Here is a 144,179-nt window from a genome sequence, read left to right as displayed (position 1 = left end):
GAGGAAGGCTCTTAACTCCTAACGTGGAGAATACTTGGAAGGGTCCAAGACGAGGAGAGCAAGAAAATTACAGAAGGCAGCTCAGATGTGCATGGTGACACTGATAAATTAGTAATACAGCCTCAGGCTTTTGGCCAAGGAAGCTGCCAACACCATGGCTCAAACTGTCATGAGACATGTTTAGTGCTAAGTCAAGAAAAGTCAAATTTCACTCTCCTTATCTAGTGGAGAGCAAGAAATATATATATTTAAAGGGCCCAGGAGGCTCAGGAGGGAGGGGATGTACATATAGCTGATTCACATTGTCGTACGGCATTGTAAAGAAATGGTTGTTCCGTTGCTAGGTCATGTCCAACTCTTTGCAACCCCCTGGACTGCATGCAGCACGCCAGGTGTCTCTGTCCTCCACTGTGGTTGGAGCATGGTTAAATTCATGTCCACTGAGTCGGTGATGCCATCCAATCATCTCATTTTGTCATCCCCTTCTCCCGCCTTCAATCTTCCCCAGCATCAGGGTCTTTTCCAAAGAGTCAGTTCTTTGCATCAGGTGGCCTAAGTATTGGAGCTTCAGCATAAGTCCTTCCCATGAATATTCAGGACTGATTTCCTTTAGGATTACAATTTATGTAATTATAAAGCAATTACTCTCCAATTAAAAATAAAATGTCCCATTACAATTCAGTTTACTACTAAGCTTTTCTTTGCTTATCAAGACGGAGGATTTCACTAAGAAAAAAAAAATCTGCTAATCAGTCCTTCTTTGACAGGGATCACGGAATGTTCCCAAATTCAAGAGAGAGGACTCCAGCTAAGCCGGTGGTCACTTGTGGATCGTTTCCCACAAATTTTCAGACAGCAAGACCAACTTTGCCACACACGAGGCAGTCTAGCCAGGAGTTCTGGTGAGAAAGACTGTCAGGAACACCGAAGATATGAGTGGCTCCTGTCCGCGTAAGCTCTGCAAAACCGGTGCCTGTTCCTTAGCGATAAGGGTTGGATTCCTCTGCTTGTTGACAAAACTGTTCAATCATTAATTTATCCAACTAATAGTTACTGCGTGTTTATTATGTTCCAGAGCCTCAAAGAGAGCTAACTCTTATTACGTGGTAGCAGTTTCGGACGAATGTGCACTACATGTGAACCTAAGCTTTTGCAGTTTTTTGAATATGTTGAATTGATACCACCATCAAGATAAAACTCCTAAGGTGATTATTGTTTTCTTTTTTAAAATGTGTTTCTTCTGTTTTAAATTCTAAGCCTCTGGGAGCAAGGACTGAATCCAGGCTGTTTTCATTTTTCCTCATAGACACTGTCGAAGGCCCTCAATATTTTCTGCAGATACTAACTGAGATACAAATATGTAAGTGTACAAATATAATAGTCATTTATTAGCATGGAAGGCAAAATGTTGATTGAACAAGTGTAATTAAGCAGAAAATTCCTATTGTTTATAATCAGTTATTCCATACATCCAGGCTTCCCTGATGGCTCAGTGGTAAAGAATCCACCTGAGAGGCAGGAGATGAGCATTCAATCCCTGGATCAGGAAGATCCCCTGCGGGAGGAAACGGCAACCCATCCCAGTATTCTTGCCTGGAAAATTCCGTGGACAGAGGAGCCTGGTGTGCTACAGTCGAAAGGGTTGCAAAGAGTCGGACATGACTGAAGGACGGAATATGCACACTTTCCATCCATCCATCCATCCTCTGTCCACCCCTCCATTCATTCACCCATTGATTTATTTATTCATCATGTTTTTGTTGATACCCTATCATTTGTCAAGAATAATGCAGACGATAAGGATAAAAAGGTAAATATGTCAGACATTGGGCTTCCCAGGTGGCACAGTGGTAAAGAATCTGCCTGTCAGTGCAGTAGATGCAAGAGACACAGGTTTGACCCCTGGGTTGGGAAGATCCCCGAAGAAGGAAATGGCAACCCACTCCAGTTTTGTTGCCTGGAGAATCCCAGGGACAGAGGAGCCTGGTGGCTACAGTCCACGGGGTCGCAAAGAGTGGATGCAACTAAACAGTTAACAGCAGTGGGCTCTGCAGTTTCAGGGAGATTGTGCTTTTCTGAGGGAGAATGTAAACCAACAGTTACATGTTCTGATAAATGAGAAGAAAGAAGCTGAACAGATACACCCTAGAGAACAATGAGAAGATGTTACCTTAGATTATACTCCCCCTGAAGGAGGTGACATTTAATAGGCACTGACAGAGAATTTTGTTACTTGCAGGAGCAAAGGCTCCAGCAGAGGAAGAGCTTGGTGACACCTTCTGTCCTGGGTTGACGATGTCCCCACCAAAATCCACACCTGCCCAGACACCTCAGGATGTGACCTGATGTGGGTCTCTACAGATATTATCATGTTAGAATGAGGTCATCCTGGCCTGAGGCCCTCATCCAAAGACTAGTGACCTTGTAAGGGGAGAGGGCCCTGGACACAGACACGGGAAAGAAGGCTATCCCACACGAGAGGCAGAGGTGCCAGGCGTGCTGCCATGAGCAGAACAGCAGGGGTCACCAGCAGCCAGCAGAGGCCAGGAGGGGTCATTCCTGCACCCTGCAGGGGGGGCCTGGCCCCGCCAACACCTTGACCTTGGACTTCTAGCCTCCTAAGCTATGGGAAAAAAGTTCTCTTGCTTAAAGCCATTCAGCTTGTGATAATTTGTAACAACTGCCATAGAGAAATGATGTGCCTAGGAAGTGTCAGAAGACCTCTTCTGAGCCCACTTTTCTAGTTCATTATTTGTTATAAAGTTATTTCTCTCCCATTTATAGTCCCTCTCATTTAAGTGGGACCTGCCTCATCAGATGGAGAAGGAAATGGCAACCCACTCCAGTGTTCTTGCCTGGAGAATCCCAGGGACCGGGGAGCCTGGTGGGCCGCCGTCTATGGGGTCACACAGAGTCGGACACGACTGAAGCGACTTAGCCTCATCAGAGGGACCGAACAACCATCAGCACATAAGTCTGACTCAGGCCTGGAGAACACTGTGACCATTCAAAGATGGCCTGAGACTCTAGGGCAACCACTGCAGTCTGATGCGCCTGAGCGCCGAGGTTGCTTTAACGTTCTCCTGGCTTAGTGATCCCCTGTGTGGTTTTAGTGTCCTGGAAAACTCCTAAGTTTTCAAAATCAAATTTAAGTGTTCCATTGTCTGTAAAACCTTCTCTGCTGCTTTCTCACTGTGTGATCAATACCTTTTGCTTAATTTCCGTACCTGCCACCCTAATTTATTCTGGTGTATTGGGCACCCACCCACAGTGTTTGAGGCCCTGTGCTCCACAGTAGAGATTTAGGGAAAAAGTGATGGCGGCCGCTCTTGGAGAATTTATAAACAATCTGGCAAGAATGAAAATATAAGCCAGCACTAGCGATATGGCATAAACATCATATGACAGAGATGCATTCAAAACACGTCATTCGACTGATTCAAACTGGTAATTGACAGCAGGAACTTAATTTTTGATGAAAGGGTGTTTCATATGATGAATAGATGTGTCATGAGAAAGAGGTCATACTTGCATGAACCAGTGAGTCAGAAAGGCTGAGTGGAGAAACATCTTTGGAGATGAGCCATCGGAAACCAGGAGAAAAACGGGGATCGGACACGTGAAGGCCACGTCAATGTTAGCACAAAGGAGAAAAGAAGAGATACTGCCCCAAGCCAGGGAGACGTGAGAGATTTTAAAAAGAAGAGGAGATGAACAAGAAATTTAAAAGGAATGGAGAAAATAAGGTGAAAAATATATAGAAGTGATTCAATGTATGTAAAATTGATATTCCTAAGAAAGAAAAGTACTGAGACAGAAAACAAAACTAAAATCAAATATTGAATTATGGACACAGATAGATGTCTAATACATTGATTAGATGCCAAAGACATAGGAGGGAAAACAGAGAAGGGGTGAGAGAGCCAATTACTGTAATGACTAAGGATAAATTGGAATATTCTTTACCGTCTGGTTCTTGTTTGTGTCCGTTCTAATTGTTCCTCAGTAGTGGAGACAGTGAAGGGGGTCACTGAAGCAGTTATGGTGGAGCATTTTGCCAACACCAGCCACATGGTGGGGCTGCCTGATGAAAACCGCTCGCTCCCACCACCCCTGGGAGAAATGCTGTCCCCAGGAACTCTTCCTGCAGGAAGCTCCAGGGCCTCTGTCATGGGCAGAAAGAGACACCGGCCTTGTGACCCCGTGAAGACTGCTCAGCAGGGCTCCGGGTAGGCTCAGAGGCAGTGAAGAATACCACGGACAAGCAGAGAGTTTTGCTTAAGAGCCGTAGAAGTAGGACGTTATTGAAGCAAAAACAATAATAAGCAAAACAAAACAGTTCATTTCTCCCCTTCTAGATCCGTCTTCCAATCTCAAAAAATAAAATCTAGCAAAACTCAGATTCATCCAAAATACTTTTACTCTGAGGAGATGTAAATATAAGTTCATTTAAGCAAGTGGTCCTTACGATTTCTGTCCTGTGGGTCACTGGAGAACATAATTAATTGTGAGCAATAAAAGCCAAGTTCTGACTTTTAAAACTAAATTCCCAGGGAAGGCAGCACTGCATTCCTACCGGACTGTTTACTGAATGAATGTGGCTGGCTAATACTTTCACGAGTACGGAGAAATTCAGCACGGAAAAGGCTCCCTGGGGTCTTTCACTGGCACGAAGTAGGCAGAGAAGATGAAAATCCATGGGAACATAGAGGAGGCTTTCCACGTCAGCTTAAGACTTTCAGAAAGTGTTCAGAATGAGAACACTGATGAACCGAGTTCTTTAAGACAGAGTAACACAATATTGGGTGGCGGGTGGGGCGGGGAGGAGAAACTATTTCAAATAAAAAAAGATAAAAAATAGCAAGGAATGGTTGCATAAATAACCCAGCATTTTTGCAAAACCACAAGTTATTTGGACTCATGATACCCACAGGATGAGTAAGACTTAGCTGGGGAAGACATGAAGGGACGGGTATTTTCAGCAGAGAAAACTGTGTGGGAAGACCCTGGGGAGAGGGGCAGGCGCCTCTGCAGAGCTGAAGGGGAGCATTGTGGAGGGCCCCCGGGGGGGTCTGGGGGTGGGAGGCTGGGCGGGGCCGCCTCCATTGGTGACTGGCAGGCAAGTTAAAGGTGGTATTTTGTCCTTAGCTCACAGAGAAGCTATTAAGGGCTTTACAGAGGGATGGACACCCTGCGGAGGACGGATTAGGAGGAGGCAAGCGTAAGCACAGGGAAAGCAAAGCAAGGCTGTACTTAGCCAGGCAAGATACGACAGAGGTGTGGGCCGGGCTTGTGGTCCTAGGGTTGAAGAAAGACAGGTCAACGAATAGGAATGACAAAACCTAAGAGAATTTGGGTGGCAAGGGTCCATTTATTTTACAGCTGTGGGGACGTGTGGAATTTTCAGATTTTTAAGTTGGGATGTGACCTGACCTGACCATTGTATGATGGATCAAAAGAGCAAAGGTAACCTGGGTTTTCTGAACAAGTCAGCGAGAAAGAGAAAAAGGGGACATAGTGACAGAAAACACTAAGAAGACAGCATACCCAGCTCCTGATGAGTGACGAGTAGGAATGATGGAGGATGGAACATCAGATGAGCGGATCTCTGGCGGAGGTACCAAGTGCAGGGCTGTGACTGAGGGGAAAACTGTAGGAGACAGGAGATTTGGGGAGTAAATAATACATTGACATTGGATGTGCTCAGCTTGTGGGACATCTCAGAGTGTGTCTTCCCTGGATCGGGAAGACCCCTGGTAGAAGGGCATGGCAACCCACTCCAGTATTCCTGCCTGGAGCATCCCATGGACAGAGGAGCCTGGAGAGCTGCAGTCCATGGGGTTGCAAAGGAGTCTGACGTGACTGAGCAACTAACACGGTAACTTTCCACTTTGAGAGTGTGTAGGAACAGGTATGAGGCTTGGGAGGAAGGCCTGGACGCATCAGAGAGAATCAGTCATCAAGGCAGAGGTGACGTTTGAAGGCACAACTTCGCATGATTGTTCTAGAAGGATATTTGAGACAATTAGGATGCTAAACCTCTCGTTTCTGTTTTACCCAGCAACTGGACCCTTAAGGCACATGCCCCTCACACCCAGCCCTTTCCTCATGCAGAGGTTTTGAGCACGGCCGCAAGTTCACCCCAAGGTGAGAGGGCCACAACAACCACCAAAACAAAACAGACCCATTTTCAGAGTTTCCGTGTCATGTCTAAGTGGCTGAAAGCCACTGATACAGACTCATCAGCACAGGCGTCGCTGAGGAGCAGCAGAAGTGCCTGAAGTAGTGGCCCTCACACAGTGGGCTCTCAGGCGCTGAATGTTGGCCACAGCGAGAGAACACTGAGCCTGAGATAGTGGCCCGCACACAGTGGGCTCTCAGAACACGCGCTGAATGTTGACCACAGCGAGAGAACACTGAGCAAGACGAAAGCAGAAAGCAGTTGAAAAGGACACAGGAAAACTAGGAAAGATGGTGCCAAAGAAGTGATAAAACCCAGATAAAAACTGTCAAAAGTACGTGGGTGGGTTTATCACACTCTATTTTTAGGGGATTTCAAGTTTTTTTAAATCCTGAAGTATATCTGATTTACAGTGTTGTGTTAATTTCAGGTGTACAGCAAACAAATTCAGTTATATGTGTGTGTGTGTGTAATAAATATTCTTTTTCACATTCTTTTCCCTTAGGAGTTCTTAGAAAATATTGAGTATGGTTCCCTGTGCTATACCATAGATCCTGTTGTTTACCTATTATATATATATACACACTCACACATTTTTTATATATATATATACACACACACATTTTATATATATACACACACACACATTATATATATATATATATATATACACACACACATTATATATATATGTATATTAATAATAGTGTGTGTGTTCAGGGCTTCCCCGGTGACACTAGTGAGGAAGAATCCACCTGGCAGTGCAGGAGACCCAAGAGACCCAGGTTTGACCCCTGGGTTAGGAAGATCCCTGGAGTAGGGAATGGCCACTCACTCCAGTATTCCTGCCTGGAAAATGCCATGGGAGAGGAGCCTGGTGGGCTACAGTCCATGGGGCCTCAAAACGTCGGCCACGACTGAGCAGCTGAGCACGCACAGCCCACGCTCATCTCAGACTCCCAGCTTGTCCCTCTCCCACCCTTTCCTCTCTAGTAACCCTAAGTTTACTCTGTCTGTGAGTCTGCTTCTCTTTTGTAAATCACTTCATCTGTGTCGTTTTAGGTTTCACGGACGAGTGGCGGATGATAAAGTGAGTCTCTTCTGGCTCCCTTCACTCCGTATGATGACCCAGGTCCATCCGTGTCGCTGCAAGTGGTGTGCCTCATTCTTCCCTGCAGCCGAGCAGTACTCCGTTTTATACATGCACCACGTCTTCATCCGCTCCTCTGTCCATCAGTGGACATTTAGGTTGCTTCCATGTCTTGGCTGTTGGAAACAGTGCTGTTACGAAGCCTGGGGTGCATGTATCTTTTGGAATTCTGGTTTTCTTTGGAGATGCATACACATCTCTCTCTCTCTCCGGGAGTGGGACTGCTGGATCATGTGGTGACTCTGTGATTTGCTTTTCAAGGTACCTCTGTCCTGTTCTCCACAGTGGCTGCGCCAGTCGACATCCCCACCAGCAGTGCCGGAAGGCTCCTTTTGCTTCACACCCTCTCCAGCATTTATTGTTTGTAGACTTTATGGTGGCTATTCTGATGGGTGTGAAGTGATAGCTCAATGTAGTTTTAACTCGCATCTCTCTAATAATTAGCAACGTTGAGCATTTTCTCGTGTGCCTGTGGGCTGTCTGTCATCTCTGGAGAAATGTCTGCTTAGATCTTCTGTCCACGCTCCATTTTAATTAAGTTTTCATGGATGTACAGTTGATTTCCAGTGTTGCGTTAGTTTCGGATGTATAGCAAAGCGATTCAGTTGTGTATATTCTTTTTCGGGTTTTACAGGATATTGGGTGTTGTCTCCTGCGCTGTATAGTAGTCTTTTTCGGGTTTTACAGGATATTGGGTGTTGTCTCCTGTGCTGTATAGTAGTCTTTTTCGGGTTTTACAGGATATTGGGTGTTGTCTCCTGCGCTGTATAGTAGTCTTTTTCGGGTTTTACAGGATATTGGGTGTTGTCTCCTGCGCTGTATAGTAGTCTTTTTCGGGTTTTACAGGATATTGGGTGTTGTCTCCTGCGCTGTATAGTAGTCCATCCTGTTTATCTCTTTTGTATGTAGTAGTTTATATCTGTTCACTGCAAATGCCTGATTTTTCTCTCCCCTTCTCCACCGCCTTTGGTAACCATAAGCTTCGTTTCCATGTCTGTGAGTCTGTTTCAGGTTTATCACACTATTTTAATTGTTTCTTTCCTCTGATGTAAATAGATTTCAGGCTTCTGTCCACCAAAGCTAATAATAGCCACGTGGGCAACCATCTCTGAGCTGCATCCTAAACAAGGCGAATTCGGGACAAACGACGTTTCACTCAGTAAGACAGCCTTCCTTGAACATCACCCCTTTACCTGCCTCTCAGAGCAAACATCAGAAAGCTGGGGATAACTGACTATAGCAGCAAAACCACTAACAAACATTTTTAAGGATGAAGTATTGGTAACAAATCGTGTAAGACAGCCCCCACGAACAATCACAACACGTATGCAAGCACGGGGAGGTGTTGAGACTGGGGGTTCTTGACTGGGAGCTCCTTTGGACTTTTGTCCTCCGAGCCTGTGGCAGTTGGCAGGCACTCCATAGGATGTCTGATGAAGTCGAGCAAACGGAATTTCCAAACTGGGAACCGGGATTTTCTTTAGCTTCTACCTTCCGGAATGCTTCTGATCCACCAACTCTTGCCTCTGGCTGGCTGCCTGGCTGCCACCTACTCATCCTCAAAACCTCTGCCTAGATGTCACCTCCACCAGCCTTCCTGCAGCCTCCCGGCCCCTCTCACCCCTGGATTGCCTCTCCCCTCCATCATCTCAGGGCTGAGTTAGAGGCCCCTTGTACTAGCTGCTAAGGAGTGGGGGTTCTCAAGGAAGGGCAGTGTCACACCCCTCCTTTCTGACATTTGACCATATCTGGAGACATTTTTGGTGACGAGATGGTGCATTGGCATCTACTGAGCAGAGGCCAAGGATGGTGCCAAACATCCTCAAACACACAGGACAGCTCCCCGCATCTCAAAATCACCCGCCTTAAGTGCCCGTGAAACTCAGAGAAGCCCTGTGCGAAAGCCTTCCTGTGTATCTCCCGTGTATCTATCATGCTGGGTGGTAGTTCTTTTTATCTACACTTTATACCCTTTACAAACAGAAACTTTTATCTGCTTTATTCAAATTATATGGCATCACAGGCCACAGTGTTGCACTTACAGACCAAGGGCCATGAATTAATTTGTTGCTGGAGCCTTTCATTTCTAGTGTCTGGTCTCAAACCCCGAACAGGAATGAGCGAGTACACGTTACCTTCTTCTTGCCTGCTGCAGACTCATCTCTCGACTCCTGGCCCATTCACGTGATCTTGGCGAATCTGCCAGCGTCTTTGTTATCTCAGTATTTCCAGTTAGACTCTGTTGCTGTGTATGATGTGGAGTTTTATTCGTTTTGTTGTTGTTCAGTCATTAAGTCGTGTCCAACTCTCTGCGACCCCATGGACTGCAGCCTGCCAGGCTCCTCTGTCCTCTACTATCTCCTGGAGTCTGCTCAAATTCATGTCCATTGAGTCAATGATGCTGGCTAACCATCTCATCCTTTGTCGCCCCCTTCTCCTTTTGCCTTTATTCTTTAAGATTGTGTATATACAATTTTAAAGATTAACTTTTCCCAAGCATTAACCCTTGGGGTGCCAGACCACTCACATTTCTGCATGATGTAAAGTGTGTCTCTCTTTCCTCCACTGGCTTCCATCTTTGCTGTGCCTCTGCAGGCATGGAAAGAGGCCACAGACTTACCGTCATTCTGTTGCCCAAGAGTCTTCACTGGGGACAGATATTTGAATGGATTCATTTCCTATTACAGCACCTGTTCTCCCTCATCTGCATTTTACTTACCTAGTTTAAGAACTGACAGAGGTTGGTTCAGTGTAATTTCCTTCAACCGACAGCCCCGGTGCCTGTTTTTCTGTTAGTTTTGTGTTTAAACGTTCAATGGATTTGTTTTCTGTTCCTTTTTCAAAAGCCAGTAACTTGTGAGACCCCCTCAAGGGATAATATTATCTTCTCTGAACAATCTGGACAATGATGTCAGCCCACCAGGAAGGGGATGCTGGCAGCGTGGCTCCTGGGAGATGAGCATCTGTCTGGTTTCCCATGGAGCTCATCTGATTGCACACCAAGGTGTGCATTTCCACTGGACCTCGGAGACCCCACTGAGAGAGCCAGCACGGTATTTACTACTGCTCTGTCTTTAGGAAAAGGGGGAGCAGAGCAGGAGCACGAGCAAGGACTTCGGAGTCCGAGAGACTTGCCTTTGAGCTTGGCATTGTTATTCTTTTTAGTTCTGTGACTAGGAGCATTCTTAACTCCATCTTCCTTACCTGTAAAGGTGTGCTAAGTCACTTCAGTCATGTCCAACTCTCTGTGACCCCATGGACTGTAGCCCGTCAGGCTCCTCTCTCCGTGGGATTCTCCAGGCAAGAATACTGGAGTGGGTTGCTGTGCCCTCCTGCAGGGGGGTTGAACCTGAGTCTCTTAGGTCTAGTGCATTGGCAGGCGGGTTCTTTACCACTAGCACCACCTGGGGGGCCCCTCCTTATCTGTAAGCAGGAGGTAATACCTACTTCAGATGCTTAAAGAATCAACACATGCAAATATTTAGCAAGTGATCAGACCAGTACTCGGTATTCAGTAAACTCAAGCCCCTTAATTTTCCAAATGGGGCTTCCCTGGTGGCTCAGCTAGCAAAGAATCCGCCTGCAATGCAGGAGACCTGAGTTTGATCCCTGGGTTGGAAAGATGCCCTGGAGAAGGGAATCGCAATCCACTCCAGTATTCTTGCCTGGAGAATCCCATGGACAGGGGAGCCTGGTGGGCTACAGTCCATGGAGTCATAACTTTTTTTTTTTTTTTTTTTACAGGTAACGCCTGATAGTGAATTAAAGAGTTCAAGTATAAGATTCACTCTGAAATCCTTTTTCTAATGAAAGCGCGATGGGTGCACTGAATCAAAGCAACAGATTTGATCCTCTGCATGAAGAATACAAAGTGCAGCAGAAGGCACAGCGTGCTTTTCCCTGGGGGATTTCATCTGAGGTCGCAGAGCTCTGTGGACCCTCTGATCAAGTGTCCCCGGGCAGCTCTCATCAGACAGGCAACACGCGAGGCTTCTATTCTTCTCCGTTTTCACGTGGCTGCCTTTCTCCTCTCAATCTCAAGGCCCAGAGATTCCAGCTGGTTAATATGTTGCATACTGTGCGGTAGATGCTATTTTAAATTAAGACACTGTATGAGCACATGCAAGAAGCGTAAAAAAAGCCATTTGACTTTTTTTTTTTTTGACATTTCCATACTTTTCTGCATAAATACTCAGAGGACACCTTCTAAATCTCGCCAGTGGTCTGTCACAGCTAAATTCCAGGGAAATACAGGTCACAGCAGCTGAGTCCTGGGAAATACGAGAAAAGCAAATGACTCAAAACTTCGGGCGGCCCCGCCCTGCCTCTCTTCTTCCGCAAGGATTTTGGGCCTGGGTGATCACTTTCCTCCTCGGGAGGTAACCTGGGTCTCTGATGCCGCTCTTGCATATTTGGGATGCCGCAGACCTTGGATTCCCAAGACGTGGTATGTAGCATGCAGAGCGAGCTTTTTTTTTTCTTTTTTTAAAGTTTTCTAGATCTGGCTTTACTTTTTATTTCCCTTTTAAAAATTAATTTATTTTAATTGGAGGATAATTACGTTACAATATTGTGATGTCTCTGCCATACATACATCAACCTGAATTGGCCTCAGGTTACATGTGTCCCCTCACCCTGAAACCCCCTCCTCAGCCTGTCCCTCTGGGTTGTCCCAGAGCACCGGCTTTGGGTGCCCTGCTCCATGCACAGGACTTGCACCAGTCAGCTAGTTCACATATGGCCATGTACATGCTTCCGTGCTACTCTCTCAGGTCACCCCACTGACAGCCCCACATGCAGGGCAGCAAAGGGGATGCAGACGTAAGGAACAGACTCTTGGACTCAGAGACGCTTTAACAACGTGTTCTCGGGAAATGAATCTCCCATGTCAGGGCCTGACATTGATCCAAGCTGCTCTGGGAGTGGGAGGCCCTGACATGTTTGCCAAGTGGATGGCTTCTCTGAGATCAGCATTCAGATGCCACATTATCAGTAATAATAATCTGCTCCTGCTGCTGCTAAGTCACTTCAGTCGTGCCTGACCCTGTGTGACCCTGACAGCAGCCCACCAGGCTCCGCTGTCCCTGGGATTCTCCAGGCAAGAACACTGGACTGGGTTGCCATTTCCTTCTCCAATGCATGAAAGTGAAAGTGAAGTCACCCAGTCGTGTCCGACTCTTCGAGACCCCGTGGACTGCAGCCTACCAGCCGCCTCCATCCGTGGGAATTTCCAGGCAAGAGTACCGGAGTGGGTTGCCATTGCCTTCTCCAAATAATATGCTAAAGCTCCTCAAACACTCAGATATTTACCCCCTAAAGCCTGACAAAAGCTTTCAATCTTCCCTGGTCTGTATTTTAAGTAGGATCTTAGCTCTGCTAAGTTAAATTTTTTTTTTCATGATGGCAAGCTAAACCTGTCTTCTCAGTAGGTCTCATGCCATTTTTATGTAAATTAAATGCCTAAAACTTCCTGGGTTTGATCCCTGGGTTGGGAAGATCCCTTGGAGAAGGAAATTGCTACCCAATCCAGTATGCTTGCCTGGAAAATTCTATGGACAGAGGAATTTGGTGAGCTGTAGTCCATGGGGTCGCAAAGAGCTGGACGTGACTCATTTAAGAGGAAAACGTATCAGGTGGAGGCCCTTTGCCGACCTGTATTGTCTTGTGTGTTTCTCTGTCAGAAACACTATCTCTCAAATACCTCTAAGAACAGTGGATATTAAAAAAGATACAGAATGAGCCCAGTTGAAGAACTCGATACTATCCTTTGTTTTCAGTCCCACAAAGTGAAAGAGGATTGTACCTTTAGATTTGTAACAAATAGGCGCATATAAGGGTTTAGACATTTGCTTAAGGCTGTTTGGGTGATAACAAATGTAGCAAGTCGAATTCTTAGCCTATGACTCAAAGGTGTAAGAACTTTCTTTGCCTCTCTGTCACTGAATTCTGTTTTTAACTTCAGTTGCCCTCCGTTGGCCCTCAGGTGGCGCTAGTGGTAAAGAGCCCACCTGCCAAGGAGGGGACATACAAGGTGTGTGCTTGATCCTTGGTTCAGGAAGATCCCCTAGAGGAGAGCACGGCAACCCACTCCAGTATTCTTGCCTGGAGAATCCCATGGACAGAGGAGCCTGGTGGGCTACAGTCCATAGGGTCGCAAAGAGTCGGACAAGACTGAAGCGACTTAGTACACACGCAGAGGTTGAGGGAGAGGTCCCATTTGGTCTCTCTTGTTTAAGAATATCCATGGTCAGATCCTAATTCCTCTGGTCCTCCACCTGCCTTGTGAGACTGAGTGCACTGTCCCTCACCTCTAACCTCAAGGCCTGGCGGGGTGTGGCGCTTGTCACTTTGGTGCCTCTCCTGGGTGCACGAGCATCATTTTCTTGCCTCCAGATAACACTCACCCTGGAAATTCTGTGGGATGAAAACCCTGTTGGCGTGTAGGTCACCCCTGAGCATGACTGAATGCCCTGTTCCATCTGGCGTGGCAGACTGCAGGGGCACAGTCTCTGCTCTCTGTGCCTCTGCACAACTACCTAGGGTTCTGCACGTCTACATTGGGTGATGGGCCCGCATCCCAAGGAGACAGCAGTTTCTCAAAACCTCAGCAGTTTAAACTCTCCTGTCTTCTGCTAAGGAGCTTCCCACTGCATTCTGGGAAGACTAAAACTTGTGTCTAGACAGGAGCCTTGCTCTGAGTTCATGTGGGCTTTTAATCTGTTGTTTGGACCTCCACAGAGATTGAACCAGACCTGCCTTTGAGTGTTTGAGTGTCTCCTGTGAAGGCACAGGTCAGCAGTGGCCTGCCACAAGGGCAGGGGCTCTGGGTGCAGCAGACCTTGTTCACACAGTGTGGGGCATAAGCCCTCTTGGAAGAGGTTGCCATTAACCCCACCACAGAACCGCCAAGCAGACAATCCACGGACTGCAGAACAATTATACCAAATAAATTCTTGCACCATTAAGAAAGTTCTAGGACCTACAACAGATTTCCCAACCTGGGAATCTGGCAAAGGGACTGAGAACCCCTAGGAAATTTGACCTTGGAGGGCAGTAGGAGTTGATTACAGAACTCACACAGGACTGGGGAAACAGACTCTTGGAGGGCACAAACAAAACCTTGTGCTCACCAGGACCCAGGAGAAAAGAGCAATGACCCCACAAGAGACTGACCCAAAGTTGCCTGAGAGCGTCCAGGAGTCTCTGGCAGAGGCGTGGGTCAACAATGATCTGCTGCAGGGTCAGGGGCACTGGATACATCAGTGCGTGCACAAGGCCTTTTGAAGGAGGTCACCATTATCTTCATTACCTCCACCATAGTTTGGTCTCAGGTCAAACAACAGGGAGGGAACACAGCCCCACTCATCAACAGAAAATCGGATTAAAGATTTACTGAGCATGGCTCTGCCCATCAGAACAAGACCCATTTTCCCAGTCCATCTCTCCAGTCAGAAAGCTTCCATAAGCCTCTTACCGTTCTTCATCAGAGGGCAGACAGAATGAAAACCACAATGACAGAAAACTAACCAATCTGATCACATGGACCACAACCTTGTCTAACTCAATGAAACTATGAGCCATGCCGTGTAGGGCCACCGAAGATGGATGGGTCATGGTGGAGAGTTCTAACAAAACGTGGTCCACTGGAGAAGGGAATGTTAGGCTACTTCAGTATTCTTGCCTTGAGAACCCCATGAACAGTATGAAAAGGCAAAAAGACATGATATTGAAAAATGAACCCCCTAGGTTTGTAGGTGCCCAATATGCTACTGGAGAAGAGTAGAGAAATAACTCCAGAAAGAAAGAGGAGATGGAGCCAAAGCAAAAACTGCCCAGCTGTGGATGTGACTGGTGATGGAAGTAAAGTCTGATGCTGTAAAGAGTGATACTGCATAGGAACCTGGAATGCTAGGACCATGAATGAAGGCAAATTGGAAGTGGTCAAACAGGAGATGTCAAGCATGAACATCAACATTTTAGGAATCAGTGAACTAAATTGGACTGGAATGGGTGAATTTAACTCAGATGACCATTGTATCTACAACTGTGGGAAAGAATCCCTTAGAAGAAATGGAATAGACCTCATAGTCAACAAAAGAGTCCAAAATGCAGTACTTGGGTACAATCTCAAAAATTACAGAACGATCTCTGTTCATTTCCAAGGCAAACAATTCAATATCACAGTAATCCAAGTCTATGCCCCAAACACTAATGCTGAAGAAGCTGAAGTTGAACGGTTCTATGAAGAACCTACAAGACCTTCTAGAACTGACACCCAAAAAAGATGTTCTTTTCATTATAGGGGAGTGGAATGCAAAAGTAGGTAGTTAAGAGATACGTGGAATAACAGGCAAGTTTGGTCTTGAAGTACAAAATGAAACAGGGCAAAGGCTAATAGAATTCTGCCAAGAGAACTCACTGGTCATTGCAAACATCCTCTTCCAATAACACAAGAGAAGATTCTACACATGGACATCACCAGATGGTCAATACTGAAATCAGATTGATTATATTCTTTGCAGCCAAAGATGGAGAAGCTCTATACAGTCAGCAAAAACAAGACTGGGAGCTGACTGTGGCTCAGATCATGAACCCCTTATTGCAAAATTTAGATTTAAATTGAAGAAAGTAGGGAAAACCACTAGACTGTTCATATATGACCTAAATCAAATCCCTTATGATTATACAGTGGACGTGAGAAATAGATTCAAGGGATTAGATATGATAGACAGAGTGCCTGAAGAACTATGGACGGAAGTTCGTGACATCATACAGGAGGCAGGGATCAAGACCATCCCCAAGAAAAAGAAATGCAAAAATGCAAAATGGTTGTCTGAGGAGGCCTTACAAATAGCTGAGAAAAGAAGAGAAGTGAAAGGCAAAGAAGAAAAGGAAAGATACACCCCTTTGAATGCAGAGTTCCAAAGAATAGCAAGGAGAGATAAGAAAGCCTTCCTCAGTGATCAATGCAAAGAAATAGAGGAAAACAATAGAATGAGAAAGACTAGAGATCTTTTCAAGAAAATTAGAGATACCAAGGGAATATTTCATGCAAAGATGGGCTTGATAAAGGACAGAAATGGTATGGACCTAACAGAAGCAGAAGATATTAAGAAGAGGTGGCAAGAATACACAGAACTGTACAAAAAAGATCTTCATGACCCAGATAATCATGATGGTGTGATCACTAACCTAGAGCCCCACATCCTAGAGTATGAAGTCAAGTGGACCTTAGAAAGCATCACTATGGACAAAGCTAGTGGAGGTGATGGAATTCCAGTTGAGCTTTTTCAAATCCTAAAAGATGATGCTGTGAAAGTGCTGCAGTCAATTTGCCAGCAAATTTGGAAAACTCAGCAGTGGCCACAGAACTGGAAAAGGTCAATTTTCATTCCAGTCCCAAAGAAGGGCAATGCCAAGGAATATTCAAACTACCCCATAACTGCTTTCATCTCACACACTAGCAAAGTAATGCTCAAAATTCTCCAATCCAGGCTTCAACAGTACATGAACTGAGAACTTCCAGATGTTCAAGCTGGATTTAGAAAAGGCAGAGGAAGCAGAGATCAAATTGCCAACAACTGTTGGATCGTGGAAAAGCAAGAGAACTACAGAAAAACATCTACTTCTGCTGTATTGACTATGCCAAAGCCTTTGACTGTGTGGATCACAACAAACTGTGGAAAATTCTTAAACAGATGGGAATACCAAACCGTCTTACCTGCCTCCTGCAAAACCTGTATGCTGGCCAAGAAACAACAGTTAGAACCTGACATGGAATGATGGACTACTTCCAAATTGGGAAAAGAGTCCATCATGGCTGTATATTGTACCCTGCTTATATAACTTATATGCAGAGTACATCCTGTAAAATGCTGGGCTAGATGAAGCACAAGCTGGAATCAAGATTGCAGGGAGAAATATCAATAACCTCAGATACACAGATGACACCACCCTTTTGGCAGAAAGCAAAGAGGAACTAAATAGCCTCTTGATGAAAGTTAAAGAGGAGAGTGAAAAAGTTGGCTTAAAACTCAACATTCAGAAAACTAAGATCATGGCATCTGGTCCCGTCACTTCATGGCAAATAGATGGGGCAACAATGGGAACAGTGGCAGACTTTATTCCCTGGGGCTCCAAATTCACTGAAGATGGTGACTGCAACCATGAAATTAAAAGACACTTGTTCCTTGAAAGAAAAGCTATGCCCAACCTAGACAGCATATTAAAAAGCAGAGACAGTACTTTGGCACCAAAGGTCCGTCAAGTCAAAGCTATGGTTTTTCCAGTAGTCATGTATAGAGTTAGAGTTGGACTATGAAGAAAGCTGAGCTTCGGAGAACTGATGCTTTTGAACTGTGGTGTTGAAGAAGACTCTTGAGAGTCCCTTGGACTGCAAGGAGATCAAACCAGTCAAACTTATAGGAAATCAGTTCTGAATATTCATTGAAGGACTGATGTTGAAGCTCCAATACATTGACCACCTAATGTGAAGAACTGACTCATTGGAAAAGACCCTGATGCTGGGAAAGATTGAAGGCAGGAGGAGAAGAGCATGACAGAGGATGAGACGGTTGGATGGCATCACTGACTTGATGGACGTGAGTTTGAGTAAGCTCCGGGAGTTGGTGATGGACAGGGAAACCTGGTGTGCTGCAGGCTATGGGGTCGCAAAGAGTTGGACATGACTTAGTGGTCCAACTTGGGCCCCCTTCTCTTTGAGGCTTTTGCTTTTGTCAAGCAGAAGTCAGAAATGGCCCTTCCCTTCACTTTATATTATGTAAGACCTCTTTCTTAATACATCTCAATATTAATGGCCTGAGTACTCAAATTGCTGGAAGGTTAAGAAGTATAAGGAAAAACAGGTATAAAACCCTGGTTCTTATTTTCATACTTCACTAAATATGACTGAGTTTTAACTATGGGTCATGCTAAGTCTTAACAACATTTTAAGAGAGCTTTATATTTTATAGAATACCTTATTTTCAGCATATATATGATCCTGCAATTCCACTGCTACATATATATGCAAAAATAAAACTAAAAACATGAATTCCAAAAGATACGTGCACCCCCGTGTTCACTGTAGCATTATTTATAATAGCCTAAATATAGAAACTACCCAAATGTCCATGGACAAATGAATGGATAAAGAAGATGTGATGTACACAGACACATGCAGTGGAATGCTAGCCATAAAAAAGAGTGAAATTCTGTCATTTGCAGCAATGTTGCAAATGTTGACGGACCCAGAAAGTATGTTTCTTAATGAAATAATTCAGATAGGTAAAGATAAATATGGTTTCATCTCTTACATGTGGAAACTAAAAACATAAAATAAACAATCAGACTATATTGTATAGAACAGGGAAATACAGTCATTATTTTGTAATAACTTTAAATGGAACATAATCTGTAAAAATATTGAATCATTATGCTGTATACCTGAAAATGACATAATGTAAATCAACTATACTTCAGTTGAACTCCGGGAGTTGGTGATGAACAGGGAGGCCTGGTGTGCTGCAGCTCATGGGGTCGCAAAGAGTCGGACACGACTGACTGAACTGAACTGAACTGAAATGAAGGTAAAGAAAATCTTAAACAATTATGTCTCTTAGGGCTTTCTCCAAATGACCTTGAACTTTTCTGACTCTGAAAATCAATTTTTTTCCAAGTCAGGTCTCTTAACAGCTAGACTCTGCAACTAACAGGTAGAAGGGTGAAGATAAGAAGAGCGGGGGAAGAATAACAAACGGGCCAAAGACCAAATCCTATTTGGCTGCTTTGGTTTCAGCACGGATTTTACTTTATTTTTCTGACTATCGTAAGTGTGATGAGACCCTAGCGACCCTTATGAGCAGGAAGAATGCCTTTATATCTTATTTTCTCTGTGTGCAATATACATCTTCATCAACTCACTTTGTCTGCCAAATATTTGTTCCTCTCAGGATCCTTCCTTCCTCAGGCTGAGTTAGTGGTCTCTTTCCATAGGCTTTCCAAATGCCTTGTCTCATTGTTAGAATGAATCACGAGTTGCATTTATTTCAATAGATATCTATTTTTGTCTTTCTGTCTACTATTGTCTGTTTACAGTTTTTTTGTTTTTTCTTACCATTTTTTTACCTTTGTATTTCTGATGTCTAGCGCAGCACCTGGATGTTCATTAAAGGTTCACTGTGGGGCGGGGGGAAGGGCAGGTAAAGAGTAAACTGTGTTCTGTAGAGCTGGGCCATAAAGTTCATTCATTCATTTTTTAACGTCTGAGTAATATTCCATTGTGTATATGTACCACAGCTTTCTTATCCATTCATCTGCTGATGGACATTTAGGTTGCTTCCATGTCCTGGCTGTTATAAACAGTGCTGCGATGAACATTGGGGTACACGTGTCTCTTTCAATTCTGGTTTCCTTGGTGTGTATGCCCAGGTTCAGGATGGGGAACACGTGTACACCCATGGCAGATTCATGTTGATGTATGGCAAAACCAATACAATATTGTAAAGTAACTAGCCTCTAATTAAAATTTAAAAATTTAAATTTTAAAAAAAGTTCATTCATTCAACGAGCCAGTCAGTCATCTAAAACTACTCCTTGAGCACCTACTATATGCTAATTAAGCACGGTCTAGGCATTAGCTTTAGTACCATGAACAAAAGAGAAAAAAAATCCCCATTGAGATTACTTTCTAATAAAGGATGAAGATGATAGCAAACAGAGAAAATATCAGGTTGTGATCAGTGGTCTGAAGGAAATTAAGCAAAGTGGAGAAACGGGTTAAGGGGGGAGGCAGATAGGAGGGTACTGTCTTTTACAGAGGCCAATTCCAAAAGGCCTGACCACCTCATGTAAGACTGTATGTGGGCAGAGACCTGAAGGACTCGTGAAAACAGATGATGTGGGTATCGGGGGGGCTGGGGGGCATTCCATGCCGAGGAAACAACAAATGCAAAGGTTCTGAGGCAAAATGGTACCTACTGTGCTTAAGGGACAGTGGTGAAGCCGTGTCAGCAGAGAAGGGGAGGGCAGCTAGTTACGTCTGGAAAGTCTTTCATGCAGGTATTTAAGTCTTTGACAAAGGTTTTGGATTTTATTTTAAGTGTGATAGAAGCTTGTCAGAAGGTTCTGGAACATCAGATTGACATGACATAAAGTCACAATTGACATGGCTTTAGTTTTTAATGCCCTGGAATAGGGCTTCCCTGGTAGCTCAGTTGGTAAAGAATCTGCCTGCAATGCAGGAAACCTGGTTCGATTATTAGGTCAGGAAGATCCGCTGGAGAAGGGACAGGCTACCCACTTCAGGATTCTTGGCCTTCCCTGATAGCTCAGTTGGTAAAGAATCCACCTGCAATGCAGGAGACCTGGCTTCTATCCCTGGGTTGGGAAGCTCCCCTGGAGAAGGGAAAGGCTACCCACTCCAGTATTCTGGCCTGGAGAGTTCCACGGACTGCATAGTCACAGAGTCGGACACGTCTGAGCGACTTTCACTTTCAGTGTTTAGAGTATCACTCTGAATGCTGTGGTGGAGAAGCCTGTATGGAGCCGTGGTGGATGCAGGAACCCTGGTTAACCACTGAGACAGTGCAGGAGAGCTGCTGGGGGCTTAGACCTGGGCTTGCCTTGGAAGGAAAATTATGACCAACCTAGACAGCGTATTCAAAAGCAGAGACATTACTTTGCCAACAAAGGTCCGTCTAGTCAAGGCTATGGTTTTTCCAGTAGTCATGTATGGGTGAGTTGGACCATAAAGAAAGCTGAGCGCCCAAGAATTGATGCTTTTGAATTGTGGTGTTGGAAAAGACTCTTTAGAGTCCCTTGGACTGCAAGAAGATCTAACCAGTCCATCCTAAAGGAGATCAGTCCTGGGTGTTCATTGGAAGCTGAAACTCCAATACTTTGGCCACCTCATGTGAAGAGCTGACTCATTTGAAAAGACCCCGATGGTGAGAAAGATTGAGGGCAGGAGGAGAAGGGGACGACAGAGGATGAGATGGCATCACCGACTTGATGGACATGGGTTTGGGTGAACTCCGGGAGGTGGTAATGGATAGGGAGGCCTGGTGTGCTGCGGTTCATGGGGTCGCAGAGTCGGACATGACTGAGTGACTGAACTGAACTGAATTGAGAAGTGGACTGATTCTGGAAGCGTCTGGAAGGCAAAGCCCACAGCATTTCCTAACAGAATGGGGTGGATGTTGAGATGCACGTCCAGATTAGGGGTGCCTTCAGAATCTGGGGCTTGACTAATTTGGTCAGTGGTCCTGCTCCATCCTGAGAAGAGGATGCAGAGGGCAGAGCTATTTTGTGGGTGTGGGTGAAAGAGGAGCCCTGCTCTGGACAGTGCTCAGGAGGGAAGCTCTCCTTGACCCTCTGAGGGGCCCTGGCTGGGTCCAAAAGTTAAACTGACAGAGACAGATTAACAGGAGAAAAGTAGATACATTTTAGTAAAATCTTACCTATATGGGAATCTTCACAAGAGAATGAAGACATGAAGAAGTGGCCATAGAAGGAAGCTTTTATACCTTCCAGACAAGGAAATAAGCCATTGTGAAGAATTGACAAGACAAAGGCGTTTGCGTGAAGTGGCAGCTAAGGAGATGAAGGTTAGTTTAACAAGGTCTGCTTGTACAAATTTTTTGGTCAGGAATTCCCAGTCCCTGGTGATAAGGTGTCCCTCCTCCTGGTACAGCAATGGGAGCTTTCACACGGGCGTTTGATGACCAGAGGTGCCCGTCTACTTCTGAAGTCCAGAGAAGGGGGGAGGCTGGTCAGAGTGCCCTTCCTGCTTCTGCCATGTGAGGAAATTCTTTCCGTTTAAGGCAGTTGACACGCCAAGGTGCCTCATTCGGGATGCATGAACCCCGTCACTGTGTTTATTCACAGGTGTCTCTGACATAGAGGTTGGGTGTGGACAGGTAACTCCAGGAGTCAGCAGTGGATGGGAGAATGAGAGACTGGAGACGCAGGTCTTGAAGTCATGGGTGGGGTGAGGTTACACAGTGAATCTACACACAGAGATCAAGGGATGTGGCCTGGGCACGTCAGTGTTTTGTCAGAACAAGTGGAAGAGTTGAATGTGTGCTCTCTCAGTCGTGTCTGATTCTTTGTGACCCCATGGACTGCAGCCCATCAGGATCCTCTGTCCTTGGGATTCTCCAGGCAAGAATACTGGAGTAGGTTGCCGTTCCCTTCTCCAGGGGATCTTCCCGAGCCAAGGACTGAACCCATGTCTCCTGCACTGCGGGCATATTCTTTACCCACTGAGCCATCGGGGAAGCCCCAAGTTGAAGAGGATGGAGAAAAAGGAAAAAGTGTTGCTCCTCTACTGCTGAAGTCCAGGTAGCCAAAGTAGATAGGAGTTTTCAGATGGTGGTCAGTTCCATCAAAAGATGCTGAAAGGCAGGTTAGGATGAAGATGGAGAATTATGGATTGACTTTGGTGATGAAGTGGTCATTGACATAATCCATGTCAATAGAGAAGTGGGGACTAAAGTCACTGGAGTGTGTTCCAAAGATTTGAAGGAATAGTGGAAATACTAAGTGTATACAGTTCTTTATAGGAGATTTCCTATAAAAGGAGTAGATAAATAAGGTGCAGCCAGACACAGATTTGGGTAAAGAGAAAGACTATTTTTGAACTTTTGATCTTGAAATGACAGTAGATGCACAAAGTGCTGCAAAATTTGCAGAGATCCCATGTTCCCCTCACCCAGCCTCGTGGTAATACAAAGGGTTTTTAGCAATAGCTTAACATGTCTCCGTGTCTCCTTTAGTCTAAGGTGTCTGCTTCCAACTTCTTTTTTCCCATGAGTTTTAATTGGTGAAAACTGTGTTGTTTGTCTTATATACTTTCCCATATTCTGGATTTTGATTATTGCATCCTCATGAAAGATTTCGGAGAAGGCAATGGCACTCCACTCCAGTACTCTTGCCTGGAAAATCCCATGGATGGAGGAGCCTGGTGGGCTGCAATCCATGGGGTCGCTAAGAGTTGGACACAACTGAGCAACTTCACTTTCACTTTTCACTTTCATGCATTGGAGAAGGAAATGGCAATCCACTCCAGTGTTCTTGCCTGGAGAATCCCAGGGACGGGGGAGCCTGGTGGGCTGCCGTCTATGGGGTCACACAGAGTCGGACACGACTGAAGTGACTTAGCAGCAGTAGCAGTAGCAGCATGAAAGATTTTAACTCATTCTTTTGTATGCCTTGTTCTGATATGTATTTTCCTATCATTTTATGTAGAACATTTATATGGACAGTCTTATGTCCTAGGGTTGGTACTTTTAAACGTGATATATCTGAGTTTTATAGTCTAGCCTAATTATTATAGTAATACTATTTTGATCTTATTTTCATCATTTTATTTTTGGTTTTCTATTAGTTCCACTTTTTCTCTTTGATATTCCATGCTCTCTTTTGAACTGATGGTAATTTAAAAAATTCCTTCAATTAAAAAAAGTCCTTTGACAGATGGATAAAGAGGCTGTGGTACATATACACAGTGGAATATTACTCATCCATAAAAGGAACACATTTGAGTCGGTTGAACTGAGGTGGATGAACCTAGAGCCTCTTATGCAGAGAGAAGAAAATCAGAAAAAGAAATATTGTGTACTAAGCATATGTATGGAATCCAGAAAATGGAACTGGTGAACCTATTTGCAGGGCAGGATGCACGGACAGAGAGAACAGACTTCTGGACACGGTGGGGGAAGGAGAAAAGCCACCAGTGGGAAGCTGCTGTAGAGCGCAGGGGACTCAGCCTGGTGCTCTGTGACGGTCTAGAGGGGTTCGGGGAGGGAAGCTCGAGAGGGAGGGAACGTATGTATGCATGTAACTCACTCACGTTGTTGTTCAGCAGGAACCAGCATATTTACACCACAAAGCAATTCTCATCCAATAAGAATTTTTTTTAAACCTGTAGCTTTATGTGCTTCCTCCCCCACAATCGTCTATCCTAGAAACCTGTTTATTTCCAGTGTAGCACTTACCACAAGCATTGTTTTTAGCTTACTTAAAAATAGTAACACATTTATTGAGTACAAAAATAAGATGTATCACATTTTTGCATTCTTGGGGAAATTATCCCGTGTATTGGGGAACATAGATTCCATAGGTCATTGCTCCTGTAAAGCCCTTAGCAGGTGAGGGGATAAGACCTTCTCCACAGCACACAAGTGGAAAGGCTGGACTCACATCTGAGCGGGACATTGCAGCTTGTGGAAAGACGCCGTGTGTGGTTTACATGTTTATCGGTGGGAACTTGTGTGAATTTTCATCTGATGGCTCCTGTCTTCCCCTGAAATAAGAAGTTGAACATATGAAGGTGTGATGAGGAGCTGCTGGGTTGGGGATTACGGGAAAGAGTCACCTAGCAGAGGGCCGATCTCTGGACTAAGAAAGTGCAGTAGGAGCACAGTTAACCCTTAGACTCTGTAAAGTTTGTGGTCTTCATCTTAAAGCAGGGTCAAGCAGAGTTTGTTTCTCTTCAGTTACATTCAGTTGTTTGGGTGAAAGGGTGGAATAAGTGGAGAGTTGAATTTTAGCCAGGGTTGGGGTCTCAAACAGAAAGCAGGACAAAAAAGAGACAGTGGTAAGATAACTGGAGAGCCACATTAAGGAGTGATTTCTTTGATGGGTCATGGAATCTAAACTCAGTAAGGAGGGAAGAGAGGGCATGAGGTAAAGAACAGTTGATGGACTGGAAACCCCAGTGGAGTCGCACATTTTTGGAGTTTAGATTCTGGAGTGAGCAAGCTTGAAAAGCAGGCAGCTGGAGTCAGAGAAGGGGAATGTGTGAAAGGAGACTGTGGAACCACTGCAGTGATTCGTTGGTAATAAATACACCTGGATACAAACTATAGGAGGGAAAAACTGAACTGAAGAATCACCGAGATTATGATGATGGCAGTTTTGGAGCGAGTAGCCGTAAACCAGATAGGAAATGATTTGAGGAATGACGGGGAGGGACCCAGACATCTGTGCATGACAAGCCAAGACCACCACCCCGTAGGATGCCTATACGCAGATGAGAAAAACACACACCCCAGCAAGCCCTCCACACAGACGCTGCTGTGCAGAAGGTCAGCTTGGAAGTGAAGGGTGTTTTGAGCCCCTAAGAAAGAAGAACCTCACTCACACATGGTTCCACCTCTGAGCAAGGGCTCCTGGCTTAGGAAGAGGTCCAGTGTGCCCTCAGGTTGGAAGTTACCCTGCAGGCACTCTGTGCCCCTGCATCATCTGGCTGGAGTAGGTGACAGAGATTCAGGCTGTGGGCATTTTATGGAAAAGAAAGCAGCAGCTAGGAATAAGAGCACTGACTGCCTGTCCCTGCCTCACCTGGATGTGAGCGTGAAAGGAGAGGGGCATTTTCTGTGGAATCAGTATCCTCAGGGAGCATCCCCACTTAAGTAACAGAAGGTAACGATACTTTTGCAGAAGAGGATGGGCATACTGGGATTTTACGTCTGAAGAGTAACGTGTCTCAAAGGCACAGTGGAGGGGTTTGGGGATGTGGGAGGTTTTGAGACTGAATCTTGGGAAACAGTGGCAGATTTCATTTTCTTGGGCTCCAAAATCACTGTGGACAGTGACTGCAGTCACTAAATTAAAGGGCACTTGCTCCTTGGAAGGAAAGCTATGATAAACCTAGACAGCATATTAAGTAGAAGAGGTATCACTTTGCCAATAAAGGTCCATATAGTCAAAGCTATGGTGTTTCCAGTAGTCATGTATGGATGTGAGAGTTGGACCATAAAGAAGACTGACTGCTGAGGAATGGACACTTTCAAACTGTGGTTCTGGATAAGACTCATGAGACTCCCCTGACTGCAAGGAGATAAAATCAGTCAATCCTAAAGGATATCAACCCTGAATATTCTTTGCCAGGACTGATGCTGAAGCTGAAGCTCCAGTACTTTGGCCATTTGATGCGAAGGGCTGACTTGAAAAGACTGTGATCCTGGGAAAGATTGAGGGCAAGAGGAGAAGGGGGCAGCAGAGGATGAGATGGTTAGACGGCATCACTGACTCAATGGATGTGAGTTTGAGCAAACTCTGGTAGAAAGTGAAGGACAGGAAAGTAGCCTGCTGCAGTCCATGGGGTCACAAAGAGTCAGACATGACTTAGCAACTGAACACCAACTTGGGCTTCTTATGAAGATTAAAGTAACTTTGGATGAAGAGAATAATTGCATTTTGAGATGAGATGAACAATCAATTCTAATTGCCGCCTTGTCAATCTTTGCCCGACTTTGTCGAGGTCAGTGTAAAAGCCACAAGAGGAACATACAAAGAGAATTATGTGTATCCCAGAATATGAATCATGACTGTCCTTAATAAAACCTCATTTATTCTGAACAAATTAATAGAGAAGTTGTCTTTTTTTGATCTGAGCTGAACTAAAGCTTACTGTTTTATGGTATATGAAGGTAAGGTTTGCTTAACAAATTATTAATATAAATGATATTGCAGATGTTTAACTTACTTAGAAGTACTCTTTCCATGACATTTTCACATAAATGAGTTAAATTGATCCTGTTAATTACCAATGGGTCATTTAATGTGTTATAAATATATATATATATAATATATATATTATATAAATATATATAACACATTAAATGACCCATTGGTAATTAACAGGATCAATTGAGAAGGCAATGGCACCCCACTCCAGTACTCTTGCCTGGAAAATCCCAGGGACAGAGGAGCCTTGTAGGCTGCAGTCCATGGGGTCGCTAAGAGTTGGGCACGACTGAGCGACTTCACTTTCACTTTTCACTTTGATGCATTGGAGAAGGAAATGGCAACCCACTCCAGTGTTCTTGCCTGGAGAATCCCAGGGACGGGGGAGCCTTGTGGGCTGCCGTCTATAGGGTCACACAGAGTCGGACATGACTGAAGCGACTTAGCAGCAGCAAATATATATATGAGTGCATTTTCACACAGTAAAATCCTATTTATGATAAATAAATGTGTGCCCCTATAAATATAAAAATGCATCCTTATTCTAGCTGGAAGTATATTCCAATTTTGTCTCAACAGAAAACTTAATTTTCTACCCAGTTTTACAGTCTTAGATTAATAGTATCATCTAAGTCCTGCTTTCTTTCTTAATTCTAATGAACACCTAAATCTTTAATTTAGAAATGACCTGTTAACGTATGTTACCTCCAGACCTCTTCAAAGAAGGATGCAGCTTGGACTAGTTTCAGAAAACCCCTATAATGGAAATTAGTTCTGATTCTGTTATTAATTAACTATCAAACCTCTACAAAATCACTTTGTAAAATATCAGATACTTACAGAGACTGAACCAGACAAGCTTTTGAAGTTCCTGTCAACTCTAAGGTTCATGGCCATTATTAAGTCTTAAATTAATAATGACCCAACTTTTCAAATGTGGTGTGTAGAGAAAGTCTCCCTAAATTTAATAATTGGAATTCATAAGCATGCATTTATTTAATGTCATGTTAATAAGGCTTATGAAAAAGTATATGGGATAGAAAGACCATACCATTTTTTATATCATACAACATTCTAAACAGAACTTTTACAATAACATTTTTCCTAGAGATTATTATACTAAGTGAAGTCAGACAGAGAAAGACAAATATATGATACCACTTATATGTGGGCTTCCCTGGTGGCTCAGACGGTAAAGAATTAGCCTGAAACGCAGGAGACCTGGGTTCAATCCCTGGGTTGGGAAGATCTCCTGGAGGAGGGCATGACAACCCACTCCAGTATTCTTACCTGAAGAATCCCCATGAACAGAGGTGCCTGGGGGGTTACAGTCCATTGGGTTGCAAAGAGTTGGACATGACTGAGTGGCTAAGCACAGCATAGCACATCACTTATATGAGGAATCTCAAATAATACAGATGAACTTATTTAAAAAAACAGACTGACAGATACAGAAAATAATCTTAAGGTTACCAAAGGGGAAAGGGATAAATTTGGAATTTGGGTTTAACAGATACAAACTGCAGTATATAAAATAGATAAACAAGGACCTACTATACAGCATGGGGAAATATAGTCAATATCTTGTAATAACCTATAAAGGAAAAGAATCTGAAAAAATTTATATAATTGAATTACTTCGCTGTATACCTTGAAACATTGTAAATCGACTACACTTCAATAAAAAATAACATCTTTCTAATTTAAAAATAAATGCATATTGGCTATTGAAAATTTGTAAAATAAAGTTACAGGCAAGGATTTCACTACCAATCCCCACAGCCATGTTTTAAATCTACACACTTGTCTCCTTTCTAGGAGTATATATTAATAAACTGTTACACAAATGAAAATAGTTTTATGAGCTGTTTTGTTTTCCTCCTAATAGCATCATTAAAAGTATATATTTTTAAAAGATAACCTTAACTTTCACCTCTGGTCATGATGGAGTAACTGTCACCAGATTTGCCTGACAGGAAATGATTAGAAAACAAGACTAAATACTCTAAAAAATTAATAAAAACCTCAATTAAATAGAATTGGGAGACCAGCAGGGGAAGCTCTCATGCCCTGGTACAAGAACAGAGCCAATGGGAAGAAGAAGGCGTCCTAACTGGCAAGGACTCAGCCAATGAAAAGCCATGGACTCTGTTTGCACAGCCCTCCTGACTTCTGACTTCCTGTGTTCTATTAAAAGCATTCTCCTTCCCTGGCCATGCGGGGACTTGCAGGTGGCTCACCATGTTTTCAGATCCCAAATTGCAGTTCTTTGCTGATCCCAAATAAATCCATCTTTGCTGGAGGAATTTCTGACAGTCTATTTGTTTCAGTCGACAATATGAAACAATTGTTTACAGCCACGAACGACAAGCAGCACAAAGTGTGTGATTGCTGAGATGGGAGGAAAAACAAGCCCTAATATTACTCTGGCTTTCTGGCCAGAGGCACCTTCCAGACTAAGTGCAAGGAAGCATGATCTAAGCAGAGTGCATCTCACACAGCAGAGAAATGAGTATGTGGGGAAGCCAACGTGGCTGGAATTTATAAGGCAGAGCCACCAGAAAGGAAAGCAATACTTAAAAAAAAAAATCCAAAATCACACAGAGGAGACTTGAAATTTTGGCAGGATACTAAATAGAGAATCTAAAAAGATAAACCTAATAGAGCTAAACTATTTTTAAAGACTGTTATAGCACCTTCCTAATACAGCTTAAAAATAAGCCTCAAAAATTAGGGTGATCCACAAATAAGTTAGGGCTTCCCTGGTGGCTCAGATGGTAAAGAATCCAACCATAATGTGAGAGACCTGGGTTCAGTCTCTATGTTGGGAAGATCCTCTGGAGAAGAGCATGGCAACTCACTCCAGTATTTTTGCCTAGAGAATCCTCATGGATAGAGGAGCCTGGCGGGCTGCAGTCCAAGGGGTCACAAAGAGTCAGACATGACTGAGCAATTAAGCACAAGTAAGTTGAAGGGTGAGCACCAAAGAATTGATGCGTTTGAACTGTGGGGCTGGAGAAGACTCTTGAGAGTCCCTTGGACAGCAAGGCCATCAAGCCAGTCAATCCTAAAGGAAATCAACCCTGAATATTCATTGCAAGGACTGATGCTGGAGCTGAAGCTCTAATATTTGTCTACCTGATGCAAAGAGCTGACTCATTGGAAAAGACCTTGATACTGGGAAGGATTGAAGACAGAAGGAGAAGGGGGCAGCAGAGGACGAGATGGTTACATAGCATCACAGACTCATTGGATATGAATTTGAACAAACTTTGGGAGATAGTAAAGGACAGGGAAGCCTAGCATGCTGCAGTCCACACAAAGAGTCGGACATGACTTAGTGACTGAACAGAACAGAACAGGACAGACCAAGAAGTTATAATACATAGCTATCAAACAAAAACCGTCTAGATCTTTAAAAGGGAACAACAAACAGATCAAAACATTCACATGTCAACCATCTAATCCAAAAACTGCTAGATATGTGACGTGCATGGGGCTCATTTTAGCTTGAAGAAAAATCAGTCACTAGACACAGAAAGAATGAAAGGAACAACTTCTATAAATTTCTATGATTTAAAAGGAAAAGATTAACAATTTGGAGGAAAATGAAATATTCAAAATAACCAAATGAAACTTCTAGAGTTGAAAAAATGCAGGCTTAAATCAAATACATGCTGGATGGGATTAATAGGAGGTTAGATGTTTCAAAATAAAAGATCGGTTAAAGATTTTATAATAGCCATTAACCAAGCTGGAGCACAAAGAAGGGAAAAAAGAAAACTGGAAAAAATAATGAATAGAGCATTGGTAAGTTCTAGAACAATACCAAGTCTTCTAACATGTTACTTCTCATATCAGGAATAAGAGACGGGACATCACTACAGACCCTATGGACATGTAAAGGATAAGAGGTTTTATTAAGTTTATTAAGTTTATCCCAATAAATTTGACAACTTAGATAAAATAAATAGATTTCTTAAAAAATATAAATTACACAAACTGGAAGATAAAATATTGAAATTCTCACTAGCTACATACCTAAGAAAAAAATGAATTCATAGTATGAACTTTCTTTCAAAATAACTTCTGGTCCAGGTAGATTCACTTGTAAACTTACCAAACATTTAAATAATAAATTATAAAGATCTTTCATCAGCTCTTTCAGAGAATAGAGGAGAAGGAAACATTTCTCAACTCTGTATATCCCAGTACTGCAAGGAGATCCAACCAGTCCATCCTAAAGGGAATCAGTCCTGAATGTTCACTGGAAGGACTTATGTTGAAGCTGAAACTGAAAGGTTGTCGTTGAATCATGCGAATACACCGGGATTCTTGGCCCCCGGAGGAGAAGAATTCAATCCGGGGCCAGAGACAAGGCTTGATCGCTCAGAGCTTTTGTGTAATAAAGTTGTACTAAAGTATAAAGGAGATAGAGAAAGCTTCTGACATAGACATCAGAAAGGGGCAGAAAGAGTACCCCCCTGCTAGTCTTCAGCTGGATGTTATATAGTCACTAGCAGTCTGTTAATGAAAGAAAGGAATGTTTTAAAATTTAGAATGGCACCAGACCCCTCACCCATAAGATGCATTTTGGGATAATCTTGGCACCAAATGGTTTATCCTGGTCCATAAAATGATTAACTTGAATCTTGAAGAAGGGCAGACCACCATACAAATAGTTTCACTTACATAGACTAGGGGAACAATATCTGAGTATAAAATACTGGTTTGTCAAGTAGGTTCTGGGCCAAGAGGCGGAACCGACTTGGAGACAGAGTTTGGGGTAAAGGCATAGCACATTAGCATAGCTTAAGACAAACATTTCCATAAGAAAAAGGCATTGGTTATCTCTAGGCTCAAGAATAGCTAACTTCAGGTGAAACCAGGTGTCATTATGGCCACACGGTATTTTAAGAGAAACCTCCCTTTAAATTTGTATAGAGAAGGAAAAAATATTGCTAGTTTGTTTCCTCCTGCCGCTTAAGAGAGAAAAGTGTCTGACACTTGCAGGCTATTTCCTCCATTTGGAGACCCCTGGCCTTCCTGCCTGTTACCCTCTCATTTTCATTGACTCCAGTCCCCAGGTCCTGGTCTACAAAGACTGTGAAAAGTTTGTCCTTTCTTCCTCCTTGAGAATCCCAGACCCCTCTCTCCTTGGGGACCCCTAGATTTCCTATCAACCTGCCTAGGAAATGACTCTCTCAAAACTCCAATACTTTGGCCACCTGTTTTGAAGAGCTGACTTACTTTAATACACCCTGATGCTGGGAAAGATTGAAGGCGGGAGGAGAAGGGGATGACAGAAGATGAGATGGTTGGATGACATCACTGATTCAATGGACATGAGTTTGAGTAGACTCTGGGAGTTGGTGATGGACAGGGAGGCCTGGTGTGCTGCAGTCCATGGGGTCAGAAAGAGTCGGACATGACTGAGCAACTGAACCAAACTGAAAACCAGAGAAAGATATTAAAAGAAAAGAAAATATTAACAATACAATTTATGGTTTCAAGACCAGATGGAATTTATCCCATTGATACAATATTAACATTCAAAACAGCCACACATCAATAATTAATGTATTTAACCACATTATCAGAATAAAGAGAAAATATAAATCAATAAATAAAAACAAAAATAAAAAATTAATGTAGTTCTTTACATTAAATAGAATAAACAGGAAACATAATCATTTAGATGGCTATAGGGGCATTTGACAAAATCTAACATATGCTTCCAACCTAGATAGCATATTCAAAAGCAGAGACATTACTTTGCCAACAAAGGTCCATCTAGTCAAGGCTATGGTTTTCCCAGTGGTCATGTATGGATGTGAGAGTTGGACTGTGAAGAAAGCTGAGTGCCGAAAAATTGATGCTTTTGAACTGTGGTGTTGGAGAAGACTCTTGAGAGTCCCTTGGACTGCAAGGAGATCCAACCAGTCCATTCTAAAGGAGATCAGCCCTGGGTGTTCATTGGAAGGACTGATGCTAAAGCTGAAACTCCAGTACTTTGGCCACCTCATGGGAAGAGTTGACTCATTGGAAAAGACTCTGATGCTGGGAGGGATTGGGGGCAGGAGGAGAAGGGGACGACAGAGGATGAGATGGCTGGATGGCATCACCGACTCGATGGATGTGAGTCTGAGTGAACTCCGGGAGTTGGTGATGGACAGGGAGGCCTGGCGTGCTGCGATTCATGGGTTCGCAAAGAGTCGGACATGACTGAGCGACTGAACTGAACTGAACTGAACATACACTTAAGATGAAATCTCTTGGTAAACTAAATAAAGGAGTTACATCAACCTGATAAGAAGTACCTATTAAAACCAAAAGATAACATGCATTTAAATACGAATCTCTAATATTAAGAAAAACAGGAATGTTGTCCTTCGTAGCTGCTATATAACAAATTGCACTGGATGCCCTCCAAAAGAAAGACAATACAATGAAAAGGCTTTCAGACTGGAAAGAGAAAAGTACAGCTCTCATTATTTCTATACAATGTGATCATGTATGTAGAAGATCTCAAGAAATCTGCATAAGAGCTCTTACGACTGTGCTTAGTTGCTCAGTCGTGTCCTACTCTTTGCGACCCCATGGACTGTAGCCCGCCAGGCTCCTCTGTCCATGGGATTCTCAAGGCAAGAGTACTGGAGTGGGTGGCCATTCCCTTCTCCAGGGTATCTTCTCAACCCAGGGGTGGAACCTGGGTCTCCTGCATTGCAGGTGGATTCTTTACCATCTGAGCCACCAGAAAATCTCATTATAACTAATAACTGAATTTAGAAAGGTCAAAGCACATGTGGTCAATAGACAAGAGCCATTTTTTTTTCTGTATCCTATCAACAAACAAATGAAAAATTAAATGTATACAATAATTCCATATACAAAAGCATCAAAAACATAAACTTCTTAAGGATAAATTAGGAAAGATGTATAAGAACTCCATAAAGAAAACTATAAACGCTGCTGAGAGGAGTTAAAGAAATCTTAAAGAAGTGGTGAACTGCATCCTTTTTAGACATTGGGAGATTATATTGGAGCTGGCCAAAAAGTCCATTTGGATTTTTGCATAAAATGCTGTGAAACAAACTTTTTGGCCAGCTTAATGTTAAGATATAGTTTTTCCAAATTAATCCTCAGATTCTATAATTTCAGGGGTTTTTTTTGGCGGATAGAATTGACTTGAAGGACCTTGAATAGCTAAAACAATTTTATAAAGGGAAAGAACAAATTTGGATGATTCACACTTTGATTTTTATGATTTATAATAAAGTTACAATAATCAAAATGGTGAGTATTAGTATAAGATAAAGTGTATAGATCAATAGATCAGAGCAGGGAGTCCTGAAATAAATTGACACATACTGATTTTCAATAAGTGACCAAGGTAATTTAATGAAGGGAAGAATAGGCCTTTTCAACAAATGAACTTTTATTAATTCACATGGGAAAAAACATCTTTGACCCTTACCTCACACCTTCAGAAAACTAACTAGAAGAGACCAGAGACTCAATGTGAAAGCTGAAACCACGAAAATTTCAAAAAGAAACATAGGCTATAATCTTTATAATTCTAGAGTAGGCACAGATTTCTTGGGATACAAAATGATTACCATAAAACGAAAAATTGATAAATTGGTCATCATCACAATAAAAACCTCTTTTATAAAGAAAGACACTGTTAAGGACAATGCATAGATCAGGAAAACATTTGTAGTACATACAGCTCAAAAGGGACTTAAATTGAGGACAGAGAGAGAGAGAGAGCTCTTACAACTCAATAATAAGGCAACCAAATTAATAAAAATTATCAAATGAGACTAATATATGTATGAAAGTGAAGTTGCTCAGTTGTATCCAACTCTTTGCGACCCAATGGACTGTAGCCTACCAGGTTCCACCCTCCATGGTATTTTCCAGGCAAGAATACTGGAGTGGGTTGCCATTTCCTTCTCCAGCAGATCTGCCCGACCCAGGGATTGAACCCGGGTCTCCCGCATTGTAGGCAGACATTTTACTGTCTGAGCCACCAGGGAAGTCCAATGTATGTGTAATGTTATTTAAAGAACTATCCTTTGTATGTAGAACGACCAGACACAATTTCTCTGGGATCTTTCAAGTTACTATTTGTTGTTTCTTTTTAAAGTATCCTGATTTTGATAAAATGGGAATCCTATTTATAACTTTTAAATCATTTTTTAAGAACATAGTCTATTGTTTCTCTTTAAAATAGTTCAGTATAAGCACTATGTCCAGATGTGTAGTTTTTCTTTAATCTGTATCTTAGGTGAGGATCTGTGCGAGTTGTTAGCATATAAAGTACCCTCATCCAGAATCTGGGCCTTCCCAGGTGGCTCACTGGTGTAGAATCCGCCTGCCCATGCAGGAGTCACAGGTTTCCTCTCAGTGTCAAGAAGATACCCTGAAGAAGGGAATGTAAACCCACTCTAGTATTCTTGCCTGAAGAGTTCCGTGGACAGAGGAGCCTGGCGGGATACACTTTAGGAGGTCGCAAAGAGTAGGACACGACTTAGCGACTAACAACAGCAATCTGGAATCTACAAGGTGCTTAGTTTGCTCTTGACCATCAAGAATATACAACACAGGGGAGTCTAGAGCAACTGTTTTAAGTGTGAATGATTGAATAAGAAGGCTTGTCAGTTAGATAAAGGATATTATAAATAACTGGACAACTGAGCAGTATTCAAGACATGTCATTGGCTAGAAACACTATATAGTTATCTACATCTTTATAAGAAAAAAAATATAAGAATAGCAAGTTCAACGGTCTAGGACCTTTTGAGAAAAACTGGTTTTGACTCCTTCCACCTAGGAGAGGATGAACAAGAAGAGGCCTGCTGGTCCTGCCTAAAGAATCCTGTTGCTTCCACTTTGTGGTAATCTTTATTGCCAAGTGGTGATTGGAATGCCTGCAAAGCCAGAAAGCAAAGAACTTTCCCACTTCCAGGACCTGGGAAATAGATGTGGAAACAGTGTCAGACTTTATTTTTTGGGGCTCCAAAATCACTGCAGATGGTGACTGCAGCCATGAAATTAAAAGACGCTTACTCCTTGGAAGGAAAGTTATGACCAACCTAGATAGCATATTCAAAAGCAGAGACATTACTTTGCCAACAAAGGTTCGTCTAGTCAAGGCTATGGTTTTTCCTGTGGTCATGTATGGATGTGAGAGTTGGACTGTGAAGAAAGCTGAGCACCAAAGAATTGATGCTTTTGAACTGTGGTGTTGGAGAAGACTCTTGAGAGTCCCTTGGACTGCAAGGAGATCCAACCAGTCCATTCTGAAGGAGATCAGCCCTGGGATTTCTTTGGAAGGAATGATGCTAAAGCTGAAACTCCAGTACTGTGGCCACCTCATGTGAAGAGTTGACTCATTGGAAAAGACTCTGATGCTGGGAGGGATTGGGGGCAGGAGGAGAAGGGGACGACAGAGGATGAGATGGCTGGATGGCATCACTGACTCGATGGACGTGAGTCTGAGTGAACTCTGGGGGTTGGTGATGGACAGGGAGGCCTGGTGTGCTACGATTCATGGGGTCACAAAGAGTTGGACATGACTGAGCGACTGAATTGAACTGAACAAAGGTAAATGATAGAGGTTTTTTTTTTTTTTTCTCTTGGGAAGATCCCCAGCAGATGGCAATGACAACTCCCTCCAGTGTTCTTGCCTGGAGAATCCCATGGACAGAGGAGCCTGGCAGACTACAGTCTATGGGGCTGCAAAGAGTAGGACACAACTTAGAGATTAAACAGCAGCCATCCAGGATCTATATGACTTTAAAATATCAGCAAGATTTGGTGAGTGAAAGACTACTGATGAAGGTAAAGTTTCTGTGCCATGAATTAAATTGTTGTTTAGTTACTCCGTTGTGTCTGACTCTTTTGCAACCCCATGGATGGAGGCCTGCCAGGCTCCTCTGTCCATGGGATTTCCCAGCCAAGAATAGTGGAGTGAGTTGCCATTTCCTTTTCCAGGGGATCTTCCTTACTCTCCTCTCAAAAATAAGAAGGACTCTTATTAAGGAAATGTTGCTTACGTGTTCTCTTAGGTTCATAAAGAATCATAAAAGTTGATTTTAACTAAACCCAGGAAGGCTTCAAATGGTCATGACAAGTAATTAGCATAATAACATTTTCAAGGGCCCACAATAAAGTTTGTGAAATGCAGAAGTTGTTGCCTTTGAAATTCCCACAAAGAGAATAGAAAGTTGAGTTGTCCTGCTGCTGCTGCTGCTGAGTCGCTTCAGTCGTGTCTGACTCTGTGTGACCCTATAGACGGCAGCCCACCAGGCTCCCCCGTCCCTGGGATTCTCCAGGCAAGAACACTGGAGTGGGTTGCCATTTCCTTCTCCAATGCATGAAAGTGAAAAGTGAAAGTGAAGTTGCTCAGTCGTGTCCGACTCTTAGTGACCTCATGGACTGCAGCCTACCAGGCTCCTCTGTTCATGGGGTTTTCTGGACTGGGGTGCCATTGCCTTCTCCATGAGTTGTCCTAAAACATTCTAAAAAATGTCCTCTAAGACCCTGGATCATGTAACTCTCCAAAAGTCTTCCAAGCAATTTGACATGAATACAGAGAAGGAGAAGAAGTTAAGGAAGACTTGGCTTTGAGCCTTGAAACAGAGGATGACAGTCCATCCAGAGAAATGTACTCCGGCACAGCGGAGTGGCAGGCAAGGAACTGCAAGTGAGCAGGTGGGGAAGGGCACAGTGGAGGAGCAGGTGGGCCGTTCATACTGATTCCTGACAGTAACGCTTTCCTTTGATTATTTTCTAAGGTCACACAATTTTTTGCCAATTTTTTTCCTGTAATATTTCTGAAGACAGACAACCTATTCCTGCTTTGTCATTTTCTAAACCCATCTATTCCTTTTGTGAAGCCTGGGCAACACTGGCCCTTTTAAATGCTCTGGCAACATCCACGTTTCCTCAGATACAGAGTGGTTTTGCAATTCCATCTCTGCGTTTTTTCATTGTTCTGGTGTATCATCTGTGTAGACCTAGAGTTTTGAGTTCATTTAAAACAATTGTCTCTTTTAATCTTCTTGCTTATTTTGAGCTTTCATTCCCCTTTTAATGATGTTCATCTCTTTAAAAAGATTGCAAGTTCAGACGAATTCAGTTTGGCCTTTGCCCCTTGTCACTTAGTTCAAGTTGGTAATATGGTTGTGTTTCATTTTAGATGCTGTTTTCATTTGGCCCGACAGATTATTAGACAGGATTTTGTATGGTCTTGTTAGGGGAGTGTTTGCTGTATAAGACTTTCTTTGTAAATTGCAACTTCACGTCATTTAATCATTATTTTAACAGACAGCAGTGCGGTGTTTTCACAGCCATTGGTTAACCAACAAATAAGTCAACCTATGGCCTTTTCTGGGTGGGAGGGAGCCACAGAAATAGCATCATCCTTCTTTTCTGTAATTAAAAGAAGTGAGCTACCTTATTATAAGAAAACACAGGGAAGCTTTGTAACACCTAACTTCTAATGTTTCTGGAAATTCAATCCATTGAGATGCTTTCCTCCAAATTGAAGAAAAATAAAACTGCTCCTAGGCTGAGGTTTTGGTGTGTCAAGTTTCAGCTTACAATAGATGTTTTATGGCACACTTAGGAATCACTAAAAATAAGAAGGCACGTAGAACCGCTGACACAGCCTCTTTTAAGGGGCTGCTCCCTCCTGGCACCGATACAATTTTATCCAAGAGCTGGAGCTGGTGGGTCCAAGTTTCTCAGTCCCAGAGGGGCAGGATGAAAATGTGAGAAAAAAGTGCTTTTTATCGGTAAACACTCCCTCAATTTTTTAGAAAATTTGTGAGTGAGTACAACATCCAAAAAATATACTCTCAGTGTGCAAGGGATTCCTAAGTCAGTTTCGAGGTTCAAAACAGGATTGCTTGGGTAGTTGTGATATTTTGAAACCATGAATTAAAAGAAATAACTAAAGGAAATCTACCTTTGCTTGCTTTAAAAAAAATGAAATGATAGTTCAGAAATAGAGTGAATACCTTAATTATAACATTTTAAAGTTCCCCTTGCTTAATTTTCTATTTTCTATTCCCGGGAAGTAGGTGAGTTAGTTCAAGAAAGAGCAACTAGAAATTGTTATTATCAAGGGAGAAATATATATGGACAATTTTTTTTTATTTTACTACTAATAAAAGGATATAAGATTTGGAAGTTTAACTTTCTCTGAACCAAAAGAAGAGTATTAAACTACAGAGTGCACAAAACTTTTTAGTCAAAGGTCTATACCTGATAGTTTAATTGTAACTCACACAAAATAGGATTTAATCATGAGGAAACACTTTATTATTTAAAATATATACATCTTTATTCATGAGGGAACACTCCATTTGAACTTCTACTTAAAGTTATAATCAATGTCATTTTGAAGATCATGCATTATGTTAGTTTTCTATGGCTGCTGTAATTAGTAAGTACGAAGATAGTGGCTTAAAAGAACATGTTTATAGGCAACCAGTTTGCCTGGAGAAACCAGGCCTCACAGACAGTCACACTGGCCAGCCCCACCCACCAACACACCTACAGCAACCACGCACCACCACTAAAGGAGGGTGCTTGTAACCCACACAGGGACACCCTGGAGTACCTGGCTCTGGTGACCATGGGGGATTGCTCTCCTGAGCCCCACAGAGAACCTTCTACATAAACCCACCCCTTCAGAAATGGGAGATGCAGCTGAACTATTGAATACACAGAAATAAGCTCACAGAATGGGCAGAGTGAGGGGACAAAGAAATATATTTCAAATGAAAGGGCAAGACAACCCCAGAGAAAAAGAACTGAACAAAATAGAGATACATAATCTGAAAAGATCTTCTGGAGAAGGAAGTGGCAACCCACTCCAGTATTCCTGCCTGGGAAATCCCATGGACAGAGGAGCTTAGTGGGCTGTAGTCTGTGGGGTCGCCAAGTCAGACACAATTTCGCAACCAAACATGCATGCAATCTCCCAATAAAGGGGTCAGAATAATGGTCATAAGTATGCTCACTGAGCTTGGGTGAAGAATGGATAAACATGGTAAGATCTTGAACCAAGAGTAAAAAAAAAAAAGGCAACAATAAGAGTTGAAGAATACCATAACTGAAATGAAAAACACACCACATGGAATCAACAGCAGTTAGATAATGCAGAAGAATGGATCAGTGATCTCGAAGAAAGGGTAGAGGAAATCACCATGCTGCAAAGCAAAACAGAAGAAAAGGGGGTCATTTAAAGCAATGATCCCCAACCTTTTAGACCCCAGGGATGGCTTTCATGGAAGACAGCTTTTTCCATGGACTGGGGAGATTGGGGAGGGGGTGGTTTCAGAATGATTCCAGCTCATTGCATTCAGTGTGCACTTTATTCTATTATTATTATCTCAGCTCCACCTCAGATCATCAGGACTTAGATCCTGGAGGCTGGGGACCTGGCTTAAAGGATCTCTGGAATAACATCAAGCATACTAACATTCTTATTATAGGGTTCCTTGAAGGAGAAGAGAGAGGGAAAAGGGCAGAAGACTTATTTCAAGAAATAATGGCTGAAAACTTCCCTAACTTGGTAAAGGAAGCAGGTATCCAAATCCAGGAAACAGAGACATTATAATTAAAACTTCAAAGTTAAGCATGAAGAGAGATTCTTAAAACCAACAGGAGAAAAATAACTAGTTAAGTACAAGGAAACCTCCAAGAAACCATCAGCTGATTTTTAAGCAGAAACTTTACAGAGCAGAAGGGAGTAGCACAATATATTCTAAGTGCTGAAAAGAGAAAATGTACACACAAGAGTAGTCTACTCAGGTTATCATACAGAGCTTAAAAAATATAAAGGGTTTTAAATGTTTTATGGAGACACAAAGGACCCCAGATAGCCAAAGCAATACAGAGAAAGAAAAATGGAGCTGGAGGAATCAGGCTCCCTGATTTCAGACTATACTGCAAAGCTAATGTCATCAAAACAATATGGTACTGGCACAAAAAAAAAACCAGAAATATACATCAATGGAACAGGATAGACAGCCCAGATGTAAACTTCCACACCTATGGTCAATTAATCTATGACAAAGAAAGCAAAACAATACAATGGAGAAAAGACAGTGTCTTCAATAAATGGTGCTGGGAGAACTGGACTTATACACGTTAAAAAATTAAAGTAGAACATTCTTTAATACATACACAAAAATGAACTCAAAGTGGATTAAAGGGCTAAATCTAAGACCTGACACTCTATAAGTCTTAGAGGAAAATATAGGCAGAACACACTTTGATGTAAATCACAGCAATATCTTTTTCAATCCATCTCTTAGAGTAATGGAAATGAAAACATAAACAAATGGGACCTAGTTAAATTTAAAAGCTTTTGCACAGCAAAGGAAACCATAAAAAAATTAAAAGACAACCCACAGAATGGGAGAAAATATTTGCAAACAATGCAAAAGAAAATGGATTAATCTCCAGATTTTACATACAGCTCATGCAGGTCAAAAAAAAAAAAAAAAAAAAACAACAACACAAATAACCCAATCCAAAATTAGGCAGAAGACCTGAATAAATATTTGACAACAACAACAAACCACACAGATAGCCAACAGGCACACAAAAAGATGTTCAGCATCTCTAATTATTGGAGAAATGCAAATCAAAACTACAGTGAACTATCACCTCACACCAGTCAGACTGTCCATCATAAAAATGTCTACAAATAAATGCTGGAGAGGACATGGAGGGAAGGGAACCCTCCTACACTGTTGGTGGGAATATAAATCAGTACATCTACTATGGAGAACAGTATGGAGTTTCTTTATAAACTGAAAATAAAGCTATCATATGATCCAGCAATCCCACTCCTGGGCATATATCTGGAGAGAATCATAATTTGAAAAGATACATGTACCCAGCTGTTCACCGCAGCACTATTATAATAGACATGGAAGCAACCTAGATGTCCATTAACAGAGGAATGGATTAAGATGTGGAATATTACTGGAATATTACTCAGCCATAAAAAAGAATGAAATAATGCCATTTGCAACGACATGGATAGATTTAGAAATTATCATATTTCCTGAAGTCAGATGGAGAAAGACAAACATTGTATGATTTTGCTTATATGTGGAATCTAAAAAAAATTATACAAATGAACTTATTATAAACAGGAATACAGATTTGAACACTGAGCAAATTCCACAAAACAACTTCTGAATGCTGGCAGAGGACATCAGGCACCCAGAAAGGCAGCCCATTGTCTTCAAAAGGAGGTAGGACAAAATATAAAAGATAAAAAGAGAGACAAAAGAGGCAGGGATGGAGATCTGTCCAGGGAAGGGAGTCTTTAAAAAGGGAGAAGTTTCCAAACACCAGGAAACATTCTCACCGGCAGGTCTGGGGCGAGTCTTGGAATCTCAGAGGGCAACATAACGGGGAGGAAAAATAAGTAAATAAATAAATAATAAAACCCCACAGATTATGTGCCTAACGGCAACTCCCAGCTGAGAAGCAGCCCAGACGCTCGCATCCGCCACTAGCAAGTGGGGGCTGGACAGGGAGGCGCGGGCTGCATTGCAGAGGGTAAGGACCGGGCCTGAATGCCCCGGGGGCAATCTGAGTGAACTAACTAGAGGTAGCAACCCAGACTGTGGGATAGCTATCCCGCGAAAAGCCCTAACCTAAGACACTGCCAGGCCCGCTCACAGAACAAAGGACTGAGCAGAGCTAGCCAGCTGCCAACCGGCCAGTCAGGGCCGGAGACAGGCAGGCAGGGGCAGTCAGAGCTGGAAGCGGGCAATCGTGGCCCCAGAGAGGCATCCTTTACCAAACTGCAAGCAGGATTTGTTGCTAACCAAGACTTCTTGGGATTCTGGATGGTCGACATCTGCCGGGAGGGTTGCAGCCAGAGATCAGCTCCCCAGAAGACACACACAGCACACCTGAGAAGGTGAGCGGGTTTTACACCCAGAAAACCGAGCGGCAGGGACTGGGGAGGTGATAAGACACACCCCCGACTTGGGGGCGACTGCGCTCGCCAAGCACCTGGTCGCCTGAGCTGCTCGGACCTGGGACGGGCACAAAACGCAGGCCCAACCGAGTCTGCGCCTTTGAGGAGTACCTGAGAACCTGAAGCTGAGCGGCTTAGACCTGGGAAGTGCACGCAACCCAGAGCCCGCCTCAGACAGTTTCCAGCAGAGCAACCTAGAGCCTGAGCAGTGTAGACCATGAAAGCACACACGCGGTGAGCGGGGGCAAACCCGGTGCGGCTGAGACGCTGCGAGCACTCCCCACACACGCCGGTGATGCTTGTTTGCAGTGTTCCTCCCGCCCCACATCACAACCGAACAAGTGAGCCTAAAAAAGTGACCACCACCGCCCCCTTGTGTCAGGGCGGAAATTAGACACTGAAGAGGCCAGCATACAGTAGTTAAAACAAACAGAGGGAACCACTTTGGAAGTGACAGGTGCAACAGATTAAAACTCTATAGTTAGCACCGACTACATAGGAAGGGGCCTACAGATCTTGAGAAGTATAAGCCGGATCAAGGAACTATCTGAAAATGAACTGACCCCACACTGTCCACAACAGCTCCAGAGAATGTAAGCAAAACACTCTCGGACATAAATCACAGAAGGATCCTCTATGACCCACCTCCCAGATATTCCACCTTCCAGAGCATAGGAAAACACTTCCAGAACATAGGCAAAACACTCTCAGACATAAATCACAGAAGGATCCTCTATGACCCACCTTCCAATATTCCAGAATATTGGAAATAAAAGCAAAAATAAACAAATGGGACCTAGTTAAACTTAAAAGCTTCTGCACAACAAAGGAAACTATAAGCAAGGTGAAAAGACAGCTTTCAGAATGGGAGAAAATAGCAAACGAAGCAACTGACAAAGAATTAATCTCAAAAATATACAAGCAACTCCTTCAGCTCAATTCCACAAAAATAAACTACCCAATCAAAAAATGGGCCAAAGAACTAAACAGACATTTCTCCAAAGAAGACATACAGATGGCTAACAAACACATGAAAGGATGCTCAACATCACTCATTATCAGAGAAACGCAAATCAAAACCACAATGAGGTACCATTTCATGCCAGTCAGAGTGGCTGCGATCCAAAAGTCTACAAGCAATAAATGCTGGAGAGGGTGTGGAGAAAAGGGAACCCTCTTACACTGTTGGTGGGAATGCAAACTAGTACAGCCACTATGGAGAACAGTGTGGAGATTCCTTAAAAAACTGGAAATAGACCTGTCATATGACCCAGCAATCCCACTGCTGGGCATACACACCGAGGAAACCAGAACTGAAAGAGACACGTGTACCCCAATGTTCATTGCAGCACTGTTTATAATAGCCAAGACATGGAAGCAACTTAGATGTCCATCAGCAGACGAATGGATAAGAAAGCTGTGGTACATATACACAATGGAGTATTACTCAGACATTAAAAAGAATACACTTGAATAAGTTCCAATGAGGTGGATGAAACTGGAGCCTATTATACAGGGTGAAGTAAGCCAGAAATAAAAACACCAATACAGTATACTAACACATATATATGGAATGTAGAAAGATGGTAATGATAACCCTGTATGTGAGACAGCAAAAGAGACACAGATGTATAGAACAGTCTTTTGGACTCTGTGGGAGAGGGAGAGGGTGGGATGATTTGGGAGAATGGCATTGAAACATGTAAATTATCATATGTGAAATGAATCACCAGCCCAGGTTCAATACATGATACAGGATGCTTGGGGCTGGTGCACTGGGATGACCCAGAGGGATGGGATGGGGAGGGAGGTGGGAGGGGGGTTCAGGATGGGGAACACATATACACCCATGGCAGATTCATATCAATGCATGGCAAAACCACTACAATATTGTAATTAGCCTCCAATTAAAATAAATAAATTTATATTTTAAAAAACATAATAAACAAGAATGAAAAAAAAATTTTAATAAAAATATAAAAAAAAAAACACTTTCTAACACTAAATTTACAAGGAATAATCACTTCCAATACTTTGACCACCTGACGTGAAGAACTGACTCATCAGAAAAGACCCTGATGCTGGGAAAGATTGAAGGCGGGAGGAGAAGGGGACGACAGAGGATGAGATGGTTGGATGGCATCACCGACTAGATGGACATGAGTTTGGGTAAATCCCGGGGGTTGGTGATGGACAGGGAGGCCTTGCATGCTGCAGTCCATGGGGTCGCAAACAGTCAGACACGACTGAGCGACTGAACCATTTTCAATGATTGCAGTATTTTGAAAGCCATTAATGTGCTTTTTACTCTGACTTTTTGAGTAGGAGACCATCATATTGATTGACATCTGGCTGGGGGAGGAGGTAGAGAGAAGGATTTTTTCACTCAAAGATGCAAATAAGGGCTTCCCTGGAGGCTCAGTGGTAAGGACTCCACCTGCCAATGCAGGAGACACAGGTTTGATCCCTGATCCAGCAAGATCCCCCATGCTGCCGAGCAGCAAAGCCCTGCGCCACAACTACTGAGCCTGTGCCCCAGAGCGACTGAAGCCTGTGCATCCGAGAGCTCATGCTCAACAAGAGAAGCCGCTGCAGTGAGAAGCCCGTCCACTGTATTAGACAGTAGCACCTGCTTGCCACAGCTAGAGGAGACACCCGAGCAGCAACAAAGACCCAGCACAGCCAAAAGAAACAAATACATTGTTTCTTTAAGGATGCAAAGAGGAAGAATGAAGTGATTTCCAGCTTCTAGTATGCAAAATAAGATTAGCAGCAAGAAATAACTTCGAATGTCAGGCATTCCTTTTGAGTGACTATAATCTCCAGGAGAATAGGTATTTTCTGTTTTGTTTATGGCCGCGTCCCCTGTGAATAAAGCCCAGTAACAGACTCTCAACAAAGAGCAGACATTCAACAAATATTTAGTGGACGAATGAACAAATGAACAAGGGAGTTTAATATCTTTATCTCCTCCTTTAATACATCAGAAACCAAGCCTGGAGCTGCCAATTCAACCTGGAGTTGCCAAATTCATGGAATTCTCCCCTAGAGTAGAAAATAAAACTTTCTGTAATAATGAAGGCCTCTTCTATGAAAGAAAGAATGTGCTTCTGGGAGAGGAGGGGGCAGGAAGGAGGTTTCACCCTTATCTCCCCAAGGAGATTCTAGAGGAAGAGAAAAGAAGGAGAAAGACTACCAGAATGTGTGCCCTGATTTCTGTGCATTGAACAAGTAAAGATAACACTGAAGGCAGAGGAAAATCTGACCCCATTTTGTTTCAGACTTCTGAAAATGATGACCCTCGTGTGGCTCTCACCAACTCGAGGAGGGGTGATGTCAATCTGCCAGGGTGGTTTGGTCAGACAAAGAAAGGTACTAAAATTTAGCATTTCTGAGCAACTTTACCTGGTTCTTCTGCGGCACAGATGAGATCAAGAAGTAGCTGCAGAGTGACCAAGGAGCCTGGCAGAAGGAGCACCATGCTGGGAAGCAAAGTGAAGCTGAAGCAAGGCCTGCAGAACAAAGGTCAGGTCCCCACTGAATGAGGGTCAGAACTGACTTCCCAGCACGGAGCTGCTGCTGGGAGGGGCCATCTTCCCAGGTGTGTTAGTTTTCTGTTGCTGTGTAACTAATGACCACAAGTGAGCAGCTTAACACAATACACATGTTTTATCTCATGGTTTCTGTGGTCAAAGGTCTAGGCGTGACTTAACTGGGTCCTCTGCTCAGGGGCTCACAGGCTACAATCAAGGTGTTGGTAGGCTGTGTCCTCATGCAAAGACTCAACCTCACTCAAGTTGTTGGAAGAATTCATTTCATTTTGGCTATAAAATAAAGAGCCCTGAGTGAGTTATTCCTGAAAAAAACAAACAGGAATACACAGATTCAGAAAACAAGCTTATGGCTGCCAAAGGGGAAAACTGGGGGTGAGGAGGGATAAATTAGGAGTTTGGGACTGACGTATACAGACTACTATATTTAAAATAACCAACAAGGATCTACTGTACAGTATAGGGACTCTGCTCAATATTCTGCAATAAATTAAACAGGAAAGGAATCTGAAAAAATACAGGTATGTGAATGTGTATAATTGAATCATTTTGCTATACACCTGAAACTAATACAGCATTGGTAATCAACTATACTCCAATAGAAAATAAAAATAAAAAACTTAAAAAAACCAAGAGTGGTCTATCCAGAAAGGCTATTATACAGACTTAAAGGAAATATATGGAGTTTTCCAGCAGAGCGTCAGTTACATGATCTCATCACCACTAAATCGGTCATATAAGAAAGTTAAAGGGTTTTCTTTAAGCAGAAATAAAGAGGCCATAGTTAGAAATAATAAAATATATGAAAGGAAAAATCTCACCAGTAAAAGCAAACAGACAGTAAAGGTGGTGGATCAACTGCCTACAAAGCTAAAAGACAAAAGTAGTAAAATCAGCTGTAACTACAATAATTAGTTAAAGGGTACACAAAAATATAAAGATGTAAACTATAATATCAAAAATGCAAAATACAAGGAGGGAGACATAAAAATGCAATATGCAATGTTTTTAGGATGTGTTCATACTTCAGGTTGAAATAGACTAATATGTACATCGATTATTATACGTGAACCTCATGCAAACAATAAACAAAATCTATAACAGACACACAAAAATAAAGAGAAATCCAAACACACTAAAGAAAGTCATTAATCAAAAAAGGAGAGGGCAAGAAAATAAAAAAGGAACAGACAAAATTACAAAAACAACCAGAAAATAGTTAAGAAAATGGAAATATGTACACATTTAAATGTAAATGGAATGTGTGCATGCATGCTCAGTCACTCAGTCATGTCTGACTTTGTGACCCCATGGACTGTAGCCCCTAAGGCTCCTCTGTTCATGAGATTTCCCAGGTAAGATCCTGGATCGGTTTGCCATTTCCTTCTCCAGGGGATCTTCCCAACCCAGGGATTGAATCCACGTCTCCTGCATTGGCAGGCAGACTCTTTAACACCAAGCCACCTGAGAAGCCCAGATAAATGGAATCAATGGTCCAATTAATAACCACTGTGGCTGACTGGGTTAAGAAAGAAAAGCATGACCCATATATATGTTGCCTAAAAGATTCACTACAAATCCAAAGACACATACGGACTGAAAATAAAGGCAAGGGGAAAACATCCCATGCACATAGAAGCAAAAAGAAATTGGAGTAGTAATACTTGGACAAAACAGGCTCTAAGCGAAGACTGTACTAGGGACAAAAAAGGACATTACATAATGATAAATGGATTAATCCAACAATCAGACATGACAATTATAAATACTCAATCACTCAATATCGGAACATCTACATGTATAAAGGAAATATTAACAGACATAGAGAAATTGAAAACAATAATAGTAGGGAACTTTAATACCCCATTTACAGCAAAGGATAAGATTCTCCAGGCAGAAAATTAATAAGGAAACACTGGCTGGCTACCCAGGTGGTTCAGTGGTAAAGAATCCGTCTGCAATGCAGGAGCCACGGGAGATGTGGGTTTGATCCCCAGGTCCAGAAGATCCCCTGGAGGAGGGCATGGCAACCTTCTCCAGTATTCTTGCCTGGAGAATCCTATGGACAGAGGAGCCTGGTTGGCTGCAGTCCATAGGGTCACAAAGAGTCAGACGGCACTGAAGCAACTTAACATGGCCTTAAATGACATATTACACCAAATGAACTTTATCTATATACACACACATATATGTGTGTGTGTATACATACAGAACAGTCCATCCCCAGACACCAGAATACACATTCAAGTACACATGAGACATTCACAAGTAAAGATCAAATATTAGGTTGCAATACAAGTCCCAAGAAATTGGAAAAGACTGAAATTATATCAAGCACCTTTTATGACGATAACAGTATAAAACTAGAAAGCAACTACAAGCAGAAAACTCAAAAAGGCACAAACCCATGGAGGCTAAGCGAAATACTGCTGAATAATCAACGAATCAACACATAAAGAGGAAATTTAAAAAGCCTCAAGAAAAATGAAAACACAACCTTCTGAAGTATGTAGGACATAGCAAAAGCAGTTCAAACAGGGAAGTTTATAGTGACATAAATCTACTTTAAAAAAGAAGAAGAATCTCTAATAAACTGTCTAACCTGATATTTAAAGGAACTAGAAAAAGAATAAAAAGACAAAGCCCAAAGGAAGGAAATAAAAAATATCAGAATGGAAATAAACAGAGACTAAAAAAGTGAAAAGACCAATGAAACTTAAGAGATGATTCTTTGGAAAGATAAAATTGGCAAACCTTTAAACAGATTCACCAAGAAAGAAAAAAAGGACTAAAAACTAAAATCAGACATGAAACAGAAGTTACAACTAATACCACAGAAATACAGATATCACAGGACTGCTGCAAATAGTTATATGCCCCAAACTTGGAAAGCCTAGGGGGAAAAGTGTCCTAGAAACACACACTCTTTTAAGACTGAGAGAGAAATAGAGAATCTGAATAGCACTTTTACTAGTTATGAAATTAAATAGGTAATCAAAAAACTCTGAACAAACAAAAGTCCAGGTCAACAGAAGAGTTAATACCTATCCTCAAACCCTTCCAAAAAGCTGAAGAAAGAGAAAAACTTCTAAACTACTGTTATGAGGTCAGCATTACCATGATACCAAAAATAGGCAAAAATACTACAAAAATACAAAGAAAATTACAGGCCAATATCCTCGATGAACACAGATGGAAAAATCCTCTAACAAATATTAGCAAACTGAATTCAATAATATAAAAAATATCATTCAAGAATGCAAGGAGAGTTGAACACTTGAATATCAATCAACAGGATATAGCACATTAGCAAAATAAATGATAAAAATCATGAGCATATCAATAGCATATCAATATTGATGCAGATGAATTCTGCATCAATAGATGCAGAAAAAGCATTTCACAAAATTCAATACCGTTTATGATAAAAGCTCTGGAAGTTAGTATAGAGGAAACATATCTCACCATAATAAAGGCCATTTATGACAAACCCACAGCTACCATCATACTCAACAATGAAAAACTGAAAGCTTTTCTTTCACAACCAGAAATAAGACAAGGATGCCCGCTCCCACCACTTCTAACTTCTTATTGCAAGTCCAAGCCACAGAGTGATAAAAGAAAAAGAAATAAAAGCACGCATACTGGAAGGAAGAAGTAAAACGGACACTGTTGGCAGATGACATATTATGTACAGAAAACCCTAAAGACGCCACCAAGAAACTATTAGAGTAAGTGAATTCAGTAAAGTCAGAGTACAGCAGTAACACACAGAAACGTGTTGCATTTTGATACACTAACAGCAAACTACCAGAGAGAGAAATCAGGAAAATCACTCTGTTTACAGTTGCATTCAAAAGAATAAAATACCTCAGGATAAATTTAACTAAGGGGGTGAAAGACCTATATTTGGAAAACCATAAGATTCTGAATGGATTGGAAGAATTTATATTGTTAAAATATGTATACTACACAAAGCAAATACAATGACGAGTTGATGCAGTCTCTGTCAATAGCGTTTTCACAGAAGTGGAACAAATAATCCTAATATTTGTATAGAATCACAAAAGATCCAGAACAGCCAGACAATCCTGAGAAAGAAGTAGGAAACTGGAGATATCGCATGCTCTGAATTCAAGCTATATTACATACAAAGCTACAGTAGTCAAACCAATATGGTACTGGCATGGAAACAGACACAGATCAACGGAACAGAATACAGAGCCCAGAAAAGAACCCTCCCTTATACGGACAATTAATTTATGACAAAGGAGGCAAGAACACACAATACGGAAGCACACCCTCTTCCACAAATGCATTGTGACAACTGCTGCTGCTGCTGCGTCGCTCAGTCGTGTCCGACTCTGCGCAACCCGAGACGGCAGCCCACCAGGCTCCCCCGTCCCCGGGATTCTCCAGGCAAGAGCACTGGAGTGGGCTGCCATTTCCTTCTCCAGTGACAACTGGCAGCTACATGCAAAAGAATGAATCTGGACCATTATTTTATACCGTATACAAAAATGAACTCAAAATGGATTAGACTTGAATGTAGGACCTGAATCCATAAAACTAGAAGAAAGCATAGGTACAGTATGCTCTTTGACGTTAGTCTTAGCGATACTTTGTTGAATCTGACTCCACAATCAAGGGCAACAAGATCAAAAATAAACAAATGGGATTACATCAAGGTCAAAAGCTTTTTGCATGGTGTTGCTTTTGCAACATAACAAAGGCCACTTACTGAATGGGAGAAGATACTTGCAATCAATGTGTCTGATAAGAGGGTAATACCCAAAATATACAAAGAACTCATATAACTTAATACCCAAGATAAACAATATTAAAAATGAGCAGAGGACCAGAACATTTTCCCAAAGACAGAGAGATGGCCAACAGTCACAGGAAAAGATGTTCAACATCACTAATCAGGGAAATGCAAGTCAACCTGTGGTGAGATCCCATCTCATACCTGCCACTTGGAAGACAGTATGGAGGTTCCCCTTGCAGATGAAAGGAGCACTGCCATATGAGCAGACGCTCCACTCCTGGGGGTTCACCTAAGAAAACAAAGACGTGAACTTGAAAAGGATATATGCACCCCATGCTCACGGCAGCACTGTGTGCAGCGGCCAGGACATGGAAACAACCTCAGGGCCCGCTGAGGGATGAATGCATAAAGAGGCGATGCCCACACACAGGCACACACCGAAGGGCACACACACCCAGCGGGGCATGACTCAGACATGGAGGAGAATGAATCTTCCCTTGTTTCAACATCATGCGTGGACCTAGAGGGCATTATGCCAGGAGAAATAAGACAAATAAAGACAAATACCATATGATACCACTTATATGAGCAATTTTAAAAAATAAAAAGCAATAGATTAATAGCTAAAGAGAACAAACTGGTGGTTGTCAGAGAAGGGGCAGATTTGGGCAAAACAGGTGAAGGGAATCCAGAGGCACAAACTTCTGGTTATAAGTATGCCATGGGAATGTAAAACACAGAACGTGGAATATAGTCGATAACATAGTAACGACTTTACATGGTGGCAGATGGTGCTAGACATCACGGTGATCACCTTGTTATGTCTAAATGTGGAACTACCATGCTGCACACGCGATACTAACATTACATGTCAATTGTAGTTCCATTAAAACACATACACATTTATTATCTTATTACAATTTTGAGGGCAGAAAACTGAAGCAGTCTCATTAGGCATACCGAGGTGACTAAGAGGGCTTCCGTGGCGGCTCGGATGGTAAAGAATCTGCCTGCAGTGCAGGAGACCCAGGTTCGACCCCTGGGTTGGGAAGATCCCCTGGAGAAGGGAAAGGGTACCCACTCCAGTATTCTTGCCTGGAGAATCCCAAGGATTGAGCAGCCTGGCAAGCTATGGTCCATGGGGTTGCAGAGTCAGACACGACTGAGTGACTGAACACACTCAAGGTGATACAGAACTGCTTTGCATCCTGGAGACCTAAGGGACTGTTCCTTTATCCTCCTCTTCTGCTTCAACAGGCTGCTCATAAGCCTCTTTCTTCATCTTTAAAGTCAGCAACAGTAGGTTGAGTCCTTCCTACACCTCATCACTCAGACCTCTTCACCAGCCTCTCTTCCACAGGTAAAGACCCCTGTGATTACATTGGGCCCAGGCACATAATCCAGTATAATCTACCTATATGAAATTTAGCTAACTAGAAATCCATAATCTTGCCTGGAAAATCCCATGGACAGGGGAGCCTGGTGGCTACAGTCCACGGGGTCGCAAAGAGTGGGACAGACCTGAGCACACATGCACACACAGCAGCCTTAATTCATCTGCTACCGAAATCCCCCTTTGCCATGTAACACACCACAGTCAAAACTTCTGAGGAGCGGGACATGGACATCTCTAGAGGGTCATCAGCTTAGCACATTTATACAGTTTTTAATTCACATAAACCAGAGAAAAACACACCCATAACAGTTTAGTGACCAAAACTGCCTTCCATCCTACAAAGTTTTGCTTTCATTAGAAATTCCTCATAAAAGAGAATTTTCAAAATCTTCCCCTAGAGGATCTTTTGGCAGAATTTCACAGGCTGAACTAAACCTGCTAAGTAAATATTGTGAAGGTATTTGTAATATTGACATCAGTGATTTAAGCATAAATCTAAAGGAGAAGACATGTATCTCTATTGATAGATTTTTCTCTACAGCATATGTTTCCTGCTTTCACAGACTGTCAAGTTGACCTGGATTCCATCTGTTTTCTTAAGGCATTAAGTGTCTGTAATTCAATAAACTGGATGTGTGAATAAAGCTAAAATATTAAAACGCAAAATGGCAACAAAATCTAATACTGAAAGAAATCAATAAAGGAAAGTCACTGTGCTGCTATGAACAAATATTAGAAGCTTGGTTCCACCACTTTAAGAAGCAATACGAAGCCAAATGAATCCTGAAGTTTCTACACAACTTCTGCCATGTAGCACTCAGGGTTGGTTAAGGATCCCAGGAGCTTAGGATGGCAAACAGCACCCCGGACGCTCACAGTGCTGCCTGAACGCTGCTGCACCCCCTCTGCACCGTCCACTCTTTCCTAGAGATGCTCTTCTCATTCTCCCACGGGCTGTCCCCCTAGAGCATTCTGTTTTCTCTGCCTCTGGGACAGTTCCCTTTAAATCTGGTATTTGCTGGCTCCATTATCTTGAATAGATTTTAAAGCAGACAAGGGAATGACCTATTTAAAGACCCATCTTAAGCCTCACTTTTAAAATTACAAATCATTATTTAATATTCTAGCTCTCTAATTGGTTGATATTAGGAGCTCGGGTGTTGCTTTAACAGCAGGACACAGGGTGAATTACTCATCATTTTGTTCTGTATGTCACAGCCCTCCCTTGCGGCAGGTCAGGTGTGCATTGCACATTTCTGTTTGACCTAAAGCAAGTCCTTTAAGTCCTCTGTTATTCAACTTCTTTGGCTACAAATAGAAATGTTATTTATGCATGGCTCCACATATACATTGTAAAGAATGTTGTAAAGAATTTTCACATGATTTTGACCATATTGTCCTTACTTTATATACTGACAAATACATCTTTTTGTAACATCTTTTTGCAGCATTATTTTGACAATAAGAAAATGGGAAATACTAAATTAAGCATGGCTTAAGTGCTTCAAAGAGCAGGAAAATTACATAAAAAGCAAATAAATTTCTCCGGTTTAAAGGAGATGGAGCTTCATCCTTGAAAAATAGAGGACTTCCTCTTTTAGACTAAATTAAAAACAGGAAAGAGGACGCATTAAGGAGATGGATGGAGAATGCCAATAGGGCATCCAGCATTGTGCTGTCTCCCATTTTAGACTTCATCTTTGTCTTTATCACTAATGTATTTACTCCAGAGAGCCGTGAAGACAGAGTTAAAATAGCTGCCATCAGTTTGGGTTTGAAGACTGGAAAAGTGAGTGAACCAATTCTCAACTGATTTTGCACATGTGGAATTCCTCCTGATACTTATTGTCACATGCACTCAAAAGCCAACTGCCTCCCACAGCAACTGAAAAAGTCAAGTGAGGACTTTACAGCCATTCTTTGCTCAGTGGGGTATGCCAGTGCTTTGACTGGGGCTGCATTTAGGGGTGACGTCATGTGTTACCAGGAAGTATAAAACCCAGAACAGCATTCCTCAAAGCATATATATGTCTTGTAAATGAATCTTAATAACAGCTTCGTATCAGAAGACTTCTATGGTTAATATGTTTAGAAAAGATTACAAAGGATATCCCTCTCATGGCAAGTTATGTCTAACCTGCTTGTGCAGCAAACTTCTTATCTTAGATAAAATATATAATTATTGACTGTACTCCCATATGTACACTTGATTTTTCTGTTGTTCACTAGCCAAGATAAGTCTGACTCTTTGTGACCCCATGGACTGCAGCACATCAGGCTTCCTTGTCCTTCACTATATCCCAGAGCTTGCTCAAATTCATGTCCACTGACTTGGTGATGCTATCTAACCATCTCATCCTCTGTCACCTCCTTCTCCTTCCCTCAATCTTATGCAGCATCAGGGTCTTTCCCAATGAGTTGGCTATTTTCATCATGTGGCTAAAGTATTGGTGCTTCAGCTTCAGCATCGGTCTTTCCAATGGATATTCAGGGTTGATTTCCCTTAGGATTGACTGGCTTGATCTTCTTGCAGTCCAAGGGACTCGCACGAGTCATCTCCGTGACAGTTCAAAAGCATCAATTCTTCAGCACTCGGCCAACTCGCACATCGGTACCTGCTAGCAGTGAACTATTTTATAACTGGAAGTTTGTACCTCGTAATATTCCTCATCCATTTCTCTCGTTTCCCCATCCCCCCAGGGACCACTTGTTTGTTCTGTGTATCTGAGATTGTTTCCCATTAGTTTAAGATCCCACACAAATGAATCCAAGTCTATGCCCCGACCACTAATGACAATGAAGGTGAATGGTTCTATGAAGATGTATAAGCCCTTCTAGAACTAACACCAAAAATAGATGTCCTTTTCATCACAGAGGGATTCCCTGGTGGCTTAGATGGAAAAGCGTCTGCTGGCAATGTGGGAGACCCAAGTTGGGAAGATGCCCTGGAGAAGGAAATGGCAACCCACTCCAGTACTCTTGCCTAGAAAATTCCATGGATGGAGGAGCCTGGTGGGCTAAAGTCCATGGGGTGGCACAGAGTTGGACACGACTGAGCGACTTCACTTTCTTTCATCAGAGGGGACTGGAATACAAAAGTAGGAAGTTAAAACCTGCAGTAACAGGCAAGTTTGGCCTTCGAGTACAAAATGAAGCATGGCAAAGGTGAACAGAGTCTTGTCAAGAGACCACACTGGTTGTAGCAAACACCCTCTTCCAACAGCACAAGAGATGACTCTATACATGGCCATTACCAGACGGTTAACACTGAAATCAGATTGATTATATTCTTTGCAGCTGAAGATGGAGAAGCTCTAGACAGTCAGCAAAAGCAAGACCAGGAGCTGACTGTGGTTCACTCCTTCTTGCCAAATTCAGACTTAAATTGAAGAAAGTAGGGAAAACCACTAGGCCATTCATGTATGACCTAAATCAAATTTCTTATGATTATACAGTAGAAGTGACAATAGATTCAAGGGATTAGATCTGATAGACAGAGTGCCCAAAGAAATCTGGACAGAGATTCATAAAATTGTACAGGAGGCAGTGATCAAAACCATCCCCAAGAAATGCAAAAAGGCAAAATGCTTGTCTGAGGAGGCCTTACAAATAGCTATGAAAAGAAGACAAATGAAAGGCAAGAGAAAAGGAAAGATATACCCATCTGAACACAGAGTTCCAAAGAATACCAAGGAGAGATAAGAAAGCCTTCCTCAGTGATCAATGCAAGGAAATAGAGGGAAACAATAGAATGGGAAGGACTAGAGATCTCTTTAAAAACTTAGAGATACCAAGGGAACATTTCATGCAAAGATGGGCACAATAAGGACAGAAATGGTATGGACCTAACAGAAGCAGAAGATATTAAGAAGAGGTGGCAAGAATACACAGAAAAACTATACAAAAAGATCTTCATGACCCGGATAATCATGATTGTGTGATCACTCACCCAGAGCCACACATCCTGGAATGTGAAATTAAGGAGGCCTTAGGAAGCATCACTGCAAACAAAGCTAGTGGAGGTGATGGAATTCCAGCTGAGCTATTTCAAATCCTTAAAGATGATGCTGTTAAAGTGTTACACTCTATGTACCAGCAAATTTGGAAAACTCAGCAGTGGCCACAGGACTGGAAAAGGTCAGTTTTCATTCCCATCCCAAAGAAAGGCAATGCCAAAGAATGCTCAAACTACCGCACAGTTGCACTCATCTCACACGCTAGTAAAGTAATGTTCAAAATCCTCCAAGCCAGGCTTCAACAGTACATGAACCGAGAACATCCAGATGTACAAGCTGGCTTTAGAAAAGGCAGATGAACCAGAGATCAAATTGCCAACATTGGTTGGGATCATAGAAAAACCAAGAGAATTCTAGAAACACTCTACTTCTGCTTCATTTATTATGCTAAAGCCTTTGACTGTGTGAATCACAACAAACTGTGGAAAATTCTTGAAGAGATGGGAATATCCGACCAGCTTTCCTGTCTCCTGTGAAATCTTTTGCAGGTCAAGAAGCAATAGTTAGAAACCAGACATGGAACAATGGACTGGTTCAAAATTAGAAAAGGAGTACGTCAAGGTTGTATATTGTCACCCTGCTTATTTAACTTGTATGCAGAGTACATCACATGAAATGCTGAGCTGGATGAAACACAAGCTGGGATCAAGGTTGCTGGGAGAAATATCAAGAATCTCTGATATGCAGATGACGCCACCCTAATGACAGAAAGTGAAGAGGAACCAAACAGCCTCTTGATGAAGGTGAAAGCAGAGAGTGAAAAAGCTGGCTTAAAACTCAGCATTCAAAAACCTAAGATCATGGCATGTGGTCCCATCACTTCATGGCAAATAGATGGGGAAATAATGGAAACAGTGACAGTTTTTATTGTCTTGGGCTTCAAAATCACTGCAGATGGTGACTGCGGTCATGGAATTAAAAGACGCTTACTCCTTGGAAGAAAAGCTCTGACAGACCTAGGCAGTGTATTAAAAAGCAGAGACATTACTTTGCCAACAAAAGTTCATCTAGGCAAAGCTATGGTTTTTCCAGTAGTCATGTATGCAGGTGAGAGTTGGACTATAAAGAAGGCAGGATGCTGAAGAATCGATGCTTTTGAACTGTGGTGTTGGAGTAGACTCTTGAGAGTCCCTTGGACTGCAAGGAGATCCAACCAGTCCATCCTAAAGGAGATCAGTCCTGAATGTTCATTGGAAGGACTGATGCTGAACCTGAAACTCTAATACTTTGGCCACCTGTTTTGAAGAGCTGACTCACTTTAATACACCCTGATGCTGGGAAAGATTGAAGGCAGGAGAAGGGGACAACAGAGGATGCAATGGCTGGATGGCTTCTTGAAGGCAGGAAGAGGAGGGGACAACAGAGGATGTGATGGCTGGATGGCTTCACTGACTTAATGATCATGGGTTTGGGCAAGCTCCAGTGGATTGTGAAGGACAGGGAAGCCTGGTGTGTTGGAGTCCATAGGGTCACACACATGTAGTTGTTCAACACCATTATTGAAGAGGCTGTCCTTTCCCCATTGTGTATTTTTGCCTTCTTTGTCATAGATTCATTGCCTATATAAGCTTGAGTTCCTCTCTGGGCTCTCTACTTTGTTCCACTGATCGACGTGTCTGTTTTTCTGCACTACCATTTGATTTCTTTAGCCGTAGTGTAGTTTGAAATCAAGAGTGTGATATCTCTAGCTTTGTTCTTCATTCTCCAGATTGTTTTGGTTATTCTGTAACACAAAGACCAAGTTTACCACTAAGAGCAACCATTACATAAAAAGATAGGGGACAGGTTATAAAAAGGACATTTTTGTTCATATATATGAAATAGAATGAAGAAAAAAATGCTTAGCTGCTTCAGTCATAAGCTGTAACTCTGGTCTCAAGAACACAGATGATGCTCACTTCTTCCTTGCTCTTTCCGGTCATGTTCTTACCTATTGGATGTTTTTGTTGGTCACTCAGTCACGTCTGAATCTTCGCAACCCCGTGAACAGTAGCCCAAGCCCCGGCTCCTCTGTCCATGGAATTTTCCAGGCAAGAATACCAGAGCGGGTTGCCATTCTCTTCTCCAGGGGCTCTTCCCAACTTAGGGATTGAACCTGTTAGAGTGACATACAACTTTCTTTCAAGAATATGGATTATCAGAAGCACTGTTTTTATTCTGTTGCTCTAGCTTTCTTTTAAATTTTACTACAGAAAAAAGGAGAATGGAAAGACTAAGTTCCCCCACACAAGATATCCTGAGCCATTTGATAGTGGGGTCTCCACTTCCCATGGCCCTCCGGCTCTCAGAAAGCACGCCCTGCTGGACCCAAAGCCAACTGTCCCGGGACTGTCTTCCTGGTGCAAGACGCCCCGACTGGGGAGCTTGATGTGGGGCTCAGACCTCTGGCTCTTTGGGAGAACTTCTGCCGTTGTTCTTAGCCTCTTCTTTGTGGGCCACCTTCCCAAGGGTCTGGGTTTCCTAACGGCTCAAGCGGTAAAGAATCTGCCTGTAATGCAGGGGACATGGGTTTGGTCCCTGGGTCAGGAAGATCCCCTGAAGTGGGGAATGGCTACCATTCCAGTATTCTTGCCTGGAAATCCCATGTACATAGCAGCCTGGCATGCTATAGACCATGGAATCGGAAAAAAGACACAACTGAGTAACACTCTTATCTCATTTGTGGGCCACATATCCAGGGGTCTGGGTCACGACTGTACTGCATCTCCAGCCCGCCTTCTCATCTCCTCGTGGCTGCTTCTTTACAACTGTGGCTATAGAAGATGTCTTCTGCTGGTCTTTACATCACTCTTGTTAATAACTGCTCTGTAAAGAGTTGTAATTTTATGTGTCCATGGGACGAGGCGAGCTCAGGGTCTTCCTGCTCTGCCATCTTGGCCTCTTTCCCTCTCCCTGATCTATTTTATCCCATAGCATAACCTTAGTGTCAAAAAGAATAGGCACTCAATATATAAAAATGAGTAAAAGATGTAAAGGTAGTTCCAGAATGGGAAGAATTAGAATGATAACTCCAGTGTTATCCAGCATAACCTTCCAAAATCACTTACTTTTCAATGGGAAGAGGCAATGGCTATTTGCTTGATAATTTAAGAAAATAGATGGACGACCTTCTTGAGTATGGCAGAATAACTCAGAAGTTATTGGGGTCCTCTAAGCCTTTGGTTTAACTCCTGTTCTATCTTTTGCTCATTCCATGGATTTGGTCTGGGTGCTGACTGAACATCCAAGAGGCCCATCCTCCTCTTAGTACTGGTTTTGCTTGCTCAGTTGTGTCCAGCTCTTTGATACACCATGGACTGCAGCCCACCAGGCTCCTCTATCCATGGGATTTTTCCCAGCAAGAATACTGGAGTGGGCTGCCTTTCCTTCTCCAGCATATCTTCCTGACCCAGGGATGGAGCTCACGTCTCCTGCATTGGCAGGCGGGTTCCTTACCCTGCTCCACCTGAGAGGCCGGTCATCCTGCCCCTCGGAGGGAGGCCCTTGGGGACAGACAGTACTGCGTATTTGTTACATCACTGCAGACACGTAGGAGAAGCAGTTTCAAATATTACCCAGCAAGTGGAAAATAGATCTGGGCCTACTGTTTTTTTTTCCCCCCTGAAATCAGTGCTCATTAATTCTAATAATGTCACAGAAAATGTTACCGAATAGAGGTGTATGCTTATATTTGTTTGTTGCCATGGTAAATACACAAAATATAATCTTATGTAGTTCAGTGTTTAAATTTAGGAGGGTATGTCTGAACCAGAGAATATTTATAAGTGTACAAGATGTCTCCTGGGCCTAAAACTACACCTAGTTCAAATGCATATTAAGCTCCTGGTGTTGAGTTCAGCATCGAGCAGACTTCCAAAGCTCTGTGCTTCCTGTTACTAATTTTAATGAACACTAAGTGCTTGTGTGCATTCAGTGTTTAAATGCCACATTGTTTTGGGGGGTCAGAAAAGTCTGACTTCTCCAGATACTGGTGCCAAAGAATGCTCCCATAACCTCCACATTTTAGCAGAAGTATTTGCTTGGTGTCACTCCTTTGTTTTTGCACACATAAAATCAGAAGGTTACACCGTCTCGTTCTCACATGTAAAACTAAACCCAGAGAACCACTGAGCCAAAGGCAGAAGAAAGGTCAAAAGCCAGGAATAGTCCTAACCTCAAAATTTCAGAAATGGGTATTCCACCAGTACAGAGTAGGTTATTTGCTTTTTAGTAAAGAAAACATTCTTTTAAAAACTCAGCTGTTCTTGGAATTTTGGGCAAATGGCTAGATTTTAAAATATATTTTGTACTAGGAAACAGGAATAATCGTTTGGAAAGTGACATTAAAATTTTTTACAAATCAAAGTTCAAAGCCTGTAGGGATTCAGAAGTTCCAGAGTCTATCTTGGTGCCCTCTGAGTTTTCTCTCACACACGTGTGCACATATGCACACACACACACACACACACACACACACATAAGGACAGAGTTTAAAGAGTCCAAACACAGAGCTCTAGTTACAATCTTGACTTTTTTTTAAAGATAAACAAGGCTCTGTACCTTCAGAGCCTCAGTTTTCCCATCTGAAACATAATTACTATACTTTTTACTCACACAAACTGGTGAAATTTAAAGAACAGGAATCTGAGGCATTTTGCAAATGGTCAAGCACTATATAAATATATAAATGATTACCATTCTCCTGTGCTGTAAGAGCGTCTGTCATTATCAAGAGAAAGAACATACTGGAGTTGAACTAGAACTTATTTCATAGACAAGGATCATGGAATCTTAGTTCTAGAAGGTAATCCAAACATCATGCTGTTTAATCTTCAGCACCTTTAAAGAACTGTCCTCTGCAGCATCTCTAACAAGGTGGCACTTAACTTCTGCTTCAATAATTCCAGCAATGGGCAGTTTGGTGTTTTGTAGGCAGCTTATTCAGCTAATGGAAATAGAAATTTTATCCTTATGTTGGATTGAAATCTTAATTTCTAGTATGAAAAATGAAAGTGCTAGTCACTCAGTAATGTTCAACTCTTTGCAACTCTATGGACTTACCAAGCCAGGCTTCAACAGTATGTGAACTGTGAACTTCCAGATATTCAAGCTGGATTTATAAAAGGCAGACAAACCAGAGATCAAATTGCCAACATCTGTTGGATCATCAAAAGAGCCAGGGTGTTCTAGAAAAATGTCTACTGCTTTATTGACTATGCCAAAGCCTGTGACTGTGTGGATCACAATAAACTGTGGAAAATTCCTCAAGAGATGGGAATACCAGACCACCTTACCTGCCTCCTGCAAAACCTGTATGCAGGTCAAAAAGCAATAGTTAGAACTGGACATGCAACAACAGACTGATTCTAGATTGGGAAAGGAGTACATCAAGGCTGTATGCTGTCACCCTGCTTATTTAACTTATATGCAGAGTACATCATGAGAAATGCTGGGCTGGAAGAAGCACAAAGCTGGAGTCAAGATTGCTGGGAGAAATATCAATAACCTCAGATATGCAGATGACACCACCCTTATGGCAGAAAGTGAAGAAGAACTGAAGAGCCTCTTGATGAAAGTGAGTTGAAAGTACTATTTTTACTTGATGAAATAGTTCAGTTCAGTCTCAGTCGTGTCCAACTCTTTGCGACCCCATGGACTGCAGCACGCCAGGCTGTCCACTATTTTTACTTTTACTCTTGATGAAAGTGAAAGAGGAGAGTGAAAAAGTTGGCTTAAAACTCAACATTCAGAAAACTAAGATCATGGCATTCGGTCCCATCACTTCATGGGAAATAGATGGGGAAACAGTGCAAACAGTGACAGACTTTATTTTCTTGGGCTCTGAAATCACTGCAGATGGTGACTGCAGCCATGAAATTAAAAGACACTTACTCCTTGGAAGAAAGTTATGACCAGCCTATATAGCATATTAGAAAGCAGAGACATTACTTTGCCAACAAAGGTCCATCTAGTCAAAGATATGGTTTTCCCAGTAGTCATGTATGGATGTGAGCGTTGGACTATAAAGAAAGCTGAGCACTGAAGAATTGATACTTTTGAACTGTGGTGTTGGAGAAGACTCTTGAGACTCCCTTGGACTGCAAGGAGATCTAACCAGTCCATCCTAAAGGAAATCAGTCCTGAATATTCATTGGAAAGACTAATGCTGAAGCTGAAGCTCCAATACTTTGGCCACCTGATGCAAAGAACTGACTCACTGGAAAGACCCTGATGCTGGAAAAGATTGAAGGCAGGAATAGAAGGGGATGGCAGAGGATGAGATAGTTGGATGGTATCACAGACTCAATGGACATGAGTTTGAGGGAACTCCGGGAGTTGGTGATGGACAGGGAAGCCTGGCATGCTGCAGTCCATGGGGTCGCAAAGAGTTGGACATGACTGAGAGATTGAACTGAACTTACTATAGCCTGCCAGGCTCCTCTGTCCATGGATTCGCCAGGCAAGAATACTGGAGTGAGTTGCCATGGCCTCCTCCAAGGGATCTTCTCAACTGAAGGATTGAATCTGGGTCTCCCACATTGCAGGCAGATTCTTTACCATCTGAACCACCAGTTCTAGTATAACCAGACACAACTTGAAAACCCATCTTCTGTCAACTTGGCAGTGCTTCCAATGTTGTTTAAAACTTGTTGCACCTCACCTTTTGTCTTTATTCAGCAGAGCAGTGTGTCAAGTGTTGGGCTAAGAGCCAAGAATCAAAGACCAAACAGAGCGAATGCCTGTCCTCAAGTAGAGTACCAGCCAGGCGCTAGCCCTGCAAGTTAAAAACTGAGACTAAGTATAGTAGGAATCTCAAGCTGCTGCTGCTGCTGCTGCTAAGTCGCTTCAGTCCCGTCTGACTCTGTGCAACCCCATAGATGGCAGCCCACCAGGCCCCGCCGTCCCTGGGATTCTCCAGGCAAGAACACTGGAGGGGGTTGCCATTTCCTTCTCCAATGCATGAAAGTGAAAAGTGAAAGTGAAGTCACTCAGTCGTGTCTGACTCTTAGCGACCCCATGGACTGCAGCCCACCAGGCTCCTCCATCCATGGGATTTTCCAGGCAAGAGTACTGGAGTGGGTTGCCATTGCCTTCTCCGGGAATCTCAAGCAAGTAGGGTTTAATACAGAGAATTGACTGCTAAGAGTTGAAAGGCTAAAAGGTTAGGATGCTGCGTCACCAGTTATTAGTATCTGCAGGAAGCATTACTGCCCCTGCTGCTGCTGCTAAGTCGCTTCAGTCATGTCCGACTCCGTGCGACCCCATAGACGGCAGCCCACCAGGCTCCCCCGTCCCTGGGATTCTCCAGGCAAGAACACTGGAGTGGGTTGCCATTTCCTTCTCCAGTGCATGAAAGTGAAAAGTGAAAGTGAAGTGGCTCAGTCGTATTCGACTCTGAGCGACCCCATGGACTGCCCCTAGGGCTCAGCTAACCCAGACATTAGCAATGGCAGGAAGCAGGGGTCGCCATTAAAGAGGCGGAGCCAAGAGAATTGCGCCACCTGGTGGTGGGTGCGCAGACCTCTGCGGGCAGGACAGCGCAGTTGGTGCTCAGCTGTCCCTGGGGTGACCATGCTCAGTAATGGTGCCTGACGACCGGAAGTGGAGTACTCGGCTGGTTCTGGAACCCGGAAGGGGCCTAGCACAACCGGTTATGAGAGTGCTGCTGCTGCTGTCACTTCAGTCGTATCCGACCCTGTGCGACCCCATAGACAGCAGCCCACCAAGCTCCGCCGTCCCTGGGATTCTCCAGGCAAGAACACTGGAGTGGGTTGCCATTTCCTTCTCCAATGCATGACAGTGAAAAGTGAAAGTGAAGTCGCTCAGTCCTGTCCACTCTTCGCGACCTCATGGACTGCAGCCCACCAGGCTCCTCCATCCATGGGATTTTCCAGGCAAGAGTACTGGAGTGGGGTGCCATTGCCTTCTCCGATGAGAGTGCAGTGAGGCTGAAGAATAGGGCCTTAGCTATCCTTGACTGTGTGGATCACAATAAACTGTGGAAAATTCTGAAAGAGATGGGAATACCAGACCACCTGATCTGCCTATTGAGAAATTTGTATGGAGGTCAGGAAGCAACAATTAGAACTGGATATGGAACAACAAACTGGTTCCAAATAGGAAAAAGAGTACGTCAAGGCTGTATATTGTCACCCTGTTTATTTAACTTATATGCAGAGTACATCATGAGAAACGCTGGACTGGAAGAAACACAAGCTGGAATCAAGATTGCCGGGAGAAATATCAATAACCTCAGATATGCAGATGACACCACCCTTATGGCAGAAAGTGAAGAGGAACTAAAAAGCCTCCTGATGAAAGTGAAAGAGGAGAGCGAAAAAGTTGGCTTAAAGCTCAACATTCAGAAAACTAAGATCATGGCTTCTGGTCCCATCACTTCATGGGAAAGATGGGGAAACAGTGGAAACAGTGTCAGACTTTATTTTTCTGGGCTCCAAAATCACTGCAGATGGTGACTGCAGCCATGAAATTAAAAGACGCTTACTCCTTGGAAGGAAAGTTATGACCAACCTAGATAGCATATTCAAAAGCAGAGACATTACTTTGCCAACAAAGGTTTGTCTAGTCAAGGCTATGGTTTTTCCTGTGGTCATGTATGGATGTGAGAGTTGGACTGTGAAGAAGGCTGAGTGCTGAAGAATTGATGCTTTTGAACTGTGGTGTTGGAGAAGACTCTTGAGAGTCCCTTGGACTGCAAGGAGATCCAACCAGTCCATTCCGAAGGAGATCAGCCCTGGGATTTCTTTGGAAGGAATGATGCTAAATTCCAGTACTTTGGCCACCTCATGGGAAGAGTTGACTCATTGGAAAAGACTCTGATGCTGGGAGGGATTGGGGGCAAGAGGAGAAGGGGACGACAGAGGATGAGATGGCTGGATGGCATCACTGACTTGATGGACATGAGTCTCAGTGAACTCCGGGAATTGGTGATGGACAGGGAGGCCTGGCGTGCTGCAATTCATGGGGTCGCAAAGAGTCGGACATGACTGAGCGACTGATCTGATCTGATCTGATCCTTGACTGCCTGCGGAAAGCTGTCAGAGCTCAGAACAGAACACAAATCCTTCTTCCTCTTCCCTCTCCGTCCTGCCTGCTGTCAGTGACTGCCATTGGCAAAAACCAACTGGAAAGAGGTTTACGAAGTAGTCTGGAAAATGTAACTTACAGAATCCCAACCCCAGCTTCATAAAGTAAAGTAAAGGTAAAGCTGATGCTAAGACACAACAGACAGATAACTAGCAAAATCTGCTTTTTTAGCTCCTCAGCATACCTATGTATTCTCTCACCTTTATTTAAACATCCGTATAGCAACACTTCCCAGATGGTGTAGTGATAAGGAATCTGCCTGCTAATGCAGGCGACGCGGGAGGCATGGGTTCCGTCTCTGGGTCAGGAATATCTCCTGGAGAAGGAAATGGCAACCCACTCCAGTATTCTTGCCTGGGAAATCCCTTGGACAGGGGAGCCTGGTGGGCTACATACAGTCCGTGGGGTCGCAGAGAGTCAGACACGACTGAGCGCACACACACCACTATAGCAGCCCACAGCTTCATGCATCTTCCTGGCAAGATGCAATGATCACTCATAAAAACAAAAACTCTATCTCCCCCAAAAGAGCAGATACAAAGTTCCAGAAGTTACCATACCCATCTCTGAATGATGTTATTCCTCTTCTAATTCACTCAAACCTCCACCCGAATATTTTATAACATAAAGATGAAGTTTACCACTAAAAGCAACCACTACATAAAAGAGTAGGGGAAAGGCTAATAAATGGAAATTTTAATTATTCTATATAAACTGTGTGGAAAATATAGCTGAGTTGCTATGGTCAATTGTAAATTTCAGTGTACAAAAACAGGTGATGTTCATATCTTTCTTGTTCTGTCTATCCCTTGTCCTTTGGTCCTCAGCCAGTCTATACCTGTCCTAACAGATCTATACCTGTTAGCGTGCACACAACTTTATTTGCCAGGATATGAATAATTATAAGCATTGTGTTTATTCTGTTGCTCCAGTGTTCTTTTAAATTTTACTACAGAAAAAGGAACAAGCAAAGACTTAAGACGTTCCTGACCTAACATCTCCCGGAATCTGGATATAGTGTTTCCTACTCCCATTTTGCTTCAACCATTCACTTTCTCCTTAGTAATCAGAGTCAGTAACTCCAGCAGAGACCTCCCCTTCTTTGCCTGTGATTGCAGTGTCACGAGGAGCCCAGTATCGTTAGGTGGAAATTCGATTCCCCACTCAGTGGAACTGCACTGTTGAGTCTCCAGGTAGAAACTTTTCTTTCCTGAGAACTAAGATATCAAAATCACGAGAGCCTAATGTTCCAGATTTGGGAAGTCTAAGTTATTCAAATGGTCCATTTTATATAATAACAAGAGGTGATCCTCCAACTTTAATTATTTGCTCTCAGACCCTGTATTTTTAACTAGCCAGCATAAAAGACCACAGGGCTTCCCTAGTGTTCAGATGGTAAAGAATCTGACTGCAATGCAGGAGACCCAGGTTCTATGTCTGGGTGGGAAGATTCCCTGGAGAAGGGATTCACAACCCACTCCAGTATGATTGTCTGGAGAATCCCATGGACAGAGGGGCCTGGTGGGCTGCTGAAGGTCACAACTCTGATTGCCATGTCCTCCCCACCTCCCTTTGTGGTCACTGTGCCATCATGTTCTTGGCAGTGAAGTGCTTCCACATTGGTCTTGGCCTCTCCAGGCCCCCACGATACCCCTGAGGTAAAGAGCCCACCCCCAAAGCAGATCCTCCGTCCACAGAGCACAGCCCTGCAGTCTCTCAAGAATGTCAGTGGCCCTCCCTGGTGCCTTTCTCAATGTCTTTGTGAAGTACCCTCTGGACCCTCTGAGGGAACTTACTCATGGTAGGAGAGAGGAGGTAAGGGAGTGCGTAGATACGAGATTGTATGTGATAAATAGTCCCCAACATTCTTCAACCTTGGGTTCCTTCCAATGCTGCGTGTATTTAGCATTTAGGAATATAAGGTTCAATATCTCATCATCCTTCCTCCAGAGTGTAGCAGTCTAGATAAGAGGTCAGCAAACTACAGCCCATGAGCCAAACGTGGCCCACTACCTATTTCAGGTTTTACTGGAATGTAGCCCTGCTCTTTCATTTACATATTACCTGCGGCAGTTTTCACATCACTACCGCAGAACTGAGCAGTGTGACAGACACCATATTGCAGGCTGGTAAGACCAGAATATTGACTAGCTCTTTACAGAAACGTTTCACTGCCCCTGGCCAGGGCTGTCTCTAGTCTTGTCTCCACGTATCTGAGCCTGTCTGTCGTCTTCTTGCTCACTTACATTCTCCAGTTTTTCTTTGGCAAAATGTGCTGATTAGTCAGTCATGAAGCTTCTGACACATGTCAGGGTATCACCAACCATAAACAGTGGTGAACAAAAAAGATGTGGATCTCATGCAGCTTAGAGTGTACATCATGCTTTATTTCACATAACAAAACAAATATAACTTGAAAACATACATGCCCCATGCTCACTGAAGCACTATTTACAACAGCCAGGACATGGAGGCAACCTAAATGTCCACTGGCAGAGTTATGGATGAAGAAGACTGGTACACATACACAGTGGAATACTACTCAGCTGTGAAAAAGAATGGAATAATGCCATTGCAGCAACATGGGTGGGCCCATAGATTGTCACACTGAAGGAAGTAAGTTGGACAGAGTAAGACAGATATCATAGGATATCACCGACATGTGGAATCTAAAAAGGGTACAAATAAACTTACAAAGTAGAAATAGAGCAACAGATGTAGAAAACAAACAGCGTTTCTGGGGGATAGCTGGGGGCGGGGTGGGATAAGCCAGGATTGACACATACACACACTACATGTACAACAGGCAACTAACAAGAAACCACCGCGGAGCACAGGGACTCTTCTCAATACTCTGTGATGAGCTGTATGGGAAAGAATCTAAAAGAGTGGATATGTGGATACGTACAGCTGATTCACTTCACTGTACATCTGAACCTAACACAGCATTATAAATCAACTATAATAAACATTTAGCAAACAATAAGTTTAAAATATAATATACATATATATACATGTGTATATATGTACACACCACATCAATGTGATCTAAAAGAAACCAGCAGTGTGGTCTGGCCTACTGCTTGGAAGACTAACTCCTGTCATATCAAGGGGTGAGCAGACCTTGCCAGCCTGATTCACGAGCACAGAAGCATCCACAAGATGGGCTCAGGCGCTGGAGTGCTGGCTCGCGATTTATAGTGGGGGACCCCTGTCACCCAGACCAGACGCGGGTGCTGGCCGTCTGCACAGCAACGCGCTCCTGCAGTCAAGCTGCTCGCAGAGCCAAAACCTCATCAGGAAACAGTGCACTGACTCCTCAGGAAAAACTGCTGTCAAGTGCGATGAAAATACCTTCACAATCAATGCTTCTTCCTCGTGTGGGGTGAGAACGCGGTGTTGAGTACGCAAACAGAAAGAAGCAGTGCAAAGAACTGGGTATTTAACAGCGTCCCACCCCTGGAAGAATCTGGACGCACTCACTATGCCAAAAAGCTGATTCTGTCGTGGGAGCAGAAACAGTGGGAGCCCGGTGCTGCCAGCTTTCCATCGTCTCTCCCTTGATGAGAGCCTGGGCCGCCGGGACCAGAACATGCAAGACTTGCTCATTTCTACGGGTTTTCTTTTCCTATGCCTCTACCAACGATCAAGCTTTCTTCAGATTGAAATTTTATCTAAGTGTATTAATTACAAGGCCCATATAGCCCCCTATCTCTTTCAGACGGCCACTTGATGGGAAGAACTGACTCACTGGAAAAGACCCTAATGCTAGGAAAGATTGAAGGCGGGAGGAGAAGGGGACGACAGAGGATGAGATGGTTGGATGGCATCACCGACTCAATGGGCATGAGTTTGAGTAAACTCTGGGAGTTGGTGATGGACAGGGAGGCCTGGCGTGCTGCAATTCATGGGGTCGCAGGGAGTCGGACACGACTGAGCTGAACTGCCCATCTCAGTTCTAGTGTCCTATGTTTATCTTATATTTATATACTCAGAGAGAGTCCATTCCATGACTGGTTATTGATGATACTTTCCACCTAAGTTTGCTATAGGAACTGAATGCAGTAATTTTTGTGAACTACCCCTGACTATGTCAGGCATACAGTAGGTGCTCACTAATGAAAAACAGGACTGTGATATACTGGAAGTGGTGTAATTATCTCCACCAGAGTGTGAGGTACGTTACGTTACACAAGCAGCAGCGGCGAGGTGCTGTGGGGACACAGAGACCAAAAACTCCGGGACCTCGAACTAGGGACAGACGCGGCTGTGAGTCCTTTCTCACTGTGTCCCCGTTCTCTGGCTACGTTTCAGAGCGTAAACGCCAGAGTTCACGGGGGGCTGGCAATTTAACACTGCACCTTAGAATGCAGTCCGGCTCGGGCTGAGTGCAGGGCAAGTATCGCGAGTCTATTAACTCAGAATAACCCAAGCCTCAGTGATGCCCACATAAGCTTGTGGGTCACCCAGCTCCTCTGGCTTTGTATATAAATTATTTTCACACCAAGTCTCTTCAATCCTGGTCTTGTAGGACTGATTAAAAAAAAAAAAAAAAACAGACAAAACCAAATCTAAACAGTATTTTCCGCTGAACTTACTTTTTCCCTCTAAACCATGGATGCTCTGCTTTCCTTCTCACGCCCCAGTGCAACAATCTATACCGAAGCTGGCAAATTCAGGGTTGCGGCCAGATCTGCAAAAATCAACACATGCTGTCAGACCTCCTGAGATTGCCCCGTATCTGACTTGTTTAATATCTCCTGCCTTATGTGTTTAGTTCTGTCCACTTTTTGTTCAGCAAATGCAGAACTCTGACTGAGTGTCAGCCACTGTTTACCACCTGTAGTGACACTATAAAGACACCAACTCACTCTATCCCAACAACCCCACGAGGAGCAGCCCTATTATTATCCTCAAGGCACAGAGAGGCTCATGAGACTCCCGATGTCACAGTCTAGTGTATGGGTATAGACCAGGCAGTCTGCCCCTGAGGACATCCTAACCCTGCCCATGGCCTCTCAGTTCAGTTTCTGCTGATCCTCACCCTCAGCTAATGGGGCAGCCTGAGTATGAGCCCCTCTGCCTCAAGGCTGGTCTCTTCCCATTTGACCTCGCCATCCACACTGCCAGCATAGCTACAGCTCTGGGTTACAGATTCATTTACATGATTCTTGGGCTTACACACTTCAGATGTCTCCTTAGGGACGCAGAGGCTTTATTCTAAGGTCTATAATCGCTGGCTGGCCTTCCATGTCCCCCCCCACCCCACCTCCACCCGCCTCCTGTCCACTCTCACCCGCCATGTTCCTCCCAGCCCCTCCACGGATGCCCCCCTGCAGCCATGCTGGGCCCAGCATGCTGCCCCATCTGTGCTCAGTCACGTCCTGCTCTTTGGGCCCCAGCTGCTCCTTGAGTGCATGCTCCATGTTTCTGCCTCTGCATCACTCACTCCAGCTGGAATGTCTTCATCCCTCTTCTGAGCAACTGCTCACCGCACAGGTGGCCACAGACACACACACACATACACACAATACAACACTCACACCCACGCTCATGGAATCCGAATGTGACATCAAGTCTAGTCAAATGTCCTTGAGATAGACAAGGACAAATGCTGTCGTATACTTTGTTGTACACATATCTATCTCCCAAAGTGAAGTGAAGTGAAAGTCGCTCAGTCACATCCGACTCTTTGCGACCCCATGGATCATACAGTCCATGGAGTTCTCCAGGCCAGAATCCTGGAATGGGTAGCTTTTCCCTTCTTCAGGGGATCTTCCCAACCCAGGGATCAAACCCAGGTCTCCCGCATTGCAGGCAGATTCTTTACTGGCTGAGCAATAAGGGAAGCCCAAGAATACTAGAGTGGGTAGCCTATCCCTTCCATACCAAGGAATCGAACCAGGGTCTCCTGCATTGCAGTTGAATTCTTTACCAACTGAGCTATGAGGGATCCCCCTATCTATCTCCTACCAGATGGCAAAATCCTGGAGATTAAGATCTGGCTCCTGCACATGTTTCCATTCTTAGTTCTTTAATATAACTGCACTTAAACATTTAATAAAAACAAATTAAATTGAACTAAATTTTAATAAATATTAACATTGTAAGAATATAATCTAGATTTTTATAAACATATAGCTGTATGTATCTGTGTTTTTATATTAGATAAGTGAAAGTGAAAGTTGCTCAGTTGTGTCTGACTCTTTGTGACCTCATGGACTATACAGTCCATGGAATTCTCCAGGCCAGAATACTGGAGTGGGTAGCCTTTCCCTTCTCCAGGGGATCTTCCCAACCCAGGGATCAAACTGGGGTCTCCTGCATTGCAGGTGGATTCTTTACAAGCTGAGCCACAAGGGAAGCCCAAGAATACTGGAGTGGGTAGCCTATCTCTCCTCCAGTGGATCTTCCCAACCCAGGAATCGAACTGGGGTCTCCTGCATTGCAGGTGGATTCTTTACCAGCTGAGTTATCAGGGAAGCCTGTATTAGATGAACCTGCTACAGATATTAAAGAAATTAAGAAGCTGAGTGCTGAAGAATTCATGCTTTTGAACTGTGGTGTTGGAGAAGACTCTTGAGAGTCCCTTGGATTGCAAGGAGATCCAACCAGTCAAACGTATAGGAAATTAGTCCTGAATATTCACTGGAAGGACTGATGCTGAAGCTGAAGCTCCGATATGTTGGCCACTTGATACGAAGAGCTGACTCATTGGAAAAGACCCTGATGCTGGGAAAGATTGAAGGCAGGCGGAGAAGGGGATGGCAGAGGATGAGATGGTTGGATGGCATCACCAACATGATGGACAAGAGTTGGAGCAAGCTTTGGGAGTTGGTGATGGACAGGGAAGCCTGGTGTGCTGCAGCTATGAGGTCACAAAGGGTTGGACATGACTGAGTGACTGAATTGAACTACAATATTAAGAACGATTTATTAGCAAGATGAGATTATAGATTATACCAGGCTTACTCTAATTTTTCTGTATTCTGTAAACTTTCTGTTAATACTATTAATCCAAAAAAGTGTCTTCACATAGGACATTTTATTTTTGGTGATATTGGCAGTATTTGAAGTTCACTCTGATCTCTTAAAATCTTTATACTGTTCACCAAACTTCTGCTTCCAGCTAGGGTATAGAATGTGAAATACCGGTAACTCCATGGTAATCATAAGAAACACAGGTTTCTGGAGAAACACCGAAACAATACTTTGCTATGAGTATATTAAAGAAGAGGATGAGCAGAATCCTAGCTAGACTGAACTGTAGGCAGAAATGAGCCCTTCCTAGTGAGGAGAGGGCCTCAGCTCCTGCTAAGACTGAGAGTTCTCAAGTTTGAGAACACGTGGATGGTGGTGGGCTGAATCTCCATAAACAAAGAGACTTTGTGGGAATGAGGGCCGGTGGGGTTTGGAGGGATCTGAAAGAGTGGTGAGGGTCCAGACAAATCGTGTGGCCCAACTAGTCCCTTGTCCTAAGCAAGCCCTGAATTTTCCAGAACAGGAGCAGTGGACAGTGGGCTTAGAAGCGGAGGGAAGGAGCAGTAGTCCCTACATCTGCACGGTTCTTAGACTGTGAGGAGTTGAACCCAGAGAGAGCAAAAGAAAACGAAACTCTGACGCCCAGTTGCCTCTCTGCTCTGACTCGCAGAAACAGTGGAGGCAGTGCTGTAGGGGTTCAGCATGGCCAGTCAGTGTGCTCGGCCCAAGCAGAGCTCAGACCCAGTCCCCGGGGCACTTGCTCTCCTAGACCCTTACTCAGCCCTAGACTGAGAGGAAGACTGGCATCCTTTTATGAAATAAGTAGAACAAAACTGTATGGGAATATCCACTAGCTTTTATACACAATATAATCTAAAAATTGAGACACACAAAGAGCAGGAAAGCGTGAGCTATCACCAAGACGAGACACAGATGTTAGAAGAAAACCCACCGAACAGCTGAAGCAAAGAGAAAGACAAGACTGAAGAAAACGAAACGAGGTTCAGAGACAGGTGAGCTGATGTCACGCAGCCTGGCACAGGTAACTGCAGTCCCAGAAGGAGATGAGGGACCGAATGAGGGTGGAAAAGAGGACCTAAAAGTGTCAGCCAGGAGTGCCCTCAACTTAAAATATCAGCTCAGAGGTTCAAGGAATGAAGTAACTGCGATTTTGGCTAATGCAAAGGCACATCATAATCAAGTTTCTGGAAATAAGATATAAAGAGCAAATCTTAGAAGAAATCAGAGGAGGAGAAAAAAAAACCTCACCTCTAGGTGAACAATGATAAAAATGATAGCTAACTTCTCACCAGAAAAATGAAAGCTAGAAGCCAAAGAAACATCTTTTAAGTGTCAAAGAAAGAAAGTATATCCACTAGAATTCTATACCTAGCAAAAATATCATTTGAAAATAGACATTTTAAAATTGATGAAACCTTAAAGAATTCATTACCCACCAAAAGAAAACACACATTACAAATATCTAATAAAGAACTTATATCTAAAATAAATAACTCATGAGAAAATAAAGCAATTAAATAGACACACCCAAAAAAGACATAAAATGGCTACTAAGTACTCAATACAGTGCACTATAATGTTAGTTATCAGATAAATACAATTTAAAACTAAATGAGATACTTCATGCTCACAATAATGGCTAAATTAAAAGAACTGGCAACATGAAATGTTGGTGAGAATATGAAGCGATTGGAGTTTTCAAATATTGCTAGTGGGAGTATAAACACTTTGGGAAACCGTTGGGTAGATTCTTATGAAGTAAACATACACATGCCCTAGCAATATTACTCCTGGAAAAGTGAAGACATTTTTCCACAAAAAGACATGTACAAGAAGTATTATTAAAAGCTCCTGCCCCCAAATGGAAACAGCTTCTGCACCCAACAATTAGAAAATAGAGAAACAAAATTTATAAGAATATGCAGGCATGCTCAGTCGCTTCAGTCGTGTACGACTCTGCGACCCCATGGACCGCAGCCTGCCAGGCTCCTCTGTCCTTGGGGATTCTCCAGGCAACAGTACTGGAGTGGGTTGCCTTGCCCTCTCCAGGGGATCTTCCTGACCCAGGGATCAAACCCATGTCTCCTGTGTCTCCTGCACTGCAGGCACACTCTTCACCACTGAGCCACTGGGGAATAAAAATGAGTCAACAATTGACCCAGAATAATATGCATATATCTCAAAAGAATTCTGTTGAGAGAAAGAATCCAACACGAAATAGTGCTTACATATAACTGCACTGGTACAGAAGTTCAGAAACAGGCAAAAGGAGTCGATGGTGATGGAAACTGCAGGAGTCGTTGCTCTCACAACCGCAACTGAAAGGACTGAGGCAGAAGGGACTCCATCTGGGTCGTAGAAACCCTGGGTATTTTGGTTGAAGTTTGAGTTATGTTTGTCAAGACTTATTAACCTGTATATTTAAGATGTGCCCATTATTGCTGTATTTATACTTCAATGAATAAATATCAATCTCTGCTGATGAATGTAAAAATGAACACTATCTCCACAAGCACACCAGTTATGCCCCCTCAAGGTTTGCAGCTTCTGCAAATTATCCAAACATCATGATGAATTCCATTGTAGTTAGTGAAGTTTTGGAATCAGATTTGGTGAGCACTGTATCACTTTGGTCACCACTAGAATTTAACCTCCAGCAGGTCCTGAGTCCTAACAGATTCTTTCCATGTACAATTAGTATGTTAATCTCAAATTCATCATGTTTAGTTGCTGGCTGAAAACTCAGTCATGCCTAGTTCTATTCGGAAACTGTCCCTGTCCAAAACCTATTCCTCTCTGTCAATGGTTGTGGTGCTAAATCGACCTGCAATGCCTTTCCTCCATAGACACAGGTTTGGACCACTGATCCAGGCCTAACCAAAGCATTGGCTTTCTTTGTTCGGTGAGTGTTCAGCACGGGCAGGTGACTCAATCCAGGCCAAGAGAGTGTTTCTCCAGCATTGTTTTATTTAGAGTTGGAGATAAAGGAACTTCCTCTGAGTGTTTTCTCAGAAAGATGTAAATTGGGAACTGCTAGCGGTCTTTTATTATATCAAGAAAATTTATTTTGAGTACAGAAAGTCAAGGAAAGGCAAATGTATACAAGAGGGAGAGTCCTCTTTGCATTTTGTCTCTGGTCTCCTTCTCTAAGATCCCTACAGGGACCTAGCTCACAATAAGGAAAATCAACGTGGTTTCCTGAGCCCAGAAATCTTTCTATTATGCCAGCTTGAGTTAAATTTCTGTCCCTTGAAATTTAAATAGTCTGGACTGCTACATCATGCCATCATTGAGATAATGAAATATTTTCTTTTCATATAGTACTGAAAACATCAAGAACACTTTGATGAAAGTATTTTAATAGTTTTGATAACCATCTTAAAATAAGTTTAGTGTAAAAACTCCTAGAACCTATTAATCTCTACTTCTTTTGATCTGTGCTTAGAAATGATATTTAATATTCAATTTTAGAGTATCCACAGATATAAATATCAAATCTAGTAAAAGTGAATTTCCAGTGTTTCTTTTTAAAAAAAATGAATTCTGGGAAAACAGGAGTGGTGGTATCATTTTTTGTTTCCAAGTTGACTGTCAAAACAAACATATTAACTAGACTGGGGGTAGGGGATAGGGAGGGACCCAGGTAATATGCATGAAAAAGAAGCAACTGAGTATCAGAAAAATATGAAAATTGGAGAGCCCCAAATGGCCAAAGCTACCCACTGAAAAGTGTGATGGGCCCATTTTAGTAGTGTTGAAAAATGTGCGGGGTTTTGTGAATAAGACATGCAGAAACAAAAGCAGCACAGGCCCTATGATGTCCCCAAAACTAACTCTCCAAATCTCTCCTCCAAGACAAAATCGTACACCAGGGAGAAAGTCACAGGGACAGAACATAAATTGACTAGGACGTGGATGAGGGGCCATATGAGTCAGCTGGGGCTGCCGTAACTAAATGCCAGAGACAGAGTGGCTTAACGACAGGATTGTTTTCTGGAGGCTAGAACCCAAGATGGAGACGCTGGGACAGTTCCGTCCTGATGCGAGTGCCCTCCCTGGCTTGCTGGGGCCTCACCGGGCCTTCCCTCTCAGAGCACACGGAGGGGACGCAGCCTTGGTGCCTGTCACTGGGCGTGAGCACAGCAGTGCCGTTCGCACAGGACCAGCCACGACCTCGCTTAGCCCTCATCACCCTCTTACAGGGCCTGCGTTGAAGTCAGCCATTGTGGGTGTTAGGGCTTCAAGAGGTGAATTCAGATGGGCCACACGATCCAGTTCACAGGTCAAAGGAAAGAGAAGTCCTAGAAAACACGTGCAGAGAACAAAGACAAAAAATCCCAGGAAGTGCAGGGCCATACGTTTATATACCATATAAAGTTTAATACTTCATTAAAAAAATAGAACACAATCTCAGGGTCATAAAGTTAAAAGGGCTATCCCAACACATTCTCTCCCTTTTAAACATTTAGAAAGCAGAAATGAACAACCAAAAATAATTGTGCTTGAATCCTAAGTAATTTCACTATAGGTAAAAGAATAAGAAACAAGATAATACCCTTAATAAGAGAAAAATGACAGAAAGGCATGCTCACAAAATAGGTGAAAAAGTATTACCTATTTTAATAGGTTGATAGGTTAAAAACTAAGCTCATATTTCAAAATTAAGGGAAAATTAAGAAAATTATACAAGATATGAAAATAAAAACATGAATCAGAATTAAAAATAAATAAGGGGAAACTTCTGGTTTTAGCTTGGTACACAAACATCTTATCATTCCCTCACAAAAATGAGAGTGCTGAACAGAAAAGTCAGTGACTCCTGTTTAGATTCATCAGAGAGCTGAGATCACAGGGCTGCCGATCCAAAATGTGGAGGCCTGTGTGCACGGAAAAGCAAGTGGAGCTCAGCACACCTGACGCAGAAGGCTTTGGAGTCAGCAGCTGGAAGAAACAACTAAATGGTCATTCTGAAGCAGTGCTGGAGGGTGAGAGTAGGCCAGCATGAGATAAAAAACTCCAGGGGCCAGGTGAGGGCTCTCCCACACTCAAGTGAGTCTAAGGTCCAAAACTCAACTAGGTTCTCATGGTTACAATGGGGCAACTGCCCAGCTCTGGTCTCCCCCATCTTTCCCGTTTCAGATACGGAGAGACATGCACGAAAGGCTAAGAAGCCCTTCTGAAGACCAGCCTCACTAAATAACAGCTTTAATCAGAAGATCAAATTATAAGATGAACTGTCACGACTTCTCCTTCCCAACATTTTGATAGGGATGCAGAATAGTCACAGTGAGTTACAGTGGAAAGAACTTCAGGACACAGACTCTTCAAGAAGACGTTCTCAGGCAAATCCAAACACCAGGGGAAAAAACATGAAGAAACTAGAGAATACTGACTCCTCTGGCATCTGCAGTCACAGCAAACAGTAAACAGCTCAGTTCCTAGCCAGAATAATATAAACCCTCACACTGAAAGCCTAATTGCCTCGGTTCTATCACACAATATACTGTCTCCAGCTTTCAGCAAACAAATACAAGGCATGCTAAAGGCAGAAAACACAGTCTGAACAAAGCAAGCATCAGAACCAGACTTAGATTTGATACAGACTTCAGAATTATCAGACAGGAGCTTAAAATAATAATGATTAATATCATAAAGCTCTGACCGAAAAAACAGACAATATGCAAGAACAGATAATACGAGCAGAGAGGTGAAAACTTGAAACCAATAAAAAACAGAAGGAAATGCTACAAAAACTAACAAATGAAGAATGCCTTTTCTGGGCTCACCACAGACTGAACAGAGCTGTGGTCAGAAGCAGTGAACCTGAAGATGCGTCTGTAGAATCTGTCTAACATAAAATGCAGAGGGGAAAGAGAATTTCAAAAAATAGAATATAATAAAAAATATGGATGATACAATCAAGAATTCTTTACAATTGCAAAAGATACACACGCGATTGCAACCCCACAAGAAGGAGAGAAAGGGAAAATAAAAGGAGAAGGAAAGGAAGAGAGGAGGCGGCGAAGAAGGAGGAAGTAAAGGAAAAAAGAAATGTTTAAGGTAAGGATGGTCAAGCTTCCAAAATTAGTGACAGGTTAAAACATCACACATGTGTGAAACTCTGACAACACTAAAGATAATAAATAGCAAACTATCTAAATCTAGGCTTATGATATTCAAACAGCAGAAATACAAAGAGAAAAATCCTGAAAGAAGCCAGGATTACTTGTTTTTACCGACTGAATTGTGTCCCCTCCAAAATTCACGTGCTGAAGTCCTAACGCTCAATGTGACTGCCTTTAGTAGATAATTGAAGTTAAATGAGGTTTTAAGTGTAGAAAGATCTCCTGGATAAGGAAATGGCAACCCACTCCAGTATTCTTGCCTAGAGAATTCCATGGACAGAGGAACCTGCTGGGCAACAGTCTATGGGGTTGCAGAGTTGGACACGACAGAGCGACTCACACTTACAGTTAATTTAGTATGACAATGGCAAGCCACTCCAGTACTCTTGCCTAGAAAATCCCATGGATGGAGGAACCTGGTGGGCTGCATTCCATGGGGTCGCTACGAGTCGGTCGCGACTGAGCAACTTCACTTTCACTTTCACGCAATGGAGAAGGAAATGGCAACCCACTCCAGTGTTCTTGCCTGGAGAATCCCAGGGACGGCAGAGCCTGGTGGGCTGCCGTCTATGGGGTCGCATAGAGTCGGACACGACTGAAACGACTTAGCAGCAGCAGTGCCCTTCTAAGAAGAGACAGGGACACCAAGGATGCACATGCAGAAAGAAAAGGCCATGTGAGGACACAGCAAGAGGATGGCCATCTGCAAGCCAAAGAGAGAGGCTTCAGGAGACATCAGACCTGCCAGCACCTTGATCTGGGACTTAGAGTGTCCAGAACTGTGAGAAGGTCATTTTCTGTTGTGAAAGCAGCTGCCCTGTGATACTTTGTTATGGCAGCTTCAGTAGACTACTACACTTACAGGGGGAAAAGGATAATAACTACATCAGGCTTCTCATCAGAAACCAGGCAAGTGACAAGAGAGTAGAATGAAATATTTAAATCATTGAACGATGAAAAAAAACTAACCCGGAATCTGAATCCAGCAAAATAAATCCTTAAAAAGGGAAGTAGAAATACAGACTTCTTAGAGAACTAAAAATTGAGACGATTTGTCATCAGAATTGCCTTCTCAGGTGGCCCAGTGGTAAAGCACCCACCTGCCAATGCAGGAGATGTAAGAGATACTCATTCGATCCCTGGGTCAGGAAGATCCCCTGGAGGAGGAAATGGCAACCCACTCCGGTACTCTTGCCTGGAGAATCCCATGGACAGAGGAGCCTGGTGGGCTACAGGCCATGGGGTCACAAAGAGTTGGACACAACTGAAGCAGCTTAGCTCACACAGATTTGCCTTGAAAGATAAAAAAAAAAAAAAAAAAGCCTTTAGAAAGAAAGAAAAGAATACAGGTCAAAAATACATATCTTCAAAAATGAAAGGAAGAACATTAGAGAAGGAATAAATAAAATTAAATAAAAGTTTCTTTTTTTGATTTTTAATTGCTCTAACAGACAATGACTTGTTCCTACTAATAAGAGCAATATATTGGGTGATTATATTATATGGATAAGCAATGACAGCACAATTTTGCAAAATGGGCTGGGAGAATTGTGAATACTCAGTTGTAGTGTGCCTGCATTTCTTGTGAAGCACTAGTATTTTTGAAAGTGAACTGAGATTGTAAATATATACTGCAAACTCTAGAGTGGCACCAATAAAATTTTAAAAAGAAATAAAATTGAAACGCTAAGAGAATAGAGGAAATAGAAATATATTAAGTGTTCCAATAAGCAGACAGTAAGGCAAAGAGAAAAGGGGAGAAAAAAGGACAAGGAGAAATAAATATAAGATTATAATTATGGTGGTGATCAGTTCAACTATACTAATAAATTTAAATTGTGAATGGCCTAAATATACCAAAGGCAGAGACTATCAGAGTCAATTTTTTAAAAAGCAAGTATTGTCTAAAAAGAATTCATTTAAATATAAAGGCAGAGATAGCTTAAAAGTAAAGGAACAGAGAAGGATACATGCTAACACTAATCAAAAGAAAACTAGAATAACTACATTAACTTCAGATAAAGCAGAATTATGGATAAGGAAAAAAGTATCAGGGATAAAGAAAAGTGTTACATACTGTTAAAGGGACTGTTGAAAGTCCCTTGGACTGAAAGGAGATCAAAGCAGTCCATCCTAAAGGAAATCAGTCCTGAATATTCATTGGAAGGACTGATGCTGAAGCTCCAATACTTCAGCCACCTCATTCGAAGAACTGACTCATTGGGAAAGACCCTGATGCTGGGAAAGATTGAAGGCAGGAGGAGAAGGGGGTGACAGAGGATGAGAGGGTTGGATGGTATCACCAACTCAATAGACATGAGTTTGAGCAAGCTCTGGGAGATGGTGATGGACAGGGAGGCCTGGCGTGCTGCAGTCCATGGGGTTGCACCATTACATACAACTGAGCAACTGAACTGAATGTTAAAGGAATCAATTTTCCAAGAGTAAAATACAATACTTAATATGCATATCCTAACAACACAGCACTAAAATATATAGCACAAAAACTATTGATAGAAATGTGAAAAGAAATAAGATTAATTTATAAAGAATAGGTGGAGTCTTTAATATCCTTCTTTCAATTTTAATAGATTTAGAAAGCAAAAATTACCAATGACATAGTTGACTTTAGCAGCACATTCAATCAGTTGGATTCAACAATGATGGAATATACATTCAAGATCACATGAAGCATTCATTAAGATAGGCCATAAAACACAGTTTAAACCATAACACACAGTTTAAGACATTAAAAAGAACAGAAATAATGCAAAGGGTGCTTTCAGATTTCAATGGAATTAAAGTTAAAAAATAACAATAATGTAGTTGTAAAACCCCCAAATATTTAAAGATTAAATAACACATTTTCTAAATAACACAGGGTGGGAAAAGAAGGTTCAAAAATTTAAAAAACTAAATGAAAACAAAATATATCTAAAATTGTGGTATGCAGTCCAATCAGTGCTTAAAGACAAATTTAGGACATAAAAGGCATATGTTACAAAAGAAATCTGAAAATAATAACATAGATTTCCACCTTGGGAAAATCGAGCAAGAAAAGCAACATAGATGTGAGCAAGTAGAATAAAAGAAGCAATGTTTAGAGCAAAAATCAATAAAATTGAAAACAAAGACTCAATAGACAAAATCCGCTAAACCAAATGCTGATACTATGAAAAGATCAACTTATAAACTAAGAAAAAAGAGGGAAGACATAAATGACTAAAATGAGAAATGAAAGAGGAGATCCCTGTTGGTCCCATGGACATGAAGGAATATTATGAACAACTCTTTGATCACACATTTGGTAACTGATGAAATGGATCTATCTTTTGGAGACACAAATGACTCAAATACACACAGAGGAAATACTCTGAGTAAGTCTATATCTATCAAAGAAAGTCAATCAATAATTAACAACCTTCCACAAAGAAAGCACCAGTCCCAGATGGTTTCACTGGTGATTCTACTGAACATTTGAGGAAGAAATGAAATTGCTTCTCTGTAGTCCTTAAAGCTCAACATTCAGAAAACTAAGATCATGGCATCTGGTCCCATCACTTCATGGGAAATACATGGGGAAACAGTGGAAACAGTGGCAGGCTTTATTTTTGGGGGCTCCAAAATCACTGTAGATGGTGATTGCAGCCATGAAATTAAAAGATGCTTACTCAATTCAGTTCAGTTCAGTTGCTCAGCCGTGTCCGACTCTTTGTGACCCCATGAATTGCAGCACGCCAGGCCTCCCTGCCCACCAACTCCCGGAGTTCACTCAAACTCATGTCCATCGAGTCAGTGATGCCATCCAGCCATCTCATCCTCTGTTGTCCCCCTTCTCCTCCTGCCCCCAATCCCTCCCAGCACCAGAGTCTTTTCCAATGAGTCAACTCTTCGCATGAGGTAGCCAAAGTATTGGAGTTTCAGCTTAAACATCAGTCCTTCCAATGAACACCCAGGACTGGTTTCCTTTAGGATGGACTGGTTGGATCTCCTTGCAGTCCAAGGGACTCTCAAGAGTCTTCTACAACACCACAGTTCAAAAGCATCAATTCTTTGGTGCTTAGCTTTCTTCGAAATCCAACTCTTACATCTATACATGATCACTGGAAAAACCATAGCCTTGGCTAGATGGACCTTTGTTGGCAAAGTAATGTCTCTGCTTTTGAATATGCTATCTAGGTTGATCATAACTTTCCTTCCAAGGAGTAAGCGTCTTTTAATTTCATGGCTGCAATCACCATCTGCATTGATTTTGGAACCCAAAAAGGTATGACCTAAATCAAATCCCTTATGATTATACAGTGGAAGTGAGAAATAGATTTAAGGGACTAGATCTGATAGATAGAGTGCGTGATGAACTATGGAATGAGGTTTGTGACATGGTACAGGAGACAGGGATCAAGACCATCCCCATGGAAAAGAAATGCAAAAAAGCAAAATGGCTGTCTGGGGAGGCCTTACAAATAGCTGTGAAAAGAAGAGAAGTGAAAAGCAAAGGAGGAAAGGAAAGATATAAGCATCTGAATGCAGAGTCCCAAAGAATAGCAAGGAGAGATAAGAAAGCCTTCCTCAGTGATCAGTGCAAAGAAATAGAGGAAAACAACAGAATGGGGAAAACTAGAGATCTCTTCAAGAAAATTAGAGATACCAAGGGAACGTATTCACTTTAGTATTCACTAAAGAGTAGACTTCCCTGGTCGATCAGATGGTAAAGCATCTGCCTACAGTGCGGGAGACCTGGGTTTGATCCCTGGGTCAGGAAGATCCCCTGGAGAAGAAAATGGCAACCCACTCCAGTACTCTTGCCTGGAAAATCCCATGAAAGGAGGATCCTGGTAGGCTACAGTTCATGGGGTCACAAAGAGTTGGACATGACTGAGCGACTTCACTTTCATTTTCACTTTCAAATACTAGACAATTAGATCAAAGTAACAGGAGAAGGCAATGGCACCTCACTGCAATACTCTTGCCTGGAAAATCCCATGGACGGAGGAGACTGGTGGGCTACCCAGTCCATGGGGTCGCTAAGAGTCAGACATGACTGAGCGACTTCACTTTCACTTTTCACTTTCATGCATTGGAGAAGGAAATGGCAACCCACTCCAGTGTTCTTGCCTGGAGAATCCCAGGGACGGGGGAGCCTGGTGGGCTGCTGTCCATGGGGTCGCTCAGAGTCGGACACGACTGAAGCGACTTAGCAGCAGCAGCAACAGAATAGACAGCCCAGAAGTAAACTCACACAAGTACAGTCAACTGATCTTTGACAAAGGAGCACAAGGTCATTCAATGGAGGAAAGGATAGTCTTTTCAACAAATGATGGTAAAATAACTGGACATTTGTCAAGGCTGTGGTTTTTCCAGTAGTCGTGTATGGATGTGAGAGTTGGACTATGAAGACAGCTGAGCGCTGAAGAACTGATGCTTTTGAACTGTGGTGTTGGAGAAGACTCTTGAGAGTCCCTTGGACTGCAAGGAGATCTAACCAGTCCATTCTAAAGGAGATCAGTCCTGGGTGTTCTTTGGAACGACGGATGCTAAGGCTGAAACTCCAATACTTTGGCTATCTCATGCGAAGAGTTGACTCATTGGAAAAGACTCTGATGCTGGGAGGGATTGGGGGCAGGAGGAGAAGGGGACGACAGAGGATGAGATGGCTGGATGGCATCACCGACTCGATGGACATGAGTTTGGGTGAACTCCGGGAGTTGGTGATGGACAGGGAGGCCTGGCGTGCTGCAATTCATGGGGTGGCAAAGAGTCAGACACGACTGAGTGACTGAACTGAACTGATACCAAAAAAGGTTGAATCTAGATACAGAATTACACTTCACAAAAAGTGACTCAAAATTCACCATACACTTATATGTAAAGCACAAAACTATAAAACTTCTAGAAAATAACACAGAAGAAAATTTATATGACCTTGAATTTGGCAATAGGTTTTTATATACAATATCAAAAGCCCTTTTCTGGAAAAAAGGCAATTTATACTTTATTAAACTAAAAATTTCTGATCAAAGACCTTAATAGGATAAAAACACAAGCCATATAATGGATGAAAATATTTGCAAAACATATGTATGATAAAGAACTTGCCTGCAAAATATACAGCAAACTCTTAAAATTCAATAATAAAATGCAAAAAACCAGACAATCCAACTGAAAAAGGGGAAAAAGTATCAAACACTTCAACAAAGAAGATGTATGAATGACAAATATGCACAGAAAGGATGGTCAATAGCATATACCAATTTTAAATTAAAATAATATTGAGGTACTACACACTCATTAGAATTACTATATTCCCAAACCCTGCCAACATTGGCCCTAAAGCAGAGCAACAGGGACTGTCCCCTTTGCTGGTGGAAGTGCACAGTGGTACCGCCACTCTGGAAGGCATGTGACAGTTTCTTAGAAATTTAAACTTAGTTTCACTATTGAGCAATTGTACTTCTAGATATTTATCCAATGGAGCTGAATTCTTAATGTCCACACAAAAGCCTACCCATGAATGTTTACTGCACATTTATTCATGACTGTCAGAAAACTGGAAGCAACCAAAAAGTCCTTCAGTGGGGGACTGGATATAGAGTCAGTAGTGTGTCTATATGATGGAATATTATTCAACAATAAAAAGAATTGAACTATAAAGCCATGGAAACAGATAGAGGAACTTTAAATGCATCTTACTTCCTCAGCAGCATTGACATGGATACACGACCACGTGTGAAATGGCCAGTGGGGAGCTGCTGTGGCACAGGAAGCTGAGCTCAGGGCCTGAGATGACCCAGAGGGTGGGGTGGGGTGGGGTTGGGAGAGGGTCAAGAGGGTGGGGAGGTATGTACACGCACAGCTGGTTCATGATGCTGGACAGCAGAAACGTACATGCTGTAAAGCAATTCTATTCCAATTAAAAAATAAAAATGCATATTATTACACACACAAAGTCATCTGGAAAGCCTAAACACTCTTCAGCTCCAACTATACGACTATTACGGAGAAAGCAAAACCACCGAGAATGAAAAGATGAATGGTTTGGAAACCATTCCACACCCATTGGGGAAGAAATGAGGGATGACTAGGTGTTAATAGGGGATTTTTAGGGCAGAAAAACCCTACGATGTAGGGTTTTTAATGGAGGATAAATGCCATTATGCATTTATTAAAACCCAAGGATCTATACAGCATAAAGAATGAAACAATTTAAATTATGGACATTAGTCACAACATATCAATATTGGCTAATTAAGAAAATATCTAATTCAAATCTGATCAAAATGCTAAATCCAACTACCAACATTCAGGATGTACAGAAGCCCGGAACAAGTTGTTCAAATATATAAAAACATCCTGTATTTCTTTAGCAACAACACAACGAAAGCAAGAAATAAAAGAGGGATAAAGAAGTAGAGATACAGAAGAAAATTATTAAAAGCAATGTAAAAAAAAAATCAACTGTCACATATGGACTTACTTGGGTTCTGATTCAAATAAACTAAAATAATCCATTTATAGCATTTATGAGATGATGGGAAGTTACCATGCTTACTGGATATCTGACAATTTTTTAAAGTGTGCAATTTCTAGATAGGATGTTGCTATTTTCATTAATTTATAATTTAATTTATTAATAAGTGAATTATTTAAGACAGATACTGAAATGGAGAGATGAAATAATAGGAAGTTTGAGGTTTACTTCAAAAGTTTACAGGCTGCAGAAAGTAGATACACCACAGGCAATGGGGCATAGAACAACAGTGGGTAGTCACTGAAGCTGTGTCGTAAGGTTAAGCGACTTTGTTATATTATTCCATTTTCAAACACGTTTAAATTCTCAACAATAAAAGATTTTTTTTTAATCCAAATAGTATTTTCATTTCTCTAGACTTTTTATGACTATTTTGTTCCTCAAGATTACTCTATGTGCTACTGAAACAACATCATGGATTATCTTAAGATCTTTAATTAGTTTGGAATATAATGTATATGGAGCTGGAGATCTGCTTACAGGTAAAATTCTCTCTTAACTATGTTCTTCCACCCCTTCCAGATTGAGGATTAGTCTATGGATGAAGAAGATGTAAACAAAGGTTGAGACAGGACTAGCTTAGCCTTGGCCGAGGGTCAAAGGGAAGAGTTGTCATAACCCATTAGCCCTCCCGAAATTTCTTTTTTAAGACAGGGTAGCCTTGAGTCTAAATTTGAAATAGACAGGATTGATTTTCTTCTTACATTAAGTAAACCTAACCCTCATTTGCAGAGAAGGCAATGGCACCCCACTCCAGTGTTCTTGCCTGGAGAATCCCAGGGACGGGGGAGCCTGGTGGGCTGCCGTCTATGGGGTCGTGCAGAGTAGGACAGCAGCAGCAGCAACCCTCATTTGATCCAAGAGGGGAGCGACAGATACACCTTGCAAGTATTACAGATTTAGGGTTTTTAGTAGCTGAGTTTGTTGCTTTGTTAGGATTAGGGTTCCTCTATACTGAATTTAAAAATCTACAATGCTTGCTTTTCTCATTTTTCATTAATATTATCTCATAATAATTTTAAAGACATTTGATTTTTTTTCTATACTTTCCAAGTTTTGTGAATAATATTCCTTATGTGATTTTTGTGAATAGAGAAATGTTAAAAGGTATCAAGAGTTATGTTCTGTTATCCCCTAGCTTGAAGAGTCTCCTATGAATATGAACTGTCTGAACCCCCAGTTCCTCCCCTCCTGGTACAGCAGGAGCATACATCCAGCTGCAGGATACTATTGGCAAGCACAGCGATGGTTTTCACTGAGAATCCCGAACACTGAATGCCTCGTTTTTCTTTTCTTTTTCAAGAAATCCCCTATCCTAGGAGATATGTGATGCCATTTGCGCCAGAATGCTTTGCATAATAATGGTCTCCTTCAGTTTTCCAGGCTCACACAGAAGAATCACTCAGGAAACTAGCAGTAACATCAACAAAAAAGAAAATTGCCCATTTTTCACTGAAACCGCTCTTATTCTTCTAAATTTTTTTTAGCAGTTTTCTTTTTAAATGTAAATACTTGTAAGAGTTCAGAAAAAGATATCCAGTTATTAACATTTCAGGTATAATTATTACTCTTCCTAAATCTCCACCTTTTCCCCGGAGCAGTTTTCTTTAAAAGAAGAGTTATTACCTCCCTACTCGTGTGGGTCCTCAGACATCTTCAAATAAATGTCTGTAGGTGGGACTCTCTGATTATAAAGGCAGAGTGAAATTAATGTTATTAATGTACCAAGGTGTGAAGTATGAACTTCAGCTGGGTTTCCATAAAGAACTCTGTTGATTACATGTTTGAAGCTACAAAGATGTGTCTCAAATGTTGCTATTGAAGCCTTTTACGAACTCTCGTGCTAATCAGCGAGGAGAGCCTGCAACTTTTCCATGTAACGTGGAGTCCGTGCTGACAAGCAGCTTATCAGCGCTAAGGATAACCGCTGTGTTTTAGCAGCGGCATCAGAAGATGCTCTCCACGTTTGCCTTCTTTAGAACTGAGTACTTAAGAAATTACCAGAATGTTGCCAGGAGCCTTGCCTACAAGCTGCTGCCTTTGAGAATTTTTGCAAGCATTTACAAGAGCAACCAGAATGCATTCCATCCGTTATGAATCTCTTAGCTCATGGGAAGGACAGGATTGTAAGGTGTCTTCCTAGGGCCTCTCAGACACATCTAATAGTCTAGTCATCTTCTGCAAATCTGTGTATCTCTTAAAAACGCTCCTCCGATTTTAAAGCATTATGAAAAAGGGTGCTGATGTCAAGCTGCGCTTGATCCTGACAAGTGAGGTTCTGCATTAACACTTTATAAAGACTTCCTGATCCTCCGGTTTATAAATCCTTGCTAAATTTAGAAATTCTGACTTTGTGAGACATCTTCAACCCATAGACATGGTCCCTCTTATGAGTAATTTATCGATTCATTTACTCATTTAGGTCACGGGGCAGTCAGTATTACTTACTGAACATCTACTTTGTGCTTTGAGCACTGATTTGCATGCTGCTCATGTACAAGAGGACAAAAGAATCCTGAAAGAACTCACAGTCCGTGGAGGATACACAGAAGCTTTGATCAAGTACCTCTGGCAGCAGGGAAAGAACAAAGAGAGTCCTTGGGCAACAAGGTGGGCTTCCCAGAGAAGCTAACAGTCACCCTCGGCTTCAAGAATGAGGATTCTAGGAAAAGGAATGTTGGTACCTTTTACACTGTGTTCTTTATCCTGGTGACCAAGCCTCTCCCTTGTCCCCTGCAAAAAAAAAAATAATAATTAAATAAATGAAAATCATGGTTATACACTAGTAACAATGCTTTGATCTTGGGTGTCAAGAAATCCTATCTCCAAATAGTCCCTGTTAAAATGTGAAGGAGGTTAGCGCATTGACTCATTTATAGGACTTGTAATAACTCTTATATCAGGCAGCTGATATGAGGTTCAACTGAGAAGATATTTGGGAAATCCCATTCTTTTGTAAATTGTAAAGTACAGAGCAAGTGTTAAGTATTCATGACATTCTCACTCTTGTCATAGTAAAACCATTCTTGCTGTTTTAAGGATTATTTTATCAGTTTTCTGGACTCTGGCAATATAACTAGAAGAAAATTTTAAAAAATACAAATGGTTTTGAAATATTTTTATGTTATGCCATAGTGAATACTTCCAAAAACTTATCAGAGACAACTTTGTCTTAAAGAAAAGTCATTTTATGCTACCAGAGAGACAAAAAAACGAACAGGCTGGATTCTCTGATCTAGTTTAGAAATTACAATGCCCTCCACCTGGGTTGTCCCGCGCTGGAATTTCGAGGCCCAGCCTCTCTCTCATGTTTCAGCACCGAGGCTTTACCCTTATTCTCTGCCTTCTCTACCCACGTCAGCTGCTACACTAAAACTTATCCAACGCTCTCCTACACCCAGACTTAGGGTGCCAATAAATTAGAGGACCCAAAATTATTTTTAAAGGATGACATTTGAAATTTCAATTAGAACCACTGAAGAAGTTATACGTTAAAAAGATCTCTGTTGCATTATCTCTGTCTTAATTTATGGACTAAGATTGTCTTTATTTTAAAAGACAAAATTTAAAAAAACCAAACGTGATTTTTTTTTTTTTTAAACAAACACAAATGTTTCTGTGTTTAAGGCTCCCAGAAAGGTCTTCAATGGCCCACCTGGGAGTTTCAAAGCACATTTGGTTTCCCAGGGCCCTAAACGCATTTAACTTTCCGCATTTAAAATGGACCCAGCCCTCAGCCCTCCTGTCTTCCCCACACCACGCACAGGAGCACAGATGTGAGATTCACCAGGGGTACCCAGAGTGTGCAAAAACCCTCTCTTTACCTTTCTCCTGGTCCAAGTAGCTCCCAATGAGATGCAGAGAGATGGCGTATCAGCCTGCAGAGCCCCATATCCAACTAAATAAAGGGTCACATGTGCTTTATTCCATGAGCCTCTTATCCTTCTCCATCAGAGGGCAGACAGACTGAAAACCACAATCACAGAAAACTAACCAGTCTGATCATATGGACCACAGTCTTGTCTAACACAGTGAATCTATGAGCCATGCCGTGTAGGGTCACCCAAGACAGACGAGTCACGGTGGAGAGTTCTGACAAAACATGGTCCACTGGAGAAGGGAATGGCAAACCATTTCAGTATTCTTGCCTTGAGAACCCCATGAACAGTATGAAAAGGCAAAAAGATAAGACACTGAAAGATGAACTCCCCAGGTGGGTAGGTGCCAATATGCTACTGGAGATCAGAGGAGAAATAACTCCAGAAAGAATGAAGAGGCAGAGCCAAAGCAAAAACATCACCCAGCTGCGGACATGACTGGTGATGGAAGTAAAGTCCAAATGCTGTAAAGAGCAATACTGCACAGGAACCTGGAATGTTAGGTCCATGAATCAAGGCAAACTGGAAGTGGTCAAACAGGAGATGGCAAGAGTGAACATTGACATTTTAGGAATCAGCGAACTGAAATGGACCGGAATGGGTGAGTTTAGCTCAGATGACCACTGTATCTACTACTGTGGGCAAGAATCCCTTAGAAGAGATGGAGTAGCCATCATAGTAAACAAGAGTCCAAAATGTAGTACTTGGATGCAATCTTAAAGACAACAGAATGACCTCTGTTCATCACCAGGGAAACTATACCATATCACAGTAATCCAAGTCTGTGCCTGGCCAGTAACGCTGAAGAAGCTGACGTTGAACGGTTCTATGAGACCTACAAGACCAGCTAGAACTAACACCCAAAAAAGGTGTCCTTTCCATTATAGGGGACTGGAATGCAAAAGTAGGAAGTCAAGACACACCTGCAGTAACAGGCAAATTTGGCCTTGGAGAACAGAATGAAGCAGGAGAAAGGATAATAGAGCTTTGCCAAGAGAACACACTGGTCATAGAAAACACACTCTTCCAACAACACAAGGGAAAACTCTACACATGGATGTCACCAGATGGTCAATATTAAAATCAGATTGATTATATTCTTTCCTGGAATCAAGATTGCCGAAAGAAATATCAATAACCTCAGATATGCAGGTGACACCACCCTTATGGCAGAAAGTGAAGAAGAACTAAAGAGCTTCTTGATGAAAGTGAAAGAGGAGAGTGAAAAAGTTGGCTTAAAGCTCAATATTTAGAAAACTAAGATCATGGCATCTGGTCCCATCACTTCATAGCAAATAGATGGGGAAACAGTGGAAACAGTGGCTGACTTTATTTTTGGAGGGCTCCAAAATCACTGCATGTTGTGACTGTAGCCATGAACTTAAAAGATGCTTACTCCTTGGAAAGAAAGTTATGACCAACCTAGATAGCATATTCAAAATTAGAGACATTACTTTGTCAACAAAGGTTCATCTAGTCAAGGCTATAGTTTTTCCAGTAGTCATGTATGGATGTGAGAGTTGGACTATAAAGAAAGCTGAGCGCTGAAAAATTGATGCTTTTGAACTGCGGTGCTGGAGAAGACTCTTGAGAGTCCCTTGGACTGCAAGGAATTCCAACCAGTCCATCCTAAAGGAGATCAGTCCTGGGTGTTCATTGGAAAGACTGATGTTGAAGCTGAAACTCCAATACTTTGGCCACCTGATGCAAAGACCTGACACATTTGAAAAGACCCTGCTGCTAGGAAAGATTGAGGGCAGGAGGAGAAGGGGACAACAGAGGATGAGATGGTTGGATGGCATCACCGACTCAATGGACATGGGTTTGGGTAGACTCCAGAAGTTGGTGATAGACAGGGAGGCCTGGCATGCTGTGGTTCATGGGGTTGGAAAGAGTTGGATACAACTGATTGAACTGAACTGATATTCTTTGCACCCAAAGATGAATAAGCTGTATACAGTCAGCAAAAAAAAAAAGACTGGGAGCTGACTGTGGCTCAGATCATGAACTCCTTATTGCCAAATTCAGACTTAAATTAAAAAAAAGTAGTGAAAACCATTAGACTACTTAGGTATGACCTAAATCAAATCCCTTACATTTATACAATGGAAGTGACACATAGATTCAAGGGATTAGATCTGATAGACAGAGTGCCTGAAGAACTATGGATGGAGGTTCGTGACATTGTACAGGAGGCAGGGGGATCAAGACCATCCCCAAGAACTGCTAAGTCACTTCAGTGGTGTCCGACTCTGTGCGACCCCATAGACGGCAGCCCACCAGGCTCCCCGTCCCTGGGATTCTCCAGGCAAGAACACTGGAGAGGGTTGCCATTTCCTTCTCCAGTGCATGAAAGTGAAAAGTGAAAGTGAAGTCGCTCAGTCGTGTCCGACTCTTAGCGATCCCATGGACTGCAGCCTTCCAGGCTCTTCCGTCCATGGGATTTTCCAGGCAAGAGTACTGGAGTGGGGTGCTATTGCCTTCTCCAAAAAGAAGAGAAGTGAAAGGCAAAGGAGAAAAGGAAAGATATACCCATTTGAGTGCAGAGTTCCAAAGACTAGCAAGGAGAGATAAGAAAGCCTTCTTCCGCGATCAATGCAAAGAAATAGAGGAAAACACTAGAATGGAAAGACTAGAGATCTCTTCAAGAAAATTAGAGTTAAAGGGAATATTTCATACAAAGATGGGCCCAATAAAGGACAGAAATGGTATGGACCTAACAGAAGCAGAAGACATGAAGAAGAGGTGGCAAGAATACACAGAAGAACTGTACAAAAAAGATCTTCATGACCCAGATAATCACGATGATGTGACCACTCACCTAGAGCCAGATATCCTGGAATTGGAAGTCAAGTGGGCCTTAGGAAGCATCACTACGAACAAAGCTAGTGGAGGTGACGGAATTCCATCTGAGCCATTTCAAATCTTAAAAGATGATGCTGTGAAAGTGCTGCAGTCAATATGCCAGCAAATTTGGAAAACTCAGCAGTGGTCACAGGACTGGAAAAGGTCAGTTTTCATTCCAATCCCAAAGAAAGGCAATGCCAAAGAATGCTTAAACTATCGCACAATTGCACTCATCTCACATGCTAGCAAAGTAATACTCAAAATTCTCCATGCCAGGCTTCAACAGTATTTGAACTGTGAACTTCCAGATGTTCAAGCTGGATTTAGAAAAGGCAGAGGAACGAGAGATCAAATTGCCAACTTCTGCTGGATCATTGAAAAAGCAAGAGAGTTCCAGAAAAACATCTACTTTTGCTTTATTGACTCTGCCAAACCCTTTGACTATGTGGATCACAACAAACTGTGGAGAATTCTTCAAGAGATGGGAATACCAGACCATCTGACCTGTCTCCTGAGAAATCTGTATGCAGGTCAAGAAGCAACAGTTAGAACTGGACATGGAACAGCAGACTAGTTCCAAATTGGGAACGGAGTACATCAAGGCTATATATTGTCACCTTGCTTATTTAACTTATATGCAGAGTACATCATGAGAAATGCTGGGCTCGAAGAAGCACAAGCTGGAATTAAGATTGCCAGGAGAAATATCAATAACCTCAGATATGCAGATGACACCACCCTTATGGCAAAAAGCAAAGAGGAACTAAAGAGCCTCTTGATGAAAGCAAAAGAGGAGAGTGAAAAATCTGGCTTAAAACTCAACATTCGTAAAAGTAAGATCATGGCATCTGGTCCCAATACTTCATGGCAAATAGATGGGGAAGCAATGGAAACAGTGACAGAATTTATTTTTTTTTGGCTCCAAAATCACTGCATGTGGTAACTGCAGCCACGAAATTAAAAGACGCTTGCTCCTTGGAAGAAAAGTTATGACCAACGTTGAAAGCATATTAAAAAGCAGAGACATTACTTTTCCAATAAAGGTCCATCTAGTCAAGGCTATGGTTTTTCCAGTAGTCATGTATGGATGTGAGAGTTGGACTCTAAAGAAAGCTAAGCCCTGAAGAATTGATGCTTTTGACGTGCAGTGTTGGAGAAGACTCTTGAGAGTCCCTTGGACTGCAGGGATATCCAATCAGTCCATCCTAAAGGAAATCAGTCCTGAATATTCACTGGAAGGACTGATGCTAAAGCTGAAGCTCTAATTCTTTGGCCACCTGATGCGAGGAGCTGACTCATTGGAAAAGACCCTGATGCTGGGAAAGATTGAAGGCGGGAGGAGAAGGGGACAACAGAGGATGAGATGCTTGGAGGCATTATGGATTCAACGGACACGAGTTTGGGTGAGCTCCAGGAGTTGGTGATGGACAGGGAGGCCTGCCGTGTTGCAGTGCACGGGGTCGCAAAGAGTCGGACACGACTGAGGGACTGAACTGAACTGAAGCGCAGGTGAGAAGGCTCCTCCCACCCTGCACTCGCGCCTGCGCAGAGAGGGCAGAGGGAGGTGTCCAGAGCCAATCTAGGAGACATGCCGGTGGGGTTTAAAGCTGGGGAGGTGATGCGAAAAGCACACACAGGCAAATCGAGCAGGATGTTCAAGCCTTTGGTTTCTGTCCCTTACATTTCTAAGCTCCTGCGAGGTTTCTTGCCCCGCCCCCGTTCCTCGTGTGTCCCTTATTCTTGCACCACCTGGCTGCGCCTCCCCTTCGCTGGCACAATTCTCCCAACTCCAGCGGGGCCGCCTGCCTTTCCCCGGCGCCAGCACCACGTGGAGACACTTCACGGTAACATCCTACCCCAGCAGCCCGGGATGAAGAGCTGGTGTGGAGCCGGCCGGCCTTTCACTTCTGAGAGTGTGCAGAAGGGGCCGGCCTTGAGAGAGAAAACTAAACATCAGGAACTAGAGAAAATCAGGGGGGCTAACCGACTTCCAGCTCATTGCAGCGGGCAGCGTGGCCGCCCATGCGGCCTTGTAGCCTTCACGCCAAAGCGTTTCCCCTTGAGTCACACTATTTCCACGAGGATGGTGTTAGACGCGGTGGTCGGTCCTCACATAGAGCTTTACCAAAGACAGCAGGCCCCCTTCCCTGGATGCAAGGCCTGGCCCCGCCTCTCTACAGACCCCAGGGCTGTGTAGACATCGCGCACGTTGACCCAGTCCCGGTAGGCCCGGAGCTCTCCCCTCTCCTAACCGCCCTCCGGGTCTGCTCCCCAGCGCGGCTGCCAAGGGAACGGCCATCAGGGTGGTGACTGGTCACACACACCAGCTTCTGGGCGGAAACCAAGCCTTCTCTTCCTGCCTCTTCCCCTCCGCCCTCCTTCAGATGGGAAGGTTCACACTTTTTCTTAGGGGTGAAGGGGTTTAAGTCTCCATAGGCCATTCTTTGAGCTGCGAAACAAAAGACTAAAAAGATTTGGTAAGCCCCAACACCTTTAACATGTTTTGTAGTGGAACGCGAAGAAAGAGAATAGTGTGCCCCTAGCAAGACGCTTAGCTACTTTCCACTTGAACCTCTCATATTTTCATTTGAAGCCCTTTTCTCTACACAGCCTCCGCTAATACTCTTGATTAGGGGTCAGTATTTCTTTTAAGTAGTGTAAACCCTCCCATGTTCCAGGTTAACGGGAGGGACACAGAAACACATAAGTTAAAGGTGGTTGTGTTTTTCATACTGACCTGATCCTTACAAAACCCAGTTCACGGTAGAAGTAAGGACTCTTTTCTCATGCTTTAGGGCAGAGGCTGACCCCAGGCTGGGTCGGGGAAATCACTTGTGGGGGCAGGAACTCACCGTTGACTGTGTGGTAAGGAACGTGGGCTTGACTTTGGCGCTCTGATGCGGGTCTCAGGGGAGAGGGCACTGCCTCCTCTGTTTCTCCCAACGCGCTGGGCCACGAGCAGAACCCCCTGGGAAAACCCACCCCTCCAGCCCCTCTGACGGCCCCAAGCAGGTGTCTGCAAGTGAACAGTACGAATGCAACCAACTGAAAGCATTTCTGTAGACTATTTTTATTTTATTATTTCATTTTTGGCTGTGCTGGGTCTTTGTTGCTGTGCTCGGGGTTTCTCTAGCTGCCGTGAGCAGGGGCTACTTTTTAGTTTCGGGATGCAGGCTTCTTATTCCGGTGGCTTCTCTTGTTATGGAGCCCGAGCTCTAGGGCGGTGGACTTCCGCAGCTGCAGCAGGAAGGCTCAGTAGTTGTGGCACTTGGGCTTAGCTGCCTCGCAGCATGTGGGATCTTCCTGGAGCAGGGATGGAACCGGTGTCCTTCAAACCAGCATGCGAACTTCTAACCACTCAGTTCAGTTAGTCGCTCAGTCGTGTCTGACTGTTTGTGACCCCCTGGACTGCAGCATGCCAGGCCTCTCTGTCCATCACCAACTCTTGGGCCCTATTCAAACTCATGCCCATCGAGTCAGTGATGCCATCCAACCATCTCATCCTGTCATCCCCTTCTCCTCCCACTTTCAGTCTTTCTCAGCATCAGGATTTTTTCCAATGAGTCAGTTCTTCACATCAGGTGGCCAAAGTATTGGAGCTTCAGCTTCAGCATCAGTCCTTCCAATGAATATTCAGAACTGATTTCCTTTAGGATTGACCACTGGATCACCAGGAAAGCCCTGGAATGATTTTTTTAACATGATGTGAAAACCTGTCTTTGGGAAGCAGGGAAGGTGCAGGAGCCAGCCTGACCATGTATGCCTTCCCTCAGAAGTTGATAACATAGCATTTGTTTTGAACAGATTAAAACTTGTGTTTCTGTTTTACACCCAAGCATGGGGAAATCACATGTCCCCTGAAACAGAGGAAATATTGCAAGAAAAGTACATATCAAATAGGGATTTAACAATTTAAATGGAGGTGGCTGCTATTGCTATAAAGCTGGCCAAATTTTATGTTCTTGAAGAGTTGGGAGAACTTCTGTGACGGCAGGAATGTTCTCTGTTGCTGCTCTGGGCTATGGTAGCTGCTGGCCCCTTATGGCTAGTAAGCAAGTTGAAATTAAGGAGCTGAAACCTTAATCAAACTTAAGTTTATATAATCACTCCTGGCAAGTGGCTATCACATTGGACAGCACAGTTTTAAGTGTAGGGAGTATTTAGCATTTAATGTGATGCACATATTAAGAGAATATTAGCAGATTCTCTGGGATTTCCCTACTGTTGATTGAATATATTTTGTCTCCCACCAGGGATTCAGTGAAGTCTGATCATGTTCACTAGACAACCGGGAGCATCAGATGTGTGCTTACGCTGCATCTACAGTCCTGCCCCAAGGTGATAAAAATCAGCCCGATAAATGCTGAGAAATATCGGTTCTGACTCTTTCACTCTCACTTCTGACTTGCCTCATTACACTGTGAACATAAGAGAGATTTGCTATAAGAACTTACCAGGTGAGGGAAGACTTTGCTGTTAATGTCTATTCTGTCCACTATTTTTGAAAGACCAGCAGTATGAAAGAGTTGAAAAGGCATATAACCAAACAATTGCCAAGATAAAATAACTCCCTTTGACTTTTTTTTTTTTCCCAATTACTTTTCTTTGCTTTACTTTTCCTTTTCAAGGCTAATTTTCCTCTTTCTGGCCTGATGACCATATTACTTTTCTAGGGTTGTCATAACAAAACATTACAAATCATGGGGCTTAAACAGCCTGGAAGCTGGAAATCCAAGATCAAGGTGACTGCAGGGTTGGTTTCCTCTGAAGCCTGCTCTTGGCTTGCAGACGGCTGCCCCGTTTCAGCCTCTCTGCAAGCTCTTTTCTCTGGGTGTCTGCATCCCTGGTAACTCTTTGTATATCCTAACCTCTCCATATAAGGACATCAGTGAAACTGGATTAGGGCCCACCCTAAGGCTTCATTTTTGGGCCTCCCTGGTGGCTCTGAATCTGCCTGAAATGCAAGAGACCCTGGTTTGATTCCTGGGTTGGGAAGATCCCCTGGAGAAGGGAATGGCTACCCTCTCCAGTATTCTGGCCTGGAGAATTCCATGGACTGTATAGTCCATGGGGTCACGAAGAGCTGGACATGACTGACTGACTAACACAAGTCTTCATTTTACCCTAATTACCTCTTGACAGGTCTATCTTCAAATAGTCATATTTGAGGAACTAGGGGAGGGGAGGGCTTCAACATATGAATTTGAGTGGGGGACACAATTCAGTTCATAATGTTGGTTATAAGTAATATTTTATTTTTTGCTTCAGTTAAGAATAAAGAACCATCTCTTTTGCCATTATCTTTTGTGACTTATCAGTAGGCATATACACAATACACAAAAATAGAAATTCTCCTATTTGTTCTAATCCATTAATATAGACTTAAAATGTACTGTTAATCTACCACATTCTTAAACTTTTGCTTGTCTGTGACACTTTTGATTTCTCTCTCAAATCTGAATGAGAGCCTGGGTCAGGTAGAGTATCCTTGGTTGCAGGGTGTCCCTTTCATCACTTTAACTCTGTCATGCTACTTCATTCTGGCCTTCATTTTCTGCTGAAAATTAGGCCTGTAGTCTCATGGGAGTTTCCCTGTATTAATGTGTTATTTGTTGCTTTTCTCATGCTGCTCATAATATTCTCTCTGTATTCTAAGTTTTTGTCATTTTGATTACAATGTGTCATGGGATATTCCTCTCTGGTTTAATACTGTACCTGACTCTCTGGGCCGCCTGGACTTGGGTGACTGTTCCGTTTCCTCGGTTAGGGACGTTTCCAGCTGTTGTGCCTTCCGGTATCTCCTCAGGCCCTTTCTGTATTCTCACTCTGGTTCCCTGTGAGTATGAGTGCCCCTGATGGTGTTGCAGGGATTCTTAAACTGTCTTCATTCCCTTCTGTTTCCTGTTTGGTGACCGTGATTCCCTCTTCTCGGTCTTCCAGCTCACCGATCCGTTCTTCTGCATCATTTAGTCTGCCACTGATTCCTTCTAGTGTATTTTTCCTTTCAGTTATTTTATTTCTCATCTTGTTTTGTTCTTTATATTTTCTAACTCTAAGTTAAAAACTTCTGACTTCTCACTGTGTGTCCATTGTCCTACTGAGTTCTTTGATCATCTTTATGATCTTTACTCTGAGCAAGCCTGCCAACACAGGACAGACCCGAACCCTGGGACCAGCTGGCCCCTGGACCTGCTCGCCAGCAGACAAATGGAACCTTCAGGATACCGTGGATCCCAAATGTATTAGAAACGGTGCCCCCACCCCAACCCCACCAATGATCTGAAATGAACTCTGAGCTCTGTCTTAGGTAGACTGCCTATCTCCGCTTCCTTCAGTTCTTCTGGGGTTTTTATCTTCTTTAGTCTGGAACAGACTCCTCTGCTGCCTCATTTTGTCTAAGCGGTCACTTGTATTTTCATGTACGTGGTAGGTTAGTTACATTTCTCGACCTGGGAGAAGCAGCCCTCTGTAGGAGATGTCCTGTGCATCCCAGCCGGGCGCTCCCCTCCCGCCACCTGAGCTGTATGCTCTAGGGGTCCCCTAAGAGGGCTGCCTGGGTCCCCTGTGTGGCAGGCTGACTGTGCGGGCCATCCGATGGGCTCGGTTGGTCCCCAGTCTGGGTGGCTGCCAGGCCCTCCCTGCGTGTGTGCTGCTGGCCGCTGGCGGTGGGACACCCTGGGGCCTGGGGCCAGGACTGGCTCAGTGCTGAGGGGGTCCGAGGCCCAAAGGTGCTGGGCTGCGGCCCACCCACTGCGGGTGGAGCCAGACTCTGGGGCTAGTGCCAGACTACGGGCAGGCAGCACTTGTTGGGGGCCAGAGTGAGGCACTCCGCCCGTGACAAAGGTCATGAGGAAGGAGGCTCGACATACGCAAAGGCGGGATCGAGCCTCAGGAGTCCCCCTGGAACTCCTCAAGCATCTACCCCCATAACCAGAGCCTGCCTACTTTACTACTTTGTGCTCTCACCTACATCTCTGACTTTACGGGGGGCTGTCCCCCACCACCTCTTTCGGAGAAGGAGTTAACCTAGAGCTCCAGTTAATAATAATTCCTGGGCGTGATAAGAGTGTTTTAACCTACAAACTCCTCTGAAGGTTCTCTAGCCTGCCTGACAGGCTTGTCTGGCCACATGTGATTGCTCACAGCCTCCCAACCGTGAGAGGCACGAGATGCTTTAAACCTTCTAAAAACAGGTTCCTTAGAAAAGTTAGAAAACTATTAGTATAAGTATAATGGGCTGATTAGAAATTGTATTGCTGAAGGGTTTTTCATTTGTTGAGCCAATGTTTGTTGCTAAGTCTCCACATCCCCTGCCCTTACACACATTTATGAATATATAGAAGAAATAAGTATTAACCTTTGATATTAATCACGTTAGACCTTAGGCTAAGTAAATTCTTTCCTTAACTAAAACCCACTACACCCTCACCGTATAGGAATGTAACTTTATTTGGGTGGTGTCTGTTTTAAGAATAATCACCCCTGGAGAAATAAGTGTCCTGGTTGACTGACCGTTGTCACAAGGAGAGGGTCGTAAATTGTCAGCAGGCCCCCCCTGGCCAGACGATGATGTAACACCCCTAAGACCTCTGTATACATTTGTGTGAAGCACCTGACTTTGATAAAAGTCAGGACTGCTGTCCCCACATGACTTTTGCATAACATCTCAGTGTATAAAAGTAGACCATGGAAAATAAAGAGTTGGGATCAGTTTCTCGAAATACTGGTCTCCCCATGTCTCTCTCTCACTCTGGCTGAGTCTCCATCTGGAGCGCGGAACCCACCAAGCTTACTAATTTTGCCTGGGCTTCTAAGATCTGACCGGGGAGGCCTCAGTGTCTCCTCTCCTTTGGGAGAACAGAAGGACGCCTGCGGCCTACGTAAGTGGTGCAAACTTCTTGTCTTGAAGTTTTATTGGTCTCCAGAGTAAACCAAGCTACTCAGCCTCTTTTCTCCACTGAATTTTCCTACTGAGCTATCCTCATCCTATTACTCTTTATATCTTTGATAAAATATTTAAATAAATAGGTCGCCGACGCCGTCCCCGCTTCGAATACCCTGGATCAGCCGGGGCAGGACCCTGGCAAGCACTGGTTCTCACAGTCTGGCTGCAGGTCCCAGGGATCCCAGAGCATGTTTCAGATCACTAAGGGTGGGCTGGGAGGGTACTATTCCTGACACAATCGGGTGTGGGATCCATGGTATCCTGAAGGTTCCACTGGCCTGCTGGTGAGCAGGTCCAGGGGTCACCAGGTCCCAGGGCAGGGTCTGGCTTGTGTTGGCCAGACTTGTTCTGAAGGCTGTGGGAGCATAGTCTTGCTTCCCGTGGGTGAGGCTGGTCTAAAGTTTGTGCAGGCTTCCTGGTGGGAGGGGCCAGTGCTTGCCTACTGCTGGGTGCAGAACGACCATGTCTGTGGTGTGTCTTGAGGCAGTAAGGAGAAGGGGGCAGCAGAGAATGAGATGGTTGGATGGCATCTCTGACTTATGGGACATGAGTTTGAGCAAACTCTGGGAGGTAGTGAAGGACAGGGAAGCCTGGCATGCTGCAGTCCGTGGGGTCACAAAGAGTCGGACACGACTTAGCCACAGAAGAACCACAGTGGGCTCTGAAAGTCTTAGGCAGCCTGTCCGCTGATGGTGGGCTGTGTTCTCCTACTCCGTTGTTTAGCCTGAGGCGTCCCAACACTGACAACTATAGGCTGTGGAGTGGGTCAGGTCTTGGTGCTAATGAGCCAAGATGTCAGCTGCCGGCAGCTGAATATTCCCAAATATGTCAACCGCCAGTGTCCGTGTCCCAGGGTGAGCCTCGGCCACCCCCAGCTCTCCAGGAGCCTCTCCAGGACCAGCAGGTAGGTCTGGTCCAGGTTCTCATCAAATTACTGCTTTTGCCCTTGGTCTCAGTGCGTGCGAGATCTCGTATGTGCCCTTCAGGAGCAGAGTCTCTGCTCCTGCCAATCTTGTGGGGCTTCTGCAATTAAGCCCTGATGACCTTCAAAGCCAAATGTTCTGGTGTCTCATCTTCCTGGTGCTGGATCCTAGGCCGGGGAGCCTGACATGGGACTCAGAACCCCCACTCCTATGGGAGAACCTCTGAAACATACTTATTCTCCAATCTGTTTTTTGCCCACACCACGGGCTATAGGATTTATTATATTGCAAGTCCACACCTCTTACCTGCCTCATTCTGGTTCCTTCTTTATGTCTTTAGTCGTAGAAGATCTTTTCCTGTAGGTTCCAGTCTTTTTCGCTGATGATTGTTCTGCAGGTATCTGTGATGCTGGTGTGCTCACGAGAGGAGGTGAGTTCAGGGTTTTTCTACTCATCCATCTTGACTGCTCTTCAAATGGAAGTTTTAATGAAATATTATATGTGAAAGTGCTTGCCACATAGAACTAAATAAATATTAATCTAATGTCTCACCTTCACCTCAAGCATTACAAATGCTCTGTTGTTCCCAGTCTTCCCCGAAATAAAATCATTCTACCTGCTGAAACTTACAGTATGCACAAAGTATTCTCTGCTTAATGAATATTATTGACCCAGATTGCAAGCTCCTCATAAGATGAGTTCAGAAGGGGTGCATGTGTGCTAAGTCGCTTCAGTTATGTCTGACTCTTTCTGACCCTACGGACTGTAGCCCGCCAGACTCCTTTGTCCATGGGATTCTCCAGGCAAGAATCCCGGGGTGTGTTGCCATTTCCTCCTTCAGGGGATCTTCTGAACCCAGATCAAACCCGTGTCTCTCCTGTCTCCTGTGTTTCTTTCCCATTAGCACCACCTGGGAAGCCCTTGAGGAAGAATAAGCAGGTATAAATACTGGCAGAATCCTAACCGTACACCTTGTCTTACCCCTCCAACACATCTGACAGCGTTCCAGGCAATGTGCTTTTTGCTGAATGGTAGCTTTACGACTGCTGCCAGAGTGATCTCTTTCATCCAACAGAGCAGTTCGGCTCTTGATGTGCCCACATCACAGAAAATATGGGAGTTGAAATCCCAAGAATACTGAACTATTCAATCAAGCGGTGACAAACATACTTATTCAACATCACTGACCCGCAGAGTGTACTACACTCTGTCTTTGGAGAACAGGAATGGAACCATCAATTATGGCAGCTGAGTAGTAATTTGGGGCAACACTGCCATGGGAAACTCAGCTTGCAGCTACCCGCTAACCCTTCAAGTCAAGAAATGTGATGTGCAAGTCAAAACCAAATGGTAAAAAACGTGAAAGTCTTATTGGAACTTATAAAGAAGAAGTAAGTAAGTAAGAGTTAGTTGCTCAGTCGTGCCCAACCCTTTGCGACCCCATGGATGGCAGCCCACCAGGCATTGTATAGAATATTACAGAATAAAGGGATCGGGATAATGGTTCTTGACTATTAGCTATCTTTCAAGAATATCAGATTGATTTTCCATAAACTGAGCTGAATCTAATTCATGCCTGTTCTTCTGGCTCTTAATGATTTTTAATTTCCCAGAAAAAAATTGAACAGACATTATTAGAAAAAAGAAAAATAGAACCTCATTGTTGGTGATGTTGGAAGGTATTAACAATAAAATTAGCATCTTACTCACATCTATCCCAAACTTTGGGTATATCAATTTTCTTAAAACATTTAAGATTGTAAATGGTGTCAGATTCTAAATGGTGGTAATTTGTGATTTAAATCATTTACTTTCCCTTAACACCACTTTAACAGCTGATACTTGTGATTAATAATATATGTTTTAAATCAATGTTTTATCATCTTATTAAAATTGTGTTTTTAAATAGTTTATGCTCCCTTGGCTAGAATTAGTTAATTTACACTAATGATGTTTTGATTAAGAGAATTCCTTTTTCTTTGGATTCACATGGTTTTTAGAAAATTTGTTAAATAGTTTAATATTGAAGTTGCATTTTGTTAACTGGAGCTGGGATTTTATGTCTTCCGTGTTCAATGCGTAGCTACTGGAAGCATCACTTAAAACACCATCGGTTGATTGCACAGGTTGGTTAAGGTCAAGGAGACCAAGCCTCAGTTCAGAGATAACAAAACATATCTGTTCTGATCAGGGAAGTACCACGTGTATAAAGAAGTCCTCTCTCTGGGATCACACCACTTTGCTGTTTTAAGATCTTTAATATTTTATGCATTGTGCATTTGTCCAACAGGAAGATACTTTCCCCTCTAAAAAGGCATTTTTATTGAGGAAGTTGTAGCCCAAAATAAGAGCTTATGTTGCAGTTAGTAAGAGTTGACCAAAACTATAATGACACAAAGGCCTATTTATGTGAGGAAAATAATTTAAACAGCTATAAACCATGAATTAGCTAGATCTTTGTATTTATATTTTATTAAAACATAAAGACCTTCAAAATAAATGTAAAAGAAATTCTTTAGAATAAAAAAAATCGACATTTAAGGCTGCCTTTAAGTCTTTAGCTTTCAGTGTTTAATTGCACAATTTTCTAATTCTGCCTTCCATAGAAATGGAGTTCCAATTTCTCATTCCAGCCCAAGGTGAGAGTTCAGGTCAGAGTACTGGACAGAAAGATTAGTTATGACAAAAGGAAAAGGGAGGGAAAACAAAAAGTTGAACTTTTTCTTTCACACCCTTTCCCTGTTTACAACTTGTCTCACTTCCTCCTTAGATTAAAACACTTGGGACAGAAAAACATTGATGGTCTGTGCCTTAACCTTCTGAATGGGCCCCATCTTTCTCCCTGAAAACAGAAAGAACAACAATAAAACACCTTTTAGAAAATCTCTCTCTCTTCCTCTCTCTCTCTCACACATACACACACTCTCTCTCTGAGTTACATAAGGCTGACTGACTGTTTCCATGATCGGACTGGCTTAGGTGAGAAAGTATGGATGATTAGAAGCTAAAGATGGGAGCAAGAGGGAGAGAAAGGTCCCCAGAGAGTTACAGGAGCGGCACCTTCTGGGCGCTTACAGCACCTCTCCCTGGAGTAGCTGTTCTCTCTTCTGCCTCCTGTTTCTTATCTTGGTATCACCACACACTCCACCCATCTCATCATCTGTCTTTATTGATAAAATCCCCCTGAGGTCCAAGAAGCCAGAGTTCCTAGCTCCTACTGGTTGGAAGGAAGGAAGAAGGTCTCACCACCGTTTGCCAAAACGTTTCCAGGATGAAATGCTTCATGAGTTCCAACCGATGACCTACAAATCACCGAAGAACAAAGCTCCTCACTTTGCTTTCATTTACCTTCTATTTCTCATAGGAAGGCCCACCCCTGATCTCTGGGGACTTGGTCTTAGTTATATTCTCGTGTGGCCTTATCTTCAGCCATTGTACACTGACTGAACTGTTACCAGTATCAACTTGGTGTCAATATAGGGACACCATGATATACACAGCTGAACTTAAGTACTGAAGACCTAAAGACACAAATCTCTGATAGCAAGACTCTGAGACAGCATCTTCCTCCATGGATCAAAAATTTCTTCTTACATTGATACTGTCTTATGGGTTATCATCTACAGACAAGAAAGAAACTTTTTATCATGGCATCCAGGATCTTTCACAGTCTCCTTTTTACCTCTTCAGTTTCATCTCTTACCTCCCCTTAAAATTGCAGATCACTGAATGTGCCAGCTCCTCTTGTTTCTGGCTCTTCATACATATAGTTCCCTTTGCTTCCAGACTCTGGACAGCTTTTCATTGCCTAGCTAAGTCTTACCCCTCAGATCACCTTGACCGATTGGCACAAGAACATGCTTTAGTACCACTGTTAGGGACTCCGCCCGTACACACGGAGATTCTCCTGTTGTAACCACACACTCTGTTTTCTTCTCTTTCTTACCTCTTTGATTATGCATTCCTTTAGGCCTGTGATGTTGTGTCTCTCATATTAAGATATTCAGTAAGTATTTGTTTCTATGGCTGAAACTGGCTATGCCTAGGTATCAACTTAAGGAAAAGTGGATTATGAGTTCATCAGTGCTTCCACAGCTAAACAGATGTTCCTAGAGGTTCTTGAAGCTGGAGGAAAAAGTGAACCTTGTAAGATGTCCACTCTACAATGCAGATTCGGGTTTTAGAGCATGGCTACCTATTGCCTACTCTACAGCTTTTTGCTAAGAATCTGTTCTCGGGCTGTTGTTTTGCTACATATCTTAGTGGGAACAAATTAGGTAAGAATACAGGTCACTGGTGGAGAAGGAAGGTTTGAAAGATGAGAATGAATTTGACTTAAATCAACTTGGGTTATTAATTAATAATAATTAATTATTAGAAACATTTGAACACTAGGTTGAGAAGTTCTACTGAATGAGAAGTCTAGAAAAAGAATTTTAAGGAGAATTGAATGATTATAGTAGTGATAATGATGGATAAGATCAAGGAAAAAGACAGTGAGGACAGCTTTCTTGGAATTACTTTTGCCTTTCATGTGCTTTCTTTTCGCCGTAGTCTCCCATGCTGTCCTTATTCAATTGTTGAGTCAAGAGCCTAAAATAAAAGATTCAAATCAGTCATTTTGATACTTAATGACTGCAGTTATGGAAACTTAGGGTCAAAAGGTCCTAGTCATCTACTTGAATCACTTTATTCAGTATTTGAGTTTTTTTCCCTATAAGGTTTTTATTACAATTTATCCTTTTAGTTCACTATATCCTGATCTAGTTCATTCGAATTTTGAAAAAAAATCCTCAGGGTTCATTTTTACCTTTAATTAAGATAGGCATCTATTTTAGATCAACCACTCGTCTTAGGTCCACTCCCTGAGATTACGTAGGACAAATCATTCCCCTTTTAATGGTAAGTCTTCAAGTATCTGAACACAGCTAGGACAGGGAGGCCTGGCATGCTGCGATTCATGGGGTTGCAAAGAGTCAGACACGACTGAGCAACTGAACTGAACTGAACTGAACTTGTTTTAACTGAGGTTTCTTTAACCCAGAATAAACATTTGATTTCATTCTTCATTAAGTTTACTGTCTTATGAAAACCCTCCTGTTTTTCACTTCACTTAAATTATAGCTCCCAGTACAAATCTAATGGATCTCTGAACTAGAATACACAGTGAAACACCGAGAGTACACTCTAGTTCTTCATACTGTACTTCTCTTAACATGTACTAATAAGTATTATTATTACTTTTGGTATTTGCACTCCAGTACTAACTCAAACTAGGCTGTCTTCAGATACAGACCTCTAAAGATTTTATATGGTCATATTAAGCTACCTGATGTCATATTAAATTTTAGGCACCGTGGTAAACCAACTGTCCTTAAGAAAAAAACTTAGCAGAAATTCTGTCCATAACTACTTGTATGGATTGTTTGCACACCTGCTTAGGAAGCTGTATTTTGTCTTTTTATAGTTTGATTGTTGATTTTCCTAGGGATTCTGATTCTGGTATTTCCATGCTTCAGTTTGACATGTCTTTTTAAGGAAACACAGTATCTGACCAAACCAATCTCTGCTTCATCATTGACAAGGTTCTGGCTTCTCATCAAAGTCCATATCACCCCATTCCCTATAATCCAACACAACAGTTGCTATTTCTATCTTTGCTCTTAGCCTTTCATCAGTCACATTTTATAATGACCTTGTCTGGTGATGAAATAGGATATAAAAAACGGCATGTCTTCCCGATCTTGCTCTTGTTCAGTTGTGAGTGTTTTGGCTACAAGTGAAAGTTTTTATGTTTATTGAAATCAGATTTCATCGTTTTATGTTTGACTCATCATCAGTCTACCCTGAAGACAATGTATTAATCTGGTATATAACATATTCCATTTCATTTACAACATATTTTGGTGATTTAAAGAAGAGACTCAAAATACAGTTTCATTATCATCTTACCAATCTTAGATTTAATTTATTCTATCAACGTGTGTTCATTCTTTTGGGTATGAAAAATAATTTTGTTTGACAAAAGCATTAGAAGGAAAGGTTAAAAAACTCAGTTTTCCTTTGTATCATCTCTTGTCAGTGACAAACAGCAGCTATGTTCTTTTTTTTTTTTTTGCCATCAGCATACCTTTATTTTCTTCAGAGAACATTATCATTAACTATAGTCTTGTCATTTATTTACTTATTTATTGGCTTTATTCCACACTAAAATGTGGTTCATGGGAGTTAAAATTTTCAGCAAGACAAGAAGAAGATTTCTTAAATGTTCTGATTTTTTTTCCAAAAGGAGACATCCAGCTATTTTTTGACTCCCCACAACATTACCTTTGTCCAGTTTGTGCACTGCATGCAGAAAATATCCTTCCTTTTTTTTATATCTGGCTTTGTAGTGTGTAATGTATGCCTGAAGGATATGAGTCCTGCTCATCCTTCCTATTTGTTCTTCTCATAAATGCCAGGCAAATGCATCAATGCTTAGATTCATGGGTTTCGACTGCAGACTGACAATTTCTTTAATTGGGCTACAATACTGTTTCACCTACATTAACTATGCCTGTTTGAATTAAGTTACACTCCTATCATTTCATGCTGACCAGGAGTCTAATCACATCAAGTTACAGTGAATCCTCTGAAGCTTATGACTGCTGAACTAAAGCCTCAGTGTACTTTAATTAACTTGCCTATTGATCTTATCAGGGTATTACTCATAACACAGATGTTGGTCTATAGTCAGCATTGTATACAAGGTAATACCTCATGAAACTGTCTCATTTTTTGCATAACTTTTTTCAGAGCCCAATGTGTGTCTATTTATCTCCATCCTCCACTCTGGTAAAAACTTTGGTGGGGAAGGTGAAAAATAACACTAATAAAATATTAAGTATCATCTCATCATAGCATTCTTTGGCCTCATTTCCTTAATTAAAGTTGGACCCATCCTAGTCATTATATGGAAAACCATGAGGGTCTCAGTTACGTTCACTCACTTGTGTTGTTTGCTTCCTGCACCCTTGCTAACGCCTGCTACTTGCCTGGGTCTTCCTCCCCATCACTGCTATGACAGTCGGTGGCTCAGTGAGACCCGTAACGATGGTGCCAAAGCTGCTCTTTCCTGGAACAGGTGGTTGAGGCACCATACAGCTGGGTGCGCCGGTGCCCTGTGGAGGTGCGTAATGCCCTTGAAACTCACCAAGTAGCTGTTTGTAGCAATGATAATCCACTGTGTGTGAGTCACTATCTTTTAGTTGGTGTAATTAGCCCACTTACATTTGATGTAATGATTAATCTGTTAGGGTTTAAGTCTGACATTCTAGTTTCTCATTTTCCATTTGTTCTCACCATTTTTCACTTCTCTGTTTCTTTTTTCTCTGGGTTATTCGAACAGTTTTTAGACTTCTACTTTGATTTATTCATTGTGGTATTTTAGTGTATCTCTATATAGATTTTAAAATGATTGTTCTAGATATGTTACACTATATATATGCAGTGTATTACATTCTACTTCTCAGTGCTGTCTTCCTACCCAGTTTGAGTAACCCACTCCAGTATTCTTGCCTGGAGAATCCCATGGACAGAGGAACCTGGCAGGCTACAGTCCACGGGGTGGCAAAGAGTCAGACATGGCTGAGCAACTAAGCATGAGCACATAGTAACTTTATTTCCCTTTAAGTCCCCTTTTTCTCATGACTATAATAAAATTGCCTTAAACATTTCCTCTACATACACCACAAGCCACTTTAGGCAGTGTTATAATTTTTTGCTTCAAACATAAAACAAATTTAGAAAATTTAAGATATGAAGGAAAGTCTATTTCATTTCCCCACATTTTTACTATTTCTGTTGCTCTGATGTTTCAAGTTTGTTTTTTTAATTTCTGTTTCAAGAACTTCCTTTAGTCAACTTTTTTTTCAATAATGGCAACAAATTCTCTTAGTTCTCCTTTTAAAAAATGTCATGATTTTTGTTTCATTTCTAAAAGATATTTATACTGGATACTGGATTCTGGCTGATAATACTATTCTTTCAACACTTGACAAAAAAGTACTGCCTTCTTCTGGCCTTTGGGAATTCTGATGAGAAATCTGCTGTTATTCAGATTATTTTTACCTTAGAGCTAAGATGCAGTTTCCCTTCTGCTTTCCTGATTTTGTTCTTTCTCTTTAATTTCAGAGGTGATTTTGTGGCATATCATGGCACAGAATTTTGGGGTGTTTTTCTTATTTAAGTTTTCACCATGCATCTTGAAACTGTAGTTTAAATCTTTTGCCAAATTTTTACCTTTCAGTCACCACTTCTTTAAGAACTCTTTTCAGTCCCCTATCTTTCTCCTTTCCTTCTGGGGCTCTACTATCCTGACACAGATGTTCAATCTTTGCTACAGCCCCACATATCCCTGAGGTTCTGTTCAGTTGGGCGGTGAATGCTTTTTCTCATTCAAGTTGAGATTTTCCTTGTTCTTGGTATGATGAGTAATTTTCCATTGTATGATGTTTGAGGCATTAGTCTATGAAGACCTGGGTCATAGGTAAATCTTCTATTGTAGCAGGTCAACTCTGACACTGTCCTGGTGGAGGAAGTGTGGTGATACCTCATTGCTGCCAGATGGGAGTGTTTCACCACCTGGCCTTCATTGATACCCCAAGGAGGAAAGACACAGCGTCACTGCCCCCTCCCCCCCACACTGTGGCCTCTACTGATACAGGGATGGCGAGGCAGCCCTTACTGCTGGGAAGTCATGCGAGCCCTTGATTCCTATGTATCCCTTTCTGACACTAACCCAGCAAGGAGAGAACTGGGCATCTCATTACTCCCACGTCAGAGCCTAAGTCCTGCCTCCACTGACGTCACAGAAGGGTAGGGTGTTACTCTGGGTGGCAATAACATCTTCAGCTCCTTGCTCCTCATCCTCCTCTGACACCCTCATAGGTAGGAAACTGGGACACTGTGCTATAGCCTGGGGATGGCGGAGCCCAGGCTCTCTTCTTAAACTTTGCTGAGAGGGTTGGTAGGGGAGGCTTTAGGACTGTTTGTTTTGATGGCTGCCCTGAGGGGGTGGTTATTGTCTAGAAACGCTTGGTCTTGCCAGGCCACCTTCCTGGCCCTTTGGTTACAGAGCAGGCTTTATTGGGTGGTTATTGTCTAGAAACGCTTGGTCTTGCCAGGCCACCTTCCTGGCCCTTTGGTTACAGAGCAGGCTTTATTGGTCACCTCTGTCTGTGTTGGGTGGCACCTCTGGGCACTAGGGAACCTAGTACCCAATCCAGGGTACCTGAGACAACAAGAAAACCTAGGAAACTCACCGCCATATCATTCCTTGGTTCCAATGGTCAGGAATTGGTCTTCTCTCCACCTACAGAGTCTCCTTATGTTTCTTTTTATATATAATGCTCAAAGTTTTTTTAGCTCTTCTTAGTAAGAGGAATAGCAGAAATATGTCTGTACCAATTCTGATACTTTGCTTACAAAATGGTCAACATTAGATCTTCATGTCTTCAGTCTAAACAATTGGTTCTGTTTAGAGAGTAGTATTACTAAAGTAACATATGCTCCCTCAGGAACAATGAAGAGAAAGAAAGCTTCAGTACACACGGTACCGAAATGAGACAATATTAACCCTGTATATTTCTATATGCAGGGAGAGAGTTAATCTAAACTTACCAATTAATAATAAAAAGCTTATTTTCAAGCGAATAATTATGGAGAAAAAATGAAAAGGAGATATAAATAATACTCCTATGAAATTTCAAAATAGAAAGTTTAAACAAAATTGTTTACAAAAATGTGTGTGAAATTTGGCCTTTGAAATGAAAATATGCTCTATTCCACTACTATAGTTATTTAGGAACGTTTCATATTATCTTCACCACTCATTTATGTATAGCTTTATTACTTCTTACTAGACAATTTTTCCTATTGTGATATAATACTTCAATTTATTTTACCTATATGCATATTTTTATTTCCAAGTTGACTAAAACATCTGCAAGTTACTATATGTTTTGGAAAATAATTCAATCCCACAGTTGGTCCTTGATAAATGCTTCAAGCTAAATAGGCCTGAAAAAGCAACAATTTTTTTTCCTTGATCATAGATGTTTTACTTTAGGTCCTGGAATGAAGAATTTCAGAGATAGAAGGAATATAAGTGCTTTTTCATACTCACTAGCCATCTTGACGGAGAAGGCAATGGCACCCCACTCCAGTACTCTTGCCTGGAAAATCCCATGGATGGAGGAGCCTGGTAGGCTGTAGTCCATGGGGTCGCTAAGAGTCAGACATGACTGAGTGACTTCCCTTTCATTTTTCGCTTTCATGCATGGGAGAAGGAAATGGCAACCCAGTCCAGTGTTCTTGCCTGGAGAATCCCAGGGACAGGGGAGCCTGGTGGGCTTCCGTCTATGGGGTCGCACAGAGTCGGACACGACTGAAGCGACTTAGCAGCAGCAGCAGCAGCAGCAGCCATCTTGAATTCAAGTCATAGTATAAATAAAGTCTAAGAGATGTAACCTTTATAGGTCAATCTAGGACTAAAGGGATGTGTCTTACTTGAACAGACGAGTGCTCAGCAGTTAATACTGGGAAAAGCAATATTAGAGAAATTTTAATCTAGGATATTAAATTGTGATTCATAAGAAGCTTTATAAAGACAATCTTCAAACCTTGAATGAGTTGTTTCTACCCTGTTCTGGAAAAACAAAACAAAACATTTTTTGGTGGTATGTACTGGTAAGTCAGAAACTTCTAAACCAAAACAACCTTCCTTATTTCCTCTCTCTGTACAGGTTTTTGCACAAGTTAAATATAAATATTTCTGTTAAGGAAATAATAGCACACATTTCATGTTGGACAAAAAGTCCAGCAAATTTAAATCTTATTTTTTATCTGTACTAATATATCAAGAAGTTCCAGATCCAAAAATATAAACTGCTGACCACACAGCTCTAACTTGCCCTATACATGCATGTGCTCAGTGGTATCCGACTCTTTGTGACCCATGGACTGTAGACCTCCAAGCGCCTCTGTTCATGGGCTTTCCCAGGCAAGAGTCCTGGAGTGGGTAGCCATTTCCTACTCCAGGGAATCTTCCTGACCCAGGGGTTGAACTGGCATCTCCTGGATTGGCAGGTGGATTCTTTACCACTGAGCCACTTGGGAAGCCCACTTCTGAGACTGCTTTAGCTCTGTTTTTAGGAAGGACTAAGTTTTTCATGGGAAGAAACTCACTGTAAGAAAGAGACATGTAGCCACTTCTGAGGACAGATGGAAAGGACAATGCAAAAATGATAATGTGTATTATTCAGATTTAGTGTGGACCTTTTTCTCTCTTCTACTCATCACCCACAATTCAAAATCTGACCCAGTGTTTTGGAGACAGGCAGTGACGATTTAAACAGATACCACTGAAACGAGGGCTTCTGAGTAAGGACCAGGCACACTGCTTTGTAGAGGGGCATTTCTCCTTGGGCCAGGCCTGGAGCCCCTGAAAGCAGTGACCTGGGAATATTGCAACCATCCCTGGGGGGCAGATAGTTAGTCGCTCTTTATGACCCCATGGGCTGTAGCCTGCCAGGCTCCTCTGTTCATGGAATTCTCCAGGCAAGAATACTGGAGTGGGTTGCCATTCCCCTCTCCAGGGATCTTCCCCGCCCCTGCCCCCCCCCCCCCCACCCCGCCAGGGATTGAACTCATGTCTCCTCCATTGCAGGCAGATTGTTTACCATTTGAACCACCAGAAATCCTGGGTGGGTGTGGGGGGCAGACAGGAGCAGAACGAAGGGCAAGTCACTGAAGGTCTGTGAATGGCCACGATGAGACTCCTCTGGGCTTCCTCACTGTTCTAGTGAGCTGGAATGGTCAGTAGACGTGTTGGCAGGGACAGCAATTCTGAAGACGTGAACCAAGCCAGGGAGAACAGTTTGTTTCCATTACAATGATTGCTATGTATTTTCTAGATTGATGCTGTCTGGAAAGACATCAGTTACTTTAGAAACCTGACTTATTTTTAGAATTTATAATCCTTCGGAGCTAATACATAGCCCACATTTGAAAATTACTTTTATTACTTTATAGCTACCTTTTGCCACTGACCACATAAAAATAGTTTGATCAACCACTCTTTCCAGAAAGACTTGGTTCCAGGGACTTTTGCCAATCGACAGATATTTGCTGTAATGTCTCAAAATACAGTTGAGTACTTTGAGCTATTATTGTTTACACTGATAAATGGGAATTTTTCAATTTTTATTTTATAAACTTGAAATATTTTTGTTTTATTTTCAACCTGGTTGTCTCAAGAATGTCCCTTTTGCTACTACTAACGTGCTTTGATATCTTTTTTGTTATTGCTGTTTCTCAGTCACTAAGTCATGTCTGACTCTTTGAAACCCTGTGGACTGCCACATGCCAGGCTCCTCTGTCCTTCACTATCTCTCAAGTTGGCTCAGATTCATTTCTGTTGAGTTGGTGATACTATCTAACCATCTCATCCTCTACTGCCTCCTTCTCTTTTGCCTTCGATCTTTCCCAGCATCAGGGTCTTTTCCAATGAGTCAGTTCTTCTCATCAGGTGGCCAAAGTATTGGAGCTTCAGCTTCAGCATCAGTCCTTCCAGTGAATTTTCAGGATTGATTTCCTTTGACTGCTTTGATCGCCTTGCTGTCCAGACTCTGCCCTTAACTGGCTCCATGAGCAAGTGAGGCATGGGAGCTTTGATGATACACCCCTGGACTGTGACCTTCGCAGGTGCTTTTTATCTTTGGTCCCCCCTTCTGCCCACCTCCCAGCCACTCCACAGGTGAGACAGGAAGTCTACGGGGGTTGAAGTGGCCTTCTTGCCTACATGAGATAAGCCTCTGGTAAAGTTCTTTTCAATGAAGATTCGACCTTTGTTATGGAATAGCACTGGTCATACGTCAAAATGGTTATTTTTCCAATCTTTCTGCCAAAGATAGGAAATGATGTTCTTCATTCTTCAAACCTGATGGGTTTTTGGGGGGTAAAAATCTGTGAAAGTATTGGGAATCCCCTAAAACTACAGCCATAAGGAGTTTTTCCCTCTCAAAGAGGTCCACACTCAGATTCTAGAAATTCATCAAAATTAACACTTAATTGTTAATTTACCTTTAAACTCATGGGTTGAGTAACTAAGTTGAGCTTAGTCACATTTCTCAGTATCTGTCTGTCTCTCTAGAGTTTTGGATGCCAGTTTGCCCTGCAGGCTCAAGAAATTCTCTTTTTTACTTCTAATTTGCTCAAATCATTTCTTGTTTTAAGATCTGGAATGACAACTTTGGAGTTGAAACTGAAAGTGCCATTTTTTTAAACAAAAAACTTTAATTATTTATATTTCCTTCTCCAGGGGATCTTCCCAACCCAGGGATCGAACCCAGGCCTCCTGCATCGTAGATAGACGCTTTACCATCTGAGCCACCAGGGAAGTCAACTTAATTATATTACCACTTGTATTAGCTTATGATTTACACTCCTAAGCGCTACCTTATAGAGGCAAAAGTGGTTAATATGTGTAGTAAAATTGCTTTATGTACTTTTAATATGGCTTCTTGGCAACATTAACACGTGCACACACATGTGCGATGGCTCTTATACCACTCTAGATGGTATTTGTGGTATACATTTTCAAGAATTCTCAAAGGGTTGAGGACAAGGTTTTTGTTTTTTTTTCTCTTGTATTGGAAGACTAGGGGAAAAATCTGAACTACTCAGACTAACTAGTTTCTCTCAGCCATTGGTATATTTAAATATATTTTCATAGAAACATTTTCAGCACACATTTATGTGAACTTTATCGAGGCGCTCTAAATTGCATCATCAATCTACTAAACAAAAGTGCTGCTCTGGGTATGATTTGTGCTTCCCCAGGAAGATCCCCTGGAGGATGGCATGGCTACCCACTCCAGGATTCATGCCTGGAGAATCTCCGTGGACAGAGGAGCCTGGCAGGGTACAGTCCATGGGGTCCCAAAGAGCCAGACATGAGTGAGTGACTGAGCAGAGCACAGCACATCACTGCAGCACTTTTAGTAAGAGCTATGAAAAGCTGAATATAGCTGGCAGGGCTTAGGGTTCTTCACTTGCACCTTTTCTAAGTCAGCAATTGAAAGTATAAAGTGAGAAAAAGCTTTTATAGTTCCCTCCTCTCTTCACATCTTGTCATGTCCGAAAGAAAATTAGGAATCAGAGATGAGTGATCAAAGGACCATAAAGTGACCGTACTCTGTGTTGCTTTGACAATGGCAAGAACTTAAAAATACTCTCAAGTTCCAGTGAAGATGAACAAGGCGATTTGGCAGCAACACTTCTGGGTTGGACAGGTAAGTATATCTATGAACTCTATTCCCAAGGAAACAACCATAAGTGGTAAAAATTATTTTAAAAATCAACTATTTAAAGTCTCTGGAAGTTATCCTAAGGACATAAGCAGATGGAGAAATATTTATTAAAGGAAATTTCCTGATCTGAGTAAGAACTGTGAAGGTATACAATATTGAAGGCATGCCCCAAACCCAGTTCAGTGGGATTGAGGTGCTATTCTGGGGGGCTGTCATCAAGGGGACGGAGTTCACTTCAGCCCTAGTTTCCAATCTAGGGCAACCGTTTCTCCCTGAGGGAGACAAGACACCAGAATTCTCATCGCCCCAGCCCCAAGTGGGAGAAGCTCTATTCCAGGCAGGTGAGGTCGAGAGCTCCTTTCTTCCACCCAGACCCACTCAGAGGGTCGAACCGCTACTTCAGGCACAACAGACTGAGAACACTGGGTTCTGATTCTACTACCCCAGCCCTTCTGGAGAGCAACCTCAGAGGCCACACAAAGCAGGGGAGACAGACCTCCCTGCACCAGTCCAGCTGAAACAGTCAACGAGCAAACAAACAAGCAGAAACTCATGGGGGTGGGGGAGTCAGCATCCAGAGTTGGCTCCCATCTATTGTCTAAAATGTCCATTTTTAACCAAAAACTATGGAACATCAAGAGTTTGAACGATACACAGGAAAAAAAAAGATTGTGCCTTTGTAGTAGCCTCGATGGCAGAGGAAACTGTGATTAAAGAATTTTAAAATGCCAGTGTCCATCAAGTAGGGACTATTAAAGAGAGGCAGATATTATGAGAAAGAACCAAATGGAAAGTCTGGTGTTAAAAAGTATAGTAATAAAAAGGAAAACTATTTTCAAGAGGGGAGGAAGAATAAATCTGACCTGGCAGAAGAAAGAATCAGTGAACTCGGAAATATATAAAGGTACAATCTGAAGAACAGAAAAAAAGAATGAATAAAAAGTAACAGAGCCTCTGAGAAATGCAGTGTCCTAACACTTGCACGGTAAGAGTATCTGGGGGAAAGGAGAGACAGGAATGGAAAAATATTCAAAAAATTGCTGAAAATTTCCTAAACTTGATGAAAAACTTTCATCTACGCAGCTTAATAGATTAACACATTTGGATAAAACCTCAAAGATCCACATACAGACACATCAGTCAGCCAAATGCTGAAAACTGAAAGGAAACAGAAAAACCTTGAACACGGAAAAGAAAGATGTCTCTACTTAAAGGGGAACCCCAATATGATTAAAAGCTGAATTCCCATCAGAAACAACCGATACCAAAATACAAGTGCTATTCAGTGTTGGATAAAAAAAGCAGTCCGCCAAGAATCTTATTTCCAGCAAAACAACCTTTCAAAAACAAATTCAGAATATATACCGACATGAATAAAAACAGAATTCATTAATAGACTCTTATAAGAAACCTTAAAGAAAGTTTTCCAGGCTAAAACCAAGTGACACTGGAGAGTATTTCAAATCCACATGACAAAAGAGAGAGACTGGTAAAGATAAACAGGTAAGTAAGACCGTGTAACGGCACGTTTCTCCACTTATTTTAAAACGAGTGCATAGAGCAATATCCATATAATTGTATTGTTGAGTTTATACCACAGAGGAAATTAATACATATGTAATATAAAATATAAAAGCATGAAAAAGGTGAGTGGGAGCAAAGCTATATTGGAGTAAGGAACTGACACCAAACGGTAACTCTAAGAGGAAGAAATGAAAAGCAAGGTTAATGTAACAAACCATATATACTTGCTCCCCTTTAATTTCTCAGTTTGTTAAGAGACATGAAATTAGGTAAAGTAACAGCGATAAACCCATTGTGCTGTTGGGTTTATAATAAATATAAACATGTTATGTACAATACTGTTGCTGCTAAAGAGGGGAAGAGAAAATAAAGGAGTAAATTTTCACTATCTCACTAGAATTAAGTTAGTATAAACCTGAAATAGAGTTTATTATGACACATATTTTAAACCCTAGAGCGAACACTAAGAAAACTAATTTTTAAGTTAAACTAATTAAAGGAATCAAAGTGTTACACAGGAAATAATCACTTAATGTGAGAAAAAAAAAAACAGGAAGGGAAGAACGGAGAGCAAAAAGACATGAGACAGGCGTAAAACAAAAAGCAAAACGGCAGACATAAACGCAATCACATCAATAGTGAGTAAGTGTGAGTGCTTAGACTTTCCAGTTAAAGGCAGGGCCTGTCAGGCTGTGTCAGAACAAGGTCATAGGCACACTTTAGTTTCAAAGATAAAGATATGTTGAAAGTAAAAGAAAGGAAAATTATATACTATGCAAATAACAATCCTAGAAGAACCGGAGAGCCTACACTAACATCCTGCAAAACAGATATTGAAAGAAACAAAATGTGACTGAAGACAATGAAGCACATTTTATCATGAAAAGGTCAACCACCAGGAAGATATCATTAAAAACACATATGCATCCGAAAACAAGTCTCCTAAATACATAAGCAAAACGTGACAAAGCCAAAGGGGTAAACGGACAATTAAAGTAGTTGGAAATTTTACTAACCCACTTTTAGTAACAAATAGAAAACTTTTGGGGACATCAGTAAGAATACAGAAGACTTTAAAAGCACTATAAACCAATCAGCGCTAACAGACATGTATAGAATATTCTGCCCTGCCAAATGCCCATCCTTCTCAAGCACATGAAATATTATCCAGAGTAGACCACATTTTGAGTTTTAAAACAAACTTAACAGTATTTAAATCATACAAAGTATGTTCTCCCAACACAATGGAACTAAATTGGAACTCAATAACTGAAGGCAATTTGGGAAACTCACTAATATGTGGAAATTTTAAAATGTACTCCTAAATAGCCAGTGAGTCAAAGGAGGAATCACAAAGGAAATGAGGAAACATTATACTTTGAGGTGAATGAAAATGAAATCACAATATGCCAAAATTTGTGCACTCGAACAACAGAGAAGATGAACAAAATCAGAAGATATTTATTTGAAAAGATCAACAAATTGACAAATGATTAGCCAGTATGACCATGCCAGAAAGAGACGTCTCAAATAACTAAAGTCAGGAATGAGTGAATATGACTACTTCCTTCACAGAAATAAGAATGATTACAAGAAAAAACTGTGAACCACTATATGTCAACAGATGAAATAATATTAATGAAATGGCCAGAAAGATGCTAACAATCAAAACTAGCTTAATAAGAAATAGAACATGTAAATAGTTCCAGATGCCTTCACTGGAAATTTCTACCAAACATTGAAAAAATGTATTACCAAGACTTCACAGACTCCTCTCAAAAAACAGGAAAAGGAAGAAGACTTTCAGACTCATTCTGCAGGGTCAACATTTACACGACATCAAAACCAGACAAAGACAACTCATGAAAATAAAACCACATACCAATAGCTCTTATAATAATTGATGCAAAAATTCTCAACAGGATATTTACAAACTGAATCTAGCAACACAAAAAAGAAAATTATACATCATGGCCAAAGGGGATTCAATCTGGTTTGATTCAAAATGGGAAAATTAATTATACTTTATTAATAGAAGAAAGGAGTCCAGTCCATGGGGTTGCAAAGAGTCGGACATGACTGAGCAACTGAACTGAACTGAACTGAATAGAAGAAAGGACAAAAACACACAATCATGTCAATAGATAGAAAACACTGACAAAATTCAACATACTTTCATGGTAAAAATCCATAACAACCAGGAATATAAGTTTTCCCAAATGATAAAAACATCTATGAAAAACAGAAAGCTAGTGTTTTGAATAGTGAAAGACCAAATGCTTTCCCCATAAAATCAGGAACAAAATAAGGATGTGCATTTATACCACCTCTATTCAATATTTTACTGAAAGTTCTAGATAGGGCAATTAGAAGAGCAATGGAAGTTAGAAAAATCCAGGCTGGAAAGAAAGAAGCGAAGTACACCTCCATTTACAGATGGCATGATTTTGAATACAGAAAATAGGGAATTCACTAAAAAACTACTAGAAGTAGTAAGTAGGTTCAGCAACATTTCAGGATAAAAGTCAATATATAAAAATCAATTGTGTTTCTATACTTCAGCAGTAAGCAATCTGAAAATGATTATTAACATCAAAAAGAATCAAATACTTGGGAATACATTTAACAAAAGAAGTGCAAAATTCATATTCAGAAAACCACAGGACATTGTTGAAGGAAATTATAAAACCATGGAAGAATGGAAAAACCTCCTGTGCTCCTAGCTCAGAGGACTTAAGGTGTCAAGATGTCAGCACTCATTAAACTGGTCTACAGTTTCAAAACAATTTTTGTCAAACTCTCAGCTTCCTTTTTTGCATAAATTTACAAACTAGCTCTAAAATCCACAGGAAATTGCAAAGCACATATATCAGTCAAAACAATCTGGAAAAACAGGAATAAAAATGTAAGAACCTCACTTCATGATTTCGAGACTTTTTACAAAGCTAGAATAATCAAGGCAGCATGGTACTGACATAGCAGGGACATACAGATCAATGAGACAGAGTCTACAGTACAAAAAGAAACCATTACCTTTAACAGATCAATGAGACAGAGCCTACAGTACAAAAAGAAACCATTACCTTTACGATAATTGATTTTCAACAATGAGGCCAAATCATTTGATGGAGAAAAATACTAGTTTCAACAAATGGTACTGGAACTACTGGATATCCACATGCAAAAGAATAAAAATGAAGCCATTCCAAACACCATACACAATATTAATTCAAATTGGACCATAGGCCTATATGTAATAGCTAAAACTGTCAAACTCTTCGAGGAAAGCATAGGGGTAAATCTTAGTTACCCTGAGTGAAGTAATTTCTTCTTAAATACAGCACTAAGAGCCCAACCTACCAAAAGCAATGTAGATAAATTTGATTTTATCAAACCAAAAACTGCTGTGCAACAAAAATACCATAACTGAAAAGTATAGAGCTATAAAGACAACCCAAAGGAAGGGAAAAAAATGTAAATCATTTATCTGATAAAGGACTTGGGTCTAGAATATATGATACACAATTCTTACAACTCAATAGTAAAAAGACAACACAATTTTAAAATGCACAAAGGATCCAAATAGCATTTCTCTAGAGAAGATGTATAGAGGGATAGTAAGCCCCTGAAAAGATGCTCAGTGTTATTAGTCAACAGGGACACGCAAGCCAAAGCACAATGCAGTGCTTATGTGTTTTTGTCCTTTATTCCTACTTGGATATTTATAATCAAATAGGTAGACCATGCCATGTGTTGGAGAGGCGGAGAAATGAGAATGCTTACACATTGCTGATGGGGATACAGTACTGTACAGCTGCCTTGGAAAACAGTTGGACAGTTCCTCAGAATATTAAACATAGAGTTTCTAGAGCAATTTTACTCCTAGGGATATACCCAAGAGAAATGAAAACCTACATTCATACAAAATCTTGTATATGAGAATATATAGTACCCACTATTCATGACTGCCAAGAAGTAGAAAATTAGCAAATCTTCATGAATTAATAAATGCATAAAATATTATATATTTATATCTATTTACATACACAATGGAATATTATTCAGCCATAAAAAGGAAAGGAATACAAATTCATACTTAAATGAACCTTGGAAACATTATGTTAAGTACCAGTCTGCTACTAAAGACCACAAATTGTATGACTTCAATACATAGATGTCCAAAGCAGGCACATCTCCAGAAACTAGTGCGTGGTTACCCAGAGTTTGGGGATAGAGTGTGAATGACTGCTAGTGAGTATAGGATTTCTTTTGGGAATGAAAAATATTCTAAAATTAGATTGTATTGACCGGTGCACAACTCTGAGTATACTAAACAAGACTGGATCATATATTTTTAACGGGTGAATTGTATGATATTTGAATTACGCTTCAATAAAAGGGTTTTCCGAGTGGCCCTAGCGGTGAAGAACCCCCCTGCCAATGCAGGAGATGTAAGGGACACGAGTTCGATCTTCAGGTTGGGGAGATCGCGACCCACTCAGTATTCTTGCCTGGAGAATGGACAGAGGAGCCTAGCAGGCCACAGTGCATGTCATCACAAAGGGCTGGACACGACGGAGGCAACTTAGCACCACAGGGCTGGTTAAAAAGAAAGAGAGTACTGCAGTATTTCAACTCATCTGAATAGGAAGAATTTCTAGGAAATTACTAGACTGAATTATATTAAACACTAAAAAGTGATGGCTGAATGGATAGAGCCATGGAAAGTTCAGACTTGGTTCATGGCTCTGAGAATGGAATTATGCTTTCAAGTTTATTACAAGTTAACATCTGTCTCTCTGCCTATAAATGTCAAAGAAAAGTTGTGGTAAGTTTTAAAATCAAATCTACTCACTGGTCTTACTCCAGAAGTTGCTAGCCTGCCAACGGCCAAGAAAACATCCTGTGTTTAGTTTCCTTATGCAAGGCCTAAGAAGAAGCACGAGAAACTCGAGTTCCTTCTTCCTGGAATAATGTCCCATCACACATTCTCCCAGAAGAAGGGCGAGCTTTTCATGGAGCTTTAGATGGCAGCTGTCCACATGAAGAAAAAAGAAAGAAGTTCTTTGAAATACGGGAAAATCTAATCCTCTGATTCACTGCTTCTATTTGACTCTCTTTTTTTAAATTTATTTAATTGGAGGCTAATTATTTTACAATATTGTAGTGGTTTTTGCCATACATTGACATGAATCAGCCATGGGCACACACGTGTTCCCCATCCTGAACCCCCCTCCCACCTCCCTTCCCATCCCATCCCTCTGGGTCATCCCAGTGCACCAGCCCTGAGCACCCTGTCTCATGCATCGAACCTGGACTGGCGATCCGTTTCACATATGATAATTTACATGTTCCAATGCCATTCTCCCAAATCATCCCACCTTCACCCTCTCCCACAGAGTCCAAAAGACCGTTCAATACATCTGTGTCTCTTTTGCTGTCTCTCATACACAGTTATCGTTACCATCTTTCTAACTTCCATATATATGCGTCCAGTTCAGTTCAGTTGCTCAGTTGTGTCCGACTCTTTTCGACCCCATGAATCACAGCACACCAGGCCTCCCTGTCCATCACCAACTCCTGGAGGTCACTCAAACGCACGTCCATCGAGTCGGTGATGCCATCCAGCCACGCTATATATGTGTTAGTGACTCTGTTTTTTTTTTTTTTTAACAGAATGCTCACTTCAGAATATCATAGAATTAGTGAAATGGATTTTTGGGTCCAAAACAAGTTATTTGCTCTTGTGTTATGGAGTTCCATTTTCACATATTACTATACTTCCTACAGTAATTAGACATTACTATAATTTATATTTTCCTAGGAAAAATATCTGAACACAATTTTGTTTTCAGAGTGGATTTGAAGAGTCATTAATTGCATTTCAAGATAAATTGATTTAGGAGGACAAAAGGGGATATAGAAATATATCTTGGAAAGTGATTAATGACATCAAAGGAAATAAGAAATAGTATGTTCCCGTGGAAATGGACTATAAACACCCAATGTCTGAGTGATATTATACATCTGCAATTCTCAGCCCCACCACCTAAGACCCAATTTTTCTGCCATTATAAACACAGCTGTTATATGTTCTATGCAACTGCAAAAAAATGAAAATAAAAAATAAATCCTATTGGCTACTGATGTATTACTACTGGTGCTGCTTTTGTAAAGTCAATAGCTTTATTTGGCAAAATACTTCAGTGGCCAACAGACGTGCTGAGTTGATTAGAAGATGGAAATACTGTGGCTAGAAGAAGTAGGAATTGAAGGGACAGTGACCCAAGGCTCCCTTTGGGGCATCACTGTTGCTGTGACTTAATCCTTCGTACTTCTTCTGATAACTGGTATATACTGGTTTATTTGTATTTTTTAGTATAAATTTTTAATATAAATTTATTTATTTTAATTGGAGGTTAATTACTTTACAATATTGTATTGGTTTTGCCATATATCAACTTGAATCTACCACAGGTGTACACGTGTTTCCCATCCATTATTTACTTTTAAATAATGTTTCCCCATTTGACGATTATGACAGTTCTAGGCTTAAGGGTTTCCCAGTTGGTGCTAGTGGTAAAGAACCACCTGCCAATGCAGGAGACATGAGAGATGCAGGTTCAATCCCTGGGTTGGGAAGATCCCCGGGAAGAAGGCATCCCCACTCCAGTATTCTTGGCTGGAGAATCCCATGGACAGAGGAGCCTGGCCAGCTATAGTCCATAGGGTCGCAAAGAGTGGGACACAACTGAAGTGACTTGGCGCACACACACACACACACACACACACACACTATGCTTAAAGTGAGTTGAGAGAATGCAGGAATTCATAACTGGATCCATGCAGGACGAATCAGAATTAGCGTCCTCTTCCTTCCACCCAGCCAATGACTAAGTTTACAGCTTTGGAATCACACTGACCTGGGAAAGGTTTAAGTTCAGAATTACAATTCTCAGATTCCTTAATGGTACCCAGACTTCTCAAAATCACTTAAATTGTCTATATGGAATGTTCTGTATTTATCTTATCTCTCAAAACTAACCATATAAAGCCCAAAGAAAATCAAGAAATGATAAGTTCTTTTCCTTTTTTGTGTAGGGTTGGTTGGTTTAGTCGCTAAGCTGTGTCAACTCTTGTGACCCCATGGACTGTAGCCCACCAGGCTCCTCCATCCATGGGATTTTGCAGGCTAGAATACTGGAGTGGGTTGCCATTCCCTCCTCCAGGGGATCTTCCCAACCCAGGAATCGAACCCAGGTCTCCTGCATTGCAGATGGATTCTTTACCAAGGAGGCAAGTCCTTTTTTTGTGTATCAGTTCAGTTCAGTCGCTCAGTTGTGTCCGACTCTTTGTGACCCCATGAATCGCAGCACGCCAGGCCTCCCTGTCCATCACCAACTCCCAGAGTTCACTCAGACTCACGTCCATCGAGTCAGTGATGCCATCCAGCCATCTCATCTTCTGTCGTCCCCTTCTCCTCCTGCCCCCAATCCCTCCCAGCATCAGAGTCTTTTCCAATGAGTCAACTCTGCACAGGAGGTGGCCAAAGTATTGGAGTTTCAGCTTTAGCATCATTCCTTCCAAAGAAATCCCAGGGCTCATCTCCTTCAGAATGGACTGGTTGGATCTCCTTGCAGTCCAAGGGACTCTCAAGAGTCTTCTCCAACACCACAGTTCAAAAGCATCAATTCTTCGGCGCTCAGCCTTCTTCAAAGTCCAACTCACACATCCATACATGACCACAGGAAAAACCATAGCCTTGACTAGACGGACCTTTGTTGGCAAAGTAATGTCTCTGCTTTTGAATATGCTATCTAGGTTGGTCATAACTTTCCTTCCAAGGAATAAGCATCTTTTAATTTCATGGCTGCAGTCACCATCTGCAGTGATTTTGGAGCCCAGAAAATAAAGTCTGACACTGTTTCCACTGTTTCCCCATCTATTTCCTATGAAGTGAAGGGACCGGATGCCATGATCTTCGTTTTCTGAATTTTGAGCTTTAAGCCAACTTTTTCACTCTCCTCTTTCACTTTCATTAAGAGGCTTTTTAGTTCCTCTTCACTTTCTGCCATAAGGGTGGTGTCATCTGCATATCTGAGGTTATTGATATTTCTCCCGGCAATCTTGATTCCAGCTTGTGTTTCTTCCAGTCCAGCGTTTCTCATGATGTACTCTGCATATTAAATAAGCAGGGTGATAATTATATTTTTGTATAATTGTTTTGCAAATATGTATACTTTTGCATAATTCAACGGAGGCTGGCACACACACTCTAGGGGAAGTTTCAGGACAGAAACTAGATTTCAGGTATCACCTGAGCTTCCAGGTCCAGTTTTTGATCCGAGCCAACAAGATATACAATGAACAGAAACTTGGACCGACAAGTTTGCTGTTTGCTCCTCGTGTAAACTGGAAAACATTATGTATTTAGATGGTTAATGCAGGATTTTCTCAATACCTACACCCCCATGAAAAAAATGCATTATGGAAAGTTTTATTTAGAAAGAAAGAGACATTTAGTTGTTGCTATAAACACAACACATGGGAATGCTCCTGCATGAACAGAACAATAAACAGAAAGAATTATCTAATCGTTGACATATTTGTAGGGACAGTTTTCTAATATACACTTTGTCCCTAACTAAACTTGCTGGCTGTAATGGCAAAATGATGTGAACTGTAAGCAATAGGAACCTTGAACTTTGGACTATTTGGACATTTTGGACTATTTTTTAAAACGAAACATTCATTGGCAAAAGAAGAAAAAGAAAGTCTGCGAACACTGCTGTCTCCTAACGGTTGCAGGCAAGGGCTTTGCAATCAGACCCATTAGGTTCAGTCCTGTTTCCTGAGGTACTGGATCGGCTCTCTTACCTTGAAGGTGCAACCACACTGAATCTAGATGCTCCATCTCTAAAACTGAGTAATAATTTTCCTGCTTCATAAAATGACTGTAAAAGTGAAGTTTTAAAAATCTACTTCAATAATTTCGATTATTACTAAACGTTATTCTACAAAATGCTTTCAATTAAGTGTCAATAAAAGCACTTCTTAACTTTACGTTGATATTATTTCTTCAATTATACACAGTAATCTCAAAGTGAGGTCAAAGGAAAAGTGAAAAATGCATTAAATAGATGCTATTTAAGTTAAAAGATGAAAAGATTGTAGTAATTAAAGTTATTAGAGTCTGCATATTTCATGCTTACCCAAGAACTGCCTTACAGGTAGAGATGCTCTTTAAATTGGATTTAAGAAGATGGTACCAAAAGGTATGTCTGAGCCTATCTCAGTTCAGGAACATGAACCAGCACTTCAGGACTATACTTAGGGTTCATTTTAAAGAGCAAAATCACCCACAAAAAGCACAGATATGTGTGAATATATTACTACACAGACCAGGAAAAGGACCCTTGTCTTAGCATGCCACCTGAATATTACCTTCTTTGACTTCAGCTGGGAACGTGGTCACTGGGCGACTCAAATTTTTCCCCATCTACATGTGGCTACATGTGACCCTGAATGTGTCACAGATGTAGATTTTGGGGTTACAAACAAGTTTTAGTAGGAAAGCAAGTTTTTAATTTTTGTATTAGATTTATCAGACCTTAATTTTCATACAAATGACTTTGTAAAAAACTCAGCTGGCTTTTTTCTTGTTTTATCAAGGTACACTATTTTCTCTTTTTAAGAGTATAGTCCTGTGAATTTTCACAAATATGCAAGCAAAATCAAGATACTGACCAGTTACCACCCCTCAAAACTTGGTAACCCTCTTCCCTAACCCCATTCTCTGACAACTGGAGTTCTTATCCCTACAGTTTTACCTTTTCCAAAGCAGCATAAGAACAGAATCCTATAGCAGGAACCCTCTGGAGTCTGTCTTCTTTCACTTATCATGATATGCTTACAATGCATGTTTGCATATGTGCATAATGCATCCATATTGTTATATTGTCAGTATGTGTTTGTCCTTTTTTTCTGAGGAGTGTTCCACTGTAAGAACTCACAATTTGTCTTCCCATTCTCCACATGAAGTACATTTTGACTGTTACAAACATTAATGTCCAGGTGTTTATATAAATGTAAGTTTGCATTTCTCAAGAGTAAATACTGAGCAATAGGGTTGTTGGAGTACATGATTAGTGTATGCTAATTTTACCAGAAAGTGCAAAACTACTTCCATAGTGGCTGTACCATTTTGTAGTTCTACCAGCAATGTTTGAAAAACTCCAGTTGCTCTAAACATCTTTGCCGGCATTTGATATTGATAAATTTCATTTGTTTGTTAATATTTCTATTCTAATAGATGTGTGTTAGCTCATTGTGGGCTCGGTTTGCATTTCCCTAATATTATTAATATTTAGAATTTTTCATGTGCTTATTTACCATTCCTGTATCTTTTGTAAAGTGTCTTCTTTTTTTTTTATGTTCTTTTATTTTATTTTTTTTTAATTTTATTTTATTTTTAAACTTTACATAATTGTATTAGTTTTGCCAAATATCAAAATGAATCCATCACAGGTATACATGTGCTCCTCATCCTGAACCCTCCTCCCTCCTCCCTCCCCATACCATCCCTCTGGGTCGTCCCAGTGCACTAGCCCCAAGCATCCAGTATCGTGCATTGAACCTGGACTGGCATCTCGTTTCATACATGATATTTTACATGTTTCAATGCCATTCTCCCAAATCTTCCCACCCTCTCCCTCTCCCACAGAGTCCATAAGACTGTTCCATACATCAGTGTCACTTTTGCTGTCTCGTACACAGGGTTATTGTTATCATCTTTCTAAATTCCATATATATGCGTTAGTATACTGTATTGGTGTTTTTCTTTCTGGCTTACTTCACTCTGTATAATAGGCTCCAGTTTCATCCACCTCATTAGAAATGATTCAAATGTATTCTTTTTAATGGCTGAGTAATACTCCATTGTGTATATGTACCACAGCTTTCTTATCCATTCATCTGCTGATGGACATCTAGGTTGCTTCCATGTCCTGGCTATTATAAACAGTGCTGCGATGAACATTGGGGTACACATGTCTCTTTCCCTTCTGGTTTCCTCAGTGTGTATGCCCAGCAGTGGGATTGCTGGATCATAAGGCAGCTCTATTTCCAGTTTTTTAAGGAATCTCCACACTGTTCTCCATAGTGGCTGTACTAGTTTGCATTCCCACCAACAGTGTAAGAGGGTTCCCTTTCCTCCACACCCTCTCCAACATTTATTATTTGTAGACTTTTGGATCGCAGCCATTCTGACTGGTGTGAAATGTCTTTACAAATCATTTCTCACTTTAAAATCACTGTTTCTTTCATTCCTATTGTGTTTAGAGTATTCATATATTCTAGATATAAGTTTTATATCACATATGTGAATTATAAATACTTTATTCTAATCTAGGAAGACTTCCCTGGTAGATCAGATGGTAAAGCATCTGCCTACAATGTGGGAGACCCGGGTTTGATCCCTGGGTCAGCAAGATCCTCTGGAGAAGGAAATGGCGACCCACTCCAGTACTCTTGCATGGAAAATCCCATGGATGGAGGAGCGTGGTAGGCTACAGTCCATGGGGTCACTAAGAGTCAGACATGACTGAGCAACTTCACTTTCTCTTCACTTTCTTTCTAATCTATGGCTTATTTTTTCTTTTCCAAGTGTCTTATGAAGAATAGAAATTTAAAAATTCTGATGAAGTCTAACTAAATTATTTTTCCTTATGGCAAATGCTTTTACTCTTTTATCAAAGAAAGTTTTGTCTAATTTAAAGTCTTGAAGATTTTCTCCTTCATGTTTTCCCCAGCAGTTTTATGGTTTTGATTTTTAGTATAGAGTTATGATCCACACTGGGGCTTCCATGGGTGGTTCAGTGGTAAAGAATCGCCTGCCAGTGCAGGAGATGTGGGTTTGATCCCTGGGTCAGGAAGATCCCTTGGAGAAGGAAATGGCAACCAACTCCAGTATTCTTGACTGGAAAATCCCATAGAAAGAGGAGTCTGGCAGGCTACTGTCCATGAGGTCACAAAGAGTTGGACATGACTTAGTGACTAAACAGTTGAGGTATGTGTATGGTAGAAGGTATGGGATGAGTCTGATTAAAAAAAAAATGTGAATATCCAATTGAAACATCATAATTTGTTGAAAAAATGATTCTTTCTCCATTGAATTTCCTTTGATGTTTTGTTGAAAAATCAATTTATCATATATATGTGGATCTACTTCTGGACACGATTCCATTTTGTTGATCTATAAATCTTTACCTTCATCATACCATGCTATCTTGCTTACTACAATTTTTGTAATCTATCTTAAAGAATTGAAGTTGGAGGTAGTATGAATTTTCCAATTTTTTACTTTTACAAAATTGTTTTGACTCTTCTTATTCCTTTGCCTTTTTGATGTAAATATTTTAATTAACTTATCAACTTCCACCAAAAAACTCTGATGGAATTTTGACTGAATTTACATTGAATTTATAGATAACCATGGGAAGAATTGGCATATTAATGATACTGGGTTTCATGATTCATGAACATAGTCTATCTCTCCATTTATTTAGAACTCTGATTTCTTTTGTCAGTATATCGTACTTTTCTGAATACAGATTTTGCACAGAATTTATTAGATTTATTCCAAAGTATGTCATATATTTTGATGCTCTTTTAAATTTACAATTATTCATTGCTGTTGCTGCTGCTAAGTCGCTTCAGTTGTGTCTGACTCTGTGCGACCTCATAGACAGCAGCCCACAAGGCTCCTCTGTCCCTGGGATTCTCCAGGCAAGAACACTGGAGTGGGTTGCCATTTCCTTCTCCAATGCATGAAAGTGAAAAGTGAAAGTGGAGTTGCTCAGTCATGTCTGACTCTTAGCGACCCCATGGACTGCAGCCTACCAGGCTCCTCCGTCCATGGGATTTTCCAGGCAAGAGTACTGGAGTGGGGTGCCATTGCCTTCTCCATATTCATTGCTAGCACACAGAAATACTATTGATTTTTTTACCTGAAGTTTTGTCCTGAAAAACTTTAAACTCACTTAAAAAGTCTAGTAGCAATTTTGTAACTTAAAAAAAAAAATTCTACATAGAAAATTATTCCCCTACATATAGAGATAATTTTATTTCTTACCAATTTGTCTGCCTTTTATCTCATTCTGTTAAGATTCTGCTGCCTATGGTTCCCAGTATAATATTGAACAGGAATAGTGAGATGATATATTTGCTTATTACTGATCTTACTGGGAAATAATTCTTTCACAATTAAGTATGATATTAGCTGTAAGCTTTTTGCAAATACGCCCTACCAAATTGAGAAAGTTTATATTTTCTTAGTTTGCTAATTTTTTACTTTCAGTATATGTTGAATTGTGTCTTTTTTTTTTTTTTTTGCTCTTCTATTAGGTTGAATATTTTTTGTCTTTAGGCTGTTGATATGGTGAATTATATTAATCAAGTTTTAAATGATGAACTAGTCTTATATTCTATGATAAACCTCACTTGGTTATGAATATTATCCTTTCAATATAATGCTGGATCCAATTTGCCAAATTTTTCTTTGGAATTTCTCTATCTTCATAAGGGGTAATGATCTTCAGTTTTATTTACTCGTATTTTCTTTGTCTTATTTTGGTATCCAGTTGATACTCCCCTTGGTAAATGGCTTGAGAAGTATTCTTATCTCACATTTATGAAAGAGTTTATATAGAATTGTTATAATTTCTTCCTTAAATATTTGGTGGAATTCACTGATGAAACTATATGCTGGAGATTTCCATTTTGGAAAGTTTTCATCTATAGATTCAATTACTGTAACAGGTGTTAATTGTGCGCTTTCTAGTAATGACCCCAGCCTGATATAGGCAATTTCTGTCTTTTTTATTTTCTAACATCTTGCTAACGTCTCATCAATATTCTTGATCTTTTCAAAGAAAAAACTTGTGGTTTTTTATTGATTTTTCTCTAAAAATAACAGAGAATATTATGTTTTATATTATACTACGTTTATTTAAAGAAAATATAAAATATATAATAAAATATAAAATAAAGTTAGAAATACCAAGGGAATATTTCATGCAAAGATGAGCACAAAAAGGACAGAAATGGTACTGACCTAAAAGAAACAGAAGATATTAAGAAAAGGTGGAAGAATACACAGAAGAATTGTGCAAAAAATATCTTAATGACCCAGATAACCATGATGGTGTGATCACTCACCAAGAGCCAGACAGCCTGGAGTGTGAAGTCAAGTGGGCCTTAGGAAGCATCTCTATCAACAAAGCAAGTACACCTGATAGAATTCCTGCTGCGCTATTTCAAATCCTATGATGCTGTGAAAGTGCTGCACTCAGTATGTCAGCAAATTTGGAAAACTCACCAGTGGCCAGAGGGCTGTAACAGGTCAGTTTTCATTCCAATCCCAAAGAACAGCAATGCCAAAGAATGTTCAAACTACCACACAATTGCACTCATCTCACACGCTAGCAAAGTAATGCTCAAAATTCTCCAAGCAAGGCTTCAATAGTACATGAACAGAAAACTTCAAATGTTCAATCTGGATTTAGAAAAGGCAGAGGAACCAGAGATCAAATTGCCAACAGCTGTTGGATCATAGAAAAAGTAAGAGAATTCCAGAAAAACATCTGCTTCATTGACTATGCTAAAGCCTTGACTGTGTGGATCACAACAAACTGTGGAAAATTCTTCAAGAGATGGGAATACCAGACCACCTGACCTGCCTCCTGAGAAACCTGTAGGCAGGTCAAGAAGCAACAGTTAGAACCAGACATGGAACAATGGACTGGTTCCAAATTGGGAAAGGAGTACATCAAGGCTTTATATTGTCACATTGCTTATTTAACTTCTATGCAGAGTACATCATGCAAAATGCCCAGCTAGATGAAGCACAAGCTGGAATTAAGATTGCTGGGAGAAATATCAATAACCTCAGATACGCAGATGTCACCACCCTTAAGGCAGAAAGTGAAGAAGAACTCAAGAACCTCTTGATGAAAGTGAAAGACGAGAGTGAAAAAGTTGGTTTAAAGCTCAACATTCAGAAAACTAAGATCATGGCATCTGGTCCCATAACTTCATGGGAAATACATGGGGAAACAATGGAAACAGAATAAGACTTTATTTTCTTGGGCTCCAAAATCACTGCAGATGGTGACTCTAGCTTTGAAATTAAAAGATGCTTGCTCCTTGGAAGAAAAGCTATGACCAACCTAGACAGCATATTAAAAAGCAGAGACATTACTTTGCCAGCAAAGGTCTGTCTAGTCACAGCTATGGTTTTTCCAGTAGTCATGTATGGATGTGAGAGTTGGACCATAAGGAAAGCTGAGTGCCAAAGAACTGATGCTTTTGAACTGTGGTATTGAAGACTCTTGAGAGTCCCTTGGACTTCAAGGAGATCCAACCAGTCCATCCTAAAGGAAATCAGTCCTGAATATTCACTGGAAGGACTGATGCTGAAGCTAAAGCTCCAGTACTTTGGTCACCCTGAAGGGAAGAATTGACTCACTGGAAAAGACCTTGATGCTGGGAAACATTGAAGGCATGAGGAGAAGGGGGTGGCAGAGGATGAGATGCTTGGATGGCATCACTGACTCTAGGGACATGAGTTTGAGCAAGGTTTGGGAGTTGGTGATGGACAGGGAAGCCTGGTGTGCTGCAGTCCATGTGGTTGCAAAGAGCTGGACGTGACTGAGTGACTGAACTGAACTGATTTAAATATATACTTTAAAAAATGTATAATTAGTATAATCACATGTAACTATTAAATAATAAATATATTGTTATATGTAATTATCATAATTATCTTAATAATTTCCTCATTCTGCTTTACTCTTTCGTGTCTCTAGTTGGTAGCACAGGTAACTGATTTTAGACCTTTATTTTCCAATGAAGGTATTCAGTGTTATAAATTTTCATCTATATAATGATTTAGTCCCACACATTAATTTCATTCAGTTTTCCTTTTGCTTTCTGTCATTGATTTCTAACTTAATAACTAGTCAGATAATAAATCTGATGATTTATGTCCTTCTAAATTTATTTTTTTTAATGAGTCAGAATACAGTTTTCTTTGGTAAATATTTTGTATACACATATACTTGAAGTAATTCTGCATTCTGCTATTGTTGTGTAGAATATTCTATACATAGCAATTAGGTCAAGCTGATTAACAGCATTGTTTAAGTCTTCTATGGGTTGACTGATATTACATCTACCAATTATTAAGAGAAGGGTATTGAAAGTGTTGACTATAGCTGTTGGCTGCCGGTATCTTCCTAGTCCTATCATATAGTCCATGAGGTATTTTCTTCATATTTTTGGAAGCTTTGTTATAAAGTGCATAACCATTTAGGATTGTTTATGTCCCCTCCACCAATGGGCCTTTGCACTGAAATGAACTTCTTTATCTCTGGCAATATTCTATGATCTCAAACCAACTTTTTCTAACAATTAATATTGCCATTCCAGGGATTTTTTGGGGTTAGTATGAGCATGATATATATTTTTCCATCTTTTAACTTAATTGTGTTTGTATTTTACACAGATTCCTATAGGCAGCATGTAATTGGGTCTTGCTTTTTTACATTCTACATTTCACAGTCTCTGTATTTTAAATGGGCTATATAGACCATTTACATTTAACATATGTGTCATTATGGCTGTGTTTAAATCTATCAGTTACAATTTGTTTTCTATAGGTCTCATTTCTACTTCTTTTTTTTAACCCACAGAATCTGCCTTTTAAATCAACTACTTTTAAAATAATTTATCTCACCATTGTTGGCTTATTAGCTATAACATTTTGTTTTGTTGTTGTTTTGGTATTTGCTGCTGCTGCTGCTGCTGCATCGATTCAGTCGTGTCCGACTCTGTGCAACCCTATGGACTGCAGCCCACCAGGCTCCCCGTCCCTGGGATTCTCCAGGCAAGAACACCGGAGTGGGTTGCCCTTTCCTTCTCCAATGCATGAAAGTGAAAAGTGAAAGTGAAGTCGCTCAGTCGTGTCCAACTCTCAGCGACCTCATGGACTGCAGCCCACCAGGCTCCTCCGTCCTGGGATTTTCCAGGCAAGAGTGGTGGAGTGGGTGCCATCGCCTTGGTGCGTGTATTTAATTCATCACAGTCTACTTGCATGCACTATTATATCGCTGGTGTACAGGATAAGAGCAAAGTATACATTCCTTTTCCCACTCTAGTCTTTGTGCTAGTGTCATGCATTTTACTTCTACATTTGTTACAAATCCTACAATAAAAATGTTGTATTTTTGGCTTTATATAGCCAGTTAACATTCTTTAACAAATTTATTGATATGAATTGTACATATCACAAGATCTACCCACCTCAAATGTACAGTTAAAGGATTTTGAGTAACTTTACCAAGTGGTACCAGAGAAGGCAATGGCACCCACTCCAGTACTCTTGCCTGGAAAATCCCATGGACAGAGGAGCCTGGTGGGCTGCAGTCCATGGAGTCGCACAGAGTCGGACATGACTGAGCGACTTCACTTTGACTTTTCACTTTCATGCATTGGAGAAGGAAATGGCAACCCACTCCAGTATTCTTGCCTGGAGAATCCCAGGGACAGCGGAGCCTGGTGGGCTGCTGTCTATGGGGTTGCACAGAGTCAGACACGACTGAAGTGACTTGGCAGCAGCAACCAAGTGGTACAACCATCATAATACATCAATTTTAGAACATTTTCATTTCCCAGTAATATCATTTGTGCCAATTCACAGTTAATTCCTCTTCCACTCATAGCTCCAGGCAACCACAAATCTGCTTTCTATCCGTTTAAATTTGCCTTTGTCCAGCGTTTTGTCTAAATGAAGTCATACAATATTTGGTCTTTTTTGTTTTTATTATTGATTCAATTTCATTACCAGTAATTGGTCTAGTCATATTTTCTGCTTCCTCTTGGTCCAGTCTCGGGAAGTTGTACATTTCTAGGAATTCATCCATTTCTTCCAGCTTGTCCATTCTATTGGTGTATAATTGCCTATAGTAATCTCTGATGATGTTTGCACGTCTGTGGTGTCAGTTGTAACTCCTCCTTTTTCATATCTGACTTTATTTATTAGGCCTTCTCTTATTCTTGAGAAGTTTAATTAAAAGTTTTTCAATTTCATTTGTCTTTCAAAGGACCAGTTCTTTCATTAATCTTTTCTATTGATTTTAGTCTCTTTTTCTTTTATTTCTGCTCCAATCTTTATGGTTTCTTTCCTCTACAAATTTTGAGTTTTGTTGGTTCCCTCTCTGTTTCTTTTAGGTTAGGGTTAGCTTGTTTATTTGAGATTTTTCTTGTTTTCTAATTAGGCTTCTATTGCTAAAAACTTAACCTCTTAAAACTTCCTCTGTTGCATCCCATAGATTTTGAATTGTTGTGTTTCTGTTTTCATTTGTCTCAGGGTATTTTTGATTTCCTCTTTGATTTCTTCAATGATATACTGGTTGTTTAGTAGCCTCCACATCTTTGTGTTTTCTGCAGGCTTTTTTCCTTGTGAGTGAACTCACTCAGTCATGTCCAGTTCTTTGCAACCCTATGGACTGTACCCCGCCAGGCTCCTCCATCCATGGGATTTTCCAGACAAGAGTACTGGAGTGGGTTGCCATTTCCTTCTTCAGGGGATCTTCCCAGCCCAGGGAGTGAACCCAGGTCTCCTGCATTGCAGGCCGACTCTTCACCGTCTGAGCCAAAAGATGCTTGATATGCTTTCAGGCTTCCTAAACTTACTTTCACTTGTGCTTCACTGGGCTTCTTTGATCTGTGTGTTTAGAATTTTTGTCAAATTTGGAGAAAAAATTAGCCATTATTTTTTCAAATATTTTTTATGTACTCATTTCTCTCTCTCTTTTTTCAAGCCTCCTGATTATATGTGTGTGAGACTGCTTGAAGTTGTCCCACATTTTTTATTTTTCTGGGAGTAGTTCAGGTACTTAGAAAGATTTTGATTCATTTGACATTCGCTTTTAAGGTTTTGCCTGTTTGTTTGGCCAGACTAGAGCAACCTGTAGTCTTGGCATGACTGTGCCACACTCCTCTCGTAGCCCTCTACTCCATCCCCTAACGTATTCCAGTGTTTCCCCACGAGGGCTGGTGGGAATGTCAGCCCTTGCGGGCCCTGTGTGAGCCCTGAGGACTCCCGTCGGGCGGGTCTCTGCCTGGCCCCAGCTTGTCTCCTCATGCACCCGTTCTTAAATCGATCAGCTGAAAGGCAAGTGTGGAGAGTGCCCCGCAAACATCCAGAATTCTATTCTTTTTTTTTTTTTTTTTGGTGGAAAGGAAAGTTTGCTTTATTTTGGATGCCAGCAATGGGAGTGGGGTGGGTTAGGGTGGGGTATGGGGGAGGGCAAACTCCTGTCCTAGGGCCAACTCCCCCTCACTGACAATCAGTAGGCTGGAGCATTTATAGGCTGAGGGAGGGGGCTACATGTAGAAACAGCACAGTCAGCTCTGAGAGTCATCCTGAAATTGGTCTTCGGTGGTCTGACCAGCGTCATCTTGATTGTTTTAAGTACAGTTAGTCTTTGGCTCTGGAGAAGGCAATGGCACCCCACTCTAGTACTCTTGCCTGGAAAATCCCATGGGCAGAGGAGCCTGGTAGGCTGCAGTCCATGGGGTCGCTAAGAGTAGGACAGGACTGAGCGACTTCACTTTCACTTTTCACTTTCATGCACTGGAGAAGGAAATGGCAACCCACTCCAGTGTTCTTGCCTGGAGAATCCCAGGGACGAGGGAGCCTGGTGGGCTGCTGTCTATGGGGTCGCACAGAGTCAGACACGACTGAAGTGACTTAGCAGTAGCAGTTTTTGGCTCCAGGATTGGTTTGTTTCCATTTCCTTGAGACCAATTCTATTTTTGTTTTTAACTTTTTAATTTATATTGGAAGTGACTCAGTGATAAAGAATCTGCCTGCCAATGCAGGAGATGCAAGAAACACGGGTTCGATGCCTGGGTCAGGAAGATCCCCTAGAGAAGGAAATGGCAACCCACTCCAGTATTCTTGCCTGCGAAATCCCATAGACAGAGGAGCCTGGTGGGCTACAGTCCACGGGCTTGCAAAGAGTCGGACGTGACTGAGCGCAACAAGAGCTGCTTAACTGTGTTGTGATAGTTTCAGGTGGACAGCAAAGGGACTCCTTCGTTCGTATACATGTGTCCCCCGACCCCCCGCCAAGGAGTCTATTCCTGTGCGACTTTCCTTCCTCCAGGCTTCTGCTCCGCAAACACAGTTCCTTTGTCTCTTACATTTTCAAGTCTGTCTCCTTAGGGATGTTCCTATCTGGGTTCCCTCTCCCTGTACTGCAGCTCAGAAACTCTCAACACAGTAAGGCAGAGAAAGTTTAGGGCTCAAGCGATTTGTTTCCTCAACCGATTTCAAGATTAGAAATCTTGATAACATTTACTTTCAGACTGGTTATGATCATTGTGATCATACAGAATAACTTATAAATACATTTTTAGACTAGCATCTACCTCAATTATTAAGGTTAAACCATTCCTGAAAAGAACCTGTAAAAGGACATATTAATTAAAAATATGATTACACACTAGACAAAGCGTATTTAAAAAGCCAAGAGAAAGCAGTTCATCTGTGGACAGGAAACTACTCTTTTGTATATGCCCCATTTAGTGTCACTAAAAGCAACTGGTGTCTTGCTGTGACTCCCATCCACTGGAACTCGAAAAAATTCGATCAGTGGCTGTTGACACTTTATAATGTCAGCCCTTCTACGATGAGTTTCACCAAAGAATCTCGAAACTTGAAAGGCACCTTGGAGATCTCCTGGCAGTTCACCTTCCTTACTTTACGTGTGAGAGTCAAGACTTAATAAGTTAGTCAATTTGTTTCATGCCACAAAACAAAACAAACAGAATATCTTTATGAGTTTATGTTTAGAGGATATAACCCAGAGAATCTGATCTTAGGGCTCTGTACAATTCTGTTTCCAAAATAATCAAATTGACTCGGAACTGGAGAGCATGACTACATGTGTTTCACTGGTAGTGAAACAGTAGACATAGGCTTAGATCAGCCTAGTTGGTAACATGTCATTGATACATTAGTAGATCTTTCACATCTGAAAGCAGTAGCTGCATACTGGCCACAGTCCTAGCATTTAAAAATTCATCTCAAGTGGCTCAGTAAAGGCAATTAAAAATCTGTTTTGTTGTGTTTGTTTGGAGTATAGTTAATTTTCACTGCTGTGTCAGTTTCTGCTGTACAGAAAAGTGGATCAGCTATATGTACACTTATATCCCCTCTTTTTTTGGATTTCCTTTCCATTTAGGTCACCACAGAGCCCTGAGTGGGCTTCCCAGGTCGCGTTAGTGGTAAAGAACCCACCTGCCAAGGAAGGAGACATAGAGAAGCAAATTCGATCCCTGGACTGGGAAGATCCTCTGGAGTAGGAAATGGCGACTCACTCCAGTATTCTTGCCTAGAGAATCCCATGGACAGAGGAGCCTGGCAGGCTGTACTCCAGCGTTTCAAAGAGTCGGACATGACTGAAGCGACTTCGCACCCACACACAAAGAACAGAGTGGAGTTCCCTGTGATACACAGTAGGTTCACATGAGTTATCTGTTTTATATACAGTAGGGTATACGTCAATCTGAATCTCCCAGTTCATCCCCTTCCCATTCCTCCTTGGTGTCCATATGTTCCTCTACATCTGCGTCTCTATTTCTGCTAGAAAAGGGAATTTTAAGAGTGGGATTCATAGATGTATGAGGAGAAGAAAAAAGAATGGATGTTGAAACAATTGCAGACCAGCAACAGTGGGAAGTTATTACTCCACTCTTGAGTAATGATAACATAGGGCTGAAACAGCAAGAAGAGACGTGAGTTTCACAGAGACTGAGTGGGAGTGTACTGCCTAGGGGGCTTCTCTGTAGGAGCTGTATGTCATTCAGGAACATACCTGCTCTCTAAGACACCCTGACAAGCAGAGAGGGATCAGAGAAGAAATGTCCTGATGTCTTTCTCTTCTGCCTTCAGTTTCCTGCCAGTTGGGATCTTCCCGACCCAGGGATCAAACCCAAGTCTGCCACATTGCAGGCCGATTCGTTACCAGCTGAACCACCAAGGAAGTCCAAGAATACTGGAGTGGGTAGCCTATCCCTTTTCCAGCGGATCTTCCTGACCCAGGAATGGAACCAGGGTCTCCTGCATTGCAGGCGGATTCTTTACCAGCTGAGCCACCAGGGAAGGTTTCCTGCCAGTACGATTCCGTGTCTGAACCCAGCTGGAAATCAGCTTGTAAGGAGCCCAGCCCACATAGCCCACAGTAGTCACTTCCTGTGCCATAAAGAAGAGCAGAAATAGGGAAGGATGGAGTGCAGAGGCAGAGAGCAACCCACACAGCCACAGAGACTCAATTCCAAAGATAATTCCTGGATGGACTTTGTTAAGATGAATTAATTCTGCTATTTTTGAGGAAGTAGTAATATCTTGGTTAACTAGAGCTATTCATAGATAAGTATAAGTAACTTTGTGCATCAAGGTTCATATCAGATAAACAAAATCACCATTTGGAGTTTTGTTCAGTTCAGTTGCTCAGTCATGTCTGACTTTTTGCAACTCCATGGACTGCAGCACACCAGGCCTCCCTGTCTATCACCAACTCCTGGAGCCTGCTCAAACTCATGTCCATTGAGTCAGTGATGTCATCCAACCATCTCATCCTCTGTCATCCCCTTCTCCTCCTGCCTTCAGTCTTTCCCAGCTTCAGGGTCTTTTCCAATGAGTCAGTTGTTCGAATCAGGTGGCCAAAGTACTGGAGCTTCAGCTTCAGCATCAGTCCTTCCAATGAATATTCAGGACTGATTTTCTTTAGGATGGACTGGTTGGATCTCCTTGCAGTCCAAGAGACTCTCAGAGTCTTCTCTAACACCACAGTCCAAAAGCATTAATTCTTCAGCACTCAGCTTTCTTTATAGTCCAACTCTCACATCCATATATGACTACTGGGAAAACCATAGCTTTGACTAGATGGACCTTTGTTTGCAAAGTAATGTCTCTGCTTTTTAATATGCTGTCTAGGTTGGTCATAGCTTTTCTTCCAAGGAGCAAGCATCTTTTAATTTCATGGCTGCAGTCACCATCTGCAGTGGTTTTAGAGCCCAAGAAAATAAAAGTCTGTCACTGCTTCCATTGTTTCCCCATCTATTTCCCATGAAGTGATGGGACCAGATGCCATGATCTTCATTTTTTGAATGTTGAGTTTTAAGTCAGCTTTTTCACTCTCCTCTTTCATTTTCATTAAGAGGCTCTTTAGTTCCTCTTCGTGTTCTGCCATAAGGGTGGTGTCATCTGCATATCTGATGTTATTGATATTTTTCCCAACAATCTTGATTCCAGCTTGTGCTTCATCCAGCTTGTCATTTCTCATGATGTACTCTGAATATAAATTAAATAAGCAGGGTGACAATATACAGCCTTGACATATTCCTTTCCCAATTTGGAACCAGTCCGTCGTTCCATGTCTGGTTCTACTTCTTGCTTCCTGACCTGCATATAGATTTCTCAGGAGGCAGGTAAGGTGGTCCAGTATTCCCATCTCTTTAAGAATTTTCCACAGTTTGTTGTGATCCACATAGTCAAAATTTTGCTATAGTCAATAAAGCAGAAGTGGATGTTTTTCTTGAACTCTCTGGCTTTTTCTGTGATCCAATTCATGTTGGCAAAATCATATCCTAATCAACCTACATTCTTTCCCTCATTTCAAAGTCACTTACTCTCATTTCAAAGCCATATGAAGTATGTGTGTTTGTCAGATACTTCTATTAGGATCATTAAGATGAAGATTAAAATCTGATCATTGGATCTAGTTTGGGAAGAGAAAATCTGGTATACTTGTGATGGTGAAAATCTGTTAGAAGGTGTTTAAGAGAGAACTGTAAGAAAGTGTAGCAAATCTTCCATGCATTTTGTTGTAAGAGGAAAAAGAGAAACAGCTCATTAGGTGGCAAAGAAAATTGGATCAATGGTTCACTGTAAAAAGGAAAAGGACATGCGTCTATGTTACAGATGCTGTAGCAATAATAATAAAGAGAAAGACATTTTGATGTGGGAGGAGGAATTGCTGACATTATCCTTGAAGAGAACATAGGAGATCTAGCGGAACAAGAAAATAATCGCCAGAGACTGTCATTACCATCGCCAGAGATAATCACGGGCATTGCTCTCCTGACCATCAGGTAATGACAAGATAATCATTATCATAGATTCTGATAAGTGGGTTGAGATGCTGGTGGGAGTCTGCCATGACACCAGAGGGCTTGCAATATCAGTATTTTCTTTGGGCTTTAGTGGTTGGAGCATGTGAGGACATCCCTCCAAAGTATAAGATGAATTATTAAACACAAAAAGGGAAGAACCAGACAGCAGCACGAGGCGACAACACAGTGTGTACAGAGGAATGTCAATCTTGTCCTGGTGGCGTGAGCGATGGGCTTGGGTCACACCACCAGGTGGACCACTAAGACCAATGGAGGGGACAGCTGAGGGGAAAGGGAACTCACAAAGCATGATGGAGGAGGAAGACAAAAGGTACCCCAACTGCAGCAACTGCACTTCAGGGGCTCTGCCTTGAAGTGATTACTCTCCTATCTTTTTATGCTCATCTTTAAAAATCCATGAAGTGTTACACAAATGTAGGATCAGCAGTTGGATTTGTGCTATTAGCAAATCACCTGCAGATTGAAACACTTTCCTATTAGCTAAGATTACTCTGGATAAATCTGAGTGCCAACTGATGAAATTCCTTAGGTGAAAATTATAAAAAGTAGACTCTGCAGAAGTCCTCCCATGGGAAGTAGCAGTTTACAGAAATGTACAACTAAGTACTTGGCTAAATTCCTCTGAGAGCCTATAAGAACTCCCCAGTCAATTGTGCAAATTTGAAAATGAATGTGCTTCCCCTGCAAGCAGCTCTCAGTCTCTGCAGGACTGTCCTTGGGGGAGTTACCTCAATATTTACATTGCAAATCGGAAGAGCGACCTCCTTTCACTTAACTGGGACCCTGGAGCTGCCTCTTCCCCAGCCTTCCTTCCCCGGAGACCCCACATGCCTGTTTGGTCAGAAGGCTAGGCTGGACAGTACTTGTGGGCCACAGGGAGACCCCCCTGATCAGTCCTGGTGTCTAAAATTCAACTAGTGTTCATTCATTTTATTTCCTAACTATTGATCAGTTGCCTCTTATATGCCAGCAGCTCCGTTTGGTATTCTAGGGTGTAAAAATGAACAAAGACACAGACCCTGCTGTATTAAGTCTTCAAGGTTTTAGGCTTTTTTGTTGTTTTAATCCAGTAGCTTTCAAATTGTAGCAGTGACTTAAGCAGATCCGTAGGTCTGGGCCAGGGCCTGGGAGTCTGCAGGCTTACCAGCTCCCTGGTGACTCTGATGTCACCAATCCCACCCAGAGAAACATGTCTTTGCCACTTGGGAAAGGCTGTTTGTAGCTGAAAACAAGACCATTCAGGGGGAAAGAAATTACAAAGGGAAAAAGAGCAGAATGTTATGAGAGCTGTAGTTACATTATCATTCTAAATTGGGTAGGATTTTCTGTTTGCTTTTAGCCCATTTAATGAAATGTGAGTAAAGGCTCAAGTCTAGATTCAAAGATCAAAGTCTGGACAAGCTCATGGACAAGAATGGGAACTGCAGTCAGTGCCAGCGTCACCCCCTTGGAGGGCAGGTGGTGTCTGGGGAAGGCCCTCTCCGAATGCCGTCTCTCAGTGTTGTCTGAGGCTCAGCCCACACTTCCCCAGGTCTGAGTGGACAGCAGGGCTGCCTCAGTGTCCTCTCTTGCCTTGCTTTTAGGAGCCTCCAGGAATGTATTCTATCCACATGTGCCTTCCTACCTTCCCTCCCTACCCCCCACCCCTTTCAAAATGGTGGGGTCAAGTCCCTAAGAGAAATGAGAAATCTTGGTAGCATTCCAAGTGGTCAATGCTCAAAAGAAGCCATTAACACACTCTTGTTGTCATAATTTCTTTTAAGAAAAATCTTTTAAATTAATTTTTATTGGAGCATAGTTGATTTACAATGTTTAGTTCTGTAGTACAGTAAAGTGATTCGGTTATACATATTATACACGTATCTACTCTTGTTAAGATTCTTTCCCCATATAGTGCATTACAGAGCATTGAGTGGGGTTTCCTGTTCTGTACAGAAGGTCCTTATTAGTTCTCTATTTTACATAGAGTACTATGTACTCGTGAATCCCAGGCTCTCAAATTGTATTCCTCGGCCCCGTCCTTTCCTGCAGTAATGACGTTTGTTTTCTACATTTGGGATTCTATTTCTGCTTTGTAAATAGGCTCATTTGTACCATTTTTAGATGACACATATAAGTGATACCATATGGTATTTGTCTTGTT

At 41.9% G+C, this 144,179-nt stretch overlaps 1 long non-coding RNA gene across 1 annotated transcript; it reads right to left on the bottom strand.

The window, feature by feature from the left end:
- Nucleotides 1-24,336: 24,336 nt before the first annotated feature.
- LOC107133267 (uncharacterized) lies at nucleotides 24,337-95,988 on the bottom strand. Its single transcript, XR_009490933.1, has 4 exons — nucleotides 95,767-95,988; nucleotides 88,989-89,037; nucleotides 70,248-70,342; nucleotides 24,337-24,636 (listed from the first exon to the last, which is right to left on the bottom strand). It is a non-coding gene; the product is annotated as an uncharacterized lncRNA (long non-coding RNA).
- Nucleotides 95,989-144,179: the final 48,191 nt, after the last annotated feature.

Source organism: Bos taurus, chromosome 16, assembly GCF_002263795.3.
Source record: "Bos taurus isolate L1 Dominette 01449 registration number 42190680 breed Hereford chromosome 16, ARS-UCD2.0, whole genome shotgun sequence".
NCBI lineage: Eukaryota > Metazoa > Chordata > Mammalia > Artiodactyla > Bovidae > Bos > Bos taurus.
This window is presented reverse-complemented; position numbering and strand designations above follow the sequence as displayed.